This window comes from Microtus pennsylvanicus, chromosome 12, assembly GCF_037038515.1.
Source record: "Microtus pennsylvanicus isolate mMicPen1 chromosome 12, mMicPen1.hap1, whole genome shotgun sequence".
Classification (NCBI taxonomy): Eukaryota; Metazoa; Chordata; class Mammalia; order Rodentia; family Cricetidae; genus Microtus; species Microtus pennsylvanicus.
In genome coordinates this window covers 1,365,782-1,500,524 of record NC_134590.1, presented here as the reverse complement: position 1 = coordinate 1,500,524, position 134,743 = coordinate 1,365,782, and the positions used below count along the sequence as shown (strand labels likewise).

At 44.4% G+C, this 134,743-nt stretch overlaps 3 protein-coding genes across 8 annotated transcripts; 2 read left to right on the top strand and 1 right to left on the bottom strand.

The window, feature by feature from the left end:
• Positions 1-17,030: 17,030 nt before the first annotated feature.
• On the top strand, positions 17,031-26,629 carry C12H1orf146 (chromosome 12 C1orf146 homolog). The gene is made up of 5 exons (XM_075943795.1): positions 17,031-17,099; positions 21,905-21,998; positions 24,039-24,204; positions 24,570-24,648; positions 26,486-26,629. Exons 1-5 carry the CDS (start codon positions 17,031-17,033, stop codon positions 26,627-26,629), a joined length of 552 nt encoding a protein of 183 aa, XP_075799910.1.
• Positions 26,630-27,216: 587 nt separating this feature from the next.
• Positions 27,217-58,990, bottom strand: Glmn (glomulin, FKBP associated protein). Of its 4 annotated transcripts, none has more exons than XM_075942830.1 (19): positions 58,901-58,990; positions 57,952-58,001; positions 56,839-56,964; positions 48,355-48,471; positions 47,489-47,597; positions 46,006-46,240; positions 42,679-42,781; positions 40,652-40,839; positions 39,634-39,687; positions 39,301-39,331; positions 38,957-39,046; positions 38,246-38,287; positions 38,072-38,145; positions 35,568-35,652; positions 35,035-35,141; positions 34,172-34,235; positions 28,381-28,504; positions 27,593-27,675; positions 27,217-27,368 (listed from the first exon to the last, which is right to left on the bottom strand). In XM_075942830.1, exons 2-19 carry the CDS (start codon positions 57,988-57,990, stop codon positions 27,252-27,254), a joined length of 1,788 nt encoding a protein of 595 aa, XP_075798945.1. In that variant the 5' UTR covers positions 57,991-58,001; positions 58,901-58,990; the 3' UTR covers positions 27,217-27,251. The 4 variants fall into 4 exon arrangements, with proteins under 4 accessions (XP_075798945.1, XP_075798946.1, XP_075798944.1 ...); XM_075942831.1 differs by having other exon boundaries at positions 58,734-58,907; XM_075942829.1 differs by lacking the exon at positions 58,901-58,990 and adding an exon at positions 58,413-58,541 and having other exon boundaries at positions 27,593-27,672.
• An 80-nt stretch (positions 58,991-59,070) lies between these two features.
• On the top strand, positions 59,071-124,650 carry Rpap2 (RNA polymerase II associated protein 2). Of its 3 annotated transcripts, none has more exons than XM_075943100.1 (13): positions 59,071-59,236; positions 59,870-60,253; positions 62,491-62,605; positions 63,536-63,634; positions 63,833-63,898; positions 65,416-65,504; positions 78,121-78,156; positions 79,697-80,591; positions 83,478-83,572; positions 86,599-86,679; positions 94,386-94,454; positions 118,952-119,101; positions 124,197-124,650. In XM_075943100.1, exons 4-12 carry the CDS (start codon positions 63,539-63,541, stop codon positions 119,091-119,093), a joined length of 1,569 nt encoding a protein of 522 aa, XP_075799215.1. In that variant the 5' UTR covers positions 59,071-59,236; positions 59,870-60,253; positions 62,491-62,605; positions 63,536-63,538; the 3' UTR covers positions 119,094-119,101; positions 124,197-124,650. The 3 variants fall into 3 exon arrangements, with proteins under 3 accessions (XP_075799215.1, XP_075799214.1, XP_075799212.1); XM_075943097.1 differs by having other exon boundaries at positions 59,090-59,236; positions 59,870-59,915; XM_075943099.1 differs by lacking the exons at positions 118,952-119,101; positions 124,197-124,650 and adding an exon at positions 115,290-115,368 and having other exon boundaries at positions 59,089-59,236; positions 59,870-59,915.
• Positions 124,651-134,743: the final 10,093 nt, after the last annotated feature.

Genomic DNA, 134,743 nt, shown 5'->3' with positions numbered 1-134,743 from the left:
GCTCATCAAGTGCCCATCAAGTGAGTGCTCACCAAGTGAGTGCCCATCAAGTTAGTGCCCACCAAGTGAGTGCTCACCAAGTGAGTGCTCACCAAGTGAGTGCCCATCAAGTTAGTGCTCACCAAGTGAGTGCCCATCAAGTTAGTGCTCACCAAGTTAGTGCTCACCAAGTGAGTGCTCATCAAGTGAGTGCTCACCAAGTTAGTGCTCACCAAGTGAGTGCTCATCAAGTTAGTGCTCATCAAGTTAGTGCTCACCAAGTAAATGCTCACCAAGTTAGTGCTCATCAAGTTAGTGCTCACCAAGTTAGTGCTCATCAAGTTAGTGCTCACCAAGTGAATGCTCACCAAGTGAGTGCTCACCAAGTTAGTGCTCACCAAGTTAGTGCTCATCAAGTGAGTGCCCACCAAGTTAGTGCTCACCAAGTGAGTGCTCATCAAGTTAGTGCTCACCAAGTGAATGCTCATCAAGTGAGTGCCCATCAAGTGAGTGCTCACCAAGTGAGTGCTCATCAAGTTAGTGCTCACCAAGTTGGTGCTCACCAAGTTAGTGCCCATCAAATGAGTGCTCATCAAGTTAGTGCTCACCAAGTTAGTGCTCACCAAGTTAGTGCTCACCAAGTGAGTGCTCATCAAGTGAGTGCTCACCAAGTGAGTGCTCACCAAGTGAGTGCTCATCAAGTGAGTGCTCACCAAGTGAGTGCTCACCAAGTGAGTGCTCACCAAGTGAGTGCTCATCAAGTTAGTGCTCATCAAGTTAGTGCTCACCAAGTTAGTGCTCACCAAGTTAGTGCTCATCAAGTTAGTGCTCATCAAGTTAGTGCTCACCAAGTTAGTGCTCATCAAGTGAATGCCCATCAAGTTAGTGCTCACCAAGTGAATGCTCATCAAGTGAGTGCCCATCAAGTGAGTGCTCACCAAGTGAGTGCTCATCAAGTTAGTGCTCACCAAGTTGGTGCTCACCAAGTTAGTGCCCATCAAATGAGTGCTCATCAAGTTAGTGCTCACCAAGTTAGTGCTCATCAAGTTAGTGCTCATCAAGTTAGTGCTCACCAAGTGAGTGCTCATCAAGTGAGTGCTCACCAAGTGAGTGCTCACCAAGTGAGTGCTCACCAAGTGAGTGCTCACCAAGTTAGTGCTCATCAAGTTAGTGCTCATCAAGTTAGTGCTCACCAAGTTAGTGCTCACCAAGTTAGTGCTCATCAAGTTAGTGCTCATCAAGTTAGTGCTCACCAAGTTAGTGCTCATCAAGTGAATGCCCATCAAGTTAGTACTCCTCTCAAGTGAGTGCTCATCAAGTTAGTGCTCACCAAGGCCACAAAATCACTTCAGCTATGAAGAAATGCCATCACACACAATGTAAGAAGCAAATATAGTATAGCCACTAAAATTTAATTGAAGATAACATGGAAATTATGGAATAATGCCTGCCCTAGTCACTGTTCTATTGCTGGTAAAGGACCCCGCAACCAAGGTAACCCTTATAAGAGAAAGCATTTCACTGGGAGCTTGCTTATAGTTTCAGAGGCTTGGCCCATTGTGGTGGGGAGTGAGCATGCAGGGAGGTGCTGGAGCAGTCACCGAGAGCTGCATCCTGCTCAGTAGGCAGAGGGAGGGGACACTGGCCTGGTGTGGGCCTTTGAAACCTTAAAGCCCAACCCTAATGACACACATCCTCCAACATGGCCACACCTCCTAATCTTTCTCAAATAGTGCTACTCCTGAATGACTAACATTTAAACACATGAGCCTAGGGGGGCCATTCTTATTCAGATCACTGAAATACCACATGCTGGCAAGGCTCCAACTTTATCCAGTCATGCATTAAAATAATATATGACAATATGACATTAAGGGACACAAGGCCACTTAATGCTGGGAAGACTTCATGTAGAATGTTGGTAGGCCGGATAGGAAACTCGCCTCCATGGACTCAGCCTTTACCTTGATGCAGTGACGTCAACAGACAGCCACTGGGGGTGGCATTGGAAGACGATCTTCAGTAGGAAGCATGTGCAGACCACGAGGATGTGAGCCTGTTCCTTCCCTTTTTCATGTGAGAAGCAGTCTAAGTACTTACTGTGGTGCCTGGATTTTAAGGGGGCATCCTCCACCGTGGCACAAAGTCATGGCAGTGGGAGTAGGGGCAGCTGGTCACATGGTGCCTGTGATTAGGAAACAGGAATGAATGTTGGGGCCCCATTAGTAACACCAGTGCCCTGATTGAGGCCTCAGCCATGGGATGGTTCTACCTCTTTTGTTTAACCTCCCCGGAAGAACCTTACAGACACACCTCAAGTGTGTCTCCTTAGTGACTACAGACCGTCAGACTGGCAGACATCAAAGTCATAAAATGTTGATTGATAACTTGGCTATTATAAATGTAGAATGTAGGTATATATGTTCAAGGTATCATAAGATTAGAAGACAACAAGATAAGTTGGGGAGAAATGTTTTTGTTTAACAAAAATTAAAATACTGCCTGCATAGAGCCAGATGTGGTGGTGTGAATATGGAATCCCAAAGCTATAGTCAGACGAGAGGCAGTGACGAGAGAAAACCCTGCAGCTCGTGGCCACAGGCACGTTTATCACATAACCAACTGAATTACATTAGAAAACTAATTCCCGCATCCTCCTGATCATGATTGTGACTACTGTCATTACACTACACAGGTTTATTATTAGTCAAGTCAGATAACACTTGCTTGGGAATAAATTTCACTTTAAAATCAAGCTAAAATTCTGAGCCGATTACATGAAAGCTCACCCGTGCAGTGTGTGGGATTTGTGCTTTTCACAGCCAGTGAGCTAAGTCAACCTAAGAGTCGCCACGCAGGGAAGGAGAACGTAGGGCTGCTTGGCCACAAGTGCCTGAGCCAGCACACGTGACCACAGCAGCCTACTTGCAGCACGCCAGGTCATTTGGCTTATTGCCATCGCAGTTTAACACCTCACCAACGCTCAAGGTGGCCTTTCTCTTTGGTTACTGTCGTTGTAACATACACTTGAAGATAATGCGGTCTTGACGTCTTCTTAGACATGATAATTAGATGAGTGGGCTCCAGACTTAATAATGCTTCTGTGTGAAGGGAAACATCACATACGGAAGAATTTTTAGGGAAAAGAATGATTGCATTTTCCAAGCACGGTTTTTAGAAAGTATTACCAGTTGTTGCTGACTCCCTTGAACTGCTCCAGGGATGGATCTGACTGGGGCATGGAAGGAGTGGAGAAAAACAAACACAGACACCAAAATGCTGGAGTCAGGTGACTGGGCTCTGTGGTGTAGAAACCGCAGCACTCAGGGAGCAGAGTGTGTTTATCATATACAGTTGGGCAGAGAGGGAGGGTCACGAAGTACAGATGAACACGGAGGTTGGTTATTACATACATATAATCACAGATATAGATTGTTACATACAGATAAACATGGAGGTACGGTTATTACATACAGATAAACATGGAGGCACGGTTATTACATACAGATAAACATGGAGGTACGGTTATTACATACAGATAAACACAGATGTAGGTTATTACATAAAGATAAACACAGATGTAGGTTATTACATACAGATAAACACAGATGTAGGTTATTACATACAGATAAACACGGATGTAGGTTACTACATACAGATAAACACGGATGTAGGTTATTACATACAGATAAACACAGATGTAGGTTATTACATAAAGATAAACACAGATGTAGGTTATTACATACAGATAAACATGGAGGTGGTTATTAAATACGGATATACACGGATGTATGTTATTACATACAGATAAACACGGATGTAGGTTATTGCATACAGATAAACATGGATGTAGGTTATTGCATACAGATAAAAAAGGAGTTGGTTATTACATACAGATAAACAAAGTGTGGGGTTATTACATACAGATAAACAAGGAGGTGGTTATTAAATACAGATAAACACGGATGTATGTTATTACATACAGATAAACACGGATGTAGGTTATTGCATACAGATAAACATGGATGTAGGTTATTGCATACAGATAAAAAAGGAGTTGGTTATTACATACAGATAAACAAAGTGTGGGGTTATTACATACAGATAAACAAGGAGGTGGGTTATTACATAAAGATAAACAGGGAGTCTTTGTTAGGTAATCTCAATTGGAGCTGTTTCTTTAGAGAGCAGTCTTCGGGTCCTAAATTTCAGTGGGAGAGAGCTATGGAGACATTTTCTGCATATCCTGTCAACATTATGCTCAGATTCCCTGGGTGGAGGAGGTGATGGGGTCTGTGTCATTCCCACGAGGCTGAAGTTTGGAGTCTTGGACATGGGTTTGACTTACGTGAAGGTGAGATGCATCCTTGTCTGAAAATATCTCATTTTTATATTTCAATTTATTTCATTTTAATTGCCACCACAATTACATCTTTATTCATTTTGATTAACTCTCTAATCCAAGTAAAATAAAGGTATATATACATTCTTTGACTTAATTATCAAAACTAAAATATTTATAATACAAAAACATAGGAAAGGAAATGAGTAACATTTCTAGGGCCAGGACTGTATTTGTATTCTTAATATTTAAGTATCTTCTGCATATCAATCAGAAGCATGCTAACAGCTAAATAAGAAATACTAGACCAAAAAATAACAAAATTATCAGAACAAGAAATAGAAATAATCAAAAATACAGTGAGTAGTAAAAGAGTTTATGTACTAGTTACTAAAGAAATGTAAAAAAAACATATTCATTATTAATAAAAGTAAAATTATAAAATCTAAGGTTTACTAGAGTTTAGTAAAATTGCCTTCAAATTCATATTATACAAATGTAGACATCTACACTCTGTCTGAATGCCCTTTGGCAACAGAATGTGGGCCTTAAAACTGTTATAATCAACATGGTAGTCTCACTCTTAAAAATTCAGTGAACAATTAGAAATAACTCATGTATTTCTAATACATACACAAATGTTTTAAAGTGCTGCACTGGGATGTGGTGAGGTTGGCAGAGTTGCTACACACATGGAGAGTGGTGTCTTTATTTCACTTTGATGTTGATTACCAGTTCTTCTCACGTCTCAATTGGCCCAAAAATGACTTTGAAGAATCATCTCCTGTAATTTAGTGGGGCAACAAAAGAAGCCTGGGGCTGGCTGTGATACTTTTGCTCTTTTAGGTAACATCTTTTCTTTCTTTTGTAGGCGTTTGTAGGTCACCTCAAGCAAGTCTGTAATTCAAAGCAGTTTGAGGCTCCGTACAGATGTAAGTTCCTTTCTGTGTGCACCTGCAGGTCTGTTGCTCAGCTAGAGTGTCCTTTGCACTGTGAATCTGCTCTTTTCCCTTGTCAGGTCCTCTGGTTCGTGAGCACTGTTATCTCTTCTCTCTCCATTGCGGAGTTTCTCGAGTAAATCCTCACTACCAACTTAACCTCCCAACATCAACTCTTTCCCAATGTCAGTGAGGATGGAATTCTCTGGTTGCATTTTGTATCGTTAAAGTATGTTTCATTTGTAACATTGTATTCTATTTTGGGGTTTCTTTTTATAATTGTCATTTGTTACATAGGTATGCATATATGTGCGTGTGTGCTGCCGTGGTGCATAAGGGTGTCAGAGAAGAACTTGTGAGAGTCAGTTCTTTCCTTCTACCATTTGGGTCCCAGCACCCAGCTCAGGTTGTCAGGCTTGGAGGAAGTTGCTGTTATTTGTTAAGCCATCTGCCATCCTCTAACATTTCTTTAGAAAAAATTCCAATTAGTAAATCTTCTTCTTTTTTTTTTTTTTATTTTCGAGACAGGGTTTCTCCGTAGCTTTTGGTGCCTGTCCTGGAACTAGCTCTTGTAGACCAGGCTGGCCTCAAACTCACAGAGATCCACCTGCCTCCGCCTCCTGAGTTCTGGGATTAAAAGCATGCACCACCACCACCCAACTCGTTTCTTAATTATTTATTTTTATTCTACGGACATTTGTATTTTGCCTATATGTATGTCTGTGTGAGGGTATCGGATCCCCTGGAACTAAAGTTACTGACAGTTGTGAGCTGCCATGTGGTTGCTAGGAATTGAACGTGGGTTCTCTGGAAGAGCAGCCAGGGCTCTTAACTGCTAAGCCATCCCTCCAGCCCCAAGTTATCGTTATTTTTAACTATGTGTATATATGCGTGTCTGTGTGGGGTTGGGTGCGTGTGTATAGGTTCTGAGAGGCTGGAAAAGGATATCGAGTCCTCTGAGACTGAAGTACAGTGGTAGTGAGCTGCAATGGATGCTGGGAACTGAGTTCTTAGCTGCTGAGCCGCGTCTCCGGGCCACCCTCTCTTTAGAAATATATACGTACATTGAGCGTATTCCTTCTGTAAATACTCTCTTTCTTTTCTCTCCCTTCCCCTTTATTAGTTTCCTTGTTCTGGTAATGGTTTTGTTTCTACTTTCCTGTCTACATACATGACTTTATGTGTCTGTATAAAATCTAGGAACCATAAATGAGAGAAAACATCCTGTATTTGTCTTTCCGAGCTGACCGGCTCAGTGTCACATGACCAGCTCAGCGTCACATGACCATCTTCAGCAGCATCCTTCTTCCTGACGTAACTTACTTCTTACTATTGGTCATATACCTAGGTTGACACTATAGCTTAATAACGAACAGGGATACACAGGTATCTCTGGGATATCTTGACTTGCAATGCTTTGGGAAAATACCCAGAATGGAGCAGCTGGGTCACGTGGAAGATCCACGTTAGTGTTCTGAGGACAGCTGGACGAGTTTACATTACCAGCCTGTGTAATGGCTCCTTCTGTCCGCACCCTCACCGACACGTGCTGTTGTTTTCTTGATGACCACCGTGTTGAGTGCAGTGTGTGTGTGTGTGTGTGTGTGTGTGTGTGTGTGTGTGTGTGTGTGTTGGGGGGGCGGGAATCTCACGGTGGTTCTGCCGAGTTCTCGGCATGGCTGGAAATAACTGCTTCTACTCCATTCTTTGTGAACTGCCCGTTTCATTAGCCTAGTGACTAAGTTGATTTATTTTTATTATTGTCGTTATATATAATATTTTACGTTAATATTTTGAGAATTCCCTGAGTAACTGAAGTCCTATTTGGAAAGTCCTTGCTTAGGCTGGTGAGATGTCTCAAAGGCAATGTCACTTCCTGACCAAGCCTGGAGGCTAAGAGTTCAGTCCCCGGGATGCTATAAGGGTTGTAGGAGGCACGGATGAGCTCAGGGGAGCCTGGGGTTAAACACATGGGGTTATTCCTTCAAGGTAAGGAATGCATAGCCTGCTTTTTTTTAAAAAAAAATTTGTTTGTTGTTTTTGTTTTGTTCGGGTGGGGGGTATTGTTTTTATTTTTGTTTTATTTTGATTTTTCCCCCCAATATAGGGTTTCTCTGTGTAACTCTTGGCTGTCCTGAAACTTTCTTTATGGGCTAGACTGGCTGTGAATTCACTGAGATCCACCTGCCTCTGCCTCCAAAGAGCTGGGATTAAAGACGTGCCCCACCACCACCTGGTATATAGCCTGTTATCTACCCAGAAGGCTGGGAGCAGAGGTGTTTCATAGCCTAGTGACCTTTGCACTATCTGTGTGGCAGAGATCACACTGGCTTCTCCGCCCACACTTTTCCTCAGTCAATCTGCAGGACCTATCATGATGGAAGGTGTCACACATTCTTTTATAAAGTTCCAGTGTAGTCATTCAGATCTTTATTTACGTTACTTAGTTCCTCGAGGAGATTTATGTATGCTTTTATTATGCACACGAGATGGAGTTAATTGAGAAAAGGTTTTACCAAATTGCACTGTTTAAATATGCCTAAAATAAACTACTTGGGGTCAGACTCCAGAGGTTGAAACACACAGACTAATCATCTTGAAACAAGCTGTCTTCTTGCCTGGAGCCATCACACTGCTGGCAGTGGAGTCTGCAGAGACTGCTGCAAAAGAGGAGAGGAGAGAAAACTCCAGCGTGGTCCTCTGACATCCACCTATGAATTGAGGCGTGTACACACTCACTCACACACACACAACAAACACTCACACACACACACTAACATACACTCTCTCACACACAACAGCAATAATCTATTTTTAAAAAGAAACTGCTAGCTTAGGTCCAGAGCTTGAAGTATCTTCCCCATTTCAGAGCCCCCTTGGAATTCAATTCCTCCATGTGTTGGTAGTTTTTCTTTTTGCACCTTATAGATATGCACCTGTAGAACATGCATGGCATCTAACGAAACTCACTAAGGCTGTAAGTAGCAAGGTGTATGCATTGTGGCACATGGCCATTGTCCCAGATACTCAGGAAACTAAGACAAGACGATTGCTTGAGCCTGGGAGCTCAAGATGAGGCACATAATGAGACCATGTCTCACGATAAATAAGTCAATTAAAACAGGTCTTCTGTGTAGCTCAGTAGTGGTCACCCTGGACTACTTCTCCAGCAGTAATGATTGTTCTGTCTCTTTAAGAGACAAGCCACGCCCACTCCCTCCCCATCTGCTGAGGCAGGCAGGTCTTCCTGCTTGCAGCCTGAGTCTCTCTTTCTCTTTTCTGACTCCCTCTCGGAGGGGCAACTTTGGTCTCTCCTCTCTCTCTCTCTCTCTCTCTCTCTCTCTCTCTCTCTCTCTCCTTTTCTCCCCTTCTCTCTTCCCTTCCATAACCACTAAATAAATATCCAACCTCACTCTGCATGGTGTGCCTATCTGTCTGTCTCTCAGTCTGTCTCTCCCCTGCTGCCACCACATGACTCACCACTGGGGAACCAGCCACCTTCAGAGACCTGCCTGGGACTGGCTGCTCTCAGAACTCCCTGCCTCCGCCGGGATCCTGCAGCATTTTTTAATAATCCATCACACCAGCTCCAGTAGAAGCAGCTACTTCACAGGCTCCATGTTAGTTTTTTGGTTTTTGTGGGGTTTTTGTCCTTTATTCAGCTTTTTCATAAGAGACTGCCTCCCTCAGTCTGCTCCCTGCCCGCCTGCATGTGCACCAGGCACCATTAACTGCACTTTTGCTTGGCCACATTTGTCTACAAGTTACCGTGAATTAATGAAGCAGGCAGTAAATGATAATTCCCGGTCAGAAACCTACCCTCTGCCTACTCCTACCTAACATCCTACACCACACTTCTAGAACAGTCCCTGCCTTTTTTTTCTGGAGCTCACCTATCCACAGAGCCATGGAGTCAGAGGAGAAAGAGGAAACTCTGATAGAACTCCGGCTGCCTCAGCAAGCACAGACGACCAGGGAAATGATGATCATAAGGTGTTATCATTTATAAAAGAGGTGGTGGGGACCGGTCCCATGAGAGGCAAGAGGCATAGGCGGGTCCCATGGTGGGGGACTGAGGCCTTGGCAGGAGACAGACAGAGTCGCCATGCAGAGAGAGCTGGGGTACAGAGTTTATTTAGTGGGTCATGAAGGGGGAAGGGAAGGGGAGAAGAGAGAAAGGCAGAAACTGCCTCTCCAGAAGTAGGGCAGGCAGAAAGAGATAGAGATAGATAAATGGGGGGAGGGGAGAAAGGAGGTGGGATAACCACTTGTCTCAGCTGAAGGGGGGGAGTGGGTGGAGCTTGTCTCTTAAACTGACAGGGTACCCAGGTGACAGCCCAGGCCAGCAGATTACAGCATCAGGTTCTAGCTTGCACAGACCCCTTTTCCAAGGCAGGGGAAAGAGAGACCTTACTTACTCCTTTCCCAGTGGCCGATTCCTACACAAAGGGAGACCCGGGTAGGTTGCTGATGTGGTTCAATGTCTCTCCCATTTCAAAGCTTTTGTTGACAGACTTATGTTGATGTGTTGTTTTCATTGTGGTTGTTTTAGTGTGTGACTGGGGACTGGCTGAAGGTAGTTTCCTTGGACAAACTTAAGAATCTAGAAGAATGTCTAAACGTTCAGGAACTCACAACTGAATTTATAACCAGCCTCAGTGATCTATTATTCCAACTGATGCTGAAACAATGGATTCTCCTGAGTCAGCTAGAACCAGGAGAAAGTTAAGTCAAAGAGGACAAACCGCCAGGAAGGTAGGAAAGGGCAGAAAGTCTTTGAGAGCGTTTCAGTGGAAAACTAAGTTCTGCTTTCTTTGTCCAAGCCACAGTTGTACATATTCAAACTTATAAGAAAACAGAACTGCTGCCAAGGTTAAACAACCAGCTGTTATTAAATAATAGCGGCTTCGTTAAACCAAGCCTGCTGTTTGCAACATAGTAAGTCATTTTAGTCTAATTTAAATATGAGAATTTATATACTGATAGAGTTTGTATCTCGCATCCTGAAGGCTTGGTCCCTAGGCAATGATGCTACTGTGAGGTGGTGTAATTTTAGAAAGAGTAGGGACCAAATGGGAGTAGGTTAGGCCATCAAAGGTGCGCCCACGAGGGGTATTTGGACCCCAGGTTCTTTCCTGTTTCTCTGCTTCTCATATGACATGTGACACCCACACACACATGTCTACACACACAACCAACACGATGTAACGCGTTGTCATAGGCCCAAAGCATGAATGTGGACTGAAACTGAGCCAAAACAAACTTCCTTCATACAAGTCGGCTGTCTTAGGATTTAGCTATAGAGCAGAAAGCTAACACACACACACACACAACACACACACAACACAGAAAGCCGACAGCAACTGTATTAGTTTTTATATTTAGACAAACAGGTGAGAGATATTTGGAAACAGCTGCAAGGTTTTCCTTAGATTCTTTGCACAGTTGGTTCATCCTTGTGCATGAACACACATGTGTATGTGTGTTATGCTTCCTTTTGAATTATAACATGAATTTAAAAAAAAACATCAGGCATAGGGATGGAAGCCTTGGTGGTGCACACCTTTAATCCCAGAACTTGTGAGGCAGAGGCAGGCAGATCTCTGTGAGTTTAAGGCTGTCAGATCAACATAGTGGGACCCTGCCTCAAAATAAAACCAAGAAGCCAATCAAAGATGAAGCAGCAAACACACAGAAAAAAAAACATGCAGTGGACCTTCAAAATAAGCGTCCTGTGATGTCTGCAACCAAGCAACAGGATTACTGAGATAGCACACTATCATAGAGCCACTGAAGCATCAGGCAAGGTAGGGAAGAGAGTCCGCTGCTGTTTGTGCAACAGAGGCATCTCCCTGACACCAAGTTATTCCCTGCCTCTCACAACAGTCTGTCATCCTGGAACTAACATGAAAGGCTTGTGAAACACACAATCATTTTTATCGATTTTATGCTTTCAAGCTGAGGTATGTATTTTCAATCTGAGAACCTAATTTGTGGAATTTCTCAGTGTGACTTTCTCACAGCTTCTAAATTAGGAGTGTTCTTACTCTAAGCAGAAATGTAAACCAAACGTATTTCTATCTAGAAATGCTAGGAAATAATGAATCAGAGAGTCGGGCCATTACAGAGTTGCCAAATATATTCTGTGTTTAATCGCAACATATCTGAGGCTGAATTATATAGGCACTTGTAAGAGCACAACTCAACAACCATGTTCTAGGAACACACACGCATCCTGGGTAGAAGCCTGTTTAGAGAAGTTGGCTGTGGAACATTTCTTTCTAGAAAATACTCTCGGACAGACTAATTAACCTGGACCCAGAAGACCAAAGCTTGAAATAAAGACCAAAGCCTAAACGTAATAGAGCTAAGAATTGTAATAAAAATGAAGCCCCGTGGGTACTGTGTGTCTTCCAGCTTCCGTGCAGGGGAGTCTCATACACACTGTGCACAGGAGGATAAGAGGCCGTCACCATTACTTCAGTAATCAGTGTATTGTGGGGTCTCTGCAAACACCAGGGCTGGCAGAGGGACAGTCCGCATAAGGCAGGAAGGAAATCTGATTCAACATGACTTAGTTACCAGTGTCAGTTCCAGAGTCTGACTCTGGGCAGTTTATTTTTTTAGGCATTTAAGTAAAGTACAATTTCAGTTACAACTTTCCTGGGAACAGTCATCTCAATTCCATGTGCACAATAAAGCTTCAGGCGTGACTACATTGAACCTCTTTTGCAAATTACTCATGACCTCTTCCAGAAAAGAAGGGTTTCATAGCTTAAGGGTCTAGGGGGTAGATCTGGTCGGGTCTAGGTCGTTGTAGAGGTCACCGAGTTACAAAGTGCAAATGTTGACTGAGGATTGATGGAAGAAGGTCATTGGTTAATTAATAAAGAAACTGCTTGGCCTGATTAAGTTAGAACATAGGTGGATGGAATAAACAGAACAGAATGCTGGGAGGAAAAGGAAGTGAGCTCAGACGCCATTTCCTCTGGGGCAGAAGCGATGAAGCTCCAACCCAGGGTGGACGTAGGCTAGAATCTTCCTGAAAAAGGGGAACTAGCTGGTTGTGGTGATGCTCGCTGGTAGGATTTGCTGAAGGAGGCAAAGGTTCAAGATAGAGGTCTAGGGAGAGGTTCAGGGGATTCAGGTGTGGCACGGATCACCAGGCTATAACTACATCCACTCCCAGGCTTCCGGATGAAAAACAGGTATCCATGTCCTCTGTGGAGGAGACAACCCTGTGTGTTTAACATCGGGTTTCTGTAGTGCTGTGAGCATAATGACCTTGTGCCCTCTCCTGGTACGTCTAATATCAGACACCTCCAGAGAGGCCTCAGCAACCCGGCCTGATAAAAATCCTTGTTCTTGGTGGGCAGTTGGTGGTGCATTCCCTTAATGCCAGCACTCAGGAGGTAGAGGCAGGAGGATCTCTTGAGTTTGAGGTGTTTGTGGAGGTCTGAAAATGTGAGCCTATTTCCACGTTGACCAAAGGTCAGAGAGTTGGAACTTACCTCTAGTGCTTCTACCTTTAACACAGGTCCCACTCAGGTGTAGACCAGAGAGTTCTGCTCTCCCAAGGTTATTGTCAACAGGTGTGGCTAATAACCAGACCTTGAATTTCAGGAAGAGAAATAGATGTGTTTCTACATCAAAAGTCTAAGGATCAGACTAAGGGTCCAGTTCCTTAATGAAGGATGTTCCAAATGAAGGAACATCTGATTCCACCTAGGGAGAGGTTTGCCTACAGAATGTTTTGGTCTAGGGTATGTGAGTGACTTGTTTTGTTCTAGAAACCCTGTCTCGAAAAACAAAAGAAAACAAAACAACAACAACAAAAAAAAACAGAATACTTAACTATGAATGTAGCCCATGACCTTCAATTGGTATGTTCATTTCTTTGTATCATGTTAATGTAGTCTTTTGTCTTACTCCTACCTTTTGGGGTCAGGGATATTTTAAGCAGCTGGAAATTAAATGCGGGTGAATTTCAGTACTTACTGGAATTCCCTCCCGATACTATCCTGTATGTTTCTCTGTTTTATTATTTTCATTCACATCTTCATATTCCTTACTATATTTCTAAATCCCCATGCCCTTACTCTGGCAAGAGGTATTTTTGTCGAGGCTGGTCACTGACAGTTATTACACAGAGAAATCCTGTCTGGAAAAGCAAAATCATCCTTGCTCTCGGGTGGGCTTTTACCTTCTAGTGAGACGCGGAAAGCTATAAACAGTAGCACACATGTGACTTATGTAGCATGTCAGAAGTGACAGCTGCTAAGGATGAACAGACATGCTAAGAGGGTCAGGGCGCTGTGGTAGGTCTTACTGTAAACAGTATACTTGAACTAGGATTTGAAGATGAGACCAGATCATAAGCTCTGATGCCATCTGGAGAGCGAGCTTTGTACAGAAAGGCTGACGCAGGAGCCCTTCATCAGAACACGCCTGGTGGGTGTGAGGAAAACAGGGGACCTAAGAGGAAATCCGGAATCTATGAGTGGATGGTGACCAAGACCGCGTTTACACAGTCACTGCGGATGTAAATAATCCGGAGAAGTAATATAATGCTCTTAACCTCTGAGCTCTCTCTCTCCAGCCCCCTGAATATTAATCAAATCTAATTTTTTCCCTCCTTTTTTAAACACTTATCACTCTGAGCAACAACGATCAAACAACTTATTGAGCTTCGTTTAGGTCTGAAAACTGGACTCTAAAAAAGAATAAATATTTTACATAGAGAGCCATCAGTGAACATCTGGGTCTTTTTCACAACTTGGACAAAACGCGGGTCACTTAGATTTGTCGTTGTTGCCAATCAAAGAATACAAACTCCCAGAGCTCTGCCTGCCTCTGCTGTGACTAAAGTCCGGGGGTCAGCACGCATGCATTCCTTTTCTTAGCCCTTGGCTCAGAGCGGGGTCTGCGGCTGCGCAAAAGTCAAAGCCCAGCATGCACCGCGGCGGGGGCGGTCCTGGAGCCTGGCGAAGGTCAGTGTGGCCCGGGAGGAGCGGAGCCGGGGCCTGGCGGTCAGGTGTGCTTGGGAGGGCGCGGGAGACCCAGCTGTCTGTCTGTCTGTCTGTCCGGCCGTTCCTCCGGCTGTACTGCTTCCTCAGGCTCCCTCGGGCGGCGGAGGGGCGAACCCGCCCTTCCTTCCCTGGGGAGGCCTGGCGGGAAAGGCGGGAAAGGGCTGCCTCGGTGTGCTTGCTTCTCGGGCCTGCCTGAGCGCAGCGCATTTATGTTTTATCTCTTTATCTTCTTTATCTAAAGAATAAGGAGTAGGAGATTCCGTGAGGATCCCGTGGGTCCCAGGAGCAAAGAAGGTGATTTGCCGGAAGTTACTGTGCAACCTTAAACGTAGTTAAATTGAAGAACATTCCCAATCTTGAGAAAAACAAAACAGGAGCAAGCCTAGGGGGCATTGAGTTTGTTTTTTACCTTGTGTGCGTGGGAACTCTGCCTTCGTGTATGTGAGCGCCACGTGCTGGGAATTGAAGCCCCCTCCTACCTCTAGCCCGACCGGTCCAAATTTCATTTTCAGGAGAGGAAGCTTCGGCCAAAGTGAAGTAGCTCCGGAGCGAAGGAGTTCTTGTCTTGCCGGCTAGCCTACTTTTTCCCATGGAAATACCGAGGAAACGTTGCTTTCCTAGCCCTAGTTTCTGATTTCTCATCCGCAACAGTGCCCCTTTGGGAAAGTACTGACCCCGATTCTCTTCCCATAGAGTTTGTTTTCAAAACCAAGATAAAGGGTGCGAAGGGTTAAACAGATGTGTCTACTACTGATATACACGCATCAATCAGAGCTCAGAATCTATCTACAAACATTGCCGTGTTGTGTGCCGCCTTGTATTGTGTCTGGTGGAGCGGGGAGGTGAATTCCCCTTCTTCACCGTGTATCAAGAGCTGGGTTAGGTCCGCCAGAAAATGGCTTGCTCTCGGAGAGCTAGTTTGTCATTCATTCATGCCATAAATGAGGCCGTTGTGGAGCGGCTGGGTTTAGCTCAGCAGGAGGAACTTGCTAATTACTAGAGCTGTTTTAGTAGCAGAGACGTCTTGGGAACTGCTAACTCACCACCCAAAGTGACTTTGATTTGCATGAGCCGCTTTCTAAACTTTGCTTTGAACTACTTCCGTATTAGGTAACATGCAGAAGGTAAATTTAGTCGCCATTTAGACGTGCATGGTTTAGCTGTTGAAATAAAATACACCTCTAAGCAATCTTGTTGAGAAAATAACTAAGTGTTCAATCGAGGAAGGCAAATTCTGAACAAGTCTCATTTCGTTTGGAGGGTTATTTTTTTGGAGTAGACAGGCTTTTTAAGGAGCTTTGAAGAAAAAGCTGACGCTTATTATTCTAAAGATTTATTATTTGGAGGCTAGAGAAATGGCTCAGCAGTTAAGAGCACTGGCCACTTTTCCAACGAACCTTTGTTCAATCCCAAGCACCCACATGGCAGTTCACAACCATCTGTAACTCCAGTTCCAGGTCTGACACCCTCTTCTGGCCTCGGCGGCCACTAGGCACACCTATGGTACATAATCATTGATACAGGCAAAATACCCATACACAAAATAAAACAAGTCTTTTTAAAAGATCATTTTCCAATGTGCATGTGGTGTGAGTCTGCGCAGGTGTGAGCTCGTGAGGGCATCAATCAGATCCTCTTAGAGACGGAGTCATAATGGGTTTATAGCCGCTGCTGTGACTTTGGTGAATCAAACTCAGGTCCTCTACAAGATTGCTTTCAACTGTTGAGCCACCTCTTCAGTCCTGAGTAAGCTATCTTTAGAACATTCCGATTTATGTAAGTTATAGATGATGCAGAGTGTGCCCAGTGTAGTGGTTTGAATATCTGAGACCACTTCCTCCAACAAAGCCGTGGGTACTGTGACAAGGCCACACCTTGCAATGAGCCTCTAGGGACCCATTTTACTCAAACCACCACAGTTTGTTTTTCCATTCAAAGTGTTCTGCTCACTCTGTCCATTTCCTTGGCCTCCTCTGCCATAATGCCCGTCAGTGAGGTTTATTTTTGAACGTGTCCTTACTTCGGGGCGGTACAGAATCCTGGCTCCTGCCTTTGTCCTGCAATCAGCTATTTCTCCAAAGAACCTAGTTTTGTAGACTTCTATAACAATCAGTTTGGTTGCTAGATATATGTGTTTCAGAGGAGATGGGATTTGCCTCCAGGATAGAACTCATAATTGCTTATAAAAAGTTAGGGACTCCAGTACACTGGTCCCCTCTCATCACAAACTGCTTGTGCTCAGGTATCACCTGGCCTTTGTCCCGTGACCCTGTGAGTATGGGCTTAAGAACTGTTACCAGAAAGTGATAATGCCAAAGATGTTCTGGTGTTAATACTGTGGGCAAAAACTCCTGATATTGGCTGGCTAACTCTGGTTTACAAATTGGATAAAACGGCTGTTGACCCGAGTCGTCTTCTCTCTAGGTTAGTGCTTTGGAGAAATTGCCTCTAAATATTACAAGAACTCTTAAGAGCAGACATGGTGATTCACACCTGTGATCTCTGTACTTGGAAGAGTTTGAGGCCAACCTAGGCTTGGGGGACCCTGATTTTGTTGTTGTTTTTTTTTTTTTAAAAAAAAAAGACAATTAGTAAGACGTAGGATAAGAGAAGCCAAATGTGCAGCCAGACACTTCCTTTTCTGAGTTTGGTATTTATCTCACGTTTATTCACTCATCAACATTTCTTCATTTCCTCGGATTGTGCTGCAGTCAGAGTCTGGGCTCGCCCAACGGCACGCCAATGGAGACAAGTGGAGGAAAGGAAAAGATAAATTGGACAACCACCATTATTATCAGCTCATCTCTTAAGGTAAGGGGGCATTTAGACCACTGGTCTTCCATTACGAAGCTTGCAGCGCCTCATTGAAGACGGAATCCACAGTTAGGGAACAGGAAGTAAATGTGCCAAATGTAAGTTAGTTATGTATGTTCTGCCATCGCGTTCAGAACCCTACTTCCTAAGTGTGTGAAAGTTGGGAATGTTCTGGTGTCCTTTTTAGGTAGGGTGTCATTAGCTCAGGTCTCAAACTTGCTGTGGAGCGGAAGATACGGGAGTTCTGATCCTGCCTTGGCCTTCCTTCGACTGTGTGCAGTGCAGTGGTTACCAGTGTGTCCTGCCGTCCTGACCCAGTGCTCTTTTATATTTCCTTAGTGCCTCTTTTTAAAATGTCTGTTTATTTATTTGTTTATTTTTACTTTTGTGCTTACTTCATTTATTTTTCTGAGACAGGGTCTCATGTAGTGATACAAACTTCCAGCTGTTACAACTGAGATGGCCTTCAGCTCCTGATGTCCTGGTCCTCCTGCCCCTACATCCCAAGTGCTGGGCATACAGGCGTGTGCTGCCGTGTGTCCTGTAGTGTATTCTGATTCTGAGTTCGCCAGTCCACTAAATACTCATTAGATCAGAGCCCCATGTCTGGTCGTCTCATCGCATTCAGAGATGTTCAATGTTTCAAATGCGGTTTTTGATGTTATTTGCCAAAAAGATCCTAAGTAACAGATCTTTGTGATTTTTTGCTAAAAGAGTTGGTTACTGTAGACTTTTCTTATTATTTTCTTAAAATTTCACTTGCAAACATTTTATTTTTGACTCATATTCTAAATATTGGGCCATTGTTTTCTCTTTTGTATTTTTGCAGAGTTGAGTGGTTTTCTTTTGCAGTCTGTCCTAGTCCATACTTCTTATATGCATGTAGTTAGAAATAAGGCTGTTGGTAGCTAGTAAATAATTACAAAGATGAAAAGGAGTTAAAAAAAAGAGCTGTTGTACTTTCAGGAAGGTAATATTTTTTATTTGTGATGTATAAACAAAATGAAACAGGTCTTTGCTGTTGTTGTTTTTTCTGGGGGGAGTGTTTTGAGACAGGGTTTCTCTGTGTAGCTCTAGCTGTCCTGGAACTCACTCTGTAGACCAGGCTGGCCTCGAACTCACAGAGATCCTTCTGCCTCTGCCTCCTGAGTACTGGGATTAAAGTGTGCACCATCACTGCCTGGCTGATATACTCCTTTTTTTAATTTTAAAGATATGATGAGCATCTTAGGCAGTTTGGCTCTTACATACTACTGCATCTTTCCATATTTTTTTCAGTTTTTGCTAAAATTTTCAACATATTTCATCTCCTTACAGATAGAAAGCAGACCTATTTTAAGATAAGTGTCTGTTAGCCTGACTGTCTAGATCCCTTGTGGACCCATTTTTATTAGCTACTGTTTACGGTAGTTCTCTGTCATGTCAACTTACTGGTGTGTGTCTGTGTATTATAATTTATATTTTAAAAATTGTACAAGTAATTTGAAGTCTTTAATATATTTAGAAGAGTATGCTCTTCTACAAAGGCCTTAATTCTATAATAGAATTAAATTGATGCTGTTTGTCAGGCAAAACAGAAAACTTCATTTTAGATGAATAATGCTTCAATAGAAGTCCTAAATATTACATAAGACTTTTAAAAATTGCCTTACCGAACTGGTCACTGCGGAGCACCTGTGTAAGCTCCTGATTTGATTCCAGCACTGGAAACAAATCTCACATTTGTAATTCAGATTTGACTGAGAGCTGTTTATCTGCTAAATTTGGCCAACCAAGCCATATATTATCAGTTAACCTTCTGTGCCTCTAGAACTGGGAAAGCAGGCACTCGGTTTCCTTCTGTAATGGGCTTTGGGAAGCCCTGGTTGAGAAATGTTTCTCCACGGCGCTGTAGGTAGCAATTGAGCGTCCCTTTAATCCAGCTCCAGGGACTGCGGTGGTCTGAAGCTGGCTGTGTCCCTGTGAGATCTGCTCTACTTTGTCAATAGCTCTACCCAGCTTTCACTCTGCCCGCCTCGAATTGGCAGGTGCCCTTGGGGAAGAGATGGCCTAAATGCTGGGGTCATATCTTTGAATTTTTGTATAGATCTTGGCCTTGTAATTTCTCGCTCTCCTGCTAGCTCTTTGATGCATTTGTACAGATTTGTTTTCAAACTGTCATTTTCAAGTTTCTTCAGCAGGAGAGTTGACCTAAATTACCGAATCTGCTATTGCTGGAAGCAGTGCACAATTTAAAAACCACACAAGAAAGGGCCATGGTTGAACTCCTGGACAAAGCCTCAGTAACATAAAATACTCTATTTAGGGAAAAAAGTAGCATATATTTTAGACTATGCACTTAAATTATATTTTTCTAAAGGAAAATGTAAAGTCAGTTTAGGTAAGGTGTGTGTGCGTGTGCACACGCATGTGTGTCATGTATGTATACACGTATGTGGGTGCAAATGGTTGTACACACCTTGCAGAGGCCACAGGAGGATGTCATGTGTCCTGCTCTTCCTTCCTTATCCTCCTAATTCTCTCACTGACTCTGGGCCTAGGCTGGTGGCCAGCAAGTCCAGTACTGGGGTTATAGACATGTGGCCATGGCTTTTTTCAGACCACTTCTAGGGACTTGAACTTGGCGTGGCCAGGAAGTGCTCTTCCCCATTGAGTTATCCCCCAGCACATGGGTAATTTTTTTTTAATGTAAAGGCTAACAAACTTGAGTTCTAGCCAATTAGGATATTTATTAACCACTTAGGTTTTAGCCCTTTGCCTGATATGATCTAGTATTTTAGGTAGATTAGTAAGAAAGGTAATTATCTTTAATGGTAATACTTAAATCATACAGCAGTGCTGCCTCTCTGTTTCTGGCTCACCACAGGAAGTGTAAACAATGATCAGGAAGCTGGTTGTCACCTAGAGGGTATTCTCTGTGTGTGCGTATGTTGGCCTCTCCGCCCCTAAGAAAAAACTCCAGCCTCTTCCACAGCCACACACTAGTGCACATAAGAACCCACAGCCACACACTAGTGCACATAAGAACCCACAGCCACACACTAGTGCACATAAGAACCCACAGCCACACACTAGTGCACATAAGAACCCACAGCCACACACTAGTGCACATAAGAACCCACAGCCACACACTAGTGCACATAAGAACCCACAGCCACACACTAGTGCACATAAGAACCCACAGCCACACACTAGTGCACATAAGAACCCACAGCCACACACTAGTGCACATAAGAACCCACAGCCACACACTAGTGCACATAAGAACCCACAGCCACACACTAGTGCACATAAGAACCCACAGCCACACACTAGTGCACATAAGAACCCACAGCCACACACTAGTGCACATAAGAACCCACAGCCACACACTAGTGCACATAAGAACCCACAGCCACACACTAGTGCACATAAGAACCCACAGCCACACACTAGTGCACATAAGAACCCACTGCCACACACTAGTGCACATAAGAACCCACAGCCACACACTAGTGCACATAAGAACCCACAGCCACACACTAGTGCACATAAGAACCCACAGCCACACACTAGTGCACATAAGAACCCACAGCCACACACTAGTGCACATAAGAACCCACTGCCACACACTAGTGCACATAAGAACCCACAGCCACACACTAGTGCACATAAGAACCCACAGCCACACACTAGTGCACATAAGAACCCACAGCCAGATCGTTTCTTAAAAAGAAGTTTCCCCAAAGCCAGTAAAAGAGTCAGAGACAGCCCCTGTTCCCCCTGTTAGGAGTTCCACAAGAGGACCAAGCTACACAACTGTAACACATATGCAGAAGGCCTAGGTCAGTCCCATGCAGACGCCCTGGTTGTCAGTTCAGTCTCTGAGCCCTGATGAGCCCAGGTTAGTTGATTCTGTGGCTTTTCTTGTGGTATCCTTGACTCCTCTGGCTCCTTTCCTGGATGGAGACAGAAGAGGGAGTTGAGAGGAAGGGAGAGGTGGGGGAGATGGACTGGGAGTGGAGGATGGGGTCAGGCTGCGGCTGGGATGTAAAGTAAACAGATGAATTGCTGGGCAGTGGTGGCAGATGCCTTTTGTTTGGTTGGTTTTTTAAGTTATTTATTTATTTTCATTTTATGTATATTGGTGTTTTGCCTGCATGCATGTCTGTGTAAGGGTGTTGAATCCCCTGGAACTGGAGTTACAGACAGTTGTGAGCTGCCATGTGGGTGCTGGGACTTGAACCTAGGTCCTCTGGAAGAGCAGCCAGTGCTCTTAACCGCTGAGCCATCTCTCCAGCTCCTGGTTTTTGGTTTTTTTAAGACAGAGTTTCTCAGTGTAACACTCCTTGCTGTCCTGTAACTCACTCTGTAGACCAGCCTGGCCTTGAACTCAAAGAGATTCTCCTGCCTCTGCCTCTCAAGTGCTGGGATCAAAGGTGTGCACCATCACCCAGCTGGCACAGGTCTTTAATCCCAGCACTTGAGGTGGGGGGCAGAGGCAGGCAGCTTTCTGTGGTCAGCTTGGTCTACAGAGAGTTCCAGGACAGCCACAGCTACACAAAGAAACACTGTCTTGAAAAACAGAAGAAAAAAAGGAAAAAAAAAAAGAGTTTTCTGTGGTTCTTGTAGTTTTTAGCTCTGTCCCACTGCTCCCTGGTTTTGTCTCTGGCAGGAATGGCCTCGCTCCTCTTCGTGTCTGGTGGTAAATCTTTTCAAGTGGAGCAGTGACAAAGCAAACCATTGAACACTTTTTAGTCCTAGTTGTAATAAAAATCATTTAAGGCATGTCTTATGTTTGTGTTTCTGAAAATTCTTTCAAGAGTTATGAAATTGCAACGGCCCTAGAAAATCGAAGCCACAAGGTTCGGTACTCAGATACATTGGAAAGAGGATCAATTGTCTTCTCTCTGTCTGGTATGGTATATTTGCTAATTGCCTTTACTTCCTTTTAAATATGTGGATGTACATATTAATTTTTGAAATTCAGTAGCAATATAATGCTTAATATGTTATCTTTTAGAAGAGTATACGGGCTGCATTTTGCTTTTGCTGCAAAATCACACATATGGCCAACTGTAGGACTCGTCCCTTTGGTTAAATGGGATCTGGTAGGGGATGGAAAAGTACTTGCTTTGGGACTGAGGCGAAAATAGAAAAGTCTCCTTCTCTCTCTCTCTCTCTCTCTCTCTCTCTCTCTATATATATATATATATATATATATATATATATATATATGTGTGTGTGTGTGTGTGTGTGTGTGTGTATATATATGTGTGTGTATATATGTATATATAATATATACATACATATATATATATTAAAGTTAACAGAGGCCAGCAGTAAACCTTGGCCAAATTTACATACCCAAACCAATATATGATGTTTTCCCATTAGTTTTATTTGCTGGAAAAAAAATCATTGGAGAACTTTATGGGAACAAATAAACGTTCTGAAATTCTAAAATTGTGGGTGAGTCATGGGCAAAGTGCAGGACTAAATTAGGCTAAGAAGGTGTGGGAATATTGAGGTGCAGCTCCATCTGTGCTTGGGAAGTGAGACGTGACGGGGGTGGAGGAAGGGAGCCGTCTCCGTCTGTGTCCAGCCGCAGTGCAGGCTGTCCAAGGCCAGCCTGGGCCACACAGTAAGACCATCTCAAAATAAGAAAGAAAGAGAAGATTCTATTAGGAGGGTTACCGCTCTAGCAGAGAATTTGGATGGCAGGTGCTTTCCGAGTCATCTAGAAAGACCTTCATGCTGAAAATTACCTGGGTCCAAAATTATTCCTCTTGGCTGAATAGAAAACACTCCAGAGAGAAAGAAGTCAAGTGTTCTTGGTGACTTGATGTTTTAGTTATCATATGTATGTTTAACCCTCTGACAAGCCCCACAGAGAACTACTCTGTCCATGTCCTGGAGGACAGTGAGGATCAGAGAGGTCACGTAAAGTGCACACATGCATTCAGTCACTGATCACACGCTGCTGTCTAGACTTACCTACGCGTTCACGCCACAGCTAACCCAGGTTTCCCCTAAGACCACTGTGATGAATTGGCCCCATTCCGGACACCAGGTATCTGCTCACTGGGGTTGTTTCATTTACCTGATTCCTGAGCTTCTAGGAAGGTTTCCAACAAAAGTTTTGAAGATTTGCTTAAACTACCTATCTCGTTGATTTTTAGCTTTTGAAAGTCAACACAGGATCTTCCGAGGTGCAGAAGGGTTAACACATGGAGTGCTTGCACGGCAGTGGGTGTGGGGAGGGCATGGCTCCTTCCTGGATGCCTGTCCCTGGCTGTTTATTGTGTCCTTTAGAATAGCCTTTCTAATAAGACAGTAAATGTTTCCAAAAGTACTTTAGTATGAAATATATTTTGAGACAAGTTCTAGCCAGGCAGTGGTGGTGCACGCCTTTACTCCCAGCACTCAGGAGGCAGAGGCAAGTGGATCTCTGTGAATTCAAGGCCAGCCTGGTCTACAGATTGAGTTCCAGGACAGGCTCCAAAGCTACATAGAGAAATCGTATCTCGAAAATCCAAGAGAGAGAGAGGAAGAGACAAGTTGTTATTCTATAGTCCTGGCTGGTTCTGTAGTGCAGGATGGTTTTGAACTCACGATTCTCCTGTTTCAGTGTTCCATATGCTGAGGTTGTACATGTGCACTACCATACCTGGATTGAAGGGTTGACTTTTAAAATAGACTTAATCTTTTAATTAAAATTAGGCATCACTTTTATGTGCCAGTGCCTTAGGTAGAAAAAAAAATTACTGGGCAGTGTTTTCCCTTTAAATACTTGGAACAATCACTCTGCTATAAAGAGCATGGCAAAGAAAGACTCAAACCACCTTGTAATATAAAGATTATAACAACAGATTTATATGAATATGTAAATGAGTTTGGGGTCCCTGATCTTATGGAATTCACTTTATATGACCACATTATATTCACCCTTTCTAGGAGTTGCATTTTTATTGGTGGATGCTAAGGAATGTGTATCAACGGAGGAAATATTTCTAACCAAAATTGAGACGTTTATTAACATTCACCAGAATAGTATTTTGGTTCTGTTTGCACCACTGCATGGGCCTGAAGAATGGAATCTCATGTTCAGGATTCATCAGAGGTATGGACTAGAGCACAGCCCAGGGTTTTGTTTGTATTGTTTACACTGCTTTGTTTACTTCAGTTCTTAATGCTTGTAGGCAGTTGAGTTTTGTTTTGCTAGAAGACAAACTTTATAACCTGCCATTTGTAACCAAACAGGGCAGACAGCTGTTCCTTAGGTTAGGACTAGAGTTGATTTGGTGACAGACCTATTCTACAAAAGCAAGCCAAAGTGAGCTCTGAATTCTGGTCACACAGCCACCTCAGATCCTGTAAGGACAATGCAGGGCGTGACTGGATGAGCATGGGACAGAGTAGATCACAGTCTCTCTGTGTCCTGCTGTCAACAGCAAATGTGAACCCCCCCCCCCCTACTCTTTTCAGGTTTTTGGGCAGTAACTTACGAGTACTTCCTGTACACAACACAGCAAATGCTGCTGACCTCATGTGCACTATAGCTAAGGTAAGTCCCGGGGAGAGAGGTACTCATACACAAATACACGTTGGCCAGAGATTTTAAGGTTTTTGTTTTTAAATAATTTTTTGAGATAATTACTCCATTTCTTCCTCCCCTTGCTTCCTTAAAGCCCTCCCATGCACCCCAACTCTTTCAAGTTTATGGCCTTTTTCTTTAGTTGTTACACGTATGTGTTCCTAAATATATAAATACAACCTGTGCAGTCCCTTTAATGTTACTTGTATGTGTAGGATTTCAGGCTGACCACTTAGTACTAGATAACCAGTGTGGGGCTCCCCTGGAGGCTGTATCCCCTGATGTCAGCATCCCAAGCGGCCTGCAGTGCTTCGCCTAGACTTGGCTTCTCATGCTCTCTCCCCTTCCATGTTAGCACGTCTACTGGTGTCTCTTTTATGGCGTGTTTAGACATCCATACTGATGAGACTTCATGGGTATAGCTTCTGACATTTCTAGGAGACACAGTCTCCCAGCAAACTCCCCACTGTCTCTTTAAAACTCTTTGGGACCCTTTCTGCAAGGACCCAGCCTCAGGTGCAGAAGCCATCGGCCCTTGGCTCTGCATCCTCATCAAAGAGAAGTTTCCTGGATGAGGGGCAAGGCCCAAACTTATCTGTCGCTAGGACAAATATTTAAAGTGTAGTTAGGGATTGTGCTGGTTTAGAGAAGTGGTGGTTGTGGGTTCTCCAAGTTCATGACTTCATTAGTCCCAGGGAGTTGGCTAGGTTCCTGGTAGCATGCATGACCTCCCTCTTGTTGACCAGGTCTTACGTCCAGGTAGTTCTTGGTTCTGCTAAGACATGAGTACATGACCGCCCTCTTGTTGACCAGGTCTTATGTCCAGGTAGTTCTTGGTTCTGCTAAGACATGAGTGCATGACCTCCCTCTTGTTGACCAGGTCTTACGTCCAGGTAGTTCTTGGTTCTGCTAAGACATGAGTACATGACCTCCCTCTTGTTGACCAGGTCTTACGTCCAGGTAGTTCTTGGTTCTGCTAAGACATGAGTGCATGACCTCCCTCTTGTTGACCAGGTCTTACGTCCAGGTAGTTCTTGGTTCTGCTAAGACATGAGTACATGACCGCCCTCTTGTTGACCAGGTCTTACGTCCAGGTAGTTCTTGGTTCTGCTAAGACATGAGTACATGACCTCCCTCTTGTTGACCAGGTCTTACGTCCAGGTAGTTCTTGGTTCTGCTAAGACATGAGTACATGACCTCCCTCTTGTTGACCAGGTCTTACGTCCAGGTAGTTCTTGGTTCTGCTAAGACATGAGTACATGACCGCCCTCTTGTTGACCAGGTCTTACGTCCAGGTAGTTCTTGGTTCTGCTAAGACATGAGTACCACGACTGCACCATATGTTGTCATCACGCTGGTCACTGTGGTCACAGGCGGCACAGCTGGGGAGGACTGAGGGTTGCTTCTGTCATTTGAAGCTTGCATGGCATCTTCTGGGACCATGAAAGCTAGTTCCTAGAAAGTCGTCAGGTCCACTCTAGCTCTGGGCCTCAGTGCCCTGTGTCTGAAGTGTGTAGAGCCTTCAGCAATAGGGACTTACCTTCCACATGTGGGGCAGCCAAGGGCAACAGCCACAGCCTGTAATGTTTGGGAGTCTCTTGGGCAACCCCTCCAGCAGCTCAAAAGAGGACTTCTCATGCCGAGTGATGGGTTTTTGTTAGATTGTTTATGGCTCTTGGAAGCATTGACAGCCCAAGTGAGAGGATCTAAAGCATGCCATCACTCCAGTAAAATGAATTTTTAAATATATGATCCTACAGAAAGACTGTTTCGGTAACCACTGTTACATGTTTACATTTCCCTCCAGACTACCTCCAAGCCAGCCTTAGACAGCATCTGCTATAGAATGGTGACAACCAAAGCTTACATCATAGAGCAAAGCCCTGTTTGGAGAACACTCCAAAAGATAAAACTGAGTACTGATTCAGTTAGTCCAAATTCAGAGTTTTGATTGTAAGTGTTCATTTAGAAAAATATAAAAATAATTAAACTTATTAAATTATAATGTCCAAATGTCTATTTAAGATGATTTATATTTAAAATAATATGTATACAATTAAACGTGATTTTATTTTGGGAGTTTGGTTGAGTGATTCCTTTAATATTTTGGAGTGTAGTTGTGTGGGACAGTGCTACTCGGGCATATATAGGCCCTTGCTATAAACACTGGAAAAGCAAAGAGAAAATAATTGGTACAGTATGTGGACAAATAAAGCATTTTGACTACATTTTTTGATGTTATAAAACAAATTAGTTTGTATCAAATCTTCTAAAGAAGTACTTTTTAAAAAAATTATTTTATGTGTATGGATGTTTTACCTGCGTGTGTGTGTGTGTGTGTGTGTGTGTGTGTGTGTATCACATGGGTGCCTGGAAAAGCAGCAAGACCGCGCCATCCCTCCAGGCTCTGGGAGGTGAAAGCTGTGTACCACTCATCTGTATATCAGAAACTGACAAGCCCCCAACTGTATTTTTCTAGAACTAAGTTCCTGTGTTCCTGCAAATAATTTTTTGACATTGTAAAACATACTGGAAACATCATCTTATTGATATTTATTTATGAAGCAGAATTTTTACTTTATTCCAACATTTTCTTCAGAGGTAGACTTTGTTTTGATTTCAATGAGTTCTTCTACTCGAGCTAGAACACTTTCAATCAAGTCAAATGTGAAAAGAGCTGAATGCAGGACCTGAATACCAAGAAAAGAGCGTTACTATGGTCATTACTAGTCTTTTGGGGAGAGGGTCTCGTGAAGGAGCCCAGGCTGGCCTCCAACTGGCAATCCTCCTGTGTCAGCGGGGTTCCAGGCCCACGTCCCCACACCCAGCAGAAATCTGTGTTATTAACGCGGTTTCTAAAGCAAAGCATAGAACAGACCTCAGACTGGATGTAGCTTAAAATTTTGGGAGTTACCTTAAGTTGCATTTCAGGAGGCATAGCAGGGATTTCTTCTCCACCTACAGTCACAGAGCAGACGCCTTTGCACGTCGAGGCTGCTGCAAGGGAAGAAAGGACTTTCACATGCTGCCACCTCAGCAGCCCCAGGGTCGGCACTGGGCAAATGCTTTACTGCCAGACTTTATTACATCTGTCTATGAACTTTGTGTGTGGGGTCACAGGACAACTTGGAGGAATTGGTTCTCTTCTTCTACCGCTTGGGCCCTAAAGATTTAACTGAGGCTTAGGGCTTGGCAGACGGCAAGCACCTATTGGACCATCCTGTCACCTTTCAGATTTTAATAACAATTTAATTTAATAATAATTTACAAGCTACTTTAATCATTGATAATTTTAAATTGTGTCAGTGAGGTAACACCTTACAAAATATTTGTTACCAACAAATAAAATTAAACACTAGAATTGTGCAATGTGAGCGGATTCTTTAGGAAACAGCTTTATTGGTTAAGAATCATTTTAATTACACAAATAAAGCTTTCATGGCCTCTCACTTTTGCATAAATGAACATGTACTAAAATGTGATAGTTTGGGGCTGAGAGCACTTAGCACTCTAATAGCACCCACATGGAGGTTCAGAAACACCTGCTCCATTTCCAAGTGATCCACCCCCTCTTCTGACTTCCATGGGCTCATACACACGTATGATACACATAAATGCACACACACAAAATATTTTTAAAAAATGATCATTTCAGAATTTGAATTTCAGACTTAATGGAAAATAAAACTACATGCCACTAACCTTGGCTGTTTCGTTGGCTGTTTTTAATTTCTGCTTCATAATGTGCTTTTGACATATTAAGTCCTATATGAAGTGGCTTTAAAAAATTATTTTCAATCTTTCCAAGTTCTGTCCATAATCCAGTCTGTTCAGAAGATTAAATGAACAAATTAGTTCCTTGGTTCAGCATGCAGAGGATGCCTTCTGTTAAAGCTCACGCACTGCTGGGAGAGACAGCAGTGCTGGTGTCAGAATACTACAACCGACACGGCAGCACACTGCTCACCACTGTGTGAGCTGTGCCAGAGTGGACTGTGACATCCTGCCATCTCCACACCTGGACTATCAGTCAGTGTGCTTGGCCACGGGTCACATTCTAGGGATTTGCTCTCTTTCCTACTCATGGAGACTTTTAAAACCGAAATAATTTGACCAAGGTAGATGGTTACTTTAGCATTATTTTGTCATATGTCCGAGAAGTTTTCATGTCAAGATCATTTACAACTGTGGTACAAAAATAGGGGACAGTAATGAAGTTTTAACTTAACCTTTTTTTTTTTTTTAAAAAGGACAGATAAATACAAGAAATTGGTAAATTGGTGGTATAAGAAAGACTCCAGGTACTCTTTACACCAGAAAATAGAGTTTACAAAGGGAATTCAGTTATCTGTAACCATGAGAATGAGATGGAACACTTTACAGTGAGCTCATGGGAAGCTTCTGTAACAACTGATAATGATGACTCCACACGCCTTTCCCTGAAGTCTCTGGAGCGTTCATGCATTGCTAGCAGGGATGTTAATCTGTCCAGTCACTACAGAAATTGGTATCAAGGCTCCTCAAAAAACTACAAAAGAACATGAATCAAAGCTAGCACACGTAGTGATTCTCACACACCCAGGTTACATCCAAGCTAGGTGCCCATCAACAAGGACAGAAAGAAAGCCGTGTGTACATGGCGGAGTATCAGTCACCATAGTCAAAGTGCCTTCCCAGAAGAGTGCATGAAACTGAAGTTAATCTGATGTGAAATCAGATACTAGTCCTCATATGCAGAACCCAGCTTTTTAAAAGAGAAAGACATGAAAACAGAAGAGGGACTACTTGAGAGAGGAACTAGCGGAAGAGCGGGAGGAGGCCAGAGTGTAAATGGGGTTCACAACGACAGACGTATTTTATGTGCACCTGTGAAAGTGTCATAATTAATATATGCTAGTAAAAAGACTTTCAAAAAACCCACCTTCTGCTGGGAAATGCAGACATCTAAAGAGAAACTAGATAGGGATTCAGACTTAATACCTATCAGTGCATTCAACATCTATGGACTCGGTAAACAAACAAGGGTGCATTTTATGATGATTGGATTGCAGAGGTGCCTTTAAATCAATGTCCAATGAAGGAGAGTGCAAGAATATGTTTCCTAGCAGGAAAACGGTAAGTTGTGGTATATCCACATAATAGAAAACTACATAAACATTTTTTTTCTTGAATAAATACTGAAACCACTTTATATAGCATAACTTCATTCTGACTTAAAGAAAAATGTGGCAACCTCACCTTCCAAGGGCAGTAATTACAGGCATGAGCCATGGCATCAAGCTAAGGGCATTAATTTATTTTAATTTGTAATCCATAACATTAAAACATTAACTAATAAAAACACCCTTCAAAATTAGGCTAAAGAGGATTTCTTTCGCATGCTGTTTAGCATAATTCCATCTTTCCTGTAGTGAACTGTACTGCTTTTGGAAGCGTGTAGGCGTAAAGACGCTATGGAGGTAAAAATATACTCTGTCTTACAGGAAAGTTACCACATTTTTTTTTTTTTTTGGTTTTTCGAGACAGGGTTTCTCTGTGGTTTTGGAGCCTGTCCTGGAACTAGCTCTTGTAGACCAGGCTGGTCTCAAACTCACAGAGATCCGCCTGCCTCTGCCTCCCGAGTGCTGACCACACCTTTTTTAATTTTTAAAACACAAAAGAAGAAAGCTTAAGATTTCTTTCATCTTAAAAAAGTAGCAAGATTTTTACAGTGTTTATAAGGATTGAACTTTTGAAATCCTCATGATTGCCTGCCTTTCATTTCATATCCAAGTCACTGACTTAAGAGTTTTGAAACCTTTTGAGTTCTGTCTTAACTATGCATTAAAACTTCACTGCAGCTGGGTGATGGTGGCGCAGGCCTTTAATCCCAGCACTCGGGAGGCAGAGGCAGGCGGATCTCTGAGTTCGAGGCCAGCCTGGTCTACAAGAGCTAGTTCTAGGACAGCCTCCAAAGCAACAGAGAAACCCGGTCTAGAAAACAAACAAACAATTCACTGCAGCCTACCCAACCCCACTAGACATTTTTACAGCACAGTGAGGTAGGTTCTGAAACAGGAATCTTGCAAAGACAGAGTCAACCATAATAAAAGAAGAAATGGAGCACGCACTGGGGATGTTTGGTCCCGCAGAACATGCACTGGGGACGCTCCCCACCCCCCCTACCCGCAGAGAACACACTGGGGATGCCCCCCCAAGAGGGCACTGGGGATGTCGTCCCCCCACCCCCGAAGAGCATGCACGGGGGATGTTTGGTTCCACAGAGCACGCACAGGCGATGTGTGCCCCCCCCCCTTCGCCCAGAGCACCCACTGGGGATGCTACCCCCCTCCCCAGAGCACGCACCGGGATGTGGGATGTGTGTCCCCCCACCCCCCGCAGAGCACGCACTGGGGATGTTTGGTTCCACAGAGCACGCACAGGGGATGTTTCACCCCGCAGAGCACGCACTGGGGATGCCCCCCACCCCCTCGCGCAGAGCACACACCAGGGATGTTTCATCTCATCTCGCTTTTTCACTGCAGTGCTAAGGACTGAACCCAGGACCTCACAACAGGCAGTTATTCTGCCACTGAGTTACAACACCACTCCTGGCACATTTTAATTTTGAATCAGACATTAGAAAGGATTTGAGTGAAGAGGACAGAAGTTAAGCAACAGCACAGCTATGGCTCTATTTTAGAATGATCTTGCAACTCAAAACAAGTAACCACTACCTGAAAAAACCCAAAGTAGAGAACGTGAGCTATAAAAATTAGAGACGGGAACTATTCGTCTATAAGAGTCTAAAAATGACAGGAAACTAACTAAGTGTGGGAGAAAGCGATGAAAATGCGCAGGGAGCCCAGAGTGGGAGGACACTGGGCGAGGAGGATGTAGGAAAGTGGAGGTTGGCTCCAACTCAGGTTGGTGAGAAAAGAGAGATTATCACTCCTGGTGAATCACTTTATATTGGAAGGGATTCTGTCTCTCCCCGGGTGCCCTTCTGGCCTTTTAGTTTTCATCTCTTAGCACAACTAAATGAAAAACTGGAACTGGTAGGGGTTCCTCCAAGTAAAAAGGCACAACCCCGCATCACCACAGTACCACGGTCACTGTAAGCAGCCAGAAGCTGCACTTTTGCTTTAGACAGCGCCCCGCTAGGCACTTCAGGCTGGCCTGGAACTTGTGATCCTTCCTGTCAGTGCCACCGCGCAGAGAAGTCACACCTGGACGGAAGCTGTCAGTTACTTGCTAACCACAGTGGCTAAATTTGCTTTTCCTTGTAACTGTTGTTAGGAATGTTTCCATTACAGACAGGCTAGAAAGCGTATAAGGCGTCAATGTGGCAAGTGAGAAGAGGACTTATACTAATAATTCCCTGGTATGGAAATGCTTATAGTGGCATACAGATAAAAAACAAAACCCAATTAACAAACAAAACCAGTATTTGGTTCCTAGGGAAAAAGAAACCATTAATAAGCCAGCCCTCTCAGTCATATTCTTTCTTTTGTTATAAAATGTCCACACTAAGATGTAGCAAGGCATTACCTATGGCTGTCAGGATAGACAGCAGAGACTCTATAGAAAGTACATCTGTCCTTCCTAGTCAGTGAGAATCCCTGTGTCAAGCAAATCCCATCATCTCTTGTGTATGTTCAGCCTTCCTGACTATGGCAATGCTAAACTCACAGCTTCCCTAAGGACACCTGCTGAGGTCCAAGGCCCAGGGCTGCTTAATTTATATTGTACTTTCTTGTTTGTTTGTTTTTGCCATAGCCCCTTTAGGAGGCAAGGGTTAAGTTTAATTTCAAAAGTTCTACAAGGAGTCATAGCTAACTTGCATCATTTTCTAGACATCCACACTTGAGCCAATGATTGACCTTTCCTGAGAGAGGATTGATGAGAAAAGAAACAAAGAGCACTTTTCTTCCAGCATTGTGAAGAATGGCACACAGCACCTGGCCAGGACAGCGGTCGCCTGTCAGTGAATGGGTGGCCAGTGAGAAGGACATACGGGAACGTCTGTGGTGACGGTAAATTTGATATACATGTCTGTGCACTTCATCTACATAAATTTTACTTTCAAGAAAAATGCTGACATATATTTAACTCTGCCTAGTGAAATATATGCTGAAATATTTGGGACAAAATATATTGATAGCTACAGTTAATGTTGAAATACACCAAAAATTACAACAATGAGAGCTGGGCAGTGGTGGCACACACCTTTAATCCCAACTAGGGAGGCAGACAGGTGGGAGTCTGAGAGCTCAAGGCCAGCCTGGTCTACAGAGCTGGTTCCAGAGCAGCCAAGGCTACACTGAGATACCCTGTCTTGAATGGCTGCTGTAAAGGTCTCTCATCGCTGCTGGACATTTCAACGTTTTTCACAATAAAACAATCACCTAGTGTAGACGAAGCCCATTGTCGAGTCTGCTAGGTCCACTCAAGGTCCTGCTGCTCCTTGGACTTCTCATCCCCAGGTGTGACTTATCCGAGTAATAAAAACTGTTGCACTTTCATGTGAAACTTAATTACTTTCATTCTGCCTATCATGTTAAAAAAAAGTCCAGACTGGCGTGACTCATGTGGTCACAGGTAACAGGAGAGCAGTTATTAGAACGGAGTAGGCAGGAAGGAGCCTAAAAGTAAATGTGATTTTACTGCATAACAAATATCCCTCAAGTAGCTTTCTATTTATTGAACACTTCTAATGAAGTGCTATTAAAAAAGATCCAACTTCCTACACACCATTCAAAAGCACTATTAACAAACTCAGTTTTGGGGCTAAATATATTTCAGTTTGTCATGTCTGATGAGGTGATTTAGGATAATTTTATTTCATATAACTCTGATTAAAATCCTGAGCTATATATAAGCAGAAGAGACTGAGCAAGGAGTTTCATGTGTTGTGGCACTCCACAAGGCCAGTTAACAGGTGACCAGCAGGGCTGTGGGGGTTTGACTGTAATTGGCCCCCATAAGCTCATTGGGGGGGGGCACATTGGGAGGTGTGGCTTTGTTGGAGGAAGTGTGTCACTGTTGAGGCGGACTTTAAGATCTCATATATGCTCAAGCCACAGCCAGCATTTCAGTTCACTTCCTGTTGCCTGCAAGAAGTAAAACTCTCAGCTCTTTCTCCAGCACCATGTCTGCCTGCATGCTGCCATGTCCCCTCCATGATAATGAATTAAACCTCTGAACTGTAAGCCTCCCCATTAAATGTTTTCCTTTATAAGAGTTGCTGTGGTCATGGTGTCTCTTCACAGCAACAGAAACTCTAACTAAAACAAGGGCCTAGCAAGACTTCCTAAAAAGAGCAGAGACAGAGCAGGAAAAACAGGTTAGATGTGAGAAGCCAAGTGTGCCTGGGAGCGGACAGGAGGTGTCAGAATTGGTACCCAAGTTTCACAGCTGGGTAAGAATAATAAAGGTGGGCTTAGGACAGTGGTAAGAACAGCTCATGCATTCTTAATATACTCACAGGTTCTTTCCCAAATAATTCACTTACTTGATTGTCATTTTCATTATCTTTGATAACCAAATACCTCAATAAATTTAATGAAGCCATAATCCTGTTAATTAAAAAATAACTTGTTATTTTCAGTAGAGATTTATGTAATCAACAGCTGAAATATATAAAGCAAGTTAAAAGCTTGGAAATACCGCTGTCAACACAGCTGCCCTTGGACACCATCCCCACCCATCTGAGGAGTGGCAGCAGCTCATCGCTGTCCTGATGTGAGTTCACAAGACTAGGTGAGCATTATTTCCCCTTCACCCAGAGACAGCCCGGCCGTCCTCAAGATCATTTCTTCTCCACATCCACTCTAATACACCAAAAGTGAAAGTTTATACTCTACCTGGGAAAAAAATAGACCTGAAAAACAAAGTCCAAATCTAATCCCTTTATGCACTGTTTTTGTGAGATTCTTAAATTTTAGTCAGAAATGCTGTGGTTTCAAATCTCTGTGTAATGCTGAGATAGAAAATCAGTCACTTGGGCTGCAGAGATGGCTCAGAGGTTAGGAGCAGTGACTGCTCTACCAGAGGTCCTGAGTTCAATTCCCAGCAACGACATGGTGGCTCACAGCCATCTGTAATGAGATCTGATGCCCTTTACTGGCCTATAGGATATATGTAGGCAGAAAACTATATACATAATAAATAAATCAATCTTTAAAAAAAAGAAAAAAGAAAGAAAATCAGTCACTGTCCTGGAAAGAAGAGGTTTTGTTTCTATCTAAGTCACTGAGTAACTTAAATAGGAAAGGCTTACATACTTTTATGAACTAATTACAGATCCTAAAATCACGGGAAATATTTTCTTAGTTTAGGAATTTTACTCTCAGAACCCTGGTACGGTCACCTCACCTGTCTGAGTTCTGCAGTAAGTCTGTTTCAGCACCCTCGGGGAGCAACAGTACCAAGTCCAACAGCGAAATCAGTTGAGGGCCTGCAAACCATTTGTTAGATGTTTTCTGAAAAGCAAAAGAAAGATTATGAAAAGTTCATGTAATAGCATGATAAATGTTGCATATTGTTACAGATTCTCTAACTCTTATTTCTATGTGCCATTCACTTTCCAGACCTAGTGAAGGTCTTGCCAGCCTGAGAACCCTGGGGATCTTTTTCTATGTGGGGTTATGCATGGCCACATACAGATGAGACTCAAATTTGTATTTTTCTGAAGTATACAGCACAACTTATATTATCAGCCAAAAGAAGTAATACAGTTTAAGTTTATAGTTAACGAAATTCAGGGGGGCAGGGGCGGTGTTTTCTTTTTAAACAGGGGATTATACTTTAATATTACAGACAGAAAAATCCTGTGGGTAAACCAACACGGGCATATGCCACACATGAATAAACTGGTAACTAACCCTCACCTGGGTCTGTATTCTTACCTTAAATGACGCATCAATCTGATTTTTGATATTTTGAATTACGAAGCCTTCCACACCGGAGTGATTACTTGTATTTAATAAGCACCTTTAAAGCATAATTATAACACATGAAATTATATTAAATTGCAATATAATAGTGATAAAAAAGTTTACAATTCAATTGGGCCTCACATAACTTCTGATTATAAACTTCACAGTGGGGACAATTATCAGCGTGGCCTGTGAAGTTATCCTAACAGCTTTTGCTTTCACTACCTGGTAAATCTCATGTACAACTGGGTCTTTAAAACAACTTTTTAGTGTGTGTGTACACATGTGCATAGATCAGAGAATGGGTGTGTTGTTCTGTCAGCTGGTGTGTGTGTATGTGTGCGTGTGTGTGTGTGTGTGTGTGTGTAGGCCAGAGAAGGGTGAGTGTCCTGTTCTATCCGTCTCCTTTTCGAGACAGGGTCTCTCACTGAACCTAAAGCTAGGCTGGCACAGCAAGCCCCAGCAATCCTCTAACCTCCCACCCAGCACTGGAGTTAAAGGCACATAGAGTCATGATCAGTTTTTGTTATTGTTACATGTTCCGCCCCCCTCCCCCAACATGGTTTCTCTGCGCAGCCCTGGCTTTCCTGGAACTCACTTTGAAAACCAGGCTGTCAAAGACCCTCCTGTCTCCGCCTCCCAAGTGCGAGGACTAAAGGCAGCTGCACCACTGCCTGGCTGTCTGCCCAGTTTTTGTGTTGATTCCGGAGATCTGAACACAGGCCCCCACGCTTGTGAGAAGTGTTCTTACCATTGGGCCACTTCCTCAGCCCTCAAACAACAAACTTCTATTAAACCGTGCATATAATTTAACATGCCAAGAGTGAGCACAGGTATAACCTCAAAGCACAGAGTGCTCCCTGTGAAAGTAGGCTGCTGCTGGCTTATTCGCTGCGGGAAAACTGACGGCACTGCTAATGGCTTAGGTCTCCAGTGTCCCCAAAGGCTCATGTGCTGGTTCTCACTCGGTGGTGGTGGCATCTTTAGGAAATGGGGCCTCATGAAAGGAAACTAGGTCCCTAGGGGCATGCGCTTGAAGAAGGGACCGGGACTCTAACCCTTTCTACCAGCTGTGCCTGTGCTCCTGGCCACGACGAGGTGAGGTGGTCCTTCTGCTGCCCTAAAGCAACAGAGCCAACTGCACAGACTGAGGCCCTGAGCCCGTAATGGGAAGCTACTATGAGAAAGGGGTCTCTCGGCAGAGTGAGAAACCTGGTATAAGATCTAAGGGCTGAGGCTGTGTGAGCTGGGCCTGACTCTGTTGTCAGAGGTCTAGGACAGGCCCTGGGATGCTAGGACTCTACACTCCCCGCATCCCGACATTGCTTCAATCAGTTTGCACCTCATTGTTAGTACCCAGCCCAGGGTGAAGTGGGCTAAGATGGTAGGCTACCGTCAGTGTTGTTGGAGTACACCGCCTCCTGGTGGAAGAGGAGTGGAATCTCCCGTACACTGTGCGATGGCCTTAGAAAGCCTCTATTTATTACAGAGTTTTCTAACGTTTAACTTAGTGCCTAAAACTCTACTAAAAACTCTACTGGTAAGATCTCAGAGTAACGGACTGACTGGCCTGTCAAAGTTACAGATCTCTGTGGCACCCTCAGTTCAGTTATAAACAATGGAGACTATTGAACTCTAAGGTTCTAGCAGGAGCATTATCAATCTCTGTTATTCTTTTAAGGCTGCTTGGAGTTTTTTTTTTTAATTGTTTTTATTGCACTATACATTTTTCTCCCCTCCCTTCCTCCCCTTTCCCTTTCTGCCATCCCCCATGACCCCCACACTCCTAGTTTACTCAGGAGATCTTGTCTTTTTCTCCTTCCTATTCAGATCCATGTTTGTCTCTCTTAGAGTAAGTTTACAATGTTTCAATTAAACTAAAAATTATACACTGCTATTCACATAATAGACATTATATGTTTCCAAAATACTTGATAAGCTGATTCTTTAGCTCTTACAGATACTGAACTATACTGTACAAATATTGTACCTTTAAATAATTACATGGCATTAGTAGGTTTCAATCAGTCACACACTAGGTTATTATCCATGGGCTATGTTATAAAAATGTCTCTTAAAAGCTCATGTGTTAAAGACTGGGTGCAGCCGACAGACTTCTGTGAACTGACTGATTAGCTGGGAGGGCTCAAGTCAACCAGCAGATCAACCCGTCAGGGAGTCCTAACAGAACGGTCCTGCTGAGAGGTGGGGGCAGGAGGCAGACCTGACAGGGTGGCTTGTCCTTGGCCCTTCCTGTGAGGTGACCAGCTCTGCTCCATCATGGCCTCCAGACACCTCCTCCATGAGCTGTCTTACCACAGGCCACGGACGACACACTGAACCCAAACAAACCTTTCTTCCTAAGTTGTTGTCAGGGCAAGAGAAGTGCCTAGTTTAGCTTGATACATACATACCTAAATAGTGTGTTTGCCTTGATACATACCTAAATAATGTGTGTTTGCCTTGAGACATACCTAAATAATGTGTGTTTGCCTTGTGAATCCAACTTGTCGATGTACAGCTGGAGCAAAGCCAAGCCCTTTTTCCTCTGGAATGAAACAAATGATAGTATTAGACGAAACATTTTCATCTAGTTATTTATTAACATTTCTCACTGTGACTCATAGCTAGTCTCCAATCATACATACCAATGTCTCAACGGGGCAAAGTGTCATGACTTTGACTAAGCCCTAGAAATAAAGAAAAAACATTTCAAATTCATATGTGCTTTTGACCACAATGGAAGTTAAAGGAGACACCTGGGCTAAGGAGATGAGCTCCCCTGGCCTCACGGCTACATCTACGGCAAACTAACTGCAGTCAGCTCTGCACACAGGACAAAGTGAGGTGTGACTTGGTGCGGTTTCAAAGGCAATGGTGATTTTCAGTTGTGTATAGAAGAGCAAGAAAAGGCAATCAAACATGAAGAAGTATAGCACACTCACTAAATGTAACCAAGCTTATGTAGGAGCAAAAGACATTCTTTTCTATTTAAATACTAAGAATTTTCTACACTCAGAGCGAACAAATGCACACCACAGGCGGAGACGGACAAGGGGAGCACAAGCCAGGAGAAGGTCGCCAATTCTAGGAGCTGGGGGAAACTCAAAAAGAATAAAATTATTTTAAAGTATAAATTAATCAAAATTTAAAACTCAGTTTGATAGTCTTGCTGGCCATATAGTCTGGCTTTTGGCACAGATGGCAAACCATTTCCATCAGCACAAAAACTCAAGCGGAAGCAACAGCAGCAGCACCTGCAGAGGCTGAGAAGGAAAGGAACTGCAGGCATACGTTACCTTGGCAGAGTTCAGAATAGGCAGGGAGCTGTTTCAGAGCAGAATATATATTCTGCTTACCTGAGGCACAGCGAGAAAACTTTTGATTTCTAAGTACCGATGGAGTAGGCTGTTGTCTTCTAATCTCAGTAAGCTATTCTCCAGAAGTTCCTAGAGATGAAATACACACATACATTCAAGGTGACGTTGACAGTTGCATTATTTTTAATATTTATAATGCTAGCAGACCGCTGGAAAGGGTTTACCCAAGCCTGATAACCTGAGTCCCCAGAACACATACAAGGGAGAGAACTGGCTCCTGCAGGTTGTCCTCTGACCTCCACAAATGCATGTACATGCGTGCGTACACACACACACACACACACACACACACACACACACACACGGTAGCAAATGAATCTTACCAATCCTTTTGAGAAAACAGACTGTTCTGTTCTGAAAGAAAACATTGAAAGTTATCATTATGGTTTTCTAGTTTTTTTAGAATGGTTCCTTACTTTAGGAGAAGCAAATGAACACTGAAATACAAGGTCTGGGGCCGCACGCCCTGGCCTCAGCACTGCATGAAATACAAGGTCTGGGGCCGCACGCCCTGGCCTCAGCACTGCATGAAATACAAGGTCTGGGGCCGCACTCCCTGGCCTCAGCACTGCATGTTGCTAAGGAAGAACTTGAACCCTGTTCCCGCCTCCCAAAACTGTTCAGTGATGCCATCCAATCCTGAGATTTCATTTTACCTTTGCAGAAGTACTTCGATGTGTTCCATGTTCAGCTGCAAAAGGTGCAATGGGCTAAAATGTGAAAGAATAAAAAAAGATGTTTAGAATAGGCAATTTCCTGTCCTAACCACTGATAGACAAACCCACAAGAGACCACATGCCAGATAAGACCTCAGCACTGGCCTCCAATCACAGCCTCAACATCTCATACACACACACACACACACAGAAATTTATACACATACTATTTGGCTCAGGTGTTAAGAGTACTGCCTGCTCATCTAAAGGTCCTGAGTTCAATTCCCAGCAACCCCATGGTGGCTCACAACCATCTGTAATGAGATCTGATGCCCTCTTCTGGCCTGCACGCATGAATGTAGGCAGAACGCTGTATACAATAAATAAATAAATCTGAAGAAGAAGAAGAAGAAGAAGAAGAAGAAGAAGAAGAAGAAGAAGAAGAAGAAGAAGAAGAAGAAGAAGAAGAAGAAGAAGAAGAAGCAAAAACAAGCGGCCTCCTACTACACAGAGTGGTTGTTCCCTTAGTCAGCAGAGAGGGAAAGCCTTTATCACTAGAGGTTTAGTAATTCTGGGTCTTTTGCTTCCCCCAGCTGAGAAGTCTGCCAACAGGATTGCTCAAGGTCCCCTACCAGTGAGCAAGGTAGGAGGCCTCTCGCCCCCTTCTCTGGCTGTGTGCTGTAGCCTGTGCCTGTGGGGCTCACAAGGCCCCCCCTCCTCTCTTACAGCTCCACTGGGGGAGTCTCCCCATCCCAGGCATTTCACCTAGCACTCAACGTTGGGGGGTTCTGTTTCCTTTATAACCCCAATTTCAGTATGGCTGTGTTTCACCTGTCTGTCTCCATGCCTTTTATGCCCCCCACATCTCCCTGGAAGCCACACACTAACTTGTCTTTTCTCTACTGCTGGAGACACCCAAAACCTCCAGGCATCTCTAATCTGCCTCTTTCCGTGTACAGTGTGTTAGCATACATGTAAAGGATACTAAGTCAATCAAGAGTTTGATATTGACTCTTACCTTAAGACCATTGGAAGCTGATCAATACCGATGCCCTGAACAAATACTAGGTATGTCAGAGAGGCCACAGAGTCTGCCAACTGTCTGTCTTCTTCTTCCTCCAACTCAAGGCAACCCCATGTCCTTTTTTTCCTTCCATGATTAAGAATAATTTGGGGGACAGGGTGTCCAATTTCTGATAAAAATCCCTGTGAAATAGGTTTTTAAAAAAGTAAGCTATTGGCAAATTAACTATACTATCACCCCTTATTCTATATCCACATTCTGTATAATCCCTTATCTTTTTGAAGGTGTATAGAATTGAGATACTTGCTTTAATAATCAGTCCCACGATTAGACTGTCTCAGACACTGATGGTACTTAAGTGAGTGTGGTGGTTTGAATATGAATGGCCCCATAGGTTCATATATTTAAATGCTTAGTCACCAAGGAGTGGCACTGCTTGAGAAGGAATAGGAAGCGTGGCCTTGTTTAAGAAGCTGTGGTCTTACTGGAGAGAGTGTGTCAGTGGAGGTGGGCTTTGAGGTTTCCAAACCCCAAAGCAGGTCTAGCAGTGTCTCTCCCTTCCTGCTGTCCGTATGTCTAAATGTAAAACTCTCAGCCGTTTTCCCAGCACCGCGTCTGCCTGCATGTTGCCGTGCTCCCCCAATGAGGATAATGTACTGAACCTCTAAAACTGTAAGCAAGCCCCAGTAAATGCCTTCCTCCCTAAGCACTGCCGTGGTGTCTCTTCACAGCAGTAGAACACTGACTAAGACGGGGAGGAAGTCTGCTGGTCTCAGGTCAGTCGGTCCTGAGTTATTCAAAAGATTGCCCTGATGGGACTGACATATTCAGACTGCTTTTTTTGCTTTGTTTTATTTACTTATTTACATACTTATTTTGAAACATCAAGATAAATTTTGAGACTAAAATTAATAAAGTATCCACACAAATGAGTTTTGTTGACAGCCAGACTGTCTGATTGCTAGACAGAGGGCTTTAGCGTGAGCTAGAGCAAACTACTACAGGGGGCTGGAGGGATGGCTTAGCAGTGAGGAGCACTGGCTGCTCCTGCAGCTTGCAACCATTCATAATTCCAAGAGATCCAATACTCTCTTCTGGCCTCCTTGGCTGTTGAACACCTGTGGTGCACATAAAAAAGTCATACACTTTGTAATAAAATAAAATGAGTAACTTTACAACACAAATGAAGCTGGACATGGTGGCATGCGCCTTTAATCTTAGCACTTGGAGACAGAGACAGGTGGATCTCTGAGTTCAAGACCAGCTTGATCTACGGGGAGAGTTCTAGTACAGCCAGAGTTATGTAGTGAGACCCTGTCTCCAAAAAAACTAAAAATAAAAAGAGAGAAAGACAGGAACCATTTCAACATGAAAAAAATATAAGTGCTTCAGAGAGAGCGGTGGATGCTGGGCAGTGACAGGGCAGAGGATGAGAGGGGCAGGCTTCACAAGTGCAGACCTTCAGGGGACAGCCATGTTCTGGAGGTGACGGTGGTAACTGCTTAACCTCAACGCTACACTGAGATGGGGCCTGGGTGCTCTTCTAAAGGATCCAGCTCAACTCCTGGCACCCACGTGCTGGCTAACAACCAAAACCTCTTCTGGCTTCCACAGGTCCTACATGCATGTGGTACACAGACACATTCAGGCAAACACACACACATTCAAGCAAACACACACACACAATTTAAAAAAAATACTACTAAATCAATAGCAATGATTTATATTATAATGTTAAGAGGAAAAATACACAGGTGTATATATGATATAACCATTCAAGACCTTATATGTGTATATATATATTCCTATTTATTAACATACTAAGTAGAAACATTTGCAAGGCTTTGGATAACAAGTTACTGTTTAATTGCCATGCTGTTTATCTGTGTTCTAAAAAAGTTACACATTACCCTATTAGTAAATTATCAACTTACATGCTCATATGAAATAGATCAGAATATAGAAGGATAAAATTTAAGATTACAGCAAGTATTATAGCAGATTTGACTGGCTGTACTTACTATTATTTCAGATGCAAAACTCCAAAAAGGGTCCTTTCCAACTTCTTCAGACTGTTCAAGGAATTGTGCTGTCAGCAAAGGGCACTTCAAGCACTTGCAACAGCTAAGGCATAAGAAATAGGTAATTATGGGTCAGTATCCCAAACACAGCATTCAGGTCCAGCTTTACATGAAAGATACGCACTGCTTGACTTAGGCGAAAATCATTGTCATTGTCACAGTATTAACAACTGGTGTAGTAGTAGGAGCAGCGGGGCTACGTCCCCGGCACCCGGCAGCCCCCACAACTAGCTTTACCCGAAATAATTACACGGAAACTATATTCTTTTAAACACCGCTTGGCCCATTTCTATCTAGCCTCTTCTAGGCTAGCTCTCGCACCTGGACTAGCCCATTTCTAATAATCTGCTGTAGCCCACGAGCTGGCTTACCAGGAATGATCTTAACCTGCATCTGCCTGGAGTGGGAGAATCATGGCGACTCTCTGACTCAGCTTCTTTCTCCCAGCCTTCCGTTCTGTTTACTCCACCCACCTAAGGGTGGGCCTATCAAATGGGCCTAGCAGTTTCTTTATTGCTTAACCAATGAAATCAACAGATTGATATATGACACCCCCACATCAAAGTGGGACCTCTGAAAGGTGACCAGTCCGAGGGCTCACCCTCAGGAGAAGGACTGTGCTGTTTTCAGAAGAGGAGCTCAGCTTGCTGGAATCCGCTACTCTTCCACTAGGTCCTAGCACCCCATGTTAAACTTCCTAGTCTAGAATTGTGCTACTATTTTATTATAAATCAACTCATATTTTATTTTAGTAGCACAAATGGCCTAAGGCAAGCACCAATAATAATGTGTCTAAAACATGAATCCTGGGCTGGAGAGATGGCTCAGAGGTTAAGAGCACTGGCTACTTTTCCAAAGGTGCTGAGTTCAATTCTCAGCAACCACTTGATGGCTCACAATCACCTGTGATGAGACCTGGTGCCCTCTTCTGGCCTGCAGGCATAATGTTGTACATAATAAATAAATAAATCTAATAAAATAAAAATAGACCTCTTTTAAAAAAGCATGAATCCAATCTCATTAGTAACAGTAATGGGGAAAACACAAGAATGCCTGAGTAGGCTCCATATGCTGAGATTCAATTCCGTTTCTCAGAGATCCACCTGCCTCTACCTCCCAAATGCTGGGATGAAAGGTGTAAGCCACTATTGCCCAGTTACTTTATTTTTAATCCAACTTTATTCTGTGACTAAGTCTTTTCTAGTTCTTTAAAACAGCCTTTAAAAAAAAAAGTTTCTTAAACGACAAACAAATTGCCTCATAAAAACCAACCTTAAATGCCCTAATCCTGCAAAATAGAAAAGTAACAATGGCAGTAATTTTCCAAACTAGAAAAAGATATGTCCAAGATATTTTTAAATACAAATTCCATGTATAATTTATAATTTAAGATTTAACAATAGCATTAGTTTCCCAAACTAGAAAAAGATGTGTCCAAGATATGTTTAAATAGAAATTCCATGTATAATTTACAATTTAAGACTTAACAATAGCATTAATTTCCCAAAGTAGAAAAAGATATGTCCAAGATATGTTTAAATACAAATTCCATGTATAATTTACAATTTAAGATTTAACAATAGCATTAGTTTCCCAAACTAGAAAAAGATATGTCCAAGATATGTTTAAATACAAGTTCCATGTATAATTTACAATTTAAGATTTCTTAGCGGAGTCACATGAGAAAAGTTGTGAGAAATAATTTTCCCAATTAGCCCAATCTAATGAAAATATTTTGATAGGTCACAAGTATGCAAAGATTACTTAGGAATTTTATTGCGTTTTCTTTCTTCTTATGGTGTCTGTTATTTGTTTTGGAGGGTTAAAATGTTTTGATTTTTTTTTTTGAGACAGGTTATTCTGTAACTGTAGCTCTGGCTTTCATCTCGCCATCCTCCTGCCTCAGCTCCTGAGCACCACCTTATCCAGGTCTTGTAGTAATATGAGCGGCGGCGAGGCTGCGTCCCCAAGACCCCAGCCACCTGGCTGGCTCGGCTAGCTTATGCCCCGAAATAATTACACGGACACTGTATTCTTTTAAACACTGCTCTGGCCCATTTCTAATCATCTGTGTAGCGCCCCTAGGTGCGCTTACCGGGAAGATTCTAGCCTAAGTCCATCCTGGGTCGGAGCTTCATAGCGTGCGTCTTCCCTGGAGCAGGTAGCATGGCGTCTCTCCTACGTCTGCTCTGGAGAGCAGAGCTGTGGAGTCTGACCTCACTTCCTCTTCCTCCTGGCATTCTGTTCTGTCTACTCCACCCACCTAAGGGTGGGCCTCTCCAATGGGCCTAGCAGTTTCTTTATTGCTTAACCAATGAAATCAACAGATTGATATATGACACTCCCCCATCAAGGTCTGTCTCCCCTTGTATAACTGCCCGTCTTCAAGTCTGGAGGCGATTCTATGCTGATGGCACACCCTCGTTTAGACCATCCCTATGCCAACTGATGGGCGCTGTTTAGTCAGAACCCATGGTGAGCACGTGGCTGAATCTGAGGTCGGGATAGATGCTCAACTGCCTGGTGGTCCTCTGCTGCTTTCAGATGCATTCCCCAGACAGAACAAACTCCCTGAGTTAAATACCCTACTGCTCCCACTTTCAGCATTGCTGGCTGTGATGGGTGAAAGTAAATGAAGTGAAAGGTTTGATTTTATACCGTCAGTGCCTCCCTGCACACCCACGATAAAGGTTTGATTTTATACCGTCAGTGCCTCCCTGCACAGCCACGATAAAGGTTTGATTTTATACTGTGCCTCCCTGCACAGCCACGATAAAGGTTTGATTTTATACCATCAGTGCCTCACTACACAGCCACGATAAAGGTTTGATTTTATACTGTGCCTCCCTGCACAGCCACGATAAAGGTTTGATTTTATACCGTCAGTGCCTCCCTGCACAGCCACGATAAAGGTTTGATTTTATACCATCAGTGCCTCCCTGCACAGCCACGATAAAGGTTTGATTTTATACCGTCAGTGCCTCCCTGCACAGCCACGATAAAGGTTTGATTTTATACTGTGCCTCCCTGCACAGCCACGATAAAGGTTTGATTTTATACCGTCAGTGCCTCCCTGCACAGCCACGATAAAGGTTTGATTTTATACCGTCAGTGCCTCACTACACATTCATGATTCACCAGGTCAACATCATGTCTGTCTGAAATTCAAAATCCAAAACAAGATTTCTATGTACCAATAAGAAACACAGGGTAACTGAGCTACCAATTACTCACTCCACTATGAGATGTCCTTCAAAACAGACTTACAATTTTAGTAATTCATCTTTTAACTTTTCATTTTCCTTGTTTTCTTTGTTATCAGTCGCTTCTTTCACAAAAGGTCTCATGAACTCTGTTAAGGCCTTGCAGCACTGACAAAGGCCATAATCATCTGTCTGTATTTGTTCCTTAGAGTACGGCACAGGGAGAAGAGACAGTTGACTCCAAAGGGTGGACAATGCCAATCCAACTGAGTATACCTTGTTGGGGAGCTTCTGAATAACTGCAACAGAAACAAGCGTAAGCAGCTGCACACAGGACAAGAGGAAGTCAGCATTTAGAAGGTTCTGGATCTTTAGCAGGCAGAGCCTTGCTGAGAGAAGTATCACTGGAGGCAGGCTGTGAGGTGGTGTGGCCGAGCTCACCACTCTCTCACTATGACCAAGCACTTCTCACTACTGCCACCGTGCCTCCCCACCATGACAGACCAACATTCTTCCTCTCCTGCCACCACCGCGATGGACTGTATCCACCATGTCCCCCACTGCATCCCTAACCTACATCAACAGTTCCTCCTCAGACTGCCAGGTGCCAGGCACTTGGACACAGCATTAAGAAAATCAACTAATAAAGTGTTTCTATAACTGGTTATTTTTTTCTTACTTTTGATTATAAGCACAAAATATGAATGGAAAATTACATAGCACTATAAAATGGATAAAAGTATTACAGAACTTTTTGTGCCCTTAGAAGATTTTGAATATTTGAGAAGTATAAGGTTGGTTGACATTCAGATTTAAATGAATTTATTCTAATGTCCAGGTCCCTATCACATTCTGAAGTGTATATGATTTCTAAAATGGAAATAACTTCTTTCATGGAAAAGTGTTTGTCTTGACTGCTCAGGCATATTATTTGCCAATACTAAGCCACAAAGCTTTCTCGTTCTCCATGCCTCGTTTCACTCTCTAGACAGACCTTTCCACTCCAACCTCCCAAACCGGAAGCTGAGCAACACCCTGCTGCCATTCCAGATTGAATGCTACAGGTCACAGCTGACCACTAAATATGCTTAGAGGGAAAATCCTAACTATAAACTGTGCAGAAGAGATCTAGCCAGGGACCTAGAGAGATGGCTTAGTGGTTAAGAGCACTGGCTGCTTTTCTAGAGGACCTGGGTTCTGTTCCCAGCACCCATGTGGAGGCTCACAAGCCACTCTAACTCCAGTTCAAAGGAAATGATACCCATTTCTGGCCTTAAAGTACACCAGGCACACAAGTAGTGTGCAGATATGCATTCAGACAAAACACTCATACATGTAAAAAATTTTTTAATTAAAAAATGAAAGCTAGCTAACGAGTTGTCAAAGTACTGACTGAGCAGCACCTTCCAGGCACCTCACAGCATTCCCACGGCTCTGCTGGAGTAGCCCAGGGGCAGGGCACTCAGTGACTGTCCACATTTAGGGGCAAACATCAAGGTACATATGCAAATACAATAAGAAATACTTGGATATCAAATTCTCATTACCTGTCTGTAGTGGTTGAAGTAAAAGAAGAATAGTTTGGGAAATCTGTTTTCCAGAGGGCTCTTCAATGAGTTCAAGCAAACCCAACAACAATTCCTTTGGGTTACATAACTATAAAAATATTCACAATTGAACCTGTTTAATACAAGTTGTATTTAAAGCCACATGATTACCATTTTAAAGAAGACATACTGAGAAATACAGTTACATTTGCTTATGCCCTAGAAATTGTTAAAAGGATCTTCAGAGACCGTGCCTCCTGTTGGCTGCTGTAGACGAAGGGCCCCTTTGGTTCTTTCTGAACAGGAGATTTGTGGTGCACCCTGACAGCCACCTCACCGCCTTGCTTTTGAGAATCCTCAGAACCAACACCCACACTATCTGAAGGAAGTGTCTCTTCCCTAACAATCACTTGTGTGTGCGCCTCCAGTCTCTAGTTTCCACATTAGGTTTCATCACGGGATTTTCAAACAAACTCTATTGTTGATCCCCACACACCTCCTCCATCCTCCCCACTCCCTTCCCTCACACCCCTTATAATCCTTTCAGCTTGCATGTCTCAAGCGGCACTAAAATCTGATTCTGGGTCTAATGTGCACAAGGGTCAGCATGGCAGCAAACCAGTTTAACAACACTCACTTCGTCTGTATAATGAGAACACGTGTTAAATTAGAGGCTTATAGCCCTTTACAGAATCTCAGACTGGATAATTCTTACATCTGGAAACTTTGGAAAATGCGAGATGGAACTGCCCACCCGTCCAGCCAAGCACCTGGGCATTGCAGAAGAGTAATTGAACAAGGCCCGACAGGCAGGGCCCTGCAGTGCTGCTGCTCCGACGGATGGAACCAGGTCTTCCCTGACTCACCTTCACTAGTAAGTCAAACACCAGCAAACAGTCCTTCCTTTCATCCTCTTCCCCGTTCCTCAGGAGGCAGCGGACAACAGGACCAACAAGATTCCAGCCCATGGACTTGATGACGGTCTGCAAAGCATGGCAGAGTAGACACAGTTGTCTAGAGAACTCTTGGTGCTGCCTGACTAAGGGAGCAGAGGCCAGGCTGGTGAGGCTCACATGTCACCACTGTCCTCTGGGCTCACAGCAGCCATCACCGGCTCAAACGCTTTTAATGTTTTCACCGAGGGAGACAGAACGACCTCCACTTTCACCCAGCAACTACATCTTCCTAGGACCTAAACAGTTCCGTCACTTCTGACAAGATAGTTGATTTGCTCAGGACAAGCAGGTACTTAGCTTCCACAGAGAATTTGCTTCTCTTGATTCAAAAGGAAGACCAGACTATCAATGCCTGTAAACTGTTCGCAGTTCTTTGGACATTCTCTAAATAAAATTCTTTGTTTCTTTCTATCTATCTTTCTGAATGAAGAAAAATGAAGTCACATTATCTATCTATCTATCTATCTATCTATCTATCTATCTATCTATCTATCCACCTACCTACCTACTAGATAGATAGATAGATAGATAGATAGATAGATAGATAGATAGATAGATAGATAGATATGTGACTTCATTTTTATTCTCTCCCACACATAACTTTCTTTTCTTTCTTTCTTTTTTTTCTTGAGACAGGGTTTCTCTATGTAGCCCTAGCTGTCCTCGAACTCACTCTGTAAACTCAAACTCACAGAAATTTGCCTGCTTCTGCCTCCTGAGTGCTGGGATTAAAGACACGCACCACCACTGCCAGGCAGTTTTCTTCTTTTCAAACACATGTCAAATGCACCCCACACAAAAGTTTATCTTTACAATTAATGATTCGCATTCATCTCAGAACCAGATTTTCAAAATTAACAATGTATCTCAGCTCTGTTTTCTTTCAGTCATTAGTACATACCATACACACAGCATCTAATACGCTAGGTTCTAACACATCAGAGAAAAATCTCATGTGTGTATGAGGATCCCTACCAACCAAGGCTCTCAAACAGCAGTGTGTGCATGTGACGATCCCCAAAGCCTTAGAGAAATTCAAGGAGCTTTATCAAGCTGTGAAGACCCCTCACAGAGAGGAATTGTCGTCAGCTTTGCTTGGATCAGTCAGACACGTGGGTGTTTTTATCAAGCTACAGCATAAATATTAAAGGTGCCTTTCTGACAATTATTTGCTTTGGTTGTTCTTGTTTTGAGACAAGGTCTTAAGATGCTCCCCGTGCTGGTCTTGCGTTCCTAGACCCGAGTGTTCTCCCCAGTCGGCCACCCATGACACTGTGCTTTCACAGGCTCCCAACACTGTGATAGAAATACCCAAATACACTGACTCGGACGAAAGGCGGCTGTCTATCTTTTACTGTCTGAAGGTCTGAATTGAAGCACATTAGAGATCTATAGTCATGTCAGTTTTTAAAAATTCACCTTTCTCTTTTCATTCAATGAAATTGATGCTTAGAATATGGTAGAAAATGAAGTACAAATTTTAATGAACAAAATCTAAGAATTCAATTATCATTAAAAACATTCATTATTAGGCTGGGTAGTGGTGGCTCACACCTTTAATCCCAGCACTCAGGAGGCAGAGGCAGGCGGATCTCTGTGAGTTTGAGGCCAGCCTAATCTACAAGAGCTAACTACTAGTTCCAGGACAGACTCCAAAGCTACAGAGAAACTCTGTCTTGAAAAAACAAAAACCCCCAAATACCACACAGACAGACAGACACAGACACACACACACACACACACACACACACACACACATACACACTCGTACATATACATACATTATTATTACTCTCTTTGTGTCTCTGTGTGTCGGTGTGTATGATGGGGGAGGACACACGCCATCGAGCACAGGTGGAGCTCCAGGAACAACCTGTGGAATCTCCTTTGCTTCCACCTTTACATGGGTTCCAGAGCCATCTCCCTGCCCAGGTATCTCACTGAATATTCTTTCAGTGCTGGTTATGTCTGCTGCCCAGCACTTGTATCTCAGAGAGCGCTGTAACTCACACCCCTACTTCTTTCAGATCTCCTCACACAGTCCATCTCCTTCACCGTGGGTTTAGTTTCCTCTCTCTATATTACACTTCCACTCTTCTTATGTATGTTAGAATGTCACATTGTAAGCCAGGTGTGATGCCACATGCCTTTAAATCCATAATTTAGGAGACAAAGGTAGAAGGATTTCTGTGAGTTCAAGGCCAGTTTGATCTAAATAGGAGCTCCAGGACGGTAGGACTATACAGAGAAGCCTGTTACTAACCAAAAGAACAGAATACTGGAGTTCTTCTGGGCAGAGACTATTTTGTTCATTGTTACATCTAATGCCAGTAGCAAGCACAGAACCTGTTACAAAGTAACACAGCAGGTCTTGTTGACCAAGGTAGCGAACAAAGGAGGTATACAATAAAGGCTAGATAATGCCTGTTAGCTTTTAAGTACAGCGAATTATCCTGCTTTGATGTTCTGTTTTCCTCTATTTTTTTTTTTTGTGGCATAGCTTGACTTTTACTAGTCAAGAATTCATGTTATGAATTAGTAACTAAGTTTTAAAATATTACTTTAAATATTAAGTACTCTTTTCCTTTCTTTTTTCTTTCCTTTTTTTTTTTTTTTAGACAGAGTTTCCGTGTTTAACAGCCCCGTCTGTCCTGGAACTGACTCTGCAGACTAGGATACTAGGCTGCATAGAGATCCGCCGGCCTCTGCCGCCCAAATGCTGGGATTAAAGGCATGTACCACCACTTCCCAGATCTGAATTATTGAATTAGAGTAAATTCACCTTTTAAAATCTGGCTCCTAGATAGGCAGGATAATTAGTTCCTTAATGACATCTGACTTTCCCTTCCCAGAGCCCCTGGCCCTGCACAGTCCTCCATGGAGCTTAGCATCTTTCTTCCTCTTCTGTTTCTTTCCGATGCTGGCCAGAGCCCTGACATACTTTTTCTGGAACTGTGGGCTTCTTTGCTTTCTCTACAGCGCCAGTTCTCGCCATATGGCTGCCTGCTACCACGTGGCTGACCTCTAGGCCAGCTTAGCTTAAGCCCAGGCTTTTGTTTCTTTTCTATTCCCTGGGCAGCTGCTGAGATTACAGCTTGCTTGGCCTAGAAAGGCTTCCTCTTAAACTCTAATTCAATTATCCTTAAGCTTAAAAAGCAAAACGGCCATAGCCTGTGCACAGCACTTTCCCAGCTCCACTTCCTTCAAGTGATCCTGTACGATAGCCAGCCAAACTCTTAATATATCTGAGTTAAAGGACTGTTTAAATGTGTATGTATGTAGTGTGTGTGTGTATGTAGTGTGTATGTAGCGTGTATGTATGTAGTGCATGTGTGTATGTATGTAGTGTGTGTATGTAGTGTGTATGTGTGTATGTAGCGTGTATGTATGTAGTGTATGTGTGTATATGTAGTATGTGTGTATGTGTGTAGTGTGTGTGTAGTGTGTGTATGTAGTGTGTGTGTATGTAGTGTGTGTGTATGTAGTATGTGTGTATGTGTGTAGTGTGTGTAGTGTGTGTATGTATGTAGTATGTGTGTATGTGTGTAGTGTGTGTGTAGTGTGTGTATGTAGTATGTGTGTGTGTAGTGTGTGTATGTAGTGTGTGTGTGTATGTAGTGTGTGTGTATGTAGTATGTGTGTATGTGTGTATGTATTGTGTGTGTAGTGTGTGTATGTATGTAGTGTGTGTATGTAGTGTGTATGTGTGTAGTGTGTGTATGTATGTAGTGTGTGTATGTAGTATGTGTGTATGTGTGTAGTGTGTATGTATGTAGTGTGTGTATGTAGTGTGTGTATGTGTGTAGTGTGTGTGTAGTGTGTATGTGTATGTAGTATGTATGTATGTGTGTAGTGTGTATGTAGTGTGTATGTGTGTAGTGTGTGTATGTATGTAGTGTGTGTATGTAGTATGTGTGTATGTGTGTAGTGTGTATGTATGTAGTGTGTGTATGTAGTGTGTGTATGTGTGTAGTGTGTGTGTAGTGTGTATGTGTATGTAGTATGTATGTATGTGTGTAGTGTGTATGTAGTGTGTGTATGTAGTGTGTGTATGTAGTATGTGTATGTATGTGTGTAGTGTGTGTATGTAGTGTGTGTGTGTATGTAGTGTGTGTATGTAGTATGTGTGTGTGTGTAGTGTGTATGTAGTGTGTGTGTATGTAGTATGTGTGTATGTGTGTAGTGTGTATGTAGTGTGTGTGTGTGTGTACGTGCATGCACATATGAAGCAGCATGTGTGTGGAGGTCAGAGGACAAGTTGGAGGTTGTTGATCTCAACAATAAACTCAAATCGCTACACTTGGTGGCAAGTGATTTTACCCATTAGCCATCTTGCCTATCCTGAATTTTAGCTAAACATTTTATAAACATCAGCTACAAGCTTACCAGGCACTGTAGAATGATGTCTTTCAGAATTTATAGACTCTAGCGTTAACTATCTCATGGTCTTTGTTAGGGAGGGAAAGAATAAATCAGTATACAGGAAGAATTAGATACAGACTTAAAAACCAGGCTGGCATCGAACTCAAAGATCCACCCGCCTCTGCCTCCCGACTCCTACCCCTGACATACCTCTGCAATGCTTTGACACTAAGCAGCACAACTGTCCCTCCTTACATGAGACGGTGACAGAACCAGAGCTTACATCTCTCCAGTTCCAAGCCCATGGCTTACCCACGTGTTCCAGTCACTTTTCATTGGGGGCAGTTTTGCTCTTAAGTTCCCAGGGGATACTTGGCAAGGTCTAAAGACTTTTGATTGGTGTTGGTAGAGAGGGTGCTATGGGTACAACAGGTAGAGGCCAGTGCTGCTGAATGTCCTACACTGCACAGGACAGTGGCCCTGGCCAGGAGAGAAGCAGGTGTTAAAGTATACATTACAGGGTCTTACGACAAGTCCATCTTCGTATGGCTTTTAAAAACACTAGCACAGACAGATTAGTAGTAAATCAGGCATCTGGCAAGAAAATCAAACTGTAATCAATGCTTGATGTGCGAGGTGATTTATGCTGTGAATATGTTTTATTGTCATTGGTTAATAAAGCAGCTGCTTTTGGTCAGTGGCTTAACAGAGTAAAGCCAGGCTGAAAGAGATATATATAGAGAGAAAGTGGAGTCAGAGAGAATCCATGTAGCTGCCACAGGAGACAGAAGCCTCTGCCAGAGCCCGCTGAAACTTTGCTGGTAGGCCACAACCTTACAGTGATGCACAGATTAATAGAGATGGGTTAGTTTAGGATATAAGAGCTAATTAGAAACACGTCTAAGCTATTGGCCAAGCAGTATTGCAAATGATATAGTTTCTGTGTGATTATTTCAGGAGTCTGGGTGGCCAGGAAATGAACAAGTTTCCTCCCCCTACAAGTGTTCAATGTTGTATTGAAATCTGGACCCTATTGTTGTCAGATTATAGAGTACAAAAGTGATTTTCAAGACACTAAGCCTAAACCTCACTATCTTTAAATCTATCCCATTAACTATTTAGAAACATACTAAAAATAAACCACTCAGCCACAAAATACCTGAGGACCAATATGCCATGCTCTCCTTCCTCCTCTGCCTCGCTGACACAGAGGGCCGCTAAGGGCTGGGACAATGGCTGGGGGAGGGGGGCAGTGTTTACAAGCAAGCCTGAGGACCTGCATTCAGATTCCTAGAACCCCAGTAAACACTGGGCCCGGCAATGTGCATGCATCCTGATGTTGCTGGGCGTGGCAGTTGCGTGTGTCCTGGTGTTACTGGGCATGGCGGTGTGCATGTGTCCTGGTGTTGCTGGGCACAGCAGTGTGTGTGAGTCCTGGTGTTGCTGGGCACAGCAGTGTGTGTGAGTCCTGGTGTTGCTGGGCACAGCAGTGTGCGTGTGTCCTGGTGTTGCTGGGCATGGCGGTACGCGAGTGTCCCGGTGTCGCTATTGCAAGATGGGAGCAAAGACGGAAATCTGGGGGCACTCGAGGGCCAGCTTATATGGCCAGAACAACAAAGGGACTCATGATGAGGACACATCTCTGACCTCTGATATACACCACAGCGAGCCTATGCCACACTCACGTGTACAAACATGGACACACACATGCACACACATCATACTCTCACCACGGCGTGCCTACGCCCACACTCACGTGTACAAACATGGACACACACATGCACACACATCATACTCTCACCACGGCGTGCCTACGCCCACACTCACGTGTACAAACATGGACACACACACACATCATACTCTCACCACGGTGTGCCTACGCCCACACTCACGTGTACAAACATGGACACACACACACATGCACATCATACTCCTACCCAAAAAATTTTAAAAGACGAGATCCTAGGCCTCTTTTCTGTCTCTTGTGAACTCAGAATCTCCCCTGCCCTTTATGCTTTAATGACCTAATCTTAAAGAGTCACATACAAATCTACATCTGAATATCTGCTGTCTTAAAAGATAAAAATTCTCAACGGCAACTTTCTTGCATCTTCAACTTGGGCTGCTTCTTTTAAAAATTGAGATCACATCCTGTATTGCAGATGCAAATACCAAACAACAAAAACACAGAAAAACAAACAAGCCAGCGGGGCGGTGGTGGTGCACACCTTTAATCCCAGCACTTGGGAGGCAGAGGCAGGTGGATCTCTGTGAGTTCGAGACCAGCCTGGTCTACAAGAGCTAGTTCCAGGACAGGCTCCAAAACCACAGAGAAACCCTGTCTCGAAAAACCAAAAAAAAAAAACAAACCATAAAACAAAACAAGTCAGCCGTCCTTTACGGCTCACCCGCTCTCATTCCCCATAATCAACATCTCTTTTATTCTTTCCCAATTTTCTTGTAAGTCTGGGGCCACAGCTCAGGCGGTAGAGTGCTTGCCTAGCATGCACAAAGCTCTGGGCTCAGTCCCCAGCACCGTGAAAACCTGTTGTTGTGGTACACAGCTGTGATCTCAGGTGGGGGTAGTAGAATAATGAGTTCAAGGTCATCCTCAACTATGTAGCCAATTTGAGGCCATCCGGTCTCAAAAAAGAAAGAAAGAAACTTTCTTTTAAGCCCAAATCCAGCACAGGAGTCAAGAGCTCCAAATATCTGAATTATGGATGTAACATAAAAGCTGAGGTATCTTTCAGTGATTGCTTCTTATCTATATAGTGATTGTTTTTTCTTTTATCATATTGCCCTGGAGGTCTTGAACTTGTGTGCTCAAGTAGTCCTCCCCCTAGCCTTTTAGTAGCTTAGAGTTGTAGGTGTTACAAGATGAGTTTAATGGCAGTGCCTATCTGATGAGAGGCTGGAAGGCTCAATAAGGTAGCATATGGAAAGCATCTGGCACAAACTTAAAGATTAGTGACTTTAGTATTGATAGCAACTAAAAGTATTGTCAGAAGTTATCCTTTGATAATGTGATTGGGAAAATCAAGAAAACTCAAAAATGCAGAGCGAGGGACCAGAGGGATGGCTCAGTCGGTAAAATACTTGCTGCACAAAATGAGAACCTGTGTTCAGATACCCAGAACCCGCACAAAAAGCTAGGGACACAGGCATGCACTGGTAATCTAAGCACTGGGGAAGCTAGGCACACCAGCAGGCAATGGTAATCAAAGCGTTAGGGAAAGCTAGACAAACCAGCAAGCACTGGTCATCCAAGCACTGGGGAAGTACAGAGGCAGATCTCTAGATGTTGGCCACCCAGCCTAGACCAGTCTATGAGCTCCAGGTTCAGTGAGAAACATTGTTTCAAAAGACGGGAAGAGATGGAGAAAGCACTCAATGTCAATTTCTAACCTTGACACGCACTCACACAAACATGTACATACTCCCCACACACACCACAAACACACAACAAAAACCACAGTGAGTTTTAAAAACACTAGGGCAGCACGGGCTAAAGACTGTCTCAAAAACAAATCCTCACAAAATTGTGCTGGGAACTATAAAAGTATGTTATAGTTGATTACAGTCTCAATAGGGAGCCTCACATGCAGGGGTGTCCTAAGTGCACAGACAGGAAGGATACAGAAGGAAGGTCACAGCTTTTGTCCCTTCGCCTTTCCTTCCTCTAGCCTGTACGCGGTGAGCTGCAGCTGCTGCTGCCTCCTTCACTATCATCAGAACCCGATTCCCTAAAGCTTTCATTGTGACCGAGGACCAGCAGCCCTTTCTGGCTTCTGGGGCCAGACGGGACTGCTGAGGCACCTAGCAGGGGACAGCCACTGTGGGACTACGCTGACTCCTGCGGCACCCAGCCTCAGAGACCGGGTAATCTAAAATGCCTTGGTCATGGTGTCTCATCACAGCAGTAGAGAAGTAACTAAGACGCTAAAGATAACTAAGAGGATTAATGAGTAACAACAATGTATCATTCCCTTCCCAACTAGAGACTGAAAAGTAGACACAAAGTGTGCTCACCTTGTTCTTTTCGTCTTGAATAATTTCCAGCAGCTGGTCTACATGCCCGTCCTCGATGCATCTTTGGCCTGCTAACTGGAAGAGGCCAAAATCCTCTTCTTTAAAATCATGCTCCTCTAGGATTTGCTGTTAAAATAGAAAAAAGTACAGATGCAAATATAGATTCGGTATGAATGAGTTCCTGATTTTGTCTCTGGGAAGAAAAAAAAAAACCTTAAATTCTAGAAAAAGTGCGCATAAATACATAAATATTTTAACAATTGACTTTATTTTGCCCTTGAAACAGGCTCTCATGATGAAGTTTAAGCTGACCTGGAAACTTCAGATCCTCTTGCCCCAGCCTCTGAATAGTGGTTATAAGCATGAGTCAGTAGGGCTCAATGCATGATCTTAAACCTACTGTATTAAAGAAACCTATGAAAACAATCATAGGTCTAAAATTAATGGATATTGGGGCTAGAGAAATGGCTGGGTGGATAAGAGCATATGTTGCTCTTACAGAGGACCTGAGTTCAATTCCCAGCACCCAGGTGAGGTGGCTCCAGGTGGATCTGACACCTTGGGCTTCCATAAGCACCTGCACACACAGAGAGTTGAGGATTTTTTAATGTGTGTGAGTGTGTGTGTGTGTGTGTGTGGCAAACACACACACGAGTTTAGGATTTTTTTTATTTTATATATATGAGTGTTTGCCTACAGTAGGTGTGTGCCTGGTGCCCATGGAAGCCAGAAGAGGGTCTGGGTGTTGGGTAATAGACCCAGGTCCTCTGTGAGAACAACTGAGCCATCTATCTAGCCCCCCTCTTTTATGAGACAGGGTCTCTCTACATAGCCCTGGCTGTCTTGAAAATCACTACGTAGATCAGGTCACCCTCAAATTCACAGAGATCCCCCTGCCTTTGCCTCCTAATTACTAGGATTAAAGGCCACACGTGTAAAAATAAAAAAATAATTTAAAAAATCCAGCCTACCTTCCTGATCTTATGCTGTTTATTTACAAATCCAAAAAAGCAGGAATTAGATAAGGCAAATAATATGAGTGACCACAGCGTAATTAAAGATAATATATGCACTTCCCATAGTTTTCGAAGTTGTTTTCAGGGAACTACTTACGCATCTTTTTATTATGCTCTGAAGTTCCTCCACAGCCATTCTGAAATGAACTAATACAAAACACAGTTAATTGTGTGATATCATGAAAATTATGTTTCATTCTGAATTATTAGAAAATACAGTGAACACAATTAAAGTTTTACAGCTCAAATGCTATTACTGAACGTTCGTGTGCTAGCCTAATAAAGCATTTTTTTTTTTTTTTTGGTTTTTCAAGACAGGGTTTCTCTGTAGCTTTGGTGCCCGTCCTGGAACTAGCTCTTGTAGACCAGGCTGGCCTCGAACTCCCAGAGATCCACCTGCCTCTGCCTCCCGAGTGCTGGGATTACAGGCGTGCGCCACCACCGCCCGGCTAATAAAGCATTTTTAAAGCCCTTATCGTATTGCCTAAAAAGCATAACTGTGAAAGAATGAAAAGAGAATAAAGAAAGAGAACCCTAGAGAGAACTTCTTAGAAGAACCTTTTTTCCAACAGGGGAAAATATTCCTTTCATGAAAAAAAAATCCAAACCGTAGACCTGGGACAAAAATTCTATTCATTAGGGATTTTTTAAAATGTCCCATTGACAAAAAGTGAAGTCCAACACAATTAAGTCACCCAAAGAAGTCAAAGACTGCGATGCCCTCCACCCCTCCTCTAGAGGACCTGCCCTCCTCAGAGTAACCAACCAATCCCAGTCAGTGAGATCACGGAAGGTAAGGCCACCGACGGTGACCAGGACTCCGTGCCGCAGGGGGCTGGAATCTGCCCCGCGGGAGAGGACAGGAAAATCACATCCTACCGCGCCTATGGGCTGAGCCGAGAGGAAGCCATTTGTCCCCGTCTCCCTGTTCCTGCTGGGCAGAGCATCCAGGCTCCAGCACCTCAAGGGGCCTAGTAGGCGAGCCGCGTGCTGAGCGGATCCTGGCCAGAGAGCCCGGACCAGCCCGACCCAGCACGTCCACCTACCCGCCAGACCGCGCGCTCTCTCCACCTCCTTCCTCCACCACCTCGGCCAGCGCAGGCCGCACTCCTGGGCCCGCCCCCTCCGGCGCTCGCTCCTCCCCCTTGGCCCGCCCCCTCCGGCACTCGCTCCTCCCCCTTGGCCCGCCCCCTCCGGCGCTCGCCCCGCCCTCCGTAGGCCCGCCCCCAGCCCGGTCCGGGCAACGCGTGGAGGCGGAGCCTCGCGGTCGCCGCGCAATCCCTCCCCTTGCCTTCCGACAGCATTTCCCATGGCTGCCTCTGCTGCTCCTCAGTGTTTGGGCCCGAGTGCCCGGGCCTCCAGCACCCACCGGAAGGCTGCAGGTAGGAACGCGAGCCTCTTCAGGTGTGGACCCTGAGGCCCTGGTTTGAGTACTACGCACGCGCAGAGTGCTGGCCGAGGCCGTCCCCGGGAGGGAGGGCTCCGGGTGGCGGGTGGCTCCCCACCACTTCCCTGGTGCGGTCGGGGAAAGAATCCCGCAAGAATCCCACACTCTTACGCAGGTGTTTCAGGATCTCCCCCTGCGTGGCTGGGCTCGGGACCCCTAGGGAACAAGTGGCCGAGACAGGGAGGGGTATTCAGCTGCTTTGAACCTTGTGCTTTGGTACCGGGTCTCTGAGATTCCAGACTCCTTTTTTAAGGCAAACTGTCCATTTGGGAGACGAGAAATATTTATCGTAAAAGTACCCAGTTTAGTTTTTGGGGTTTTTTTTGAAGCACTTGATTAAAGTAGATACGATACATGAAAACAACCAGTCCCCAAAGAGACAGATTTTAGTCAAGAAAAATTGAAATGTAGTTAATTTACAGAAACTGTGAAATTTCCTTCCTGTTTACCCTTTTTTGCAAGTTGGAGTTGGAAATGTGAGAGAAAAGGAAACGCGGGCCACAGGTGTTGTTGGGGTAAGACTATGCACTAAATGTGTGTTTACCCTCACTGGTCTCTTCCATTGCAGGCACTAAACAGACAAGGGTCCTCAAGCCAGAAGATGCTTCCAGAAGGTAGACCACGTGGACAACTGCATTTCACTCTCTTTTTATCTCATTAATCGAATCAGATGTTTTTGGTCCTGATGTTTTATTTTCTGGTCTTGGGAATCGAGCTTCCTTCAGGCTTCATACGTGCTAAAAAAGCACTCTGTACTGTGATATGTTCGCCCGAACAGTTAAAAACGATCATGGATACCTGTTTTGGAGAACATACTTACGAGAAGACGTAGGAAGCACTATTAATTCTCACAGCTGTTACATCCTCCAGCTTTAAGAAAGCAAACTGGAGGCTCGGACTGTAGGGAACGCCGTTCCTGAATTAACCGAGTAGTCCTTTCCCTTCTCTTCAGGTGCACACTTATTGTTGTATATGCCAAGCTCATTGGGACCTTTTGCCTCCGTCGTAACATTAAGTACGGATTTAAAAACAAACAAACCAAACCGTTTTTATTGTTGGGAACTTCTAAAATGTCAGGGTCTCTCATGTCTCGGAAGATCTCAGGACAGGAGTTGTCTGTGGAGACATTAAACGTATCTGTGGCTCTTCACCCCAAGATTTGCTAGTTCTTCTTCTAGATATTTTCCAAATACGAGATGGCCTGTATTTGGGTTATGAGAAATATCCGTATGTCGTCACAAATTGCCGTGGGTGCTGTAAGAAAAAGGCTGGCGATGGAGGAGGGACTTAGATCGGCAGACCTGTGGGTTTTCTAAAAGTCTTCAGACAGTGTAAAACAGTAGAGATGAGGGACTAACAGCTGGGGTGACAGTATGGATGAGGACCCTGAGGTGGGATGATGTATGACAGTCCTAGAGGGGAGGAAGGAGGCGGAATTCTGTTCATGTAGTACCCAGCATGTCACAGTGAGAAATTTAGTTTGTAAAGTGCAGAACAGCAAACTTTAATTTTAAGACTGTAAAGGGATCCAAGAGCAGAATGCCTGAGACCTGCTCCATACCCCACTCTCTTAGTTAGCGTTTCCATTGCTGTGATGGAACACCATGCCCTAAAGCAACTTGGGAGGAAAGGGTTTATTTGGCTTATACTTCCACATCACTGTTCATCACTGAAGGAAGTCAGGACAGGAACTCAAACAGGGCAGGAACCCAAGGAAGGGTGCTGCTTACTGGTGTGTTCCCCATGGCTTGCTCAGCTTGCTTTCTTAAAGAACATAGGACCATAAGCCCAGGGCTGGCGCCACCCACAGTGGGCTGGGCTGTTCCCCACCAATCACTAATTAAGAAAATGCCCTACAGGCCAGCATGCAGCCCAGTCTTACAGAGGCACTTTCTTATTTGAGGCTCCCTCTCTCAGGCGACTGTAGCTTATGTCAAGTTGACACAAAACTTCCAACACAGCCATACCAATTGTCATCATTTAAGACAGAAGGAGCAACATTGACCCATGGGAAGCAGCTGTAGGTATCTGTCAGTTAGGAAGACAATAATGGCTCAGTCAGTGTGGTTGATAAAAGTCAAGCTGACATGACTTTTATTGATGGGTGGGTACAAAATGAGAAAAATAGTTTTCATGAAGCTTTTCATATCTCCTATAAAGAACTGTTATCTGTGTTTATATCTTTTGTGTTTGATACAGGAGTGGTCTCTGTATGGAGTTGGAGTTAGGGATTGTACCTCAGTAGTCGAGTGCCTGCTTAGCACCGACGAGGCCCTGATCTCCATCGTTAGTGTCTCAAAATAGCAATAAGATGATCTTGATGAAGTGGTAGGAAAAATGGGTGTTTAGTTTCAAAATGCCATTTTAATGTATGCATTTTAAAATAAGAATTATTGGCAAAACTGTCCCAGACTTCCAAGTTACAGTGGGGACACATTGCTCCAGGCAAAGTCCAGGAGTCGAAAATCTCAAAAGTTAATGAAAGTAGGAAGGACACATGAGAATATTCCCAGGTCCAGGTGTGAGAGGGAGGGAGGAGCATTGGGGACTACAGAGGTGTCTCCAGGACACTCATGACAGCAGTGACTCTCCATTCTGGGTGCTCCTCCTCTTCTGGTTTATGGAGACTCTGGTGGGACCTGGGCTGTCTTAAAACAGCTCTCACAGTTGTACTGTGTGGAGCTCGCTTATCGAGATAGCCTTACCGTTACGTTCCATGTGTACGGGGCCACAGAAGACTGGCAGGGTCCCACTGCTCGCTGGAATAAGGTTCCCTCGTATCCATATAGTTATTAAGTAAGACTTTGTAATAAAGAAAGAAACATACTGTCTTTTAAGATACAGGTTCTTTCCACTTCGTCCACGCTAGCCTTGGACTCTGAGTCTCCCTGCCTCCACCTCCCAGGTGCTGTGATTGTGGACATGGACCACCATACCCGTCCTCCTTGTCTGTAGGTGTCTCTAAGTGCCTTCTTGTGCTCTGAGCCTGGGATTAATCCTCATGGCCAGCTTCCATCTGCACACTAATGGATAGTTTGCTTACTTTTTGGAAGGTATTGGATCAGAAGTGGCAGGGTTAAAAACTACAGACTTTATTGGCAAAATGATAGGTTAGTGGTGGCTTTTAAAGCATGGAGTGTTGCAGATAGAAGTCTTCTCAGGGGACTAACTTTCTCACTGGCATTTCAGGCGAGCGGAACTCGAAGCCGCAGTGCAGAGGAAGGTGGAGTGTGAGAGGAAGGCTGTGCGCATCGTCGAGCAGCTTCTGGAAGAAAACATCACAGAGGAATTCCTAAAGGAGTGTGTATGTATGAAGTTGACAACTTACCAGATTTTAAATACGACATCTGTCTGTAAGGACTTACCTATGTGTATGAGTGTCTTGTACATATGTTCGTGTATGTGTGTGCACTTTGAGTGTACGGTGCCCAGAGTCTGGAAGTGGTTGTCAGATCCCTTGGAACTGGTGTTGTAGGTGATTGTGATCTACCCAGCACAGAACCAAACTCAAAAACCTCGGCAAGGGCAACAAATGCTCTCAACCACTGAACTGTCTCTCCAGCGCCATCATTTTTAAAAACTGTACGTATGTATGTGGGAATGCATTCCACGTATGTTTAGTTACCTGTGGAGTCCAAAAGAGGGCATCGGTTCCTCTGGAGCTGGAGTTGCCAGCATTTATGAACAACCTGATGCAGATGGGTGGGAACCAAACTCAGGTCCTCTGGCAGAGCCATCTCCGGTCCCCCAGTCTAGCGTGTCTCGGTCTATGAGACTTCCCTGCACTATTGGAACCTTTAAATTTTATTTCAGTCCTTAGATCCAGAATGTATGATCTGTCTTTTAAAATTACCAATAGTTCTTGCTTTATAATGACTTTAAAATGAATTATTAAAAAGTACATAGTAAGATGGCCGTGGTTACAATGTATGATTAAATACATACAACGTATGTAGTTATAACGTGTGATTAACTTTCCTTTATTACTAGTGGGGTGGGCGCACATGCCATGCCACGGCATGCGTGTGCATTCAGTTCTGTCCTGCCATGTGGGTCCCGGAGGAGAAACTCGGGCTGTCATGCTTGGCAGCAGAAACCTTTCCCCTCTGGGTCATCTCGTCCGCCCAGATGTTGCCATGTGTCCAGCAGACACTCACGGAAACACTTTTCCTTCATGTGCTCCTCAATTCTGACTTCACGGTCGTTCCGTGATCTATTCTGTAATCTGTTCCAGGGGATGTTTATCACACCAGCTCACTACAGCGACGTCGTGGACGAGAGGGCCATTATCAAACTCTGTGGCTATCCTTTATGTCAGAAGAAGTTAGGAGCAGTAAGTGGTCTTTTCCTAAGTGTGTTTGTTAGTCTCTACAAACATGTTGTGAAAAGAACGGGAACGAAAGCCTGAGGCCATGCACTAATAACTTGGACTGGCCGAAAGTATTAACCATAGACGACTTAATTCTCTGTGACATAAAGTTTGTGTCCCTCACTTAAATTCTTTAGTAAATTATACTTTATTTTTCTTTAGATACCGAAACAGAAATATAAAATTTCTACTAAAACCAATAAAGTCTACGATATTACTGAAAGAAAGGTAAGTTCAAAAGCCGTTTAATGTGGCAGTTAATTTTTAAATGATATTAAATAGAATTCTAAATTTTACTTTAAAATTTGTCTGTTAGACAATAACTACAGTAACAGATAGTTTCTAAAACTAAGGTACTAAGAAAATTTCTTGCTTGAGCTTTAACTAAGAACAGGATCTGGGGAGTTAGGAGTCCAGTCATTCTCAGCTGTGCAGCAGGTTTGAGGCTTCTCTGGGCCACCGCCCTCCCCCAAAAAAGATCTGAACATTTAAAAACAGAAAGTGCACGGTAGTATAAGCACAGGCAGTAAACCAGGTTAAGAAGGATGAGCCAGGGGCAGATTCATCACATCTGTGAGCCCTCAGTACATGGCGACAGGAGTCTCGTAGGTGAGCAGAGAGAGGGTGGGTCTTTGAGGAGCTGGAGGTGGCACAGTTGTCCAAAGGTGAGAACTGGCTCATCCCAGTCCGTATACAAAGTGGGTGGATAGATGTGTGTCCAGAAAGCAGGCCTCTCTCAAGACAGGATGGGAGAGTATAAACTTGGACAGAAAATTAGGAAAGAAAGTGTCCATTAAAAAGCGAGAAAAACAAAGCCAAATGTGGTGGCTCACACCTTTAATCTCAGGGAAGCAGAGGCAGGGGAATCTCTGAGTTCGAGCCACCTGGTCTACAGAGCGAGTTCCAGGACAGCCAGGGCTCTGCAAAGAAACCCTGTCTTGAAAAGCCACAAATAATAATAATAATAGTAGTAATAATAATAATACTGAGAAAGAGAGGAGAAAACAAGTGAAAAGTGTGCAGTTATATTTCCTACGGATTCATGGCCAGAACGTGTAGTCTGAGAGAAAGGAAGGCAAACGAAAGGGAGACTTCCATGTGCCAGGTGCAAATGGCTAGTGAACGCGTGAGAACACGCTAAAGCCAGTGTAAACACGGTGAGTTGGTTGTACACGCTAAAGCCAGTGTAAACACGGTGAGTTGGTTGTACACGCTAAAGCCAGTGTAAACACGGTGAGTTGGTTGTACAACTCCCAAAGGAGCTGGTGGGAATAGATGATGTTACAGCCATGTTGAGAGCCCATTTTGGAATCTCAGTTTTGCACCAGGAAGTGGGGAAGGCTGTGGCTCAGAACCAAGAGTCTCCTTAAAGCTAAGTAAAGCCAGGAGCCCAGAAGTGTCTCACATTCTTTGTGACCAAACCTTTTTATTCTGTTACATGCCGTGAAGAAATTCCTGGGTTGTGTGTACCGGAGTATATGTATAAAAGTATTCATAGCTATATAATATAGTATAGACATATAGTGGAATAATATTCTAATTTTAAAAAGAAAGTAAATGACATAGGAACCTTGAAGACATTAAGTGAAGTAAAGCAACACAAAAGGACAAATACAAGATAACCATTTATATGGTCCTTTGCTCTCAGTGTTTCCTTTTACTCTTTGATCTTCTCATTCATGTTCTCTGTAGGCTGTGTTTGTAAGAAGAAACATAATGAGCTAATTTTAAATGTTCCTTTCCAGTCTTTCTGCAGCAATTTTTGTTACAGAGCATCTAAGTTTTTTGAAACACAAATTCCGAAAACTCCAGTATGGGTTCGAGAGGAAGAGAGGTAATTGAATCTTTTTGTCTTGTTTGCTCCAGTGGTCGGGTAACCTTCCTGCTTTTGACGCTGGTCGAGAGCAGGCTGAGTTCTCAGCAGAGGGTCACCATTCACACAGTTTAGCCCTGGGAAGCGGCTGTATCTTAAGCATAGTTACTAAGGATTTTTAAATGGGAAACCTTACCTGTAAGTGTTTTTCTCTAATGTTGTAGTTTTGATCACAAAACTGGAGCTCGCATTCTGGCCCTTGCTTTGCCCAGGGTGAATCCTGCTTGTGTAACAATCCTGGATTAAAGTAGTGACTTTTTTCAGAAGACACTGGCTCTTGGGAATCTGGCTGAACTCACTTTACTGCTAAGATAGTGGGCTTTGTTACAATGACTGCAGTACCCTGAGCTTTAAAAAAGCCAATATAAAAGGACCTTTTTGCTAAAAAAAATTTGAAGGCTTTTGCTTCAGGAAATAATTAAACACTTGTAGTATTTTACTGATGTAGAATTTAAAGAAATTTATTAGTAAAAGCAACAGTTGTTATTATCCAACTAAACTGTATAAAAACTCCAGACAAATACTTGGTGACATTAATATCCTCCTAAATGACGCGTGTTTGAAGAGATGGCACAAGCCCTGTTGTTTGTGGACAGACAGGGAAGAGGGATGCTAAGTAAATACAACGACTCAGACGTAAAGAGATGCAGTTGATGCCAGAGCTTTGCTTTAAGACAAACAGACGAAACCTTAAATTCTGTCCCTGAGTAAGATGGAAGGATACCTCTCTAGATTCTGCTAGTTCGTTGGCAGCAGTGGCAACCTTTGGTGGTGTGTTCCTCTGTAATCCCTTCCTATGCAAAGCCTGCCTGTCACCCTGTGGCCTTAAACCGAACGTCACAAAGACGAAATCGGTCATTTCATCACTAGCTGTAGCTTTCTTGTTAGAGACTAAAGGCACCATCGTCCAAGGAAAATGGGCACCCACACCCTTCATCTCCCCACTGCCTTGCTCTTGACCTTGTCTCTCCAGAGCCGCTGCCGTCAATGGTTGATCCTCTCCCCCTGAATAACACCAGTTGGCTTAAGTTATCTTTGTCTTTTATTTCCAAAGACATATTCTCTGTTTGTTAAATTCAGCCCTCTGTCATATCCTTATACCTACTTCAAAACCATTTACCAAGCCAGACATGACTGTACGTGCCTGGAATCCCCAAATTCTGAGGAGGCAGGATGACCCAGAGCGAAGGCCCTCCTTATCTACATAGTAAACCCCAGGCCAGCCTGGCCCACAGGAGACACTGTGGGAAGGAAGGAAGGGAAGAGAAGGCGTTTACCAAACAAGTTTTCCTACCACCTGTTTTCCTCTGACTCAGTAACTCTTCGCTGACCTTTTCCTAAGCCTCATCCTGTCTCTTCAGAATGTCTACTTTTCCTCGTAACTTGAAGCCTTGATCTATGTCACTTTTGGTTATTGAGCTTCATCTTGTTTATATAACCTTTCTTAATTTTAGTGGAGGAAAAAAGATGAAAATAGCCCTTTATTCCCCTAATCTAGACAAATGCCCGTAATTTCCAGAGTACTCACTGTACACTTAGTGCCTGACAAGACACACGCACATAGCAAGGCACATACATGCTCATGGCAAGACACACACATGCTCATGGCAAGGCAATGTAGAGTGTATGTCAGGCCATGTCACACCACGTTCCTCCCAGTACACAAGGTCTTTTGAGCAGACCTTGCTCTGGTATTGGTCTACAAGATGAATTGAAGAAGAAAGATTCTCAAAAGCCTAAAAGATCCAGAGTCAATCCAGTTCCTTTGTTGAGTGTCCTCTCAAAAATGGAGCCTATCCTGTGAGCTAATGATAGACCCTGTCTGAAGTCAGGCTCCTCCCCGCTGTGCTCCGCTGACTGACAGCTGCCCATTGTCTAAGCAGAGCCCCCACTGTGTCTGACGCTGGTCTGTGGTACAGCCATATCCTAGTTTCTCACGCTAGAAGCTTCACTGTGGCTATGTTGTAGTTTAACAAATCCACTAGAGGTCACTGTTGTCACTGAGAATGGTTTTTCAATGTGTTGCTGCCTTTTAGAACAGCTGTTCTTATTGTTTAATGCAGAGATTTTTAAGTAATAAATGTAAATTTTACTATAGCAATTTAATGGTATTTAAAATACAAATTTTAAATCTATTCAAGTAATTAATATCTTATGCAATTAATTATAAACTTTTTAATTAATGCATCTTGCATTATAGTCTAATACATGCATATGCCTTTAAGAACAGTCATTAAATGTCTTGTTTTTTTCTACCACTTTTATGACATGCCGATTACCTGTGTGGTTTGTCACCCGCAGTTTGAAGAGCTCTGTTTTGTTCACTCTAGTTTGGGTTTTTAGTAGTTTTAGTACCACACAGCGGTCTTTAAGCACTAGACCACTGTTCCTCCCTTGTGGAAGCAGAAGTCTACATCTGTGTTCGCCCATTCTGATGTTCGGTCAGAATGAAACCGGACAGACTTGAGCAGCCTTGTCACAGGCGCGATCTGATAGGCGTTTAGACGAACCAGCTTGCTGTTCTTTGTAAAGAGGAAGGCTGAGAGAAGATTGGGTCAAAGTTTAGATGAGAAGGAAAGCCAGGGTGTTTTAGAATGTGTTTGAGCCCTGGCATGTCAGGGAAACAGAATAATTAATCTGACCCAATTCAGTCGCTCGTACATCGCTGTGAATACTAGGATGAATAATTCCCTAACTTTGTGCCTCAATAAGTTTACTACTTCTCTGATCGATGTGTTAGAGTTAGGAAGTCATTCATTATAGTGAAAAATATCTAAAATTAAAATGCATCCTGAAGTCCTGGGGAACAGTGCTTCTCGCAGGCATCTCCCCGTAGTCTGCCCGAGACGAACCACGAGGTCGTGCTGTGTTCATCTGCGTGAAGTCCCACAGTGTGACTGAGGAATTGCTCACCCAGCTCCTGCTCAGAAACAGACCATATACAGTTCTGATGCCAAAACAGTGTGCTTCTACATAGTCTGCGCTTGAATTTATAAATCCCGTATGGTTTTATACAAGTAGAGTTTGGCAGAGCTTGGGGCAGGACTTTCTAGAATTATGAGTTAAAATCTAAAAAGGAAGGACAAGTGTTGAACAGCCGATTTTGTCTTTAAATATCACATCTGAGTGAATGGTTAATGCTGACAGAGCTAAACGCATCATGTGGCCTAGAGCTGGGGATTTTTACATATCAGTTCTCAGCAATAAACATGCATAATCTGAGGGGAGGAAGCCAAAAACCTCTGCAGAGCAACTTTTATAACCTCTCCCTGAGCAGCCACCTCTGCTTAGTGATCAGAATAAACTCCTGAAAAGATTTCACTGTGTCTGAGGAGCTTTGAGGCCCCCACAGGGAGGACTGTTGGCAACCAGCTGTAAGTGTGTACATACACTTTGCAAGTGTTACGCGCGCGCACACATGTGTGTGTGTGTGTGTGTGTGTGTGTGTGTGTGTGTGTGTGTGTATGAACATATCTTTCCACAGGGGTCACATATCACATATTCTTCATACCAGATATTTACATTATGGCTTATAACAGTGAAAAAATTACAGTTATCAAGTAGCAGTGAAAATAATTTTATGGTGGGGGCCACCACAACGTGAGGAACTGCACTGAAGGGTCGCAGCATTAGGAAGGCTGAGAACCATGGCACTAGAGCCAGGTGCAGTGACATACACCTGTGAGCCTAAGGTTTCTGCAGAGGGATTAGGAATTGAAGGTCATTCTCCACTACCTGTGAGTTTGAGGCTAAATCATGTCTCAAGAAAAAAAATGAAAACAGTCACCTAGATTGGCTTTAATGAAAATAGTATAAATTATTTATTTTTAAAATTTTTATTCTCATACATTACATCCCAACTGCAGGTCAACCCCTCCCCCACCTCCTCTCAGCCCCTCCCCCCACCTCCTCTCTCCTCCAGATCCACTCCTCTTTCATTTCCCTTAAAAAAAAAAAAAAAAGAGCAGCCTCCCAGAGATATCACCAAACACAGCATAACTAGTTACCATAAGTCTAGATCCACGCCCTCATGTCAAGGCTGGACGAGGCCGCCCAGTAGGGGGAAAAGGGTCCCAAGAGCAGGCAAGAGTCAGAGACACCCCACTCCCGCTCTTAGGAGCCCCACAAACATCAAGTTCAGACCAGACAGGGTCTGTAACAGTCACTTCAGCCCTGTGGTCCCCTCGGAACCCTGCTTAGTCGACTCTGTGGGCTGTGTTCTCCTGGTGTTCTCCACCCTCTCGTGCAGGGTTTGCCTGGCTCTGCCTCTGTTCCAGTGGTTGCTGGATGCTGCTTCTCTGATGAGTTGGGCTGGACATCCATCTATGAGTATAGCAGAGTATCATTAGGAATCATTTGACTTTTTTCCCCATTCCTATTTGTTCCTATCCTGGGTCTCTGGGCTGTCCAGCCTCTCTCTGGTTCTGGCCCTTCAGCAGTGTCACGGGTGGGTTCCTTCTCAGGGCGTGGGTCTCAAGTGGGACCAGTTCCAGTCATTAGTTGGCCACTCCCACAGGTCCTGTGCCAACATTACCTCAGCGTATCTTGCAGGCAGCCCCACTGCTGGAAACTTTGCCTGGTTATGGAAGATGGCCAGTTCAGTCTCCATGACTACGAGACTTCTCTAGGGTCATTCTCGTAGAGTCGAGGGAGTTTCCACTGCACTGGGTTTCTGTATCAGCCCCCTCCATGCCCCAGATTCCAGTCATCTCTCCAGTATTCTCCATCCCTACCTGCCCCAGTCTAGCCGCAGTATTTATCCCCTCCAAGGGAGATCTGTGTGTCCTCTCTTGAGCCCTCTTTGTTATGTAGCTTCTCTGGGTCTGTGGATTGTAGCGTAATTATCCTCTATTTAACAGCTAATGTCCATATATAAGTGAGCACATACCATGCTTTTCTTCATAGGTCTAGTTACCTCACTCAGGATGATTTTTTTCTAGCTCCACCCATTTGCCTGCACATTTCATGATGTCACTGTTTTTAACATCTGAGCAGTACTCCACTGTGTAAAGGAACCACATTTTCTTTAGTTCTTCCGTTGAGGAGCATCTGGGTGGCTTCCAGGTTCTGACTGCTATGCGTAAACCTGCAGGGAACATGACTGAGCAGGTGTGCCTGAGGTGGATGCAGTGCCCAGGTCTGGGCCCAGGAGTGGAAAGCTGCATCTTGGTAGACTGAGTCCCAGTTTTCTGAGAAGCCGTCATAGTGATTTCCGTAGTGGCTGTACAAGTTTGCACTCCCACCAGCAATGGAGCAGTGTTTCCTTTGCTCCGGCATGAGCTGTTGCTTGTGTTTTTGATCTCAGCCATTCTGACAGGTGTAAGATTGAATCTCAGAGTTGTTTTGCTTTGCATTTCCCTGATGGCTAAGGATGTTGAACATTTCTTTAAGTGCTTCTCAGCCATTTGAGATTCCTCTGCTGAGAATTCTCTATTTAGATCTGTACCCCATTTTTTAATTTAATTATTTGGATTGTTGATATCCAGTTTTTTGAGTTCTTTATATTATATATTAACCCTTTGTTGGATGTAGAATTGGTGAAAATCTTTTCCCATTCTGTAGGCTGCTGTTTTGTCCTATTGATGATGTCCTTTGCCTTGCAGAAGCTTTTCAGTTTCATGGGGTCCCATTTATTGATGTTCTTAGTGCCTATGTTATTGGTGTTCTGTGCAGGAAGTTGTCTCCAGTGCCAATGCATTCAAGGCTACCAGTGTGTCTAGTTTTATTTGACCCATTTGGACTTGAGTTTTGTGCAGGGTGATACAGATCCATTTGCATTCTTCTACCTGCTGACTGACATCCAGTTAATCCAGCACCATTTGTGAAGATGCTTTCTTTTTTTTCCCAATTGTGTATTTCTGGCTTCTTTATCAAAAAAATCAGGTTTCCATAGCTGTGTGGATTTACTTCTGGGTCTTCAATTCTATTTCATTGATCACCTGTCCTTTTTTGCCATACCATGTGATTTTTATTACTATTGCTCTGCAGTAAAGTTTAAAGTCAGGGATGATGATTCCTCTGGATGTTCTTTTATTGTACATAATTGTTTCAGCTTTTCTGGTGTTTTTGTTTTCTCACGTGAAGAAGAGAATTGCCCTTTCATGGTCTGTAAAGAATTGTGTTGGGATTTTGATAGGGCTTGCATTATCTGTAGATTGCTTTTGGTACGATGGCCATTTTTACTATGTTAATCCTATCAATCCATGAGCATGGGAGATCCTTCCATCTTCTGATATGAGCTGTGGGCTGGGATATGGTACTGAGGAGAGAGAGAGCTGTTGGGTAGTCTGGGCAGGCTCTGAGGAAGTGTTGGCGGTCTATAGGGTGGGCTTAGCATGGGTACTAGGTGCCAGCATGGCCTTTCTAGATTAAAAACTTTATAATCATTTTGAAAACATGTCTTAAGTAGAGTAGTTACTAGTTTTGTGTTTTCTAAATGAGCTTCCAGAACTATCACCAGGGCAACATAAATTATGAAGAAAATATTTAGCATGAAGAGAAATAACAATTTTAACATGCACAAAGAATTTTAACTTCATCTAAGAAAGAATAGGAAAGGCAGTGTATCCTGTCTCATTCTCTGTAAAGATGCACACAACAAAAATAAACATCTCGTTGGTCGTAGTGTGGGACCATTACTCATTTCATAGATTAGGGACCAACAAAGGCACTAAGTCACTTAAAATACTGCCTGGTAAACCCAGCATGGTGATGCATGCCTACAATCCCGGCTTGAGGCCAGCCTGGTCTACAGAGAGAGTTCCAGGACAGCCAGAGCTATTACACAAAGAAAACCTATCTCGAAAAAACCAAACCAAACCAAAAAACAAACAATCTAGTAACAGTGTTGACTGAGTCTCTCTGTAAAGTCAGAGGGAACAGAAGCAAGAACAGTAAGATTTGTAAAACACCATCAAGAGGAGCAAACCAAGTTTCCCTCAGGTATTTTTTGGGGGTGGGGCAGGGGGCTTGTTGTTGTCTTCCTGACACTAGAGCCGCCTGCCATGGAAGGAGCGTAATTTGAATTTGAGGTAAGACCTGAATTCTAATCTCGATGATCCAAGGTTCCCCTTTCCTTACCTGTGAAAACAGCTGGCAGTTGGAGGATCATTTGAAATAGTATGTGAACCGTGGAGCCGGTCTGTAACGGTGGCAGACAGCTGAGCTGCAGTAGAAATGCAGTGAACAGCACACAGAACACCTATTAAACGATGACCTCATGTTCTGCGCATCCGGCTGTGCCATCCCTTCATGATTCACCGCTACCCTTTAAGCCCAAGGCCTGGCAATGGTTCCACCTCCAAGCTGAATCATCAGCCCCTTTACCACAATTTTAAAAACCTGTTGTTGTGGTTAGTGTTAACTCTCAGCTTAGGAGAATCTAGAATCACCTGGGAGGGGGCTTCTCCGCACGTCCCCCTGGGGGCGGGGATTAGTGAGACCCGCCCACTGTGAACCGCACCTGCACCTTCCCTGTCGGGATGATGGAAGGGAAGCCGTACGGCTGCAGCAGGTATCCGTCACTCTGCTTCCCACTAGACACAGTGGCGCTAGCTGACTGGAGCTTGCCTCTCTGACCTCCCTACAGTGATGCCTGAAACCATGGCCAAAATGTTGGTACTTACTATGTGCTCATATCCCTCCTGCTCTCAGAAGCAGAGATTTTATTTCTTTAAAAAACAAACAAACAGACACCACCAGGTGAGCCTGTGGTACCAGCTGCTGAAGAGGCTGGGGCAGGAGATCAGTTGAGTCCTGAACTTAAAGACCGGTGTGATTAACATAGTGTAATCCCATTTCAAAAAAATAAATCTACAAAATGAAATTCAAACTAGCTTAAATTGTATTAATAATATAAAATGTTTCAGTTAGATTGTCCCTTGATTCAGCAGCATTTGGATCCCTGCTGCCGTCAGGGTTGTAAGCTAGAGTTTCCTCTCTGACCACAGCTTTGATCTTGTCTGCAGCCCTCAGCCGGCTGCGACCTCCTCCTGACCCTTCTGGGCTGACAGACTCTTAGCATATTTGATCTCAGACTCCACATTCGGTGGTTACAGCCTTGCCCTCAAAGACAATTCCAAATTCTTTCTTGTTTAACTTTCTGCCCTTTCCACCTCCCAAGGTCCAGTCATTTTCCCCCTGTACTTGGATTGCTGGACATTACTGAGAAAGTTTTTAAGACCAATAACATTTTTGGGTTTTGGTTGTCTGGGGTTGTTAAACTACATATTTTAGGGACCGTGGAACTTAAGCATGTAGTAATAGGTACAAGATGCTTGGCTTGTGTGAAAGGGTTGGGGTTGGAATGCAGGTGGTGAGGAGGCCTGCTGGCTCGCGTCTATAATACTAGCATTTGAGAGGCTGAGGCAGGAGAAGGGTAGATTTAAGGCTAGCTGAACTTTGTAATGGTTCCAGACCAGCCTGAAACATAGTGAAACTCAAAAACAGATAGATACTTAAATACATATACACCTAAATACCCTCCCGCCCATGTCCACCTGGCACCCACCAAAGCTGTATCTCCGGCATTCCATGGGCCTAATCACAACTGCCCCTCATTTTCCCATTTGTGTTATCTAATCCACAGGTCTTTCTACTCACTTTCAACGTCCATCCCAACCTCCAACCTCCAGTGTGTTTTAACCCACTATGCTCGAACACGTGGGCATGTTGGCCTCCATCAGCGCTGGTCTCTTCCCGTGCTCTCGGTTCTCTCTTCACTGCAAATGCAATGGTCTGCTCTTTGTTATAATTTTTCTTTCTTTCTCCCTGCCTGCCTCCTTGGTTTAGTCCACTCTTCTTGCTCTTAGAATGCTTCTCTTCCCTCTACTTTAAAAAAGAAAAAGAACAATAAAAGAAATGGTTGCCACCAAAATAGTTCTTGGTGATCTCGGCAAGAGCCGTTTAAGACAAGTATTGGGTGTAGAGCCCAGCAGACAGAGGCTGGTGACTAGATGGCAGATGTGGAGCTGAAAATGAGTGCAGACTTTGTGTGTCCTGTCTACATGTATGTTTATGTTCCATGTGCATGCAGTGCCCTTCCAGTCCAGACGCGCACACAGGTTCCTTGGGTCTAGATGGCTGTGATCCCTCACATAGGTCCTCTGGAAGGGCAGTCAGTGCACCTGCTCTTACCTCAAAGCCATCTCCCCAGCTAGAGTACAGACTTCTTTAAAGGAAGCTTACAACAAAGATGTTAGTGAAGTAGACACCTGCTTGCATGTTAAGAGGGTGGGTTTAAGCATGATTATCTGTTCTAGAAAGGTGGGCATAAAGAGTGAGTTCATAGGTTTAACTTCAAATGTTGCTTAGCTATAAACTGTACATAAGACCAGATGAGATCGTGCCTTTCGATCTTTCCTTGATTGGCTCAGCATCATTTCTGATTTCCTGTTCATGTGTCTCTCATGCACGTAACATGTTCTTATGATGAGTCTGATTTTTTATAACAAAAATCTGTTTGACAAAAAATTACTATGAAATTTGTGCGTGATATTTATGTGAGTGATATTTCATGTGTGTGATATATAAATATGTGTGATGGGTATATATGTGTGATATGCTTTTGTGAGTGATATATATGTGTGATATGCCTTTGTGAGTGATATATTGGTATATTAGTATGATATATATTAGAGTGATACATCTATATTTGTATATAGAGAGTGATATATTATATTTCAGGCACGATTGGTCTGATGAGAAGCTGAATGGACAGTACTGAGAGAGGAGATATAGGTAGGACTCCCAAGCAGGGAGAGTAAGGAGGAGGAGGAATTTAGGCTTGGGGGAAGGAAGAAAAAGAGATGCCAGGGCCATGTGTGCTGGGTAACTTGCTCTATCGCTGTTTGCCTCGTCCTCTTGAACAGGATCGGAACATGAAGCTAGGCTGACAGCCAGCCTATCTCTGCTCCCCTCAGTGGGGTCACATTTAAGCACATAGCTAACCGAGCCTTTTACATGACCGCCAGGGATTTGTACCCGCCGAGGCGTTTCCCCAACCCTAGGAGGACAGCGTATGTGCAATGGCACATGGACTCCGTAGCCCACCGCAGCAGCATCTTCCCTGGCTTGGAATCCTGGACTGTGAGAGTAGAGATAGCGTTAGCTGAGTGCTGACTAGAATGAGCAAGCAGGGACCCATGCGTTTATTCTCTTCCTGCTCCTGACTGTGGATGTGGTGTCTCCAGTTCCTCGGTGGTGGATTGTAGCCTGGAATTATGAGCCAGTAAGTTCTTTCTTTGCTAAATTACCTTTCTCGGTACTTTATCACTGCCGGCAGAAATGAAACTGGACACCACATGTGCCTGGCAACCCGAGTTTGATTCTCAGAGTCCATGTGAGGGCAGAAGCGAAAACTGACTCCAGAGTTGCCTGTGTGTTGACTGAGCTTTCTGTCCCGACTGGTTCCACAGTTGTTCAGTCCCAGAGAAACACACAGAGGTCTACATTATTATAAACTGATTGGCCTAATAAGTGAAGCGTCTTATTAATTCTTACATCTTAAACTAGGCCATTATTCTTGCCTATGTTAACCATGTGGCTTGGTACCTTTATCCATGAGGCATTCTCATATGGCTTCCTCTGTGGCTGGGTCACAGCTGTAGACTCTTTCTCTTCCCAGAATTCTGTTCTCCTTGCCCCGCCTCTACTTCCTGCCTGGCTACTGACCAAATCAGCGTCTTATTAAACCAATACAAGTGACAGATCTTTACAGGGCACAAGAGCATTGTCCCACAGCACTTCCCTCCTCTCCGATTGCTCTAGCTGTGTCCAGGATACACAGGGAATGAGTGAGGGCATAGGTCGGAAGAGTAGGAGAGGGTAGAGACAGAGCCAGCAGCAATGGAACAGTCTGTCTGTAGCTGGGGAGTTATGAATAACCATGTGAGGAGGACCACGATCGCGGCGGCCATGACGATTCAGTGAGCAGAGGCAGTGGGGAGCTGGAGGAGTTGAGATGCTGAGGAACGACCTGCATTTAGCCTCCAATTGAAGGCTGAGGTGCGAAAGGGAAAACGCCTTCAAAAAGCTCACTCATTTTTAAGATTTAGGAATTACTCAGCTGCAGGTGGTGGCAGATGGCAGCCGCCAGTTTTACCCCGTGTACCTTCTGATGTGAAGAACTCCGGATGTGATGGGGAAGACTGCCATAGTCAGCAGTGAGCGGTTCCACACGGAGCCAAGAGTGACAGCAGCTTGTCACCGCTGTGATCACTGCCGAGGGAAACACTTAGGCCTGGCATTTTAAATTGGCAGCCTTGAAATGCCAAAATTCAAATAAGTTCTAGTTTCATACGTGCATTTAGCTTGTCTTCATTGAAAGGTTGGGTTAGTATTTTTGTTGTTGCTGTTGTCGGGTTATTATTTTGTGATGATTTCACAATCCTCCCAGTGCACCCTTGTTTGGGACTTTAGTCCGAAATGGTGCCTTAGTGACTCTCTGGTGTGCTCTGGGCCTTCTTAGTGTTTCTGTTTGCTTCACATGTCTTCTTGGCGTTTAGAAGGTGCTCAGTGGTGCAGCCTTTGCCCAATGTGCCCGCTCCCTAATTCAAGTTCGCACTACAAAATTCTCTGGAAAAGGCATCTTTTTAGTCACTTCAGAGGTGCTATGGATTTTTTCTGTCCTCATGGATTTGCTGACTGTCTTGTTTGTCCGTCTTTGTATTTGCCTTCTTTTTTCTTTGAAGCTGGCCTCGAACTTGCTGGGTCACCAAAGGTGACCTTGAACTTTTGTTCTTTGATGAGACACTTTGGGGAGACACAATACACACGTCTACTCACCCCCAGTTAGGGCACCCACGACAGACCAAAATACTCATGAAGGTCAAATGTGTTTTCTGACATTATGTACCAAATTGTTCATGAAATTAAGTTTAACTTACTTGATTTGTACAGCCACTGGAGAGGTGGCTCAGTGGGGAAGAGCACTTAGCTGCTCTCCCAGAGGACCGTTCCCAACAACTATACGGCAGCTCACAACTGTCTGTAACTCCACCTCTAACTTACCTGACACCCTCTTCTGCCTTCTCCAGGCACTGCACACACAGGTTGCACCAACACTCAGGTCTGGTACGGTGGCACCGTTAATCCCAGCTGTGGGATATAGAGTAAGACCCTCCCACCCCCAAAAAAACCATAGTACAACAATATGATTGCTATCTCAGGAGTTAGGTTGATTGGATAAGAATTGCAACATAGTCTCTGCCTTCAAGGAGCTGGTGGATCAGTGTAACTTAAACATTTACGTAACAGTTCTGACAATAAGAAACAAAGTAATTGACTACCCAGATCTGACAGTGTTGGGGATTTAGAGACGAGAGTGGTCCGCTTATACTGGGTGCATGGAATTTGACCTTAATTCGCAAATGACTTTTAGGTAAAAAACAAAACACTGGATCCAGATTTTTTTTTGCATGTGTTTTTAGTAGTTTGCCCTTTGATTTTTTTCTTAAAGAAAGAAAAATCTTCATTCAAATTACTTCTTCAATTATGTTTCCTATGCAGTGTGGTTACAGAAAACCCTTGACTGTGTTTGATGTGTTACCTTTGGTCTCCTCTCTCTGGTTTGTTCCAGGCCCCCCGATTTCCAGTTGCTGAAGGAAGGACAAAGGTTCGTTCGCATCAGCTTGGCTGTCCTGAGTGGCCAGGTGGCGTGAGCTCCTGGACTTCCTGTGCTGCTGTGGCACAAAGAACGCGTGAAGTGTTCAGCGTCTTCTTTTGTGAGGGAAAGACGATTTGTTTGATCTGACTGATTTATTACCCAGCTGTCCCTCTGAGGACGTCTAATTGAACCTGTTGAAACAGACACAAACACAGCCTTCATCTCAGATACGGTCCCTTTGTTGGTGAGGTGGTGCATTGTATTTGAGAAAGGTTTTTGTGGTCTTACAGGATTCTAAGATATTAATGTGTTGCTTAGTTATTTGAAGGAATATCTAGAGCTTCAGTATAAACGTGGGTTGTGGGTTTGTTTTTCCCAACCCCACCGCAAAGCTCGTAGTGTGGTGTGCTCAACAGCAGCCATCGCTCAGAACAGATCCCCCAGCTCTCAGTTAAACGTCCCTGGTTCTCAGTCACAGGTATTCAGCACAGAGAAGAGACTCTTGTTTATCGGCGGACACCGTAAAACCTCAAGAGAAATAACAAGACATAAACTACTAGTTTTATTCTAACTTTTTTTTATTTGTTTCTTTTTTTGGTATTTATGTGTTTGCCCAGGAAGGTCAGGAGAGGGCATTGGATTCCCTAGAACTGAAGTTCTGGGCAGTTGTGAGCCACCTGTGGGTCCTGGGTCTCGAACCCAGGTCCAGCACGAGTGGTCTTAACTGCTGAGCATCTTCTCAGCCGGCGGTCTTGTTTCCTGCAGTTACGCTTGCTTTCTTCTCACCCAGCAGTCCTTGCCTCCCTCCTCTCTCCCCACACGTGCTCACCCACAGGAGAGCCCCGACGTGTGCATGAGCACCGCCTCTGGCGCACTCTTGTTTGGCCCCACGTGGACTGCAGGGCTCCTGTTTGTCTTCACTCCTTCTGAACTCCTAATCCTATTTCAGTTGAATCTGAAAAGTGAAAGATAGAATCTTTCATTGAATAATGTTGATGTACCAACTTCATTTTCTGTTTTGACCTTTGTGTTTTTTATTCCGTGGAACTTTCTGTATAATGGTCAGCTAGAGCTAGAAAATATTCTGTTTTTTCAAGCAAAAATCAAAATCATTGAACAGGATAGTGTCCTTAAAATGTTATAGTGTTTGTTTGCTGTGCTGCTTTTAAGAATTGTAAAATAGGGCTGGGTGGTGGTGGTGGTGGCTCATGCCTTTAATCTCAGCACTGAGGGAGGCAGAGGCAGGTGGATCTCTGTGATTCAAGGTCAGCCTGGTCTACGGAGTGAGTTCTAGGATAGCTAGGGCTACACAGAGAAACTCCATCTTGAAAAACAAACAAAAGAATTGTAAAAATGGTTAGCAACAGACAAAGGAAACCTGGAAAAGAATTGTATCAAACATGTATTAGGTTTGGAGAAATTACAGCCTTCTGGAGTTTATGTGAGAGAGTATAAGTAAGGCTATGTCTAAGGGATGGAAATTCCAGACTGTAACTGGGAATGCTTGTCTTCCCGTTGTAACTGGTTTTGCTCGTCTTTCCCTGTACAGTGGCCGCTCTGGAGAAGTCGTCCAGTTCTTCAGTGACGCCATCACACCAGCAGACATTGATAGTCCTGGTGCCCGTGAGGCCCAGAGTGAAGCCACAGCTCCCAGCGCTTGGTGTGATCACACCACAGACGATGAGCAAGACTTCGTCTCTTCGCTTCTCCCCGGACACGGAGCAAGGGCAGCCGACACGAGGCCACAGCCACACAGGGAGAGCAGCATAAGGAAGAAGAAAGTGACCTCCAGGCACAGAGAGCAGACAGTGGCTGATGTCACTGAGCAGCTGGGTAACTGCAGATTGGATGGTCAGGAGAAAATGGCTGCCCGTGAGCTTCCTTCCAAGAGAGAAAATACGCAGACTTCCTCACCTGGCTCTTCAGCGGCTTCGGACAGCAGACACAGTGTGTCAGAAGTCACTCTGGTAGGGATAAGCAAGAAGAGTGCTGAGCATTTCAGGGTCAAATTTGCCAAGTCTAACCAAGGGTCTGGGCCAGCCTCTGGCCCAGGGCAGGATCCTGAGGTCGCAAAGGCAAGCTTACTTCGAGTTCTGAAGGACACCTTGACTGAGTGGAAGACAGAAGAAACGTTGAAGTTTTTGTATGGCCCAGATCTTGCCTCCGTGTGCCTGAAACTGCCTTCAGCCCCCATAGCTGATGAAGAACTCGATGAAGATGACTTAAGTTGTGACCCAGCTAGTTGTGGTCCTGCCGTGAGCCAACCCCAGAACAACTTAGATGAGACACTACCCTTTAGAGGCTCAGACACGGCCACGAAGCCACTGCCAAGTTACGAGAACTTGAAAAAAGAAACAGAAATGCTGAATCTGAGGGTCAGGGAGTTCTACAGAGGACGCTATGTTTTAAATGAGGAAACTACCAAGTCGCAGGACCCAGGAGAGGTATGTCTTCTGATGGATATTTGTAGGCTGCTCATATTAGGAGAACTCAGCAAAGCAAATCTGGGCACAAGGCTCATGCTCTTTGCCGTAGGGTAGATTGATGAGATAGTCAGATGCTCTCTGAGGTACTGTTTGGTTAGCGTGTCCGTGTGAAATGTTACAGACGTGACTGGGGAGCTGGCTCATGGGAGAAGGTGCTCGCTCCCCAAGCCTCAGGAGCTGAGTTCAGACCCTGGCACTCATGACTTTAGGCACAGTGGTGTGCATCTGCTACCCACTGCCAGGCAAGCGAAGGGACGGAGGCAGGGGGGCTCCAGTCTAGAAGAAACATCTCCACATTCAGTGAGAGGCTCTCTCGAAGCTAAGGTGGGAACCGTGATAGAGTAAGACATGCAGCATTGACCTCTGGCCTCCACGTGCCCGTGAACGCACACACACAGGTGTATAAAACACACCTCGCAAACACACAGATGGAATGTCACAGATGAGAATGCTGTGTAAAAGGACTCACTGGGAAGTAGTGGATAGAGTTCCCCTCGGCCATCTGCTAGCTTCTTAAAACTCAGTTCTTTGTGTCTCTGCTCTGTAAATGGGACTTTGCATAGCTTCCGCTGGCATTTGTTCAGAGTGAGTGACATAGCAGCTGTGTACAAAGTCATCATCCATGGAGGCTGAGTGTAGGGAGGACCTTGTAATGTTCCCATTGCGTAGGTGTGTTCACATGTGCTATGTGGGACGTCACAGAGCATGAGACAGGAGTGGATAACAGTCAGGTGTCAGTGATTTTGCCCTAAGATTGAAAACATGCTTGGAGATTTGGGGAGGGAAGGTAGAAATAGAATAATATAGAAATTTCTCAGATCTTTACAGACTTGTGTCAAACCCTTCCCTATACTTGCAATCACAGTATCAATACAAGACATCATCCAAAACTTACATTAAGCTCGGAGGAACTGTTTCCTCCAGAGACTGCATAGACGTTACCATTGCTGCAGTTTTGCACTGAGAAGCCTAACGAAGGAAAAACCAGTGTCCGAAGTCTGGCTCCGTTGCGGAACATTTTACAGCGTTTTCATTGGCATTCAGCAGCAAGTGTACAGATGGGTAATGTTTACAGTGAGCACCCCGTGACATCACTGCCCAGACCAGGAAGTGCCTCCTTATGAGGAAACTAGATGCCATTAGTGCGCTCCCATCACTGCCTCTTCAGAATTACTGTTCAATAAGAGATTGCTTTTGCCAGATTTGAACAGTCTCTATTCTTTGCTGTCCAGTTTGTTTCCTAGGATACTGTTTGGTTTGTTTTTATGTGTTTGTGCTGTTGTGTGTCCCTGTAGCTCATTCTTTTATTGCTAAGGAGTATGCCCATTGTATAAGTAGTGTAGTCCCTGGTTCCCCAGGGCTGTGTCCAATGAGCTGTGTGTGACCTTCCTGGGGGAAAAGAAATGTCTCTTCACCTTGAACAGGGACCAGCAATCCAAGGTAAGTCCATCCGGGTCCGGCTTTGTAAGACCGAGCATGCTAGGATCACTGGGAGGCTGGGCAGCCTCGGCTACATCGGAAGTCCATCCACACTGGGTGATTACTGCGGCTGCTCCTGGCACTAGCACCAAGGCCCCTTGCCGCTAGGAGGCCAGAGGGAATAGTGGCTGGAATCTCTGGTATAGGCCTCCTAGGAGGGAATGTCAGAGGCCCAGCGGCCCTGACGCTAGCCCCGCCATGCACTTCATGATGGACACTGGTTATGAAGTCACCTGGGAGCACTTGTCTGCTGCCCACTGTCTGGCGAGTGCTTCCCAGTGGTGCGTTGCTCAGTTCTGGGGCATCCATTGGCTCTTTGGATAGTTCCAGTTGTCTGCTAGAATTTTCAGCTGTCATTTTCCCTTGAAGATGATAACTTTATATAGCTTATACATCTCTTAACAGTAATATAATTTCACTATCTGAATTCCTGAGAGTTTGGCTTCAATGGGCTAATGCTCCTGGTTTTTATTATATTGTCTTATATTATTAGATATCAAACATTGTATATTAAAATATCGCAAAATGAGCTTAGTGATACATGCCTGTAATCTCAGTGTTTGGAAGGCTAAGGCAGGAGGATCATGAGTTGAGCCAATCTGATGCACACAGAACCTGACCTGAGATACAGGATATTGTTATCCTCTAGGATGGATCTGTTCGATTCTCTTGAGATTTCTTCAGCCCCACATCACCAGCACCTGATCGGGAGTTGAGCGACTTGGTGACGGCAACAGCCCTTAGGAGTCAGTCTTTCTCCTCTTCTGCCTTACTCTAGAGTGTGCGCCTTCCACGTCTTGACCTCCATTTGGAGAGTATTACCCATAACCCTCCTTGTTTGGCATCCCTGATCTGTCATTTCTGTTAGAAAAACTCTGCTCAGGTGTTTGTTAGATAAAACAAATCACCTGTTTCAGGGTCAGTCTGTGCACTCTCCTGAGCTGCCCTCTCCAGGGGCTCAACCCCAATTCTTCACTACCTCACTAGTTCTGCGATGCATTCAGACAGACACTAAGTGGGTTTACTTCGCCTTGTTTTTCTTTTCAACTTTCTCATTCCTAGTTCATTTGAATGATCTTTTCTGAAAACACGACTTTCCCACAAGTTCTAGCCATTGTTGATGTTAATCCTTAAGTGTACATTTATTATGTACATTTTTTATTATTTAGCATTTTACAGAGGAGACAAGAGGGTGGATGGGCCAGGCGGGTTCATCAATCTGACAGTGACTCTGCTGATGCTCAGGTTTAGATGTTTTAATTCTTGTCTGTTTCTATAGAGGGGTCAACGTTTATGCTTAATGTTACTGCTCTGCTCGTAGAAAGAAAACAATACCTGGTTATTTTTCTGTTTGTTTTGTTTAAGAATGGATTTCAGCGTGATACCAGCTTCCCACTGATTGATTCAAGTTCCCAGAACCAGATTAGAAGACGGATTGTTCTTGAAAAATTGAGCAAAGTGTAAGTATGGATGTGTCATTCTGGCTTGGAAAGAGATTTAAATTAACTGAATGTTTTCATGAGTTTATGATTTTTTTAAAGATGATGTGAAATTTCGATTTTAAGATTGTATCTTTCCAGATATTTTTTGGTACTAAATTCTTTTTGTAGATGACACAAGACTATCATAAAGAGTTTGGAAATTGAGACTGTAGAGTAGAAAGATGAAATACCCCACTCCTTCCTAAGCCAGTAGAGTGAGAGCTGTTGAAGCCAGCCTAGGAACCTCAGCTCCGTGGTGAGCAGTCAGTAGCTAAGCGTTGCCCCAGCCCTGCTGCGCACTGCCCTAGCCTCTCCGCTGCCCTAGCCCCTCCGCTGCCCGCTGCCCTAGCCCCTCCGCTGTGCATTGCCACAGCCTGGTTGCCCCAGCCCGTCCACGTATTCATAGGCTCCCTTCACACTCAAGAACATGAGTTCAGTCAGTTCAACCTGCACTTTGGCTTGAAGCATCCTGTGAAGGAAAGGATTGTTCTTAAATTAGCCCAGTCACAGATAACACTTAAAAGCTGCTCTTGCTTTTGTTTTTTAAAACAAAAAAGTAGCCAGACAGTGGCGACACCCTCATTTAATCCCAGCACTCGGGAGGTAGAGGCAAGTGGATCTCTTTGAGCTTGAGCCTAGCCTGGTCTAGAGTGAGTTCCAGGACAGGCTCCAAAAGCTACAGAGAAACCATGCACCAAAAAATATAAGTAAATAAATCAGTGAATCAGAGAATCAATCAAAGAGTTTCCAGGTCTTTTTCCAGAGGTAGAAGGTCCACCTTGGACTTTTAAACCTACATTTCTTCTTGTAGCAAGAAAACATGGCCTGTTTCAACCACTGTTTAAGGAGTTGTATACAGAGAAGTCTCACTTTTCTAGTATTTTGAAAAGAGGAAAAACATTTTCTGGAAGCATAATATTTTTGAGCAGCCAAGATATAAAACACTACTGGTAATATAAGGGAGTACGGCTATCTTACTTTAAGATAATATACCTCTAAGCTACACCTGAAATCCTTTATGATTAGTTTTGGGATCTTTAGTTGGCCGGTTTGTTGGCTTGGTTCGTGGTCTTTTGGAGTCTCACTAGCATTGGCCTGAAACTCACTATGTATAAACCAGGAAACCATCTAACTCACAGAGATCTGCCTCTCTCTGTCTCTGCCCCAAGTGCTGGGATTGAGGGAGTGCCGCCATGCCTGATGTGACATTGTATCTTGATTTGGTTCAATCTAAAAATGTTGACCATGAAGAAGAACTACTGTTAAGTTTACATTTTGAATACATGTTTAAGTTAATATAGATTGAGCGTGTCCATATGTTAGGCTGTGCATGGATGACTTATTCTGCCTCGTGTATGTGTGTGTGCGCGCGCATGCGTGTGTATGTACAGAATCTATGTCTGTGTTCATGTCCATGCAGACATGTCACATCATATATGTGAGCATGGAGGCCGGAAGCCAACCTTGAATATTATTGAACCATTAACCTTGTTTCTTGAGCCAGGATCTCAGTGGGACCTGCGGCTTGCTGACCAGGCCACAGTAGCTGGGTGCTGAGCCCAAGGAGAGACCTGTCTCCTCCCAAGGTCCTCATGCTTGTATGGGAAACATGTTACTTGCTGAGCCGTCTCCCCAGCCCTGTTGTTTTGTTTTTTTAAAAAACTAATCTTTATTTTGTGCATTTGTGAAGTAATTCATTATCTCGCCACCTATCTGATACAATGCAAGACGGTATCAAACCTAGCTTTGGTTATGCGTGTTTTGAATGCTGGGATGGGTTATCATTTTAGATTCATAGGTAGAAGATGTGGATTTCCCTGGAAATAATTTTCTAGATGTTTTAGCAGAAGTGATTGATGGTTGAGCGTCGGGATATGTGAAAGAGGAGGCAGAAAGACTCTCAGAGGCAGAAGATTGGGAGAAGGGCTTTGAATGCCATTTTTCTGGGCTGACCTTCCTCTCCCTGTCGAAGCTGAGAACCGAACTCAGGGCTTGCGGTGCGAGCGTTCTACCCAGTCCTTCCCCTTTTAACACCAGAAAGAGTAAGTGATTAGGTAGAGCGATGTTACTGTGGTTGTATATTTTAAAAAAAATATATTTTTATATTTAGAAACATGAGTGAAAATAAGGGTCCAATGACATAATGTCAAGAATTTGCCTTAAAGTACTTCTGGGGTAGGGCAAGGGACAGAAAAATGAAGCAACCCTAACAGAATATTAAATGTTGGATCTGAGCCAGGGGTCCTGCACACCTGTGACCCTAGCACTTGGAAGTGGAAGCAGCAGGATGAGGGGTTAAGGGCTGTCTTTAACTACATAGAAAGTTTGAGAGCAAGCGAGGCTACATCTCCATATGCTATATGTGATGTGTGTGTGTGTGTTCCTTTGCTTTCCTGTTATAATAAAAAAAACTCTAGAAGGAATTAAATATATTTTGTGTATAATAAGCATTGTGTACTTTTATTTCAAATGTGTTATATGGTATATGCATTTTTCACCTAATATCATTTTCAAAAACAATCTGTGCTATTTTAAAGGTGTTTTTTAAGGGGGTTACTAAATGTATCTGTCATATAAATCACCTACTGATATGTTTATCTCCAAGTTTTCACTAAAATGTGTCTATAGCCATCTTCTCGTGTTTGTTAGAATAGTGCTTATGTGATTATTCAGAGGGTAATTAATGCTTTAGTAGTAAAACCGTGGAGCTAAAGGTGAGGACAGGTTGGTACAGGGGGTGGTGTTCAGGCATCTATACTGGCCTGCCCTTGGGGTCCTTAGCTGCAACCAGAGTGGGTTTGCGTGTCAGGGCTTTGCACACTTTAGAGCAGACACGCACGCAAGTGGAGTTAGGAGAATGCTCCTTTGACATCTCACTGGTATGTAGCTTAACCCTTGCTTCTACCTGAGTGTTGCTAGTGGCCAGGAAACCCCAGAGGCAGGATTGCCCACCGAGATGTGTTCTAGCTTTATATAATGTATAATTATTTGTTTTTTCGTTCCAGATTGCCTGGACTTTTGGGTCCTCTTCAGATTACAATAGGCGATATTTACTCGGAACTGAAAAGCCTTGTTCAGACTTTCAGGTTAGTGTGAATGTTGTAATTTTCCTTCTCTGTTATTTTAGCCATATTGGCTCCGGCACCGTCCATGGGGAGGCTAAGGCAGGAGGGTCTGTGCTTTGCCTTTGTGGGCCCACATCTGCCCCGAGGAGCACTCGGTGCTGTTTTCTCCTCCCCTGCACAGTACTTGTGATTCCTGTTGAACACAGCTCCTTATTGGCTCAATTTTGACCAGTTTTTCTCTGGCTAGCTTGTTGTAAAGTAAACTGCATTGAGGAGGGGGACTTACAGGATGGGGAGATGCTGCTGTCAGTAGAACGCTGGCCTGGGAACACAGTGACCTGAGTTCACTGCTGTCTTAGTTACGGCTTCTATTGCTGGGAAGAGTCCCACAGGCACCTCTTATAAAGGAAAACATTTAATTGGGGCTGACTCACAGTTCAGAAGTTTAGTCCGTATTGTCATGGCGGTCAACATGGCGGCATGCAGGCAGACGCGGTGCTGGAGAGGTAGTGAGATCTTGACCCGCAGGCAGCAGAAAGAGACTGTCCAAGACCTCAAAGCCACCTCCACAGTGGCATACTTCCTTTAACAAGGCCACACCTCCTAATAGTGTCGTTCCCTGTGGTCCAAGCCTTCAAACACATTGATTATATGAAGGTCATTCCTATTCAAACCACAACAAGTCCCCAAAAGCCAAATTTTTTAAAAAACGAAAAAGCTAGCAAAGTTGTGTGTGTGAGTAATCTCTGCACCGAGGAGGTGGAGACAGGCCCTGTGGCTGCCGGCAGCCAGCCATGGTAGTTGGCAAGTTCTCGGCCAGAGGGAGACCCTGCCTTAGAGATGGCGGGTGACACCTGAAACACGAAACCCAGTTGTCTTCTGACCCCACACACACGCACACACACAAAGGAAAGTTGTGTCTGGACACAAAGCAGCTCGCAGCAAATTTAGTGAAACTGTAAGTGTGCCCCAGATGAGCATCTCTGCGGTGAGCCTGTGTGTGCACGAGGCAGGCTGATCCTCAGGGAGGCTCACCTGCGAGCACCCAATGAGGGTAGTGCGTGATTTACTGGATCGTGGGGGACGCTTGGAGTACTGAGAACCACAGAGAGGGAACAGAGATTTTCTCCGTGGAAAGAGGAGCAGTTGAGAGTTTCCTGATTGATAAAAACATGTACATGAGGACAGTCTTCCTGGGATGTCCATATGTGAATGTCTAAAAATAAACCTGAATAATCTGATTTTTCTAATTACTGATGGTTATGATTGTCGTTGTCTCAGAGACAATACAACTTAAAGATCATTGATCACAAAACTTCAGGGATGCGAGAATGGTCTTAAGATTGGCACAGACTTTTTGAATAAATGCTTTGTGAAAAAGAGGGTCCAGGCCAAATATCACAAAACTCAGGGGTGTTATTTATTTATTTATTTATTTATTTATTTATTTATTTATTTATTGTATCCCTGTTCATGATGGAAACATACACTTTGCATCTTATGTCTCTACTAGAACCATACATCCAAGAGGGGAAACAGAACTGTGTAGGGGTGGTGAGTTTGGATACAAGTCCGTGGTGTGTGAATGCTGGGATTGAGGATTTGTTCCGGCCTCTTGGGGAGTGTCATAGTAACAGTCTTGCTGGTTTGTAAGGATTTGCCCCACATGTCCCTCAGGCAGTGGGCGTCTCATCGCTGTTCTGAGCAAACTGGTGATGTCACCTGAGAAGAGCTCTAGGAACATGGCCTCTCAGGGGACCCTGTAGCACGCACCCAGCGTGAATGAGGCACTGGGTTCCAACTCGAACACTACCAAACACCGCTTTTCCCTCTGGTCTAAGGTTGGCATTTCAGTTAAATAATAAAATGTGGTGCCTTAGTCATACTGTGCTGTTGGACAGGCAACATTTCTTACTCCTGCGGGGCTACTGATGGTCATTCAGATTGTAGTTTTAAAGTAACTAACTGTAGGGTCGCTCCGTAACTACTGTACATCCATGGAAACGTGGGTGTTTGGTGTTGGAAACCTTACTGCTGGTCTCTGGAAGCGGCACTGGTAATAATGTCTGGCTGATGTCAACCCATGAAGTCAGTTCTCATCACATGCCGGGCTTTACCAAGTTACCTAATCTCTGAAAGCGAGGGTGCTGCCGTTTCATGGTTACAGGTAAGAAGTAAAACAGCCTCTCCCAGTTCATAACCAGCCATTGGGTTTTGATCTCGAGCCTCCCAGCAGAGGGAAGGTCATGGATCATAAAGGGCAGGGCCGACGGGTTTTGCGGCTGTCTGTCCATGGTTCCAAAAAGAGCCCTTGTTTGCTTTAGGTCAGTGACCACAGTACTTGATTTTCTGTCTGGCCCTTTACTTCAGAATTAGACAGTGAAACTTGTTTTAGGGGCTGGGGGTGTAGCTCAGGGCTATAGCACCTATCTAGTGTATTCAAAGCCATGGGTTCAATCCCCATGCCAAGAAATTAGCACCACGGGGTCGTCAGTGCCATATTGGGGCCCGCACTGTGGTGTTGGGGTCCGCACTGCCGCGTCGGGCTCCTCACTGCTGGGTTGGGGTCCTCACCCTCTCTATTCTACCGTTCTATCGTATCTTAAATGTTGTGATATGTGTCTATTTTCCATAAACATGAATTGGTTCTCAGCAAATCTTAACAAAGGCAGAGGAACAAGGCAACTTAATTTAGTTGCGCTTGAGGGACTAATGCAGTGATGTCATACTGTGTCTGATTGATTCACTAGTTGGAGCTAGACTGTGAGCTTCCTAATGGAACTTAAGAGTCAGGCCAGGTCTGTTCTCAAGTGGTGTTTCCCTCCATTTGCCTTGCGTTTTTTCTTTATTCGCCTCTTCCTGTAGCTTAATTCTTCCCCAGGCAGATACTTTACTCAACAATCTCTGTCTATTCTGTGTTTAGGCCCTGAACAGGCATTCAGATGCATAAGCCCATGTGTTCCATCGTGGACTCAGAGTTTGCTAAGAGTAGATCCTTTACTGCTATGCACACACAAACCTGAGGAAAGGACCACAGAGGTAGTTCTGCAAACTTGTGGGAGAGGATGCTATCTCGGGAACCCTCATGAAGAACTGATATTAAAGCTGAGATATAGATAGAAGTCTGCCTTGTAGACTGGGGCTGTGGTTCCGTGGTCGAGTGTGTGGCTGGCATGCATGGGGCCCAGGTTTCTAAGAACACACAGAAAAGCCCCTGAAGTCATTTGACCTGTCTTACAGCCTCCATTCCCTGCACTGGCAGCTTTCCTGGTATCTAGTCCAAGTCAGTCTGGTTTCCTCACACGCAGATCGAAGGAGCAGCTGGGGTATACTTGAGTGCTTCTAAAGGTATTCGGTTTAGACCAGTAAAGAGCCCGGCAGGATTACTAAGGATTTGTATGGAATCTACCATTAACTTCCTTACCCATCGAGCCTCGTTCTTCCGACACCTGAGCTAGCAGGACGAGAGACACATGGTTCTTCAGTCCTAGCGAACAGGCTGCGGGTATGCAGAGCCTTTGAATTGTCCATTTATTACAAACTTACCTTGTCACTTTCTCTCTCATCCCTGTTTTACAACCAGATCCCTTCCAATTTCTTTTTGCCTTATTCACGTAAGACTTCAGAATCACCCCGGTTAGTAGGGGTGGTGGTAAATGTGAGGCCGTGAAAGTGAAACCTGGCTGGTCCGGAGGTGGCTGTTGTCAGAAAAAGAAGTAGTGTACAATAGCTTTGTTTTTGCTTTCTCTGCTTTTACAGATGCTTGAAATTTAATAACATCTGTGAAAAACAAGCCCCAACCGTAAACATTATCTTGGTAGAATTCTGTAGAATTCTGCTTCCAAGACAAACTTGATGTCGAGTAAGTTATTTTTAATAGTCTTCCCTCTAAAGCCTGTGGGTCAGAGTCTGTAAATCTAAGTTTCCTCCCTGCCTTCAAGGAAATGTCAGGGGCTCCGAGGGAGAAAGTGCGACTCTGCAGTCTGAGTCCTTCTGTGAAGATGCCCTGTTGCTGGCAGTGGAGCGTGGAGAGATCCTCTCAGTGACACTGACAGTGGGAAAACGTGACATAATTACTACGTCTTTCTCTTCGCGTGACCGCCAGTGCTAGGAACCTGCAGAACGGTCATTCTGAAGCCTTTAACAGCTATAAATGTGTGGCGTGGCCCTTGGAGACCAGTCCTCCGATTAGTTAGGGTTCTGCTCAGACGGTAGGATAGCTTAAAAGCCCCCTAGGTGATTCTGGCGTGCAGAGCTGAGAGCCTTTGGTGCCTGAGTAGAGAGCTGTGCACCACTCCACCTGCTCTGTGACCCGAGTTGGGCTGTGTCTCCAACCGAGCTGGTCAAGATGCTTGTCTGAGCAGCTACGAATTAAAATCCTATTCTATTCTGGCTTTAAAATCCTCTTTAAATTTTATCTGTGATGAATCAAGACTTTTTTCTAAACGTGTATAAATTTAAATTAACATGTGTTTAATACCCAGGGCCAGAAGAGGGCATTGGTTCCCTGGAACTGGAGTTACAGATGATTGTGGATCGGCCAGTAGAACTTTTACGAAAGCAAGTAGAACTTTCTGGTCTGCTAGTGTAATAGAAACACTGCGAGCTATTTGAATGAGAATGACCCACTGGCTCATGTTAGAGTATTGGTCTCTAGTTGGTGGAACTGTTTAGGAAGAATTAGGAGGTATGGCCTTGCTGGAGGAGGTGTGTCACTGGGGTCGGCTCAGGCTGTTCTCTGCTGACTCCCTCTCTCCCCACTTGGGGATCAGAGGTCGCTCTCAGCTCTCAGCTACTGCTCCAGTGCCGTGGGCGCCTGCTGCCTGCTCGCTGCCATGGTGGCCATGGCCTCGCCCTCTGAACTTGTCAATAGGAAACATGGCAATAGGAAAGTGACTAAGGCAGCTCTCACTGTGCTTCCCTGGTACTTGGGACAATGTTATAAATTACACACATGCTACGTTTGCTTTTCCTGAATGACAGAGGAACTCATGAGATTGTAACTGTGTGTTAACTGAGAGGTTTAACAACAAAAACCAGAATTTTAGGCCTGATGGTGCACGTCTTAATCCAAGTACTCAGAGGCAGAGGCAGTAGCCTGCTAATCTATGTAAGCTCCAGGCTAGCTCAGGGCTGCATAGTGAGACCCATCCAAAGGAGTAGCTGTATCGCACTGTTCTCGCCATTTCAGCTCTTCATGGTATTTCGTACAGGACGACAGTGAACAGAAAAGCCCATATCTCATGGACCTTCATCCCACCTGAGGGCCGTATGCATGTCCTGGTGTAATGTATTAGTGTGTAGCCCTACACTCTTCTCGGTTTCCATCTTCGTTCATGGGAGGGGGGAACAGCAGTGAGAGGCGCATCCGAGTAAGGTATGAAATCATCCGACAGAACTCAGCAGGTAGAAGGACTTGCTGCGCAGGCCTCTGAACATGAGTCTGATCCCCGAAACCCACACAGAGCTGGAAAGAAGTGAACAAGCTCCAGGAAGTTGTACTCCGACCTCTGTATGTGCACCGTAGCACACACTCAACACACACTAAAAAATACAAAATTAAGAAACCTGGAAATGGGGCTGGGTTGTTGGCTCAGTGTTAGGAGCACCCCTCTGGAGGACCTGAGTTCAATTCTTAATGCCTGTGTGGTGCCTCAAAACTATCTGTAGCTCTGGTTCCTGGTGATCTGACGCCCCCTTCTTGCCTCTGTGGGCACTGCATGCACGTGTTGCACAGACACACCCGCAGGAAACACACCACACATGCTTATAAAGTAAAATTAGAGGCGAAACCTGTGAACAAGAGTGACATGGTCACTGAACGTTTAGGATGCTGGTAAGCCTGGGGAAGTGAGCGCTGGCAAGAGGAGGAAAATCTGTGTGAAGAGCCGAGAAACTGGGGGTTGGGACTAGGAAAGCCTGCCCCTGCCAGAAGGGGAGGAATGTATGTGTGTGTGTCACATGTGCCGAGTAGATCAGAAGCAGAAACTGGCAGGCAGGGACAAGGTCCAGGCCAGAGCAGAAGGTTGGAGCCCTAGCTGTCTTGGTGCTGTAAGAGGGGGTGTCACCAGAAGGAAGTGTCTGCAGAGAAGAGCCCGGGCTACCCAGGGTTTGGAGGTTTGGGGTGATGCCAGAAGGGAAGGGGAAACTGAGCACAGGGATCGCTCTGCTCAGCTGTGTGGGAGCCCGCTGGTGGGTGAAGGGAGAGGGATCTGGTGGCCTTTTGTACAAAGGAAAGTTCTGTGGAGCTTTCTGTACCAGTTCTTCAAAGTTTGGTTCAGTTTGCTTTTGTTGTTTTTGAGACAAGGACTATGTGTGTGTATATATCCCTACTGGACTTGTAATGGCTCTATAGATCAGGCTAGCCCCAAACGTACAGAGATTCCCTGCCTGGGCTCTGCCTCTCCAGTGTTGGTATCAGAGGTGTGCACTACCACACCCCACTTAATATTTTATATTATTAGTAGGTATTGGAGTCTGTAACTCCATTAAGTGACAGAGCTGGGCTAATATCCACATTAGCGGACTGTTATACTGTACTGCCTTTTTATAGCTAGACTTTTTATTAATTTGGAAAAACATTCTAAACTATAGAGAAAATCCAGATTGACAAAACAAACTAATAGGTTTTTAATTTTCTAACGTTTCGCTCGTAGTAAAGACTGTACACTTGTTCTGGCACCTGGATAAACGGGTGGAGAGCGCCGAGATCTCTTCTCAGGCAAGGGAGAGGAGGTGATATGGGGTGTGGGAAAGAAAGGGAAGTCAGCTGAGCAGAGGGGGCAGGGACGTTCATCTGCGGAGAGAGCACCTGTACTGTGAAGCGCGTGTGTCCATCTGGTCTTCGCTTTTCTCTTCTGTGCCGTGTGTGCCCATTCTTAACTGATGAAATCATGCCACACCGTGTTTGGTTCATTCAGAGTGATTATCCAGTGTATGTAAGTCTTCCATTCATATTGATGGTTGTTTAATACTCTAAGTATGCCACAATTTATTTTCTCTATTATAAGCAGTATTTTGTTGAAGGTTTCCATAGGTCATCATACATAAATGAAAGTACTTTAAGCCTTTATATCTAGAGAGAAGGTACTCATATATATATTCCGGGTTTGAATCTGGTGAGCTAGCATTCATTTTCTATAATTATGGCATCCCTTGTTGTCCACTGCCAATCAAGCACAAGGCAAAGCTAGGGTCAGAGCAGCTTCCCTTGTTAGCTTCAGCAGGTGCTGATGTGGGCTGGGGGCATGTGTGTCTGTCTGAACAAATGTGGTCTCACTTTCCTTGTGAGTCTCATGATCCTGTTCTAATATCACCTTTGCTGTAATGTGTAAGAGCGCGGCTGAGTGCTTCCTGTGGAGACTGCTGCTCTCTGTGGCTGGACTCTCAGAGCCGGGATGGTCCGGAACTGTCCATACCAAGCCCTGAATAATAGCACATTATTACACCACTGCCTGCCCTGTGGAACAGAGCAGGTGTTTAGACCTGCCTCTTAGCAGGTGGTGGCGGTGCGCACCTTTAATTCCAGCTCTGGGGAGACAGAGGCAGGTGGATCTCTGAGTTCAAGGACAGCCTGGTCTACAGAGCGAGTTCCAGGACAGCCAGGACTGTTACACTGAGAAACCCTGTCTTGAAAAACCAAAATAAAATAACTACCTCTCTGACACATTAAATCATAATTCTTATCAAGAACTAAAATTTGAAGGTAAAATCTTGATGTCTTTCAGATTATCAAACCGAAACATTATCCACAAGCCCGTGGAATGGACTTTGATCGCTGTGGTGTTGCTGACATTGTAAGTAACTCTTTCGGATTCTATCTCTGAGGGAACAGTCACAGGTTTGCACACTGTCTTGAAGAATGTTGTTTCCATGTTTTTGGATGCTGTGTTTGCTTCTTTGTATCTCTACCATCCTAAGAAACAGTCCTCATAAATGTTATTTATCTTTTGTTAGAGAACGTCCCATATGTGGGTTATGCCACATCCCATACATTTCATTGTTCATGCCTGTTCTAACGCCGAGTGAGCAACACTGTCTCGCATCTGTGTTTCTACATGTAGTCATATATCTCATTTATTGACAGTTTAGAATCTAACAGTTAAATGCGCTAACGTAAACACTTACTACACAAGTATATGTAAGACACTTCAACCCCACTCCCCTTTAAGGCGCGCCACTGGTGGTTTCTAGGCTCTTTTTCAAAAGGGCTAAAGGCATTAGGTGTAGTGTTTTTCAGCATGAATTGGAAGAAATTTTTGAGATCATTATGATTGCATCTCTGTCGCTTCTGGTGCGTGTGAGGTCACTGAAGCCCAAGGCAGTTGACTTAGGGATGCTCACAGCTCAGCTCAGGGCAGCTGCAGTCCCACACTCTCCCCCTGCCTTGACTTTGGTCTGTCGTGTGTTTTTCCCATCCCCAGGTGTGTGGGAAGGATTAGGTAGGCTTCAGTGAGCCCGAATCTGTGTCACCCAACCAGATACAACTCATATGATTCATTTAATCAGAACACAGAAAATAACTTTACTTGAATGCTCTGATATAAATTTTTAATCAGCCCTAAGAACAAATCTTTTGTTATTTTTACTATTCAGTGTTCCAGTTGAATTGGCAGTTCATGAAAAATATCTTATTAATTTTTAAAACATTTTTCTACTTTATTAAATGTGTAAATACCTTGGTCACTGACAGGGAAAACATCAGTAACAGTGCTTACCCACAGTATCATATGCCTGGTAATAAACGCTCATAGACAATTAATTATACTTTTGTAATTTATTATGCCAAGAGGGAAGAGTGTTTGGACTAACATGTTAGAGGATGAACAGTCATCTCAGAACCTTGTTTCTACAGCTGAAGACATAGTAGGTTCTATACTACTGCCACATCTCCAAAATGTTTAGCAAGGAATAAAAAGAAGCATGAGAAGCATAATAATAAAATCTACTATTAAAATTCATATAATTATTCCAGGTAAAAACAAAGCTCAGGGTTGGAAAGCTGCTTCAGTCAGCCAAATGCCTGCTGAGCAAGCATAAGGACCTGGGGTTAGACCCCAGCACCCATGTGGAAGCCAGTGTGGCCAGTGTGGCAGCATCTGTCCCTCCAACATGTGAGTGGGCAGAAGACGAGCAGACCCCGAGCTCACTGCACGTGTGAGTGGGGGAGAGGAGCAGACCCGAGCTCACTGCACGTGTGAGTGGGGGGAGACGAGCAGACCCGAGCTCACTGCACGTGTGAGTGGGGGGAGACGAGCAGACCCGAGCTCACTGGGGGAGATGAGCAGACCCCGAGCTAAAATCAAGCTCTGACTTCTACACACATGTATGCACGTGCTCACCAGCATGAACATGTACATGCCTCCAAACAAGACCATACACCTTAAATATACACACACAAAAATGTAAAACCTAAATTTTTTTAAGGAAACCTATGTATGTTTTTAATATAGGCACCATGTGACAAAAAAATATTGACAACATTAGCTTGTTCTTTTTTGCACAATTTTGACCTCTGGGCTTAGGTATAACAACTCTTCGGAAAAGTAACTTCAGTGGATTCAGTTGTACACTTTTTATGTGTGTTAAGTTTCCCATATGCAGTCTTAAAATGGTAGCTAGAAGCATACTTTGTCCTCTGTCAACTGTTCTCATGCCCTGATCTCTGCATATTGAAATAATACGGCTTGGATTTTCCCAAATAAATAAGCCTGGGTAAGATACCAGTCTTTGATGTATGTCTTTAAACAAAAATGTGTATAAGTTAACTTTTCTGCATTTTAGAACCTATATATTCTGTTAGATAAAACCTGTTAATGTATTTATATAGTTTTGTTTGTCAATCAAATTAGGAAACAGTTTGCATCAAAGTGCATCTTCTAGCACGCAACTCCCTACACTTCTTTACCTTTCTTCTTGACCCGTCTCACTCAGAGCAGAAGCTGACAATCATCTTCCTCATACTCCTGGTACTGAGTGTCTTAGACAACCCAGGTGACATCATCCGCCGCCCACCACTCCTGTGCTGTTCCTTTGCCTTTGGTTTTCTTGGATTGGACCACTGTCATTCAATTCTAGTTTGTAACGCAGAATAGGACCAAGCCAGGGCTGGTGAGAGATCTAGGAGAAGGTCCAGACCAAAACTGGCAGCCAAAGGAAAGGCGTCCAGAACAAATCCACTGGGCCGAGTCCCTGTACTAGGAGCGGGGATTGAGTTTCCTCAAGGAAAGTGTGCCAGGTTCCTTGAGACTTGGGCTGTCCAGGGAGGAGGTGACTGCTCACTCTCTCAGATAGAGAGACACAGGCTGTTCCTGCTCTGGCGCCCCGGTTTCTCTAATGGAAAGCTTTCAAGGCCATCTCCAGAAGTGTCTGCTTTCATTTTATTTATCCGAACTGGCTGTTTCCAGTGAACTGTGGCCTGTTTGTAGTCAGAGACCATTCGGTAGTTTATCCCTCTAAAAGCTTTGAGTATTCCCATCGTTCGGGGAGTAGCATGTAAGTCCTGGAAAATGGTATTTTAAACAAGCTCAGCTTGACCATGATCTCTAAAGGAAAACCATCAGGACACAGTCACTTTAGGGAGTCCTCACAGATGGATACTCTGGAGAGCCACTTCCCGGGGCTGCTGGGCGCGAGTGGAGAGATGTGACTGAAGCTTTTACCCTCACCCAACTGTCTTTTAAAGCTTGCCCGCCACTCAGTTTCCTCATAAGATCTGTGTGCACCTTGAAAAACAGCTATTCATTAGCGATGTGTCGGTTCTTGTTCCTCAGTCTCCCTCACCATTCCAGGTCAGCCTTGGTATCTGAGACCATAGTTAAAGACTGCTGGAAATATTTTTCTATATTATATTATGGAATTTCGTACTTGACTTTCTTGAGAAAAAATGCACCCATGAAATTCTCATTTTAATGTTTATATAGTTCTACATGTCAGTGTATTTGCTATATTAGGCCATGGTCAGTACTGTCTAATAACAGAACAGTTTTGTCACCCCAGACAGAAGTGTCACATGACTTCTCCTGCCGACACCCTCTTATCTCTTCCTATCAAATAGCCACTTATCTATTTGCCTGTTGTGAATATTTCCATCAGTGAAGTCATAGAAGACACGGTTGTGTCTGGCTTCTTCCACTTAACGTCCATGTAGTAGCATGTAACGGCACCTTGTGTGTGGCCAAATAACGTGCCGGGCTGCAGATGTACTGCATGCCTTTGCTGCACCTTTGCTGCGGGTGTACTGCACGCCTTTGCTGCACCTTTGCTGCAGATGTACTGCATGCCTTTACTGCGCCTTTACTGTGCATGTACTGCACACCTTTGCTGCGGGTGTACTGCATGCCTTTGCTGCACCTTTACTGCAGATGTACTGCATGCCTTTACTGCGCCTTTACTGTGCATGTACTGCACACCTTTGCTGCGGGTGTACTGCATGCCTTTACTGCACCTTTACTGTGCATATACTGCACACCTTTGCTGCGCCTCTGCTGCGCCCTTGCTGTGCATGTACTGCGCGCCTCTGCTCGGTTGTCTGGTGATAGTCATCACTCTTGTTTCTGCTCCGGGGCTCCTTTGTACAGTGATGCCGTAAACATTTGCTCTCCTGTGGACATGTTCTCAGTTCGTTGGTTGGATACACTGATTATGTTGAACCTTCTGAGAAACTGCCCGACTGTTTTCTGTGGCAGCTGCACGGGTCCACGCTGTCACTGGCAGTGTGCAGGCATTTCAGAGCTGATCTTCCGAGTTCTCACCCGCGCATCACCCAGTCAACATCGTGTGCAGTGCCCGCAGCCCTGTATGGCATATGCTTGTCCCCAGCAGAAGACACTATTTGGAGAGGTGAAGGAAGCATCAGGAGTAGCTGACAGTAGGTCAGTAAGGGTAGACAGACTCAGGGTTGTCTTGTCCCTAGCCCCTCTGTCTCCTGCTTCCCAGCCACCAGAACTCTATTGCTCTGTCATAATGGAGTCAACTCTCTAAAACTGTGAGGAAAAAAGTAATTCCTCCATTTAATTGTCCTGTCAGGCATTTTTGTAGCAACTGCATAGGAGAAAATAACACAGAACACTGGCCCCGGAGAAGCGGGCTGTTGCCTACCCTGCTGAATGGCTCTTGCACTGTTTGAGCTGGTTTGCAGAAGCGGCGTGGAGGAGCTGCTAGAACGGTGAAACAAAGCTTAATAAGCAAGCATGGTTTCCTTCAGAGGGGCAGGGTGCACAGGAGTGTGGACAGTAGAGGCCAGGCATACTATGTCCTTGCAAAGGGTCTGTCTGCATCTGCACTGAGTCAGTACTCTGGGGCTGACCTGAAAAATGATGGTCTAAGGTCATGAGGAAGTTTTATTAAAACACATGACATTCAGGGTGTGGGTAGTTACTGGTGACTTTTAGCCAAGTTTAATAGTAAGAATCGGGAGCAAAAAGCTTGGGAACAGAAGGATTTCAAAACACAGTTTAGTTTGAGAAAGAGGGAGATTGAAGTTTTTAAAGAGATTAAGTCCATTGGAAAGAACCAGGCACCCAGTCAAGACAGAGAGAAAGGACGCCTTTGGGGCATCTTGGGAATGGGCGAACCCCACCCATTGGCAGGTCCAGGGTACAAATTTCTCAGGAGAGAGCCAGCAGGTGCCATAACTGTTTTCCCAAGTTCAGCCACACCGCACCGCGGCTGCCGCCTCTTCTGTTCAGAGGGACCTGGCCATGGCCTGAGCTCATGGTAGACTTTCCCACTGGTGCTGCGGCATTCAGGACGCAAGCATTTGGAGGAAGACTAGGAAACCCAGCAAGGTGTAGCCTGCCCAGACTCTGTACTTGGAGCTGTGAGGATGAACCTAGGAAGTGGCGAAGACCCCAGGATGCTTCGGCTGCCAGAGTTGTGAGATGTCACTGATTGTGCTCCTGGGTCAGAATGACCACCCTAATGTAAAAACAGACGGCCTTTATTAGAGGAGAACAGGAGACACCTCGGAGAGCGAGGGCAAGAGCAGGCGGGAACACCAGGCAGCTTTCCTGGGGCCTTTTCCTGTGTAGGTGATTGACAAGTCTGCTTGAATTAAATCGTAGCTCTGTTCTTTACCAGAAATCTACCTTAAGTAGTAACCTTGGGCTTTTTTTGGTAATTTAGGTGTCATATTTCTGCCTAGGGCCAGAGGTAGAATTCAGATGTCATTGTTTTAAGCAAAAATTAGTATGAGAGCAAATTTTAAAAGAATTAAAGAAAGAAATGAATCTATAAAAATAGCTTTACTTTACCAGGAGAAAGTAGCCTTTTTTTTCCCTGGGCTTCGAACTTCATTTATTTATTTATTTATTTTTATTGAGAAAAGGGAAAAAAAGTTTCAGCCTCCTCCCAGCCTCCCATTTCCTTCCCCCTCCTCCCACCCTTCTCCCCCTCCCCCCACTCCTCTCCCCCTCCCTCTCCAGTCCAAAGAGCAGTCAGGGTTCCCTGCCCTGTGGAAAGTCCAAGGTCCTCCCCGCTCCGTCCATGTCTAGGAAGGTGAGCATCCAAACTGGCTAGGCTCCCACAAAGCCAGAACATGAAGTAGGATCAAAACCCCGTGCCATTGTCCTTGGCTTCTCATCAGCCCTCATTGTTCGCCATGTTCAGAGAGTCCAGTTTTATCCCATGCTTTTTCAGTCACAGTCCAGCTGGCCTTGGTGAGCTCCCAATAGATCAGCTCCATTGTCTCAGTGGGTGGGTGCACCCCTCGTGGTCCTGACTTCCTTGCTCATCTTCTCCCTCCTTCCACTCCTCATTGGGACCTTGGGAGCTCAGTCCAGTGCTCCAGCTTAGGGTTGGCAACAGACTTGAACCTAGGGTGGCTCCCAGGAGCCCAAGGCGATGTCCCCAGTTAGTTCCTTGGGCAGCTGAGGATAGGGAACCTGAAATGACCCTATCCTATAGCAATACTGACGAATATCTTGCATATCACCATAGAACCTTCATCTGGTGATGGATGGAGATAGAGACAGAGACCCACACCGAAAGTAGCCTTTTTGTGGTGGGCTCCCTCCACTCTGCCTTCGGTCTAATCTGTAGCTGCCCTTTCATTTGGTGCTCAAGACTTTAAGGGGGCGGTGCTTCCCTCCCCCTGTACTCAGCATGGCTTTTCACTCACAAAATTAGTGTGACCTTTAATCCCAGCACTCAAGAGGCAGAGGCTGGTGGATCTCTGCGAGTTCGAGGCCAGCCTGGTCTACAGGAGCTAGTTCCAGGACAGGTTCCAAAGCTATAGAGAAACCCTGTTCTGAAAAGCCTAAATAAATAAGTGTGTTCCCAAGACGCAAGAGGTGGGACTTGAAACTGATTTTGTTCAGAGATCATCCTCAGCGACCCTGCTCCCCCGTAGCAGGATCCGACCAGGAAAACTGGGCAGCTCTTGTAGGCCACACCCAACAAGGCATGGGCTGGGGGGATACAGGCCAGGCCTGTTGGAGCTCACAGCACCCCATCAATGCTCCAGATGCTGAACACAGAGCTGTGGGATTTCCTGTTTGCCTTGCTGGATTTTCGTCTCGTTTTGACCCTGTTCCTCCTTTCCGAATACCATTTCGCCTGTGGGGTGAGGAGTCTGCCCTGTGCTGTTGGATATATGTAACATTTTTTATTCTAGGGGGCTCACAATTAAGAGTGTACTTTTAGTCTTAAAAACTACTTTACACTTGGACTTTTGAACAGTGTTGGAATTGTTGAGACTTTCAGGGCTCTTGGAGGGATGCCCGATGAATTTTGCACTATGAGGTGGCCTGAGCCTTTGGGATCGGGAGATTGAATGTCACGTGAGCATCCTCACAGACTCATGTGGTGTATTCGGGGTCTCTAGCTGCTGTTGCTGTTTTGGAAACTTCAGGAAGTGGAACTCATCAGAGGAAGTAGGACACAAGAGTGCATTCTTTGGAGTATCTTGTCCCTGGTGTGTATGTGTCTGACTTTCTGTATCTCCTTTTGCTGGGATAACCACACAGAAGAGGTGTTGTGTTCACCCTTGTGCAATGGACTGAAACTGTGAGCACACTGGACGGGCCTCCCTTCAGTACTCCGTTAGGGGTGAGCGCAGCAGGTGGCCCTTTCTTCAGGACTCCCTCAGGTGTTTTGGATGGTTGTGCAGAGTAACAATTTATCAAAAACTGAAATATCCATATTCTCGCTCATTATTAGATTTACACAGATTTGTAATAGTAATTTCTCATCTTCTAGGAATACCCATATGAGCAAAAAGGGAGGGGAATAGAAATAGTGTTCAAGGCCATATAAATATTGTAACACGTCAAATAGTTATATTTCCTTCGTCCTTAGAATACCTAAATATCGTTTGTCCTGGTTAATTTGCTTGCCTATACAAATCCTAGGTTTATTTCTTTTACTATGTTTATTACTGCCTTCAACATTCTGAAGATGAACTATTTTCCCCTTCACTGAGGACTGAACAAAAGTGAGATTCTTTCTATATCTTCCATACTAATTGCTGAGAGTTTGTACAAGAAATGCATATTTTTAGGTAGTTATGCAGGTACATACACACAGACACACACATACAGAGAGACAGAGAGAGAGGTCTATGAGATGGGATGGGGCTTAATAAATACTAGCGCAGGCTAACCTGACCCTTCTGTGTCCCCCTAGGCTGGCTTTGAACTTACAGCAGCAACCGTCTTTCCTCCTTTCCCCAAAGTCCTGGGTTACCAGCAGGAGCCACCATACCTAGTGTGAGCATGTATACACGCACACACAAACACACACACTAACCCTAACTCTGCTGGCTAAGAGGAAGGTATTTCTTTTAAAAATATAAGTGCCACAAATTGGTTTTGATCAGTTTTAAAAAATAGTTTTTAAAAGGGAGACAAAGTTGGAAGGTGGGGAGGTGAGTCTGGAAAGAGTTGGGGGAGGGTGAGCCAGCTTTTCTGTTGCCATGATGAGGCACTATGACCAGGACATCATATAAAAGGAAGGGTTTATTTGGACTTCCAGTTCCAGAGGGGTAGAGTCCATCATGGTAGCAGGCAGCAGACTCTTGAGGGGAAACAGAGAGTGAACTGGGAAAGGTGTGTGTGTAACTTTGAAACCTCCAAGTCTGCCCCCAGTAACGTACTTCCTCCAAGAAGGCCATTCTCCCTAAACAAACCCACATACCACCAACCTGGAACCAGTTATTCAAACAGCTAACTCTTTGAAAAACATTCTCTTTCAAATTACCAGTCTGTATGTGTGTGTGTGTGTGGTGTGGTGTGTTGTGGTGTGTGTATGTGTGTGTGTGGTGTATATGTGTGTGTGTGGTGTATGTGTGTGTGTGTAGTTTTGTGCCATTTATCATATTCATTCCCCTCCCCCAACTCTTTCCATGTCCCTACTTCCCTACCTACCAACTTTGTGTCCTTTTTAAAAAACATAACTCATCAGAACCAATTTGTGGCATTTCTATTGTTAACTGCAGAGCCTCCTCTTAGCCAGCATCTGGGACATGCTCCTGTCACAGGTGCAGGAAGACAGGACGACTGGGAGTCACTTCACCCTCCACCGTGTTTCTGCCGCTGTGGTAAAAGCTCTAGACGGCCCGACCTGCAGGCCTGGCTTGGGCCATAGCCTGTCTCGGCCACCGTCCCGAGTAGAAGCGCCAGGATTACAGATGGGCACTTCTGTACCCGTGTCCTGCTGTGGGCTCTGTGAGCATGGGAATTCTACCCACTCAGCTCTTTCCTTAACCCCAAAATTCAGGTACTGTCCAAAAGAAAACAGCACTATTTTAAATTCCTGATCAAAACCTACTTTCTACAAAGAGTTTTTTTTTTTTAGGATTTTCTATATCTCTAGCAATTTTATAACCTAGTCTTTTGTTCATCCATAATCTGCTGAGCATCCCCAAACCAGATGCCTTAATCCATGATAAAAATTGCCTGTGTTTGAGGCTTTTGTCTTCTCTCCCTGGCACCACAAAAAAAAAAAAAAAAACAAACAAACAAAAAAAAAACACAAAGATTCCTCAATAAAACAAACTAAAAAGACAGGTTCTCCAGATTCCCATCCCAGGCACCCGCAGCTCCAAGGGGGGCAGTGGTTAAGGCTGTTGGTCCTGACTGATCACAGCCTCAGCTTCAGCAGCCAGTCCCTGTGTTCCTAATGCCGTCTGCATATCTGACCAAGATCCCGAGGATGCTGGTAGTGTTACCCCAGCCTTGGTGCTCGCCCCTAGAACGAAGAGTGTGGTAATCACTGTGTGGGTCCCCTGCTTGATCTCACCGACTCACACAGCCTCGGAAAGGAGAGCATTTGCCCGGGAGTAGGCATGATGAAGAAAGCTGTCTAGGGCTCACCTGCAGCTGCTATATAGACCTACCACAAACAGGATTTAGATATAAAGTTTTAAAGTTACTCCACCCCAGCCCCTTAAACAAACACACGTACACTATATCACTCCACAGTGATTTACAAAGGACCTGTTTCTTTTGAATTAGAAATATCAGTGGAAAGCATCCCTGCTTCCTTATTAATAGGTAACCCTAAACCCTTAAGTGCAAACATCATCAGGGCAGGAGCCATCTGTCAGAAGAAAAACATTTTATTTTATTTGGCTGCCCTGGTCTTCTATAATCAAAGCTTTTATCTCCGTTTCCCAGATAATGGCTCTGAAGTGGAAAGCCCATGAAGGCATGCCCCTGTGTGGTGTGCTTTCTTATCTGCCGTCTCTGGTCTCCCGTCTTACATACCTACTAGTTTCTAACATTTGGTGACTATCTTTTTACCTAAGGTCAATTTTTGTGTGCATTTTGGTTTTTGAGATAACCTCCTTGTGGCCCAGGCTTCCTTACTGACCACTACTGACAGCGGTCCTCCTGCCTCAGCCTTCCAGGTACTAGGATTACATGAGGGCACCACCACATCCAGCTTACCTATGATAGAATTCGTAGTATTTTAATTTACATGATTAGCTTTTAGTGAGCCTTATTTCTAGAGACAAAACTTGAACAAGACTCTTGAAGCCCTGGGATGAGCTTTGCACAGATGACTCCGTCTCATTGGGTGTGATTTTCTTCACTGGAATGTGGGAGTCAACTGAATTCAGGTTTTAGCTGAGGTGGAACTTGTCTCACCTGCGGCAAGGACAGGCCTTGGCATCGGTCTACCAGCCTTTCTGTTTTCCCCTTCATCCCTTAGCCTGCCTCCTTCCCAGTCTCTCCCTCCCACGTCTCTCTCTGACTTGAATTCACTGTTACTTGGTAAAAGGTTTACTCATCCATTCATTTCAGAAATGAAGAACTAGGATTGGTGGAGTCGGTGTTGGTCTTGGGTACACAGCGCTGGGTTTGGGTGTAGTAGTACACATTACACACTCACACACTCATACACACACACGTGTGCGCGCACACTCACACACATAGTCATACACACACACTCACACACACTCTCACACACACGCACTCTTACACTCACATACATACTCATACACACACACACTCATACACACACACGTGCGCGCGCACACTCACATACATAGTCATACACACACTCACACACACTCTCACACACACACACTCTTACACTCACACATACATACTCATACACACACTCATATACACACACACCCACTCAATTAAAAATATGATAAACTGTACTTCTGCTTCCACACACTGTTTTACACTTACTTCTTTAGAGGTTCTGATTTGTTCTTCTGCTCCAGACCAGTGATTTGCCATAAGGAGAATTAAGGCAGCACTCTGAGGCTGGACCTGTGCAGCTGTTTGTATTTACACCTAGTGACTTTTCTCTCACACTTATGATTTTTACCTTCCATGTTCTTCTGTTTTCCATGGCCTATAAATCAGTCTTTAGGACATAAACATGTGGTTCACCCCTCCCCCCAAAATGTATATATAAACATAAGTCTCTGTAACAATAGGAGTGTCTCCACTTAAATATTGTGTTTGGACAATGTGTAGATAGTGCTGAATCAGGAAAAATGTCTACAGTCAGTGCTGTGAGTTTGAAATTGTGTTCTTAGAAAAACGCCAGTCTGTGGAGTTGCTATGTGGGTTGCTACTGTCTTATCTCCTGGTGTCTCGCACTGACTAACTCAGGGAATGGTCCTTGAAAAACCAAATGAACAGATAGAACTCCTGCAGGCTGTGGGACCTCCACAGGCGTGGCACAAATATGCCCCATCCCCCAACACTAAATGCACCAGTAAATTATAATTTAAAAACTAAAGATGCATCCCCATACATCTAGAGGTTTTGTTTGTTTTTTATGAACTATGCCATAAATTGCTGAGCAGCTAAAGCTGTTGCAGAGACCTGCGGTGCTCAGGCAGCTTGGGAGTCAGTTCTCTCTTACACGTGGGTTCCAGGGAATAGCTCAGGTCATCAGGCCCAGCAGCAAGCTCCTTTCTGACATTGACCCATGGTCTCTCCAGCCTGGTCTTTGTTTGTTTGTTTGTTCTCATGATTCTAGAGAACTGTTTGTTTTTATACAGCCCAGGCTGGCCTCAGTCTTAGAGTCCACTGCCTGGGTCTCCCAATTGTTGGGGTTGTAGGTACGCCCCACCACAGCCAGCCTTAATAAATCCTTTACATTCAATTGCAGATACTAACAGGTAAAATACTCAAACACTTTTCCAGCCCAGTTGTGGCAGCACACGCCTACAGTCACAGCGCGTGGAAGGCAGGTGCGGAACGACTGGCATGAAGGTGGTTATCAAATATTAATAGGTCCTGGTAGAATGTTCATTTTAGCACAGAAGCTTCCTTTAGCTAGCTTTGTGAAATCCATTTTATTCAGTAGTCTTACAAATTTAAATGAAGCTATGAAAAGAAAGATTATTCCTAAATGTAGAGTGCTTGCCAAAGTTTTCCTTTGTTAACTTTAAAATCTATTCATTTTGTGTATTGTGGAGACTTAACACTTTATCTATATTTTATGTATATATTTATAACAAATATCCCATTCTGTTTTTCTTTATAGATGTCCACAGAATTCTAGAGCATATAAGAGCCAAAGGGAGGAACAGGAAATGCACACGCGTGCGTGCACACACACACACACACACACAATAAATACATTCATACTGAAAGGCAGAGTAGGAGAGACTTAATAGTAACAGTTTTAGGAAGACTAAGGTAATTTTGTTAACTTAATTAAGGGCGTGGGGGAAGGAACCATTAAAAGTTAGTCATTTAAGCTGAGAGCCAGTATACATGGTGGACGATCATCTCAAAGATACAAAGAAATGGATCATGGCCATTAGCAGAGAGGGCAGTTTGAGTGGAGAGCAGCACCAGCTGCTCTAGGCAGGTAGCAACCAGTGAAGAGCAGCACCAGCTGCTCTAGGCAGGGAGGAACCAGTGGAGAGCAGCACCAGCTGCTCTAGGCAGGTAGGAACCAGTGGAGAGCAGCACCAGCTGCTCTAGGCAGGTAGGAACCAGTGGAGAGCAGCACCAGCTGCTCTAGGCAGGGAGGAACCAGTGGAGAGCAGCACCAGCTGCTCTAGGCAGGTAGGAACCAGTGGAGAGCAGCACCAACAGCTCTAGGCAGGGAGGAACCAGTGGAGAGCAGCACCAGCTGCTCTAGGCAGGGAGGAACCAGTGGAGAGCAGCACCAGCTGCTCTAGGCAGGGAGGAACCAGTGGAGAGGAGCACCAACAGCTCTAGGCAAGGAGGAACCAGTGGAGAGCAGCACCAGCTGCTCTAGGCAGGGAGGAACCAGTGGAGAGCAGTGTGACACACAGGTCTATACACAGAAGAGAGAGTTTTTCAAAAGGACATCTGTTTTCAGTGAGGTGGGGTGAGAGGGGGCAGGCACTCTATAGCTGTTGAGGTGGAGTCTGGATGACATGTAGTTAACAGTGGTCCTCACGGTCCAGAAAAGGAGCTGACCACGAACAACAGAAGATTAACGTATATTGATTGTCCTGATGAGACCAAAGATCATAGATTTGTAGTGCTATCAGCCAGAGTTCCTCTCTCCCAACCCTCACTCCTAGACCCTACCCTAGGAGTTTATAGTCACCCTGTGGTGTGGGGGAGAAAGCATTGATCTTGGATTGCAATTTTGCTGGGTAGGATAGCTAAGATAAGGGGACAAAGATTCAGAAAGTAGTATCAACAGATTGAATCTAGAAAGAGACCAAGGAACTGGGGAGATGACTCCATTGGGTAAAAGCATTTCTGCGCAAGCATTAGGACCTGAGTTTGAATCTCTAGCACCCACATAAAAAGCTGGATTTAAAATGTGTCTGTAATACCAATGTTCCTACAAAGATAGGGGAGGTGGAGACAGAATTGCTGGGAACTGGCAGGCCAGCATACTCGGTGAGAGAACAAAGAAACACTGTCTCAAAGCAAGATGGGAAGTGAGGGCCAGCTCCTGGGGTTGCCGTTAGACACTTCATGAGGACTGCGTTCACACACACACACATTGTACATGAACGCTCACACACGCGAGTGCACACACACCAACATGCATACACACATGCACACACAAAGAAGCTACAGCAAATGTTTGGGGTGGAGGTACTTCAGGGGCAAAGCTGGACTTCTCAGCCATGTATTTCAGTGTCCTCTTCCCGGACTGTGTCCTGCTGCTCTCCCAGGATTCCCTTTGTTGACCATCTCTATTTGAATGTCCCTTGGGCACTTAAGACTCGAAATTGAGATCCAACGTATCTTCCCTTTCAGATGAGTCCTGTTCCTTTGGTGTCTTCCTGATTACCCAGCATTGAAAACTGACTTTGTTAGCCCAAGCACAGTGGTCTAGGCTAAACCCTAGAACTAGAGAGGCTGAGGCAGAAGAATTGCCAAGAGTGCAAAGCTTGCCTGCCGACAGTGAGACCTTACCTAAAGAGCCTGGGAGGTGGGTGTTCTTTTCTCTTGCTATGTTAGCTATTCTTGGCCAACAATTTGACTACATCTGGAATGAACTAAAACCCAACCCAAGTGACTGGGTACACTGTAAAGGATTTTTCTTAGTTAAATCATTTGAAGTATGAAGACCCATCCTGTTTGTTTGTTGTTGTTGTTTTTCAAGACAGGGTTTCTTTGTATAGCCTTGGCTATCCTGAAACTCACTCTGTATAACAAGCTGGCCTTAAACTCAAGAGATCTGCCTGCCTCTGCCTCCCCAGTTCTGGGATCAAAGGCATGTGCCACCACCTCCCAGCTGGGAAGATACACCTTTAATCTGGATTTTAGGAGGTGGAAAGATCCAGCATTAATCTGGGCCACACCTTCTGCTAGCAGCCTATGTAAAGACATGGAAGAAGGAAGTTCTTACATTTTTGCCTGCTTACCCTCACTCTCTCCAGCAACTCCATCTGTTCACTGGCATCAGAGCCTGCTTCCCTGGACGTCCAGCCTCATGGACCGAAAAATTACTGGGTTCTTGGGCCTTCTTTTGGTAGACAGCCATTGTTGGACTAGCTGGACTAGCCTGTACGTGACACAAATAATAAAAACCCAGAGACAGATATTGGGGTTCAACCTGAGGCTCAGAAAAGCAAAGCAGCCAGCCACTGGCTCTCACCTCTACCTCAGACTGAAATGGCGATCCTGCCTCCAAGAATCTCAGAATGAGACTGTGTCTGAGAGCTGTCTCCTCCCATTTTATATTCCTCTCTAGTGTTGGGATTAAAGGCGTGCACCACCACCACCCAGCCTCTATGGCTAACTAGTGTGGCTACTGGGATTAAAGGTGTGTGCCACCACTGCCTGGTCTGTATGGCTTACCAATGTGGCTGTTTTACTCTCTGAACTTCAGGCAAGCTTTATTTTTTAAAATACAAATGAAATATCACTGCACCTGTAAGCCATTCCAATAAATCCGATAGATAGATAGATAGATAGATAGATAGATAGATAGATAGATAGATAGATAGATAGATAGATAGATAGATTCTATAAGTTCTGTTCCTCCCGATAACCCTGACTAATACACTTGCCCTTTACTTCTCATAGTTGATTACTCTGCCTTTCAGTTTTGGTTTGAGTCAGTGTGTCACTGTTCATCCTGGTTGATATGGAACTTGCTGTACAGACCAAGCTGGCCTCAGACTCACAGATAGCCACTTGCCTCTGCTGGGATTGAAAGGTGTGCACTCCCACACCCAGCTATGTTTTCTCTGTGTGTTTTGTCCATGCCCGCTGTTACTGAAGCACACCAGCCTAGACTGCCTTCCTAAACAGATAACCTCCATGAACATGAGAGGGGCTGTGGGAAGGATGGGGGAGCAGCGTGCACTGTGTATATGCGCAAAATTTTCTAAGAACAAATTAATTTTTTAAAAGTAGTGAGATCCCAGCTCCCCACATGAGGTTGCCTCGTATCTAACATTTCTCTCCTGGGGCTGTCAACGTGTCTCCCCTTGCAAGCCTCTGGCGGCACTGTGGCTTATGATGGAACCTGTCAGTGAAAGCTGTGTCTGTGTCACTGCCGTCACCTATGAAAAGACCTGCCAGAAGATTGTCTTTGCTAGTCAGTTTCTCTCAGCAGTAGTGGATACCTAGAATGTGGGGAACACTTAGCCCGCAGCTTCAGCGTGACTGATTTAACCTGCTTATTCAGTTCAGAAATGTAGGATCTGAACGTACGTGCCTACCATTCCAGCTACTCAGGCCAAGACCAGAGAACTACACGAGCCTGGGAGTTCAAGACCAGCCCGAGCAACAGCACAAGATCCAGTTTTTATAAACTAGAGGAACCTCTGAATTGTTGTTTCTCTATCTTGGCTGTCCATTAGAATCACATCAGGAACTTTAAAAAATGTATTTACTAATGACTGATTCACAAGTTTTGATTCGCTGGTCTTTGTAAGACCTAAATAGAAGTTTTGTTTTTAGCTTCCTAGGAGCTAATTGTACATAGAGAACCAAGAACCAAACTCAGGGTTTATCGGGGTGCTGAGTAGAAAGGCTCACAGCAGGCTTGCCCACTTGTGTTGGCCTGTTTTCTCTGTAATGGCAGACCTCCCTCATGCTGTACTTGAAGAGCACACACAGTGGTCTCTGAAAATCATGAGACCTGCTCGGTTCTTAAAATGAATCAGATGTGTGAGCTGCTGTGGTCTCGCGGTTAGGAGTGCAGACTGTGGGGTGCTCCTGGGGCTGTTTGCACGTCTGTTACTGACTTACGTGACCTTCATAGAGTCGCTTGCCTCATCTTGGAGTTAACACCTGCTGCAACCTCACAGAAAGACCAACAAGTTGTCTCATAAGAAAATCTTTGTAGAAAGTTGTAAATCACTGACTTGTGTTTGGATCCCCCCACAAGGGGGCCGTGCAGGCTCAAGGGCTGGGGTGTCTGAATGTGAGACTCAGCTCCCATCTCTGGGCATCTGCTTTCCTGTCAGGTCAACAAAACGGAAGAAAAGCGTAAAGTCGTCCCACAGCACATGGCCTAGCCTGTGCTGTCTTATAGGAAGAGGAGGCTCTGCAGCATGCTGACTTTATGAACGTTTAGCTCAACTGATTATTGTTTTATTGTGGGTAAGAAATCAGATCCATAGGCTAGACGAATGTAGCTGCCCCTTAGAGTTGGACTTTTTGCCTTCTGTCCAAGAAACCATGGGGTAAAGAAAGTTCATTTTAAATATGAAATTTGAAATTCTAATTATTTGCATCCTGAAGAGCCCTTAAATATACAGGCAGAAATCCTTTTGAAAAGATATACCCTTTTTCTCACTTCTGAAAAAGACATTTCACATAATATCTATGGTATGTGTGAGCCCTCAACTTTCTGACAGCATCGTGAGCTTTTGTGTTACAGGCACGGGTTGCCAGTGTTTCATTTTCTGAGTGTGAGCGTAGGGCAGTAAAGACAGAGACATTCTGGTTTAATCCTCTTGTCATTTAGTTCTTCTGGAAAGAAGGATAAATCCTAGCTCAGCATATAGAACAGCAAGATAGCCTGATACTGGGGCTGGAGAGACGGCCCAGCAGTTAAGAGCACTGGCTGCCCTTCCAGAGGACCCAGGTTCAAGTCCCGGCACCCACATGGCAGCTCACAACTGTCTGTGACTCAGTTCCAGAGAATCTGACACCCTCACACCAATGCATAAAGAATTAAATACATGTAAGATTGATACTGAATCCCACTGAGAAAATTAGGTGGTATAACCTCATAAGATACTAGTTAAACGTCTGTTAGATTTTCACCTGCACCATTCTTAATGAAGTACTTCAGCTGAGGGCCATGGTGCATGCCTGCAACCCCAGCATGCAAGAGTGCTATGGTGCATGCCTGCAACCCCAGCACGCAAGAGACTGAAGCAAGAGACTGGGCTTCATAGTGAGACCCTATCTCATCTTAAAATTTATATAAACGTATGAAAAACAGAATTGTCTCGTCTGTCCCAAGTAGGTTTTGCTCTTGTTTGACTCTAATCCCATAGACGTCAGGTATTATGTTTGTTATTTGGTACTTTAAAATAGGGCCCCATCCTATAGCCCAGGCTAGCTTAGAGCTTGTGGTTGTCCTCAGAAGTGCTGGGATTATGGCTGTGAGCCTCCGCTCCAGGCTCCGCTGTCTTTTACATTGCTAACATGATAAATGCAGTGTATGCAAACCCTGACAGTGTTTCTCTTTGGTAGGAAATTCCCTCGTGCCTCTCCTTCCTGGCTCTGACTTACAGAGAATAAGAGGGGCGAGGGTTTGGAGTTTTTTCTTGAAAAAGGCCAGTGTTATCTTTTAACAGTCACTGCATCCATGGCCTTTATGCATGGTGAGCCACAGAGTGGTCTCCCTCCCTGCAGCAGAACTCTGTTTGAACTCAGTAATTTCTCAAATCTGATAGGTAAAATTGTGTGGCTTTTGCTTCCTGTCCCTTCCTCCACCCCTAAACCATACAGCGCCGTGTTCTCTGGTGACATTTACTCACGCAGACCTCCTCACGGCTCTCCTCTATGTGAGGGGGATGTGCTGTCCAGTGCCATTTAGAACAGCCTGCCTCGGAGCCCACCCCGAGAGTGCTCCTGCTACAGCTCAGTGCTGAGGGTGTGGTCCTGGGGAATCCACGATGCAGGTGCCTATAGATACCCGAGACGTGCTAATTCAGAATGCTGGATGCTCGGAGCTCTTGAGTGCAGGTCCCAGTGCTTCAACCTGGCACAGCAACGGAGGCAGGAGAGACCAGAATGGGGAAAGTCACTGAAAACTCCAAGTGCATCTCCCTACCGATGGCTTATACAGCATTAAATCTGTCATTTAGTCCTAATTGTCAGATAAACCAAGATTTGAACTCTGTGTATGGCTCTCTCTGCTGACAGGATACAAACCCCGGACCTGTGGGTAACTTCTGAGGCCTAATCAGCAGTTTTCAGAGCTCCGGTCCTTGAGTTTGTTTTATTAAAAGCCTCTGTTGTCATGCTCAGACTAGAAGCCCTTCCTCCTCCTCAGAGTCCCTGTCCACCAGATGCTGTCCTAAAAGCGGAGAGCCCTGTTCCAGCCTGGCGTGTGCTCTCCTTTTGATGTGACAGATGTGGAGTACTGGCTAGGGCTTATCAATAAGATGCTGTTTGACACTTGGCTTTGCCTTTGTTGTCACTGTGGAGAGCTGGCTGCCGGGGCCTCTGTGTTCAGAATTGAGACTGGAATCCTTGCAGTTCCCATGGGAAGTTTCTTCTCCTTTGTGATGTTATGTCACAAGTTTTTATTACCTACTTTTGCAGACTGTTCCCCTCTAGGACAGTATGTGCAAAGCGGACCTCTGCCCTCACTCATGCTTAGACAGATTTAAGCATTAATTTTTAAAATATTCACTACCATCCACATTGTCTACCAATGATTTTAAAGATGTTTCCTAGAGAAACACATTGTCAAACATCAACTCTGGTGTGTTGCTATTTCTTAATTTTTAAGTAGAAGTGATTCGGTTGTTGTTGTCCTTGGTGGTTACTACTGAAAGTTTAAGGAGAATAGAGACTTGTCCCTTTCAGTGTTCGGTGGGTTATTTTTAATAAAAAGGTTGAACAGGATAATGTACCTGAGGATAGAGTGCACACCTGTAATCTCGCCCTAGGAAGGCTTCAAAACCAGCCTGGGCCACAGAGCCAATAGCAAAGTTTACGTCAGTCAGGTTTTACAAAAGGGGCTAAGTATTTGGTAAGACCTGCAGGTGTACTTCAGAGATAACTTAGGAGTGAAAGATTTCATTTCATAGTATAGTCTTTGGGTTTGTTAGGCTTTTGCAGTGATAGATTCAGACAGTGTTTGTGTTCTGAGGCACTCTGTCTCTACAGTAAGAAACTGGATGGGAGCACAGGAAAGAGCATGGGTTATGAGGAGTAGTGACACAGCATCCCAGCACTCAGGAGGCAGAGGCAGGCGGATCTCTGTGAGTTCAAGGCCAGCCTGGTCTACAGACTGACTTCCAGGGCAGCTAGGGCTACATGGTGAAATCCTGTATTGAAAAAGGAGGGGGGGGCGAAAGGGCTAGATAATGGTATAATGTTTGTCTAGGGTAAGTGAAGTCCTGTGCTCAACCCCCAAACCCACAAAAGCAAGAGTATCTGTGTACCCTCGAATGTCAGAAGAGGACATCAGAGCTCTGGAACTAGAGTGACAAAAGTCTGAATCACCATGCGGGCTCTGGGGACCAAACCTGGGCCTCTGCAGGACACATGCTTTTAGCCAGGGAGCCATCTCTCTAGCACCCAAAAGAGTGTTTCTGAAGTGTTTGAAAGGAAGGAAGAAAGGAAGGAAGGGAGGGAGGGAGGGAGGGAGGGAGGGAGGGAGGGAGGGAGGGACTTCTTAGAATTCCAGCACAATGGTAGTCATCTATGCCCCGAAGTCCCAGCTCAGTTGTAGAGGCAAGAGAATAACTTGAGCCTGGGAGTTTGAGTCTAGCCTGAGCAACATAGTCAGTTCATGGCTATTCTTGTTGGAGCCAGCTGGCTGCTTGGTTGACTGGTTTTAGGACAGGAAAAAGTTAAAAGCTACAGATTAAGCCTGCCTAGTGACACTTGGCACTGTTTCCTCTTGACAGAATCCATTCTTCCCATGAAACTGTCCTGGCAGGAACAAAGGTATTCGAGAGACGGTTGTCCCCTTCCCTTTGTTTGCCAACAACTTTATGCTGGGAAAAGTAAAATGGCTTAACCCTAGTGCCAACCAGAGAGGATCTCCTGGGAAGAGATCTCACATAGTTCTGACAGCTTCTGCTAGACCATCTTGCAGGAAATACTGGAGCCCAGAACATGGGTAATGGCGGGTTACACCAGGATCGCCCAGTTGTGCATACTTCTTGCCTTGTGTTCATGTCAGGACTTAGGGGGCCAGAGTGTAACTAGATTTGTTTATTTGTTCCTCTTCCCAGTGACTACATTGAGTAAATGTCCTTTCCCCCATTTCGTGAATCTTTGTTTAAGTGGCCGGTGGAAGATGGGATGAGAGCCACACCTGCAGGGCTGCCGGGGCCCAGGCTCTGACCCTGACAACTCTCATATCACAGAATTAATTCCAAGAGGACCAGACATGAGAGGGGACATGCAGGAGTAGCTGGAAGTTCCTGTGTAGTACTTGGTTCACCTGATGCATTTAAAGCTCCTTAAAATCCCTGGCTGTTGCTCTGGAATATTCTGGCAGGAAGATGCAACTGTATGTAAGCAAAAAGGAAAGATCAAAATATTTCCCTCCATCTTTTCCTCTAGAAAAAGGGTAATGTTGTGATAAAGAGAAAAACATTGCAGCAATGCAACACAGTGACCTGATAAGCCACCTTCAGCTGTAGTTACTGGTCAGCAACAGTGTGACAGACGCCGAAGATACGTCACCACCCAGGGATGCAGGAAGGACAACGGAGAAGAATAAAGCAGAGTAAAGAGGTGGGATGAAGGTGAGGACTGATTGCAAGGAGGAAGGCGTTTAAACCTAATGGAGTCCAGGAACGAGCCCACTGTGCAGAGATATGGGAGAAGATGAGACCATCTTGGTGCAGAGGCAGGATTGGTCAGCCCGGGAGAAGTCTCTTCCAAGAGGAAGGTTTTATGAGATCATTGTGACTTTTAAGACATCTTTCCCAGACTAGACTCCTAAAGCCAGATGGCTTGCCTGGATTTCTCTTGTTGCTGGCACCATAATCAGTAGAGCTGTAAGCAGTGTATTAATAATAGAGTTACTTGTTTTAATTAGCATAGGGGCTGACTTTAGTGGTTCATGTTTGTAATCCCAGCGTTCCAGAGGTGGAGGCAGAAAGATCAGGAGTTCAAAGACGCCTCAGCTACATGGTGAGTTGCAGACCAGCTGGGCTACGTGAGAAAAGTAAAGACTGACCAATATTTGTACAGGGCCAGATGGTAAATATTTTTGTCTTTACTGTAGTCCCAGCCACTCAGCTTTGCTGTCGTAACACAAAAGTAGCCATTTGCTGTAAATCTGTAGGCTAGTAAAACTTCATTTACAAAAATAAGTAGGAAGGTGAAACAAGCCCATGGGTCCCAGTGTGTCCCTGGGCCTCTCTCTCCTAGTATATCGACAAGTGATAATGCGGGGGACAGCAATTTCAGTTCTGAAATGGTCATTGCCTTTTTTTAAGACAAGGTTTCTTTTTGTAGCCCTGGGTGTCCTGGAATTCACGCTATAGACCAGGATGGCCTCAGACTCAGAGAGATCCACCAGCCTCTGCCTCCTAAGTGCTGGGATAAAAGGCATGAGCTACCACCGCCCGGCAATAATTGCCAAATTAAAAGAACAAGGCTGTGGAGAATGAGAAGATGGCTGAGAAAAATGGGGCGTTTGCTTTTCCCTGGCGGTGACTTAGCAAACTTCATGGCTAACAGCACATTCATTCACATAAGTTGATATATATTCATGTGGTAAAACACTGAAAAATGGTCCAAAGAAGTTAGAATCCTCTTACAGTTGTTGCTGAAGGGAGTGGTGCGATCAGACCTGAGAGAGCTGTGCCCACGGGTGTGGAAGTGGCTGACTGACAAGAATGCAGCAGTAGCCCAGGCAGGGGCTCCTGCCTGCAGTGAGCTGAGACGCTGAGAGGGGAGTGGGTGGAGCTGACCTGAGAACACTGCAGGCTCCACAGGGATGGCAGCTGAGGAGGGAGGAGAGTGCTGCTCAGTCTTAGGGCACCTGTCTAGCACACATGATGCCCTGGGTTCGGTCCCCAGCACTGCAAAGGCAGCAATCAGGACGGCTGTAGTCAGTGTGCACAGAGCCCTGAGGTCAGTGCCTGGCCCCTCTCTCCCTTCAAAAAGAGGACTGGGTTTTCTGGTACCAGAATGTTGTGGTGGAAGAAATGAGAGAGGTTCTGGTTTGAACATGATGCATTTGTGTACTCTAGGGTGGCCTACAGGAGAAAAACCCCAGGTTTTAATGATGGCTAGTCAGAGCCATGTGACTCAGTGTGGGAGAGAAAAGGACCAGGATGAGACTTGAGCTTATGACTAATGAGCTGCTGAGAAAAGAAAAATAAACAGGAGAGAGGAAAGAATCAGAGGGTCTCAAAAACCCAAAGCAGAATTCTAGAGAAAAAGAAAATGCCGTCACCTGCAGCACGCTCAGCCAGGAGACTGAGGAAGACGGTTGTTGACTGGGAACTCAACAGTTCCAGTCGTCAGCCTTGTCCAGAGCCTGGTCAGCCATATGCACACTGGTTCTGTGTTCCTCAGTCCTTGTTTACAAAAGATGACCCTGGATAGAACCTTGTCTCGGCCCCAGCACGGTATCCCTCCCCCCCCCACGCACACACATAGGTTCTCCAGTCCAGTCTGAGAACCCACAGCTTCTCGGCACTTCTAACCCTTATCAGTTTGCTAAGACCCAATCCTGACCGATTCATCCAAAGAGCAGACAGCCTCTTGCTAAAGATAACTGGAGAAATTTGGACTGTGCCTGGCAGACTGGAGGTGTGAGTATTGCTGTTATTTAATAACACGTGTTCAAGGTGATAAGAGAAGGAATTGTTAACACATGTAAATTCAATATATTGGTCCATTTGCCTTCTAGATGTGAGTTACTGTGGAAACACAAGTCATAGTTCTCTTGATTCATGTATAAAGGTATACATTTAAGTCAAAATTTTAGGGTTAGCATCTTTATATATTACTGTATAACTTGTCAGACCATCCTGTGCTTCTTGCCTTCAAAGGCGTGTTCTCTGAAGAGGATCTTATCAAAGACCCAGGTGCAGTTTCCATTTTTGTGTGGTCAGTTCTGGGGTCTTCAGCTGGTTTGGGGTGGTTGGCTGCTGTTGGGTGTGCTTTGTTCTTAGTGAGCTCTTCATTAGTCAGATCTCCATTTCCAAAATTTGATTTTTTGTTTCCAAAATTTCTTTTTGCAGTGTTTCTAGTGCATATCCTGTACTGTCTTCCACATGCATGCATGGGACATGCTCCCAAACACACATACCATGTATATGCATGTACATACAATAAGAATAATACAAAATTTTAAATTTAAAAGTTACTCATCCAAGTGTGTTGCCTAGAAACATGGTAAACTTCCCTGTAGCTAGGACTGCCAGCATCCTCATGCTGGTTTGCAGGGACACTTTGACCCTCACTTCTGTACAAGGGAACTTATATGTGCCCCACTGTGATCTTCTTGTTCCAGGTATCTGGATCCTCCGAGTCCCATGATCCTTCACTTAAATATATCCATATACCCATTACGTTGGTTCTCTGTGGGAGGGGTTGAAGGCCAGCAGCAGTCTGCTCAGTGATCTTGGGTTTCTGATTGCCTACTTTATTAAAATCTTAGTCTGGAATGTAGCTTGTCTCGCATGTGCAAAGCTTTGAGTTCAGTGCACAGCACATTAAAGAAGAAACCGTTTTCTAATAAAAGCTGTTCGTTTCATTGAGAAGATTACACGTAGCCAGGCTTCAGAGATTTGTCAGAAGCAGTTTGAAGAAAAAACATGGATTTGGTATTAAATGCCTTATGGTATATTAATGTTTTAAGAATTAAAATGTAAGAGATTCATCCCAATAGGTAATCTTGCTTTTTGTTATCTTTTTTTTTTCGGGTGGTATAAGCCAAATATTTTATATAGATTGTTTCCAAAGCTCCCCCCGTCTCCTCCATTCTACAAATGAAAATTTTGTGCATTTTGCTTTTATCCAAAGAATTTTTGTTGACTTACTGGGTGTGTTAATAGGCACAGTAGACATCTTTTCTTATTGAACAGCGTTTGTTGGTCTTTTAGTCTTCTGAGACTTCCAACTTAGTAAAAACCTTTCTCTACAAATTTTGTTATTTCGAAGAAACCTTTTCCTTCCCAGGAGACCAACCATGGGAAACTGAAGATGCGTCCTCCGGTCCTTCTCATTTCCTCATGCGCATTTACTATTATTGATTTCAGATTGACGCCGATTCTTGGCATTCAGAAGCATTCTCCGAAAAACGTGGTATTTACACAGTTTATAGCCACCCTGCTGACAGAACTGCATTTAAAATGTGAAGATCTTGAAAATTTAACCACTGTCTTTAGAACCAGCTGCTAAGAAACATGGTGAGTTGGATTCTGTTTGTTACCTGTGTGAGCTTCTGAAAGTGCTCGGCCAGTGTTCTCTCGCTAACGACGCCCCAACCACAAGTTTAAAAAACAAGCGCAGAGCTCAAGCTCACTGCAGCTGGCTAAAGACTCAGCTGCCCCCAGTCCTGGGAAATCTTCTGTGAAGACAGCCCCAGGCCATCCCGCTGTCCCCCGTGGCCGAGTTTCTTCCCATAAAGCACAGTGGTCCATCGTGAGCCTTCCCATTCTGCTGCCCCGAGAGCGGAGCTGACCTCTTTCTAGCCAGCATCTTAGTTACCTCAGTGCAGACAAGCAGGTAAATTTGCATGCCTGGCTTCTAGAGACACAGCTCAAGTCTGTCGCATGAATTATAAAAACCCAGAGACAGACATTGGGGTTCAAGCCGAAGATCAGAAAAGCAAAGCAGCCACTAGAGAGATTTTACCTCTACCAAGGCTCAGGCAAAGGGGCGATCCTGTCCTCACGTGACTGCAGACTGCAGTGCTCTCCTCCAGACCTCAGACTGTACCCAGACTGCACGGATCTCCTCTCTGATGCTGGGATTAGTGTGAACTCTGTTTCTCTTTAGACAGATTCGCTCTTCTGGAGCCCAGGGGGCCTTGAGTCCTGGGATTAAAGGTGTGTGCCAAAACTCTCTGGCCTCTAGTGGCTTAGCTCTGCACTCTGATCTTCAGGCAAGCTTTATTTATTAAAACACAAATAAAATAGTCTTTGCCTCCTGCAAGCTGACCATCAGAATGTCCCTTAACTACACCTTTTTCTGCCTTCTCATTTAATATGAAAATCAAAATTCTTGGGAAATATTCTTAATTCAAGATTCTCTTTAGTATAAATGCCAAGCAGCATAGAAATAAGCTTTAGATAAGAAAGTCTTCCTTACCTCTGCTTTGGCTATTGGAGGTAAGGAAAACTAATTCATTTTTTTCCTCTCTGTCTCTGTCTCTCTTTCTCTCCTTTGTTCTTTGTCTAGAGGTGGGACCCCATGCAGTATTTCCCCTTCCATGTTGGCATGTCTCTTGTTCTGGCCGCCATATTGTTGAGGTGTCATGGGTAAAGCTTCTCTCTCATTTCCCTCCTGGTTCTCCAGCTCTTACAGTCTTCTCATGCCCTCTTCCAAGATGTCTCTTAACCTTAGTGCAGGAGTTGTGTTGTATACAACAGATATTGTATATCTGTTGGGGCTGGGCATCCCATGATCTGCTGCTTACTGTATTTTGAGCAGTTGTGGTTTTCTGTGATAGTCTCCGTCTACAGCTAAGAAAAGTTTCTTTGGTGAGGAATGAGAAGCTGTACTTACCTGTGAGTAGAAGTATTTAGAATGTGTTTAAGGATTCTGTTGGTTTAAAAATAGCAGTAATAGGTTCTCCTTTTAAGATTCGTGACCTCACTAACCCTGGGTAGTTGGCTGGGTTTCACGTACCAGGCATGATTTTGATTTCCCTCCTGCTGAATGGACCTTAAATCTAATTAGACAGCTGCTGGCTACCTCTAAAATAAGAGTGCCTCTATTAGCCGGGCGGTGGTGGCGCACGCCTTTAATCCCAGCACTCGGAAGGCACAGGCCAGTGCTCTATAAGTTCAAGGCCAGCCTGGTCTACAGTGAGTTCCAGACAGGCTCCAAGCTATATTGCCCCTTAGGAATGACCTGGCCTGGGAGTGGTTGTTGTAGATCGTAGTGGGCATCCCTGCTGAGCAGCACAGGATGGCTCCCCTCCCGGCACCATGAGAGCTTTTCAGTTTTATCAAGTCTCACTTGTCAGGTTTGGGCCTTAATCCCTGGGCAGGAAGGGATTTCCACACCTGAATCGTGTCGACGGAGCCCTGGTCAGGAAGAGCTTTCCACACCTGAATCGTTTCGGGCGCTGCCTCTGTTTTCTCAGCAGTTTCAGGTTTCATGCTTAGGTCGTTGATCCATTTGGAATTTTCTTTTTGTATGAGATGATAGATATGGGCCTAATTTTATCGTTATATGTGTGGACGTCCAGTTTGCCCAGCACCATCTGTTGAAGATACTTTTGTTTCCGGTGTCTTTTTGGCATCTCTGTCAACTACTAAGTGGCTGGAGACCCATGTACTCACGATTTGTTGCACTGGTCTACATGGGTTTCGTGCCTGTACCGTATTATCACCAGGGCTCTAAAATATATCTTGAAATCTGGAATGGTCATCCATCCAGTATTGTTCTTATGATCATGATTGTTTTAGTTATCCAGGGTCTTGTGTGTTTCCATATGAATTTCAGGATAGTTTTTTTCCTGTTACTGTAAAGAATGAGATGGGGGCTTTGATTGGGATTGCACTGAATCAATAAATAGCGTTTGGTAGAATGGTAACTTTCACAGTGTTAATTCTACCAAAGTTTCAAGTTTTCATTGTAGAGGTCTTTTATCTCTTTGATTAAGTTTATTCCTGGATATTTCCTTTCAGACTGTTGTGAATTGGAGGGTATGTATTATCTTCATGTTTTTGTTGGTGGTATATGGAAAGCTGTGAATTTGTGCACATTGACTCTGGACCATTTCCAATGGACCATCTGCTATGGGGATGGCTTGACCTCCTTTCTTACTTGTATCCCTGTAATTTTCTTATCCTGACTTATTGCTGCAGCTGGACTTTCGGTACTATAAAAACAACTTTTCTGCATCTACTGAGATGACCAATGTGATTTACATTTATTGATGTATATATGTTGAACTATCTCTGCATCTCCTGGATAAAGCCAATTTGGTCATTGTGGATAATCTTTTTAAATGTTATCTATTTTTTAATTGATGTTCATCAAGGATATTGGCCTACAATTTTCTTTCTGTTGTTACGTCTTTACCTGGTCTAGGTTTTTTAGTGTTAGGGTAATACTAGCTTCCTAGATGGAGGTTTGGGAGTATGGGTTTTTTGGTTTTTAGTTTTTTGAGACAGAGTTGTGTAGCCCTGGCTGTCCTGTAATTCTTGTGTACCAGGCTGGCCTTGAATTCAGAGATACACCTGCTTCCGCCTCCCGAGCCACACCTGGCAGGAGTACAGATTATGATGTGTCCCCTTAAAGCATCCTGAATCTCTTTTGTGTCTGTTTTCATGCGCCCCGGTCATGTCTGACGCTGCTGAGTGAGCCAGCATCTGTGGGGCTTACAGCGTCATCTACACAGGAACCAGCTCACAGACTTGCTCTATGTATGGTTTTCTTTGTTTCAACTTCACTATTTATCATGTCTTTTATTTCTTGCCATATATGGGATTTTAGGTTTGGTTTGTTCTTGTTTTTCCAAATTCTTGAGTTGCATCATTAACTCATTTATGTGTGTTCAGAATTTTTTTTTTTACTCAGAACTATACATTTTCCCCACAGGACTGCTTGCAGTGTGTCCCAAGGTCCTATTGTATTTTCACTTAGCTACAGTCATTTTGTTTCTTGGTTTCTTCGGAACCATTCATTGTTAATGAGCTCTTTAATCTCCATGAGTTTGTCTGATTTTAGGTTTTACTGCACAATGGTCAGGGTACAAGGTGTGCTTTCAACCTTTCTAGATTTGTTAGAATTTGTTTGGTACCCCAGGGGGTGGTCTGTTATAAATATGCTTTTGTAGGTTGCTGAGTAGAATGCTTGGGTAGAATATTCTGTGGATATCTGCTAAGTCCATCTGATATGTGATGTCAATTAACGTGATGTGTAGCACGATCAATAAAAACCCAGAGACAGATACTGGAGTCCAGCCTGAAGGTCAGAGAAGCAAACAGCCAGCCACTGGCTCTTACTTTTACCTCTTTGGGGGAGGGGGCTACTCGTTGGTCCCAGCACCCAGCCACAAAATAATCACACAGAAACTGTATTATTTGCAATACTGTTTGGCCAATAGTTTAAGGGTATTTTTGGCTAATTCATATCCTAAACTAATCCATCTCTAGTAATACGTGTATCGCCACGTGGCAGTGGCTTACCGGGTAATATTCCCAGCATTACCTCTGTCTATCTCAGGCAGAGGATCCATGGCTTCTCTCTGACTCCACCTTCCTTCTACCTTGCTATAGGCCAAGCCAGTTTCTTTATTAACCAATAAAAGCAACACATAGACAGAAGTACCTCCCACATAATATAATTTTGGCTTCTTTATCTAGGTTCGTGGGGAGATGCCCAGATCTAAGAGATTTTGTAAGTGGATTGAGGGTGGGCAGGGATGAGAACATGAACGATGACCAAGCTGAAGAGGACTGAAAGAGATTACTGGAAGGGGGGACATTTTGAGGTCGGGTAAAAACCTGGTGCAAGGGAATCTCCCAAGAATCTACAAGAAAGACCCCAGCTTAGACTCCTAGCAATAGCGGATACGCAGCCTGAACTGGTGTCTCCTGTGACCAGATTGGTGCCCAGCCCAGCTGTCATCAGAGAGGCTTTGTCCAACAACTGATAGGAACAGATGCAGACCCACAGCAAACACCAGGCAGAGTTTGGGGAATCCTGCAGAAGAGGGGGGAGAAAGGATTGTAGGAGCCAGAGGGGTCAAGGACATCATAAGAAAATACAGGGCTTATAGGGGCAGAGACTGAGCCAACAACCAGGGAGCCTGCGTAGGACTGAGCTAGGCCCTCTGCACATGTGTTATGGTCCTGTAGCTTGGTGTTCTTCTGGGACCCTAACAGTGGGAGCAGACGCTGTCTCTGACCCTTTTACTGGCTTTTGAGACCCTATTCCTCATACTGGGTTGCCTTGCCCAGCCTTCTTACTGCAACTTGATATGCCATGCTTTGTTGATATCCATGGGAGACCTGCCCTTTACTAGATAGAAATGGAGGAGTGGATGGGGGGAGGGACTGGGAGGAGAGGAGAGAGAGAGGAAACTGCAGCCGGGATATAAAATAAATAAATAAATTTATTTAAAAATAAATAAATAAATGGGGGCTGGAGAGATGCCTCAGAGGTTAAGAGCACCAGCTGCTCTTACAGAGGTCCCGAGGTCGATCCCAGCACCCACGTGGTGGCTCACAGCCACATAGAGTGGATCTGGTGCCCTCTTCTAACGTGCAGTTTTACATCCACATACAATTCTAGGTCTTTTATTCAGACTCTTTTGTTTCCCAGATATAATTCAAGAAGACAGAAGATGAATTCTACTCAACATAGTGGAATTTTAGCCACTGAGGGGCCATGAGTGACCGCTGACTAAGTGCATAACTGCCTCAGTGACCCCAGCAGGAAGAAGCAAGCCCTTACTACCAGAACTTCAAAACACAGGATCTTTACTTGAAAAGGAAAAAATAAATTGAAACTTGAATGAATATTCAAGAAAATGCAATTACCTTTATCTTCTTCTGGTTGATTACAGCAAGAAAAATTTAATTTTGGCTGGTTATAAACTCTATCATACAAGCCAGGCAGTGGTGGCGCACGCCTTTAATCCCAGCACTTGGGAGGCAGAGGCAGGCGGATCTCTGTGAGTTCGAGACCAGCCTGGTCTACAAGAGCTAGTTCCAGGACAGGCTCCAAAACCACAGAGAAACCTTGTCTCGAATAAAAAAAATAAAAGAAAAAAAAAGAGTACAGAGACAGCATAGATCTCAACTGATGTAATAGTTTCACTTCTTTAACCTAAGCCTGGAATTACTTATGTTTTTGTATGTGGAAATTCATAAAGGAATATAAGCTTAAAAAAAAAAAACCAAAAAAAAAATTCTATTATACAGATAACAGCAAAAGGTGGGTCAATAAATGTGCTCTAAATATGACCTTCAATGAAGTCCTTTATAAGTCTGGTCACTTTTTCAAAAACTGACCATGCTGACCACACCTGCCCTGCACCCAGGCTCCCGCCAGAACCCTCCTGCAATGCCCAGCCCAGTGTGACCACCCTGCATAAGCTAACCTCTTGGCTTCCAAAGGGTTCCACGTGTGATGCAGCCAGGGCTTGCTCTACAGCCTGCCCCACCTGCAACCACCCACATATCCCATCTGCATAGCTTCCAGCCACCCTACTTGGTAACCAGACTTCTCACATTTCCTCCAAGGACTAGCCTAGGTCCTACATCCCATGTCCCTGTTTGTGCCATAGCCAACTTTTAGACTTACACTAGGACTTGTCCCAACCTGTAACCTCCCACAGAACCTTCCTGAACACAACTGACTTGGTACCCAGACTTCCCACATTCTTCTCCTAGATTCTAACCAGGTGACTTCCCCTGACTCCCATCTGTTCTTTTTCTTCAGCTGGCCAGATCTAGCCTGGCTCCCACAACCATTGTGCCAGCCTAGTCTGACCGTCCCTGCCTACACTGCAAAGAAGCACTGAGCTTGGGCTAGGACCTTCCTTACCTATCCCTCAAACCACAGGACTTTCCCAGGTCATATCCAACCTTTCGACACAGCCAAATCTACCCCCTAGCCTCCATGCTTGGAAAAGAAAACACACCCCGTATGCCAGCCTGAAACCCTCTCCCAACCTGACTTCACCCATTTTCAACCTAGAGACCCAACCCACCTGCACTTCCTCCTTTCTGCCCCAACCTGCTCTGTCCATAGTGAAATAAGAACAAAAGAAATCCACATGCCAGATCTCATCCCAAGAATATCAACAATCTGAAAATTTAAGCCAGTATCATCTCTCCAACTCCTACTAGTCCTGTACAAATGTTTGCCCATAAGAATTACCCAGATGAACTCTAGGACACAGACATTTAGAAGAAAAAAAAAAGAAAAGAAAACCATAACCTTTATCAAAGGATTCAGGAGTTTAAAGAAGACAAAAAGAAACAGCTCAATGAAATTAAGGAGAATAAATGCAGAGCCATGCCCAAGAAAACACAAACATAAGGCTAATGGAAATGACAGACAATCCAAGACTTGAGAATGAAATTCAATCAGGAGATAAAAATATTGGCGAGGACTCAAGGTTCAATGAAGGTGGAATTGGAAAACCCAGGGGCTCAACTAGGAAACTCAACGGAAATCCTCACAAGCAGGATGAGCCAAGCAGATCAAATATCAGGACTCAAAGAAGTAGGAAATCTAGACTAAATAAGCAAGACATATGAAAAAAATTAAACACACACACAATATGTGGGACATTATGACAAAACAAGCCTGCAAAATACAGCCACAGAAGAGGGAGAAGAATCCCAAGTCAATGGCATAGACCAGGTCTTAACATTATAGAAGAAAATTTCCTCAAACTAAGCAGACATACAGGTACAAAAAGCACACAGAACACCAAATAAGACCAAAAAAAGAAAATCTTTACAGGTAAATTATAATTAAGACGTTAAGTACACAAAACAAAGAAAGTATTGAAAGCTACAGAAAAAAAAATGTCAAGTCACATATAAAGGAAAATGCATCAGAATAACAGCTACTTCTCAGTAGAAACTCTGAAAGCCAGAAGAGCCTGTAGCAACACATTTCATGGAGCAATGCATTCCAAGTCCAAAAGACTAGGATGGCCAAACTGGACTAATATACCCAGCAAAGCTATCTGCCATGATGGAAGGAGAAAGAAACCCTTCCATAATGTAAACTGCCTAAAGTAGTTTATGTCAACAACCAACTCTAAGGAAAACACAGCCATCGTTATTTCATGCCGAGGAGGGGACTGAGCATAACAGAGAAACCATAGAAAGAAATGCAGAGCCGTGATTATTAAAAGACAAATTACCACTGAGAATACAACAAGAAGCAAGATTTATCCATCTGTTGCCTACAAGAAACACATTCTTTTCAAAGATAGGCACTGCCTTGGAGTAGAAGGATGGACAAAAGTACTCCAACCAGATGAGACCAGGACACAGTCAGGCATGGCTGTCCTAGTACACGATGAAATAAGGCTTCAACTGACTCAGCAGAAAACTAACCAAAACGTTACTACCCTAAACATGTATGCATCAAACAGTGGTGCTCCCAATTTTTTTTAGAAAAAAATCTAATACTGGATTTAAAGATTGATTTCAATCCACAATAGCAGGTGATTTCAATACCCTACTTTCTCCAATAGACAGGTCACCTGGACAAAATGATAATCAGAGGAATATCAGAATTAATTGACATCATACATTAAATTAATATAGCTACAGAACAATCCACACAAACCAAAAAGTACACATTCTACTCAGTAGCACATGGAAGGTTTTTCTTAAATGGACCACAGCCTTAGACACAAAACAAATATTTAGGAATTCAGAAAGACTGAAAACACTTGAGGTATCCTATCTAACCATGATATAATAAAACTTAAAGTTGACAGCAGAAACATTTTTATTAAATATACAAGTTCATGGGGATTTAAGAACTTGTTGCCGAATAGGAGATACAGATCCTGAACCATCCACCTCCTGTAACCTGGCAAGACTTCCAGGGGAGCGACTGGACACCAAGCCAGTCACACACCCTTCAATGTACAATCTGTCCTGCCTACAAGATGTGCTGGGGTAAAGGCACAGAAATTGTGGGAGATCCATGTCACGAGTGGGAGCCCACACCTGACACTCCCTGGAATGCCAGAACCCAGACGCTAAACAACCCAGAGACCGAGCATAGAACAGGTCTGGAAAAGAAAGTCAATGTAATGACACTCTGCTGTGCTCAGACTGGTGCCTGGCACAGTTGTCATCAGAGGCTTCGTCCCACAACTGATGGGAACGGATGCAGACCCACAGCAAACACCACACATAACTTGGGGAGAAGAGGGAGAGAAAAGATTGTAGGAGCCAGAGAGGTCAAAGGCACCACAAGAAAACACAGAATCCCCTTAACCTGGGCTCATAGGGGCTCACAGAGACTGAACCACCAAGCAGGGAACCTGCATGGGACTGGCCTGCATAGGCCATCTGCATCTATGTTACAGCTGTGTAGGCTGGTTCTTGTGGAACTAACAGTAGGAGCAGGGGCTGTCTCTGACTCTTCTGGCTTTTGGGACCCTGCTCCTCTGTTGGGACCATTTGGAATCCTGGCCTCCAGCTGCTCTTCCCTGCTAGAGATCTTTACTTTCCTTCTGATTTGAGTTACTAAAGGCTGTGTTAAAGTTGTTTACCAGCTCTGCTTCACAAGCATGTGCTGCCTTGGCCTTGAGGATCAGAGGATAAGGTTTTCACCTGTTGGCCCACTTGACTGTTGGGTATACAAGCCTCCACGGTGCTATTGAATAAAGGGCTTCTTACCAGTGACTAGAGGTCCGTGTCTCTGTCTCTGTGTGTTTCAAGCTCCAGCCCCTTGCCTGAAGCTCATGAACTGTGTGGTAGCACATAGAGCCGTTGTGCGCTGCACTCCTCATACTGAATTGCCTTGCCCAGCCTTAATATGAGGGGAGGTGCCTAGTCTTACTGCAACTTGATATGTCATGTCTGTTTGATATCCATGGGAGGCCTACCCATTTCTGAGGAGAAATGCAGGTGCAATGGGGCACAGGACAGGGCTGGGAGGAGAGGAGGGAGGAGAAACTGGTTAGGATGTAAAAAATAATAGTATTAAAAAATCATTTTAAAAAAATCTCTTTGCTGGCTGGGTAGTGGTGGCTCACGCCTTTAATCCCAGCACTCGATAGGCAGAGGCAGGTGGATCTCTGAGTTCAAAGTCAGCCTGGTCTACAGAGTGATGACAAGCTCCAAAACTACAAACACTGTCTTGAAAAACGAACAAATAAATAAATAAATACTCATTGCTGGATGATGAATGAAACAAAGAAGAAATCAAGATTTTTTTTTTTTAAAAAAAAAAAGCTTCCTGGAACTAAATGAAAACACAACAATAAAAACCTTTAGGACACATTGTCCTATGGTGAAAATGTGTAGCTCTAAATGCCTACATTAAAGAAATCAGGAAGAAAAAATATTTTTATTTTTAAAATCAAAGACCACAAATAAATGGCCTAATGATACAACTCAAGAATTTGGAAAAACAAAAACAAATCCAAACCCCATAGAGGCAAGAAATAATAAAAATCAGAGCAGAAACCTATGAATAGAAGCAGAAAGGGCCTTTGACAAAATTCAACACCCCTTCATGTATTCGGAATACAAGGCTCAAGGAATAAATACCTCAACATAATTAAGGCAATTTACAGCAAGCTCATGACCAAGTAAACTTAAATGGGGAGAAACTCAAAGCAAATCCACTAAAATCATGAACAAGACAAGTTTGTCCATTCTTTCCATAGTTCTTAAATGCAGCACTTGAAGTCTTAGCGTAATAAGACAATTGAAGGAGATCCAGGGGATACAAATTGGAAAGGAAAAAATCAAAGTATCATTATTTGTAGATATGATAGTATACATAAGTGACCCTAAAGATTCCCCCAGGGCACTCCTACAGCTTTTAACACTTTGAGCAAACCAGCAGGATACAAAATTAACTCACAGAACATCAGCAGCCCTTCTATTTACAAAGGACAAATGGACTGAGCAAGAACCAGGGACACAACCCCTGTCTCAGCAGCCACAGATAATGTGTCTTGGGGCAACTCTAGCCAAGCAAGGGAAACTATTGGCTGGAGGAGTGGGAGGACCTCCCGCAACAGGAAACACTTGAATAATAAAGACTGTAAGACATTGGAGAAAGAAATTAAGCTATCAAAAGACGGAAATATCTCCCATGTTCATGGGTTGGTAGGGTTAACAGTAAAAATGGCCATCCTAGCCAGGTGGTGGTGATGGCACATACCTTTAATCTCAGCACTTAGGAGGCAGAGGCAGGTGGATCTCTATGAGTTTGAAGCCAGCCTGATCTACAGAGCTAGACCCAGGCTTTGTGTAGACAAGGCTACACAAAGAAACCCTGTCTTGAAAAGAAAATGGCCATTCTACCAAAAGCAATCTACAGAGTCAATGAAATCCCCGTCAAAATTCCAGCACAATTCTTCACAGATCTTGAAAGAACAGTTTTCAGCTTCATAGGGAAATACACACACACACACACACACGCACACACACACACACGCACACACACAAACCATGACAGCTGAAATAATCCTAACCAATAAAAGAACTGGAGCTATCACCATCCCTGACCTCAACTTTACTACAGTTATGGTAATAAAAACCGCATGATGCTGGCAAAAAAACAGACAGATTAATCAATGGAATCGAATTGAAGACCCAGACATAAATCCATATATCTATGGATATCTGATATTTGATAAAGACGCCAGAAATACATAATGAACAAAAAAACATCTTCAATAAATAGTGCTAGTCAAACTGGATGTCTGCATATAGAAAAACAAATAGTTCCATACTTACTGCCCTCTAAAAAACTCAACTGCATACGGACCAAAGCCTCAACATAAAATAAGACACACTGAACCTGACAGAAGTGGGGAATATTGCTGAACTCATTGCACAGGAGAAGCTTTTCTGAGCAGAACACCATCAGCACAGCCACTAAAATCTACAATTAGCAAATGGGACCTCATGAAACCGAAAAGCTTCTATATGGCAGAGAACATCATCATCTAGACAAAGCCTCAGCCTCTAAACAGGAAAATATTTTTACCAACTACACATCTGATAGAGGGCTAATATCCAAAATACATAAAGAACTCAAAAAACCAGATATCAAGAAAACATAAATCCAATTAAAAATAGGGTATAAGTCTGAACAAAGAATTCTCAAAAGAGGAAACTCAGGTGACTGAGAAACAAAAGAGTTGAACATCCTCAGCCATTAGGGAAATGCAAATCAAAACTACTTTGAGATTTCATCTTACACCCATCAGAATGGCTAAGATCAATCAAATAAGTGGAAGTTCATGCTGCAGAGGAGTGGAGTGAAGGGGACACTCGTGCATCGCTGGCGTGGTGCAGACTTGTGCAGTTCATGCTGCAGAGGAGTGGAGTAAAGGGGACACTCGTGCATCGCTGGCGTGGTGCAGACTTGTGCAGTTCATGCTGCAGAGGAGTGGAGTGAAGGGGACACTCGTGCATCGCTGGCGTGGTGCAGACTTGTGCAGTTCATGCTGCAGAGGAGTGGAGTGAAGGGGACACTCGTGCATCGCTGGCGTGGTGCAGACTTGTGCAGTTCATGCTGCAGAGGAGTGGAGTGAAGGGGACACTCGTGCATCGCTGGTGTGGTGCAGACTTGTGCAGTTCATGCTGCAGAGGAGTGGAGTGAAGGGGACACTCGTGCATCGCTGGCGTGGTGCAGACTTGTGCAGTTCATGCTGCAGAGGAGTGGAGTGAAGGGGACACTCGTGCACACAATGGAATATTACCCAGATATTTTAAAACAATGAAATTCACAGGTAAAGGGCTGCAACTAAAAAGGTCTGAGTGATGTAACCCACACCCAGAAAGACAAATATGGTATGTGTTCACTTACATGTGGGTATTAGCTGTTAAGTGAATAGCAAGCTACAACCCCAGAACAAGAGAGGTTAGTACAGAGTTGGAGAGGTGGGTGTGGGAATAGGTCTCCCAGGAAAGGGAAATAAAATAGGTAGCTATGGATGGATTGGAGGAACTCAAACAGAATGACCAAGTGTGGGAGGGAAGAGGGGGGCAAGGGAGGGAATACGGGAAGAGCAGCTAAAATTAAGGACCATTTGAGGATGGAAACTGGTGAGAAGCTTGAAGACTTTGTCCAGTTTTGCAACTTTCAGCAAACAGCAGTTTTAAAAAACAAACAAAAAATGTATCCAGGCAGTAGTGGTGCATGCCTTTAATCCCAGCACTTGGGAAGCAGAGGCAGGCAGATCTCTGTGAGTTCAAGGCCACCCTGGTCTACAGAGTAAGTTCCAGGACAGGCTCCAAAAGCTACAGAGAAGCCCTGTCTCGAAAAACCAAAAACAAAAAATGGCCAGACCCAGACATTGGACACAAAGATGAGGGAAGTGGTCCCTGTCCTCAGAACCTGGGTAAACGCCTAGAAGAGGGCATGTCCCCTGCTCCACCCAGAGCGGCCCTAATTCACACCTGTTACCAGATCACTCCCCTTTCACTCTCGAGAGCATTCCGGTTTGGACACTTGCCCGTATAGTCACATCACCTAAAAGGCACAGCTCTGGTGATAAGAGATGGCAAGGGACTTTTTCAAAGGCCAGAGTGGTTAGGTCAAGGGCCATGAGATGGGAGTCTGGACAGGGAGGGGTCAGCTCAGGCACAAGTACTCTCCGGAGTCACCAGGGTTTGTTCTTTTCAAGATAAGAGTCTGGAGTTGAAGAAAACTACAACAGCAGTAATCACAATTAAGAAGACAGGGCCAATTAGCCGTGGGAGCTGGCTAAAAGGAGTAGAATTCTCCGGGCGGCAAGGCATTTTCTAGCAGATGGTAGGAGAGGGTACTATAAGAAACTACAAATTATAAAACCTGGGTAATGAGCTTTTGGTTCCCCCAGACCCACCCTGCCTCCTAAATCCTCTCCCTAAGCGTCCCTATCTTCCTAGAACTTTGATTCGCGCTCCAGCTCAGCCAGCCTACAACTCCCAAAGGAATTACGAGATCCCATGAAACACTAAGACCTCAACCATGGTGAAGATTGAGCAGCCAGCTCCTGAGTCCTGGGTGAGTAACCCAGTGTCATTCGGCCATGTGGACTTGGAACCTGTGTCGTCTCCTCTCCACACACTAAAGCACTGTGGCCTCCAACAAGCATAACCTCTAGGTTTTCTTGTGAATTCAAGATTGCAGAGAGCAGGGGAAAATGTTTCAGGAAAACCCCATGCTCTGCAGAGAAGTCTTGAATTCTGGGTAGTTTTGGCAGTGATTTTTCACTTTCTTTCTAAGCGCTTTAGGAACCAAGTGTACACACTACTAATATCCAGACAGTGAGGTTTTTTGAAGAAATCTTGAATATTTCCCATTCCTGTGATATTCTCAAATTTAAAAACTCTGCTAGGAGCCAAGATTACACGCCTGTAATCCCAGGACTCCAGCAAACAAGGTAGGGGGAGCTTAAGTGTAGTTATATAAACAGCAAGACGTGGGCTGGAGCTCAGAAGAGTTCTATCCTGGGATGTAAAAATCCATGGGCTCAATCCCCAGCAACAAGGAAAAGAGCCCAAAACTAACACACGTGACCCTTTCTTAAACAGAGCAGTGCTTCCAGGCCCAACCTACTCAGTGGAATCTCCACAAGTTTTAACATCTTGGGGCGAACCATGGCCAAGTACAGCTGCTGTTCTCATCAGGGGCAGGGCTACTTCTCTAACAATCACCCATGCCCAAGGAAAGGGACACCTTCCTGACTCTTAGCTTTGCCTCATGTTATAAACCCTGTTTTTAAAAGGAAGAAGACAACGACTATGGGTGTTTAGAAGCCCACATCTCTACTAGGCCAGCAGTTCTTAACTTGAGGGTCATGACCTTTTGGGGGGACTCCTATCAGATATCTTGTATATCAGATACTTATTACAATTCATAACAGTAACAAAAGTACAGTTATGAGGTAGCAACGAAATAATTTTATGGTGGGGGGTCCCCATAACATGAGGAACTGTATTAAAGGGTCACCGTGTCAGGAAAGTTGAGAACCACTGTACTAGCCTGAGGGTGGGTGGAGGGGCAGAAGTGACTTCACTCTAAAACATACATAGAGGCCTAGGACTGAGATCAGTATTAAAACTGCCATGCAGGCTGGGAAGCAGAGCCCATAGGCAAGGGTCCTGGTCACTCTCATGCAGTACAGGCTGGGGACAGAGAATGACTCCCCAAGAAATGTCCTGGAGAAACATTTCCAATAAAGCTCTTTTTCCAAACGAAGCTAGCAAAACAGGAATTTAGGAAAACCCTCCACGCCTGTCATTCCCCCAGGAAAAATGCTTGCTTTGGGAAACTGATTACCAATTGAACCATGGGTGAAAGCAGATGCAGGAGACTTCCCATCAATGAGCCAGCCTCATCCTGGGGCCCACTGAGAGAATCCCAATTCAAGGAGGTAACTAGTGTTTAGTTCGCCTCCTGGTACCTTTGCAGTCATAACCAAAGCAGAGAGTACTGCTTGATTTCAGAAGTCAGCCAGCCACCTTACAACATCTTCAGGAAATTCTGCACTCCCTTAGGGCTTGCGAAACCCCCTATATCTTGCAGAGCAAAAGCAAGTTCTCAGTCACCCACCTCTAGTTTGCATAAGGAAAGAAAGTGGAAGCCAGTTATTTTCTGCCTGACCTGAGTCAGCCAACCTCACAAGACTTTTGCGGGAATAAGATAACAACAAAACGCACTCGACCACAGTGAGAGCTCTTACTACTTAGATCACCAGGCTAAGCCAGTCTAAATAACAAAAAATGTCTTAAAATCAGCACACAAACAACCACACAATTTCATGACACACAAGATTAGCAGAGCAAACCACCTGCTAATCTTGTCTGTAATTCCCTTAATCTTCATTTTTTTAATATGTAAAAATAGTAGCACCCCCCCCACACACACACCCTTAGTTCTTGTCCTCTCATTGCCCTGTGAACACAGTATCTATCTTCAGATAGGGTGAAATAACACGCAGTGTTTTATACAAAGCCTTTTTCACTATGGTCACACGGCATGGTTATCCAGAATTCTAAACTCCCTTTCCACAGTCAACACCTACATAACATCTACTTTGTCCAGAGTCTTGCTGCTAATGACGGAGTGAAAGTCACTGAGCCAGTTAAATCTTTCACTGGAAAAGAGCGGAAAGCTAAGAGCCAGAGAGGTTTACCTGACACAAGGTAGGC

Coding starts and splice junctions, on each gene's coding strand:
- C12H1orf146 (XM_075943795.1), top strand. CDS start 17,031: ATGGAGACAAGTGGAGGAAAGGAAAAGATAAATTGGACAACCACCATT. Junction 17,100..21,904: donor TTATCAGCTCATCTCTTAAG/GTAAGGGGGCAT, acceptor AATTCTTTCAAG/AGTTATGAAATTGCAACGGC. Junction 24,649..26,485: donor TCATGTGCACTATAGCTAAG/GTAAGTCCCGGG, acceptor ATTTCCCTCCAG/ACTACCTCCAAGCCAGCCTT.
- Rpap2 (XM_075943097.1), top strand. CDS start 59,164: ATGGCTGCCTCTGCTGCTCCTCAGTGTTTGGGCCCGAGTGCCCGGGCC. Junction 65,505..78,120: donor TGGGTTCGAGAGGAAGAGAG/GTAATTGAATCT, acceptor GGTTTGTTCCAG/GCCCCCCGATTTCCAGTTGC. Junction 83,573..86,598: donor CTTGAAAAATTGAGCAAAGT/GTAAGTATGGAT, acceptor TTTTCGTTCCAG/ATTGCCTGGACTTTTGGGTC.
- Glmn (XM_075942828.1), bottom strand. CDS start 58,515: ATGGGACATTTTAAAAAATCCCTAATGAATAGAATTTTTGTCCCAGGT. Junction 58,002..58,412: donor TTTCCCCTGTTGGAAAAAAG/GTTCTTCTAAGA, acceptor GTTTTGTATTAG/TTCATTTCAGAATGGCTGTG. Junction 46,241..47,488: donor ACTTCAACCACTACAGACAG/GTAATGAGAATT, acceptor TTTCTGTTGCAG/TTATTCAGAAGCTCCCCAAC.